The sequence below is a fragment of the Anomaloglossus baeobatrachus genome, chromosome 6 (assembly GCF_048569485.1).
Source record: "Anomaloglossus baeobatrachus isolate aAnoBae1 chromosome 6, aAnoBae1.hap1, whole genome shotgun sequence".
NCBI lineage: Eukaryota > Metazoa > Chordata > Amphibia > Anura > Aromobatidae > Anomaloglossus > Anomaloglossus baeobatrachus.
In genome coordinates this window covers 95,685,967-95,830,145 of record NC_134358.1, presented here as the reverse complement: position 1 = coordinate 95,830,145, position 144,179 = coordinate 95,685,967, and the positions used below count along the sequence as shown (strand labels likewise).

General features: G+C 46.7%; 1 protein-coding gene across 1 annotated transcript; it reads left to right on the top strand.

Annotated features, from left to right (window-relative positions):
- Positions 1-42,267: 42,267 nt before the first annotated feature.
- On the top strand, positions 42,268-116,876 carry LOC142317114 (carbonic anhydrase 2-like). Its single transcript, XM_075353122.1, has 8 exons — positions 42,268-42,365; positions 49,072-49,264; positions 50,291-50,488; positions 82,980-83,098; positions 84,592-84,684; positions 88,979-89,041; positions 91,819-91,974; positions 116,188-116,876. Exons 2-8 carry the CDS (start codon positions 49,231-49,233, stop codon positions 116,305-116,307), a joined length of 783 nt encoding a protein of 260 aa, XP_075209237.1. The 5' UTR covers positions 42,268-42,365; positions 49,072-49,230; the 3' UTR covers positions 116,308-116,876.
- The last annotated feature ends 27,303 nt before the right edge of the window (positions 116,877-144,179 follow it).

The following is a 144,179-nucleotide window of genomic DNA, read 5'->3' as shown; positions in this document are numbered from 1 at the left end:
ACTGATTTGTCAAAAATCACAGCTGCCACTAAGCCTTGGATTAGTAAAGGGTAGGGGGTCTATGAGACACCCCCCCATTACTAATCCTGTAAGTAAAACACAAAAATCCTTTATTTAAAAATCAACAAAAAATCCTCTCTCCAGTTTATTAACTTCCAAAACACCAAGGTCCAATGTAGTCCACACCACAATGTCCCTCAATGATCCTGGCTCTGCTACATACTGAAGTCGCAGCGTGCGGGCATATTAGAGAACATGACTGCCTGCTGCGGCTTCATGCAGACACTAAGCCTGACTAAGCCGAACCTATGAGCGGTGATGTCACTCAATTTATCTGCAGTCACAGCTGGAGTTTCCCACAGGCCTGTAGCCATATGCATTATCTGCACTGGGCATCCAAATATAGGGGACCCTACATTGTTTTTTATTTATTTATTTTTACAACACTATAGGGACGCAGACAGCGTGTGTGATTGCAACCAATTACAGACTCTGTCACAGAGGGTGGGGGCAAGGTCTGACTGCAACCAGATTTTTCTGTATGTCTTGCTGATTCGGCAAACTTGAATCTACACGGGTTCGGTCATCACTAGTAGAAATTAACCTCTCCTTCTCCTCACCTGTGATCCAATTCTTTTTGCATGCGAGAGTATTGGATCACAGTGAATGGCACTCGGCTCACACTCGCAGCAGATGACACTGGACTCACGCTCACAGCAGATGACACTGGGCTCACGCTCACAGTAGATGACACTGGGCTCACGCTTGCAGCAGATGACACTGGGCTCACGCTTGCAGCAGATGACACTCGGCTCACACTCGCAGCAGATGACACTCGGCTCACGCTCGCAGCAGATGACACTCAGTTCACACTCCCAGCAGATGACAATGGGCTCACGCTCACAGCAGATGACACTCGGCTCACGCTTGCAGCAGATGAAAATGGGCTCACGCTTGCAGCAGATGACACTGGGATTACGCTCTCAACAGATGACACTCGGCTCATGCTCGCAGCAGATGACACTCGGCTCACACTCGCAGCAGATGACACTCGGCTCACGCTCGCAGCAGATGACACTCAGCTCACACTCCCAGCAGATGACAATGGGCTCACGCTCGCAGCAGATGACACTCGGCTCACGCTCATGTGGCGCCCCAGGACCTGGTCGCCACAACAGCATTGCCCTCCCAAAGGGTTAATGCTGAGCCTGGAGGTAATTGGGAGGTCCATTGGCCAGCAAGTTTAACATCCAACGCAGTTCTCCCTCCGGCCAGCAGGGGGAGCGCTGAACCTGGAATTCCAGGGAGCATTCCTTAAGTCTGACCTGAGGGAGGAAGTAGTGTTCAGTCTGTAGGGAGAAGTGAAAGGAAGCAGACGCAGAGTGTGCTGTCCTGTGGATCTGGGGCCTGGAGCTGGAACAGCTTGGCCCAGGGAAGCAGGAGTAGCAGAGAGGCAGAGAAGAGACTCGGACATCGGAGTCTGTGGCCACCAGGGCTTAAAATACTCCCTGGTAGCCGAATCCGAAGGGCAGGAGAGCTGCAAGCACCTGGCCCATAAACAGCCCAAAGGTACAGCTGCAGCATCAGGGCCCGGTGTGGACTCCAGCAGAGAAGCACCAGAGAGGGCCTGTGCAGCCTACCAAAGAGGGCCATTGCTGGATCCAGAGAAGCAGGGTCCTATCGTAGTAAAAAAAGGAACAGGAGTAGGCCTCATACTCAGCTGGCCAGAAAGAACACCCCAAGTACTTCCAGGCCGACCGGATCCCCTTCACCACCTGTGACGGTCTCCCAGGATTGGACTGTTCCTAAAGTAAAAGAGGAGAAGGTAAAGAGACTGTTGTTTGTGCCTGGTTCTTTCATTGCCTGTCGGCCCTGCACCGTGTTAGCCACACAACACCATAGACTTTCACGAGCACTAACAGTGTCCCCGGGGCTCCGCTCCACCTGTGGGGAGCAGTACCACCATTGCTGCCGTATCATCACCCCGGAGGCCTCACACAGCAGCGGCAGCTTAATAGCCGCAGACCACAGGTGGCGTCACGAAACAAATACTTTAATTGCTCCCAAGTCACCAGCCATATTAAACTGACACCCACCAGGGCCACAGAGTCGGGCCCCGCCACCACTGACGTCCCCCGGAATAGTCCGGCCCGGCACCGGGTGTCCCATAGCCCTGGGGTGGGCGAGTCAACTTTTGGCGTCACGAACAGGATTTCGTGCCCGGTCCCACCGGGTACTGTGCGCCTGCAGAAACTGTGCTTAAAAGACTGTGTTACTGTTTGCAAACTGCCGCCGCTATTAGCCTCGCCGAGCGCAGGAAGAAGGGGGGCGTGCCTGACAAAGAGCGCGAAGGGAGCGCGCCATCAGAGCAGAGCGCCGTTAACCCCGCGCGACCCAGAAGGGAATTTGAAAAGTGAACAGAGCCTGGTAAGGTTCACTAAGGGGGAGGAACATGTCCGACTCGGAGGGAGGGCAGGTGGCTGCCATAGCCCGAGACGCCGCAGCACCAGCCGAAGCAATCCCAGTCGCCGTCGCCCCAGCCCCCGCTGTAGCGCCGGTAATGCCGATCACAATGCCGTACATCCCGGGAGCAGAATGGCTGCCGCAGTACTCCGGGGAGTCCCATACCTTGAGCGACTTCAGAGAAAGGCTGCACAGCTTGTTCCGGGTGTATCCGCTGACTGAGAGCCAGAAGGTGGGCATATTAATGGGGCAGCTAGCCGGCGCGGCCCAGCGTGAAGTGAAGTCCTGGCCTGATACAGATAAAGGGACAGCAACCCAGATACTGGCCAAGCTAAACAGTACTTTTGACACCCGCACCGCAGCAGAAATAAAGATGAGATTCTTTGGCTGCAAACAACGGGCCACAGACAGCATAAGGGACTATGCCTTAAACTTGCAGGAGGCCCTGAAAGCAGTTAAACAGGTGGACCCAGAGAGTGTACGTGAAGAAGACAAACTCCTAACTGAGCAGTTCATAGAGGGGCTCCTGTCAGATGCCCACAGGACCCAGCTGCGTATCATGGTCCTGCAGAACCCTGCTCTGGACTTTGCAAAGTTTAAGGACCAGGCCATCCGGGTACTGAGAGAATCTACACCGAATGACCCAGTACCCCTCCGGCCTCTTGCTATCACGTACCCCGGGGTGGTGCCTGCAACACGAGCCGCTGCAGGGGCTGAGGCGCAGTCCCTGGATAAGGATCCCACTGCAGAGCTCAGACAGCAGGTCCAGGAGCTGACCAAGACTGTAGCTACCCTTGCCAAGACCGTGCAGTCTCTACAAGTGACCCCATCGCCTGCAAGAATCGAGTTGGCCTCCAGCCCAGATGACGTCCCATGGATGCGACGGAGGAGGATTCCGCCGACCCGAGGAAAAGATACAGACTGGTATGATTCAACGGGAGAACCGATCTGCCGCCGCTGCAGTCAGGCGGGCCATATTGCAAGACACTGTCCTTTAAATGGGCCGAGCCTGGGGCCAGGAGCCAACCCCCAGGTGTAAGGAAGCCCGGCTCAACCCCCAGTCGCAGCAAGTATGTGGGAGGACGCCCGGTCCTTCCTATTATGCTGGATGGGATCCCTTTGAATGCCCTCCTGGATACGGGGTCCCAGGTAACAACCATCCCTTATAAACTGTAGAAAAGATATTGGGCTGATTCAGACATTGACCATGGCCCAGATGATGATTTAACAATTGTGGCCAGTAATGGTCAGCCCTTACCTCAAATTGGGTATAAAGATGTAACCATTAAAGTGGGGCGGGTAGAATTGCCATGTCAGGGGATGATAATTGTAGATATTGATCGCAAAGAGTCTAACCCACTGCTAACCATTGGCACAAATGTGATAGAAAATTGTATTGCCGAAGTGATAATTTTGTTGCAACAGGCGTCTGAAACTGCCAGCTCCGGGCAGCAGCGTGCCCTACAGAGGGAGATCAGAGCCCTGATGAGGAGGCAGCAGGTAGAGCTGGCCGGAGTAGAAATTGGCAGTGTGAGGGTAAGTGACCCCCTCCCCATTGCAATACCCCCAAGAAGTGAAATGTTGATATGGTGTCGGGCAGCAATAGGCCTCAAGGGTCAGGATTACCATGCCTTGGTAGAACCGGTGTATTCAGACAGTAGGCCTGGAGTCCTGATAGCCAGAGGGGTAGCAGACGTCCGCAACGGGAGAGTGCCCGTCCGTGTCCTGAATTGTGGGGAGGAGGAAGCCAAATTGCCCCGGTACGCCACTGTAGCAAAACTGTACACTGTCAGTAACAATACCATCAAGGCAGTGGAACCCTTGATCCCGTCCGACCAGGCGGAAGACAATGGCTCCAAGGGGCAGCTGGAAGACTGGTGCCAAAAATTACATGTGGGCACCGACTCCACCCCCTCACACCAAAAGCATGGGGTTTACCGGGTGGTACTGGAGTACGAGCGGGTCTTCAGCAAACACCCCCTAGATTTTGGGCAGGTAAAAGGGGTTAAACATCAAATCCCCACGGGTGATCATCATCCCATTAAAGAGAGATACCGCCCTGTACCCCCAGCACAGTATCAGCGTGCCAAAGAAATGTTACGGGAAATGAAGGAGGCTGGGGTTATCAGAGATAGCTGTAGCCCTTGGGCAGCTCCACTAGTGCTCGTAAAGAAAAAAGATGGTACAATGAGAATGTGCGTAGATTACAGACAAATTAACCGCATTACACATAAAGATGCTTATCCACTACCCAGAATAGAGGAGTCACTAACAGCCTTAAAGTCAGCTAACTATTTCTCCACCTTGGATCTCACCAGTGGGTATTGGCAGGTTCCCGTGGCAGAGGCGGACAAGGAGAAGACTGCATTCACGACGCCAATGGGCCTCTGCGAGTTCAACTGTATGCCATTCGGGCTCTGCAACGCCCCAAGGACATTCCAAAGGTTGATGGAGTGCTGCTTGGGCCACCACAACTTTGAAACCGTGCTGTTGTACCTGGATGACGTCATAGTCTACTCCAAGACTTATGAAGACCACCTGAGGCACTTAGCAGAAGTGTTTGAGTCCTTGTCGGAATATGGCCTGAAGATAAAGCCGTCCAAATGTCACCTCTTGAAGCCAAAGGTACAGTACCTGGGTCATGTGGTCAGCGCAGAAGGTGTGGCACCTGATCCGGAGAAAGTCACCGTAATCAAGGACTGGCCAAGACCCACCCCGGGTATGGAGGTGCGGCAGTTCCTTGGGCTGGTGGGCTACTACCGAAGGTTCATTGATGGTTTCACCAAGATAGCAGCGCCCCTTCAAGATCTCCTGGTGGGCCAGCCAAAGCAGGCTAAGAAGCAGAGCCCTCCATTTGAATGGAGCAGCCAAATAGAAACATCCTTTGTCCGGCTGAAAGGGGCTCTCACGGGAGAAGAAATTCTGGCCTACCCTGACTACAGCCAGCCGTTTGTACTGTACACAGACGCCAGCAACGTGGGCCTGGGAGCAGTTCTGTCCCAGGTGCAGGGAGGCAGAGAGAAGGTGATAGCTTACGCCAGTAGGAAGCTTCGGCCCACAGAAAGGAACCCAGAAAACTACAGTTCCTTCAAGCTAGAGTTCCTCGCTATTGTTTGGGCAGTGACTGAACGCTTCAAGCACTATCTGGCATCGGCCAAGTTCACCATCTTCACGGACAACAATCCGTTGACACATCTGGCAACAGCCAAGTTAGGTGCGTTGGAACAGCGATGGATGGCCCGGCTGTCTAACTTTGACTTTACCATCAAGTACCAAGCTGGCAAGAAGAATAACAATGCTGATGCGCTGTCCAGAATGCCTCACTTACCCGAGTCTGGAGAAGACCTGGATGAACTCGAAGAGATAGAGTTACCGGCTTTCCATCACCAAGGTGTTTCCCAGTGTGAGCATGCTGTAGGAGTGAAGCGCTCGAGCCAGCACGAGGTCTCGGTCAACCCATTACTCCACCATAATTGGGAAGAGACACAGAACGGTGACCCGGCCGTGCGATTGGTCAAAGAAAAGCTAGCACAAGCTGAGACCCATCTTGGCCCAGATGCTCCAGAAGAAGCCCAGCAGCTGTGGAAGGAGAGGGGACGACTGTTCACATACCAAGGCAAGCTCTGCAAGAGATATGTCAACTGGCGAACGAGTGAACTCGTCTGGCAGATAGTGGTCCCACAGAGGGATGCTCCAATGGTCCTAGCAGCTTATCATGATAACGCAGGACACTTCGGGTGGAAGAAGTTGGAGACCCTACTCCGTGATCGGTTCTACTGGGTGCACATGAGAAAGACAGTCGAGAAGTGGTGCCGAGACTGTGGTCCGTGTAACCTGAGGCGGAAAGATGATGCCAGCCAGAGGTCTCCCCTACAGCCAATTGTCACGAAGCAGCCCCTGGAGTTGGTGGCCCTGGACCACGTGAAGTTAACACCAAGCCGGTCAGGCTATGTGTACGCCCTCACCATTGTGGACTATTACTCTCGTTTCCTGGTAGTAGTGCCCGTGAAGGACCAGACAGCCAGAACAACAGCTAGAGCATTTCAGGCATACTTTTGTCGACCTCACGGTTACCCTGAAAGGGTACTGACTGATCAAGGTCCTGCATTCGAGGCAGAAGTGTTCCAAGAGTTCTGTAACATGTACGGTTGTAAGAAAATCAGAACCACACCGTACCACCCCCAAACCAATGGATTGTGCGAGAAGATGAACCATGTGGTTATTGATATGCTCAAGACTCTACCTCTGGAAGAAAGAAACCAATGGCCAGAGAAGTTACCAGATCTGGTAGACCTGTACAACCATATCCCAGTAAATTTGACCAACTGCAGCCCTGCTTACCTGATGCGAGCAAGACCTGGCAAGTTACCTGTAGACTTTGAGATGGGGACTGTGTCACCTGAAGCGGTTCAGGAGATAGAAGATTGGGATACAGAGCGACAACAGCAGTACCGCAAGGTCCAGGAATGCGTAGAAAGGAGCCTGTCCCAAGCAAGAACGAGACAAGAGCAGCATTACAATCAAACAGCTCCAGCAACTCCCTTAGCACCTGGAGAACAGGTCCTCAAGAAAAAGTGGAGGGCGCATAAATTAGATGATCAGTGGGAGAATGAACCCTACACCATTATCCCCTCCAACTTTGACAATAGTAAGGTATGCCTCATAAGCAAAGATGAAGGCAAGACCTATCAAGCAGTTTCTCGAGACCGCCTGAAAGCGTGCCCCGAACGGTGCAGAACCCAAAAAGAAGTAGAAGAAGTACAAGAAAGTCCCCAAAGTCCAGAAAAAGAGGAAGAGATGATCCAAACAATTCTTGGAAAATTCCCCAAAACTTGGACCCGAATAAACAATGCCATAGTGGTACCAGTGTTGACGTTCCCGCAGTTGGTCGAGCCAGAAACAGAAGAGGTTCCAGATCCACCTAAAGAACCGTCCGCTCCAACACGAGATGACACGCCAGCAGTGGAACAGGAGAATCAACCCCCTGTCAGTGGTGAACCTGTCATACCCTTGGCGACTCTCAGACCACGTAGGCAATCATCACGCATACCTATCAGGGTTAGGCCTACCTGTATTGCTGAGGTAGAAGACACACCAAGTAGTCAGGGGAAGACACCAGAGCTACGCAGGTCCCAACGCAGCACTCGGGGACAGCCCCCTCCAAGGTATAGAGAGTAAAAAGAAAGAGTACTTATTAGAATGTAAATAGTTATGTGAAATGTCTGTAATGTTGTGTATAAAATGGTTTTTTTTTTGGTTGAGAAAATGGACAATTGGGCCACTGGACTATGGGTGGCCAACACCTAGCTGTACATAGTTAGCACCAGTGTGCTCAGCAACCCCTGAAGAAAAACCCGTCCGGCGTGCATAGAGTGGGGTCATCAATGCTCTGACGCACGCCCAGAGCCTACGTTGGGGGTTTTATCGCGGCGGGTCCCCCATGGAGCAGTGTAATGGACACCCGGCAGGGAGCCACACTGGACTCTTATAGTTGTTTAAGGTTGTAACATGTATGTCTTGTTTTGTTTTGTACAGTCCGGGAGTACTGAATTTAACTAAGGGGGAGTGTGGCACCCCAGGACCTGGTCGCCACAACAGCATTGCCCTCCCAAAGAGTTAATGCTGAGCCTGGAGGTAATTGGGAGGTCCATTGGCCAGCAAGTTTAACATCCAACGCAGTTCTCCCTCCGGCCAGCAGGGGGAGCTCTGAACCTGGAATTCCAGGGAGCATTCCTTAAGTCTGACCTGAGGGAGGAAGTAGTGTTCAGTCTGTAGAGAGAAGTGAAAGGAAGCAGACGCAGAGTGTGCTGTCCTGTGGATCTGGGGCCTGGAGCTGGAACAGCTTGGCCCAGGGAAGCAGGAGTAGCAGAGAGGCAGAGAAGAGACTCGGACATCGGAGTCTGTGGCCACCAGGGCTTAAAATACTCCCTGGTAGCCGAATCCGAAGGGCAGGAGAGCTGCAAGCACCTGGCCCATAAACAGCCCGAAGGTACAGCTGCAGCATCAGGGCCCGGTGTGGACTCCAGCAGAGAAGCACCAGAGAGGGCCTGTGCAGCCTACCACAGAGGGAAAGGGACGTACCACCGGTCCCAGCAGCAAAGAGGGCCATTGCTGGATCCAGAGAAGCAGGGTCCTATCGTAGTAAAGAAAGGAACAGGAGTAGGCCTCATACTCAGCTGGCCAGAAAGATCACCCCAAGTACTATCAGGCCGACTGGATCCCCTTCACCACCTGTGACGGTCTCCCAGGATTGGACTGTTCCTAAAGTAAAAGAGGAGAAGGTAAAGAGACTGTTGTTTGTGCCTGGTTCTTTCATTGCCTGTCGCCCCTGCACCGTGTTAGCCACACAACACCATAGACTTTCACGAGCACTAACAGTGTCCCCGGGGCTCCGCTCCACCTGTGGGGAGCAGTACCACCATTGCTGCCGTATCATTACCCCGGAGGCCTCACACAGCAACGGCGGCTTAATAGCCGCAGACCACAGGTGGCGTCACGAAACAAATACTCTGCTGTCCAAAATCCCGAAATGTCTATCTGCTATATCCTCCTTCTTCTCCTCTCGCTTCCTAAAGCTCAATGTGGCCAAAACTGAACTAATCATCTTTCCTCCGTCTCACCTACACTCTCCACCTAATCTATCTATTACAATAAATAACACCACGCTCTCGCCAGTACCCAAAGTTCGCTGCCTCGGAGTGACCTTTGACTCTGCCTTATCCTTCATACCACACATCCAATCCCTCACCACCTCCTGCCGTCTTCAACTCAAAAATATTTCCAGAATCCGCCCTTTCCTCAATTTGCAATCAACTAAAATGCTAGTGCATGCCCTCATAATCTCCCGCCTCGACTACTGTAACATCCTCCTCTGTGGCCTCCCTGCCAACACGCTTGCCCCTCTCCAGTCCATCCTTAACTCTGCTGCCCGACTTATCCACCTCTCTCCTCAATACCACCCCGCTTCTCCTCTCTGCATGTCCCTCCACTGGCTTCCAATCTTCCACCGTATCCAATTCAAACTTCTAACACTGACCTACAAAGCTGTGCATAATCTTTCCCCTCCGTACATCTCCGAACTACTCTCCCACTACACTCCAACACGTCACCTCCGGTCCTCCCAAGATCTCCTCCTCTCCTCCTCTCTCATTCGCTCCTCACACAACCGACTCCAAGACTTCTCCCGAGCATCCCCAGTCTCCTGGAACTCGCTGCCTCAACACGTCAGACTATCCCCTACCCTTGCAAACTTCAAACGGAACCTGAAAACGCACCTGTTCCGAAATGCCTACAATCTACAATGAACTCGCTGCCGCCCGACCACCGTGCGGAGCTGCCGCCCGACCACCGTGCGGAGCTGCCGCCCGACCACCGTGCGGAGCTGCCGCCCGACCACCGTGCGGAGCTGCCGCCCGACCACCGTGCGGAGCTGCCGCCCGACCACCGTGCGGAGCTGCCGCCCGACCACCGTGCGGAGCTGTCGCCCGACCACCGTGCGGAGCTGCCGCCCGACCACCGTGCGGAGCTGCCGCCTGACCTACACCCCACCTATTGTCTCCTCCCCATAATCCTATAGAATGTAAGCCCGCAAGGGTAGGGCCCTCTTCCCTCTGTACTAGTCTGTCTACTGTAACTTGTATACGTATTTTGTATGTAACCCCCTTCTCATGTACAGCACCATGGAATTAATGGTGCTCTATAAATAAATAATAATAATAATAATAATAATAAATACTTTAATTGCTCCCAAGTCACCAGCCATATTAAACTGACACCCACCAGGGCCACGGAGTCGGGCCCCGCCACCACTGACGTCCCCCGGACTAGTCCGGCCCGGCACCGGGTGTCCCATAGCCCTGGGGTGGGCGAGTCACTCACAGCAGATGACACTCGGCTCACGCTCGCAGCAGATGACACTTGGCTAACGCTCGCAGCAGATGACACTCGGCTCACGCTCGCAGCAGATGACACTCTGCTCATGTGTGCTGCATATGACGCTCGGCTCAGGCTCACAGCAGATGACACTTGGCTCATGCTCACAGCAGATGAGACTCGGCTCACGCTCACAGCAGATGACATTTGGCTCATGCTCACAGCAGATGACACTCGGCTCACGCTTGCAGCAGATGACACTCGGCTCACGGTGGCAGCAGATGACACTCAGCTGACGCTCCCAGCAGATGACACTCTACTCACACTCGCATCAGAGTTTGAGCCAAGTGTCATTAGCAGATCGCACCTGATTCTCTCGCATTGGATGCTATACACCAGTGTGAACCTGGCTTTAAGCTGCTTTTTCACAGCTGCTCACAAGTTCAGGAGGTTTGGGGTAGAAGAAGAAATTTCTGGTGAGTGGGGAAGGAAGAAGATTTTTCTGATAAGATAAATTGCATAAATCAATACTAAATGCAATTACACAAAACTTTACATAGATTTTTGAAAGAACAGTTCCATTTTAAACAATATCTTGCAATGAGAGGTTCTGTTAGTTCCACAATATGAAGAATGATAACTAGAGCTGGTCTATAGATGAACCAGTGGAATGGATTTACTTCCCCACTGTGTCTGGCGGAAGATTATGTGAACTGTCTGATAAATATAGACTCTAACATTCACTTAATCCGAACATTAAGACCCTCAGCTTTCCATGAGAAATGTTTAAATGATGTAACCTCTAAAACAATCTGCAATGACACTGGATGAGCCAACGAGATAACGCAGTCTCCGGGTCTCGATATTTGTACACAAAACGTAAAGAACAATATAAATATAAATCCGACCCAAATCAGTAATTGGCAAATAATATGATAAATGCAGCTGTTAAATATCTTATTAGCGAAGACATATGTAGATGTCCCGGCTCAATTGTAAAGTGCTACGAATTATGTTGGCAGTATATAAATAAAAATATTATTATTAGCACTAGAAGGTGGCCCGATTCTAACGCATCGGGTATTCTAGAATTTATTGTGTAGTTAATGTATGATTTTTGTTATATATATATATATATATATATATATATAGATGTTGTGTGTAGTTGCCAGTGTTTGTGTAGGGCACTGTAAATGTTCTGGGTGTTGTCTGGGTGGGGGGTGTGTGAGAGCGGTGTTGTATGTGTGTTGCGTTATGTGTGTTGCGTTGTTTGTGGAGCGCTGTGTGTCTTCAGCCTTCTGTGTGTGTGGTGCTGTGTGTGTTGCGCGGTTTGTGTGGCTGGGGGGTGCGTGTGTGTGTTTTGGGGGGAGGTATGTTTTGTGCAGTGTGTGTGTTGCGCGGTATGTGCGTATATTTATGTATGCCGCGGTGTTTGTGTGTTGGGTGTTGTGTGTGTGCGGCGTTGTCTGTGTCTGTGTAGGGCGGTGTTTGTGGTTCCCAGTGTGTGTGGTGTGTTGTGCGGTGCGCGTGTTGCGGTGTGTGTGTGTTTTGGGGTGAGGTGTGCACCCCCCATCGTGTTCCATCCCCCATGCTGCACCCCCCATCGTGCTCCTTCCCCCATGCTGCGCATCCCCCATCGTGCTCCATCCCCTATGCTGCGCACCTCCCATCGTGTTCCATCCCCCATGCTGCGCACCCCCCATCGTGCTCCATCCCCCATGCTGCGCACCCCCCATCGTGCTCCATCCCCCATGCTGCGCACCCCCTATCATGCTCCATCCCCCATTGTGTTTCATCCCCCATGCTGCGCACCTCCCATCGTGTTCCATCCCCCATGCTGCGCACCTCCCATTGTGTTCCATCCCCCATGCTGCGCACACCTCATCGTGCTCCATCCCCCATGCTGCGCACCTCCCATCGTGCTACATCCCCCATGCTGCGCACCTCCCATCGTGTTCCATCCCCCATGCTGTGCACCCCCCATCGTACTTCATCCCCCATGCTGCGCACCCCCATCATGCTCCATCCCCCATGCTGCGCACCCCCTATTATACTCCAACCCCCATGCTGCGCACCCCCTATCGTGCTCCATCCCCCATGCTGCGCACCCCCATCGTGTTCCATCTGACATGCTGCGCACCCCCCATCATGCTCCATCCGACATGCTGTGCACCCCCCATCATGCTCTATCCCCCATGCTGCGTACCCCCCATCGTGCTCCATCCCCCATACTGCACACCCCCCATCGTGCTCCATCCTCCATGCTGCACACCCCCCATTGTGCTCCATCCTCCATGCTGCGCACCCCCCATCGTGCTCCATCCCCCATGCTGCGCACCCCCCATCGTGCTTCATCCCCCATGCTGCGCACCCCCATCATGCTCCATCCCCCATGCTGCGCACCCCCTATTATACTCCAACCCCCATGCTGCGCACCCCCTATCGTGCTCCATCCCCCATGCTGTGCACCCCCATCGTGTTCCATCTGACATGCTGCGCACCCCCATCGTGCTCCATCCGACATGCTGCGCACCCCCCATCATGCTCTATCCCCCATGCTGCGCACCCCCCATCGTGCACCATCCCCCATGCTGCACACCCCCCATCGTGCTCCATCCTCCATGCTGCACACCCCCCATTGTGCTCCATCCTCCATGCTGCGCACCCCCCATCGTGCTCCATCCCCCATGCTGCGCACCCCCCATCGTGCTCCATCTCCCATGCTGCACACCCCCCATCGTGCTCCATCCCCCATGCTGCGCACCCCCCATTGTGCTACATCTCCCATGCTGCGCACCCCCCATTGTGCTCCATCCTCCATGCTGCACACCCCCCATCGTGCTCTGTCCTCCATGCTGCACACTCCCCATCGTGCTCCATCCTCCATGCTGGGGCCGCCGGGGGCGGGTCCGAGCGTGGCAACGTGTGCCAGGGGCGGGGCTGAGCGGGTGAGGCGTCAGCGTATGCCGGCTCCCTGCACATGCGTACCAGGAGCCGGTGTACGCTGGTAACCATAATACACATCGGGTAACTAAGGGAAGCGCTTCCTATAGTTACGCGATGTGTATCATGGTTACCAGCGTACACTGGCTCCGTCACGATCCCAGCATCACAAGGTTATGTCCACCGGGGGCGGGGCCCAGTGTGGCGGGAGCGAGCGGGTGAGGCGTCAGCGTATGCCGGCTCCCTGCACATGTGTACCGGGAGCCGGTGTACGCTGGAGCGGGCGATGCGTGCGGAGGGCCGGGGCAAGTGGCTAATCCATGCGGGGGGCGGGGCTAGGCCGAGGCGAGTGGCCAATCCATGGGGGGGCGGGGCCAGGCCGAGCCCAGCGGCCAATCCGACAGTTGTCACTCTAACGACACTGTCACGGTGACAATGTCACGGTGACACAATTTTGGAGCAAGACAGACAGACAGACAGAATAAGGCAATTATATATATAGATTATTATTAAGACCGCAGAATAACACAATTTTGCCACAATAAATCAGCAAATCAGTGTCTGCACACGGTCCATGGCAAAACACGCACGTGAGCGCAGACCCATTGATTTTAATGGGTCTATGTGTGCCTGTGTCTCCGGCACATGAGGAAAAAGACCAAACACGTACCAGAGACACGGACGTGTGAAGGAGGCCTAAAACACAGTGTCTCCTGATCATGGACACTTACCCTAATAGTCCAATGGCAACGTTTTAGTTCAACTGAACCTTTTTGAAACAAGGAAATGTCTTACAAGGAAGCATACTGTTGAAACCAGACGTTTACATACACTATCAAAAATGACACATCTGCAGGTTTTTCTCACTATCTGACATGAAATAAAAATAAGCCTTTCCCGTTTTTGGTCAATTAGGAACCAAAATTATTTATATTTGCCAAATGCCAGAATAATGAGAGAGATAATGTTTCAAGGCATTTTTATTACTTTCTGCAAAGTCTAAAGTTAATATACCCTGAGTACTATACCTTTAAACAATATGGGACAGCCCATATGATGATGTCATGTCTTTGGAAGCTTCTGATAGGTTTATTGGCAACATGTGAGTTAATTAGAGACATACCTGTGGATGTATTTTAATGCTCACCTGAAACACACGGCTTCTTTGTGTGGCTTCATGGGAAAGTCAAAAGAAGTCAGCCAAGATCACAGGAAGAGAATTGTGGCCTTACACACATCTGGTTCATCCTTGGGAGCAATTTCCAGATACAAGATGCCACGTTCATCTGTACAAACAATTATACGCAAGTAAAAACAAGATTATCTGTGATTAAGTGTGTCTGCGTACACCAAAAACACATCAGAATCTTTTCAGCAGCTATGGCATTTTTAATGTGTTGAATAAATAATATTTTATCATATTTTCCCGATCAGATGGCCAATTCAATCCTTCTCGTACCTATAAAACATTTTGATTGCCTCTTATTGTATTTTTATCGCAATGTTGCGGCGGCCAAACATACATAATTCTGGCGTTTTTATTATAGCTACTGTACACTGTTTACCGATTGTAATAATTTTCTCTATATTTTGATAGATCAGACATTTCTGAACACAGCGGTACCAAATATGTGTATTTTTCATTTATTTTTAATCGTTTTATTTTCATTGGGGCAAAAAGGGGGTGATCTGAACTTATGGTTTTTTTTCATATTTTTTAAAACTTTTGTAAAACTTTTTATTGTATTTACAAATCCCCTTAGGAGACTTGAAGCTGTCTAATCGCTTGTGCTGTACAGATAAGGGCATCGTCACATCGTCAGTACAACAGAATTCACAATCTCCTCTGAATGGTGGCTCACAGCTGGTGTTCACAGGAAGAGCATCATGACAGACACAAACGTCATTAGCTGTCCCCTGGCTATCACAACAACCCACTGGCGCCCCACAATGAAGTCATGGGGCGTTGATGGGAGCGAGGAATGACCAGATTGACAGCAGGATTTAACTGTTTAACAACCGCGGGCGGATCTTCGATAAACCCACGGTTGTTAGAGGCACATGTTGGCTGATCTGATCAGCTGACATGTGCAGGGAAAGCAAGGGACAAAAGGAATGACGTACCAGTACGTCATAGGTTGTGAAGGGGTTAAAGGGTTATTCCCATCACCAGGATCCTATCCCACTATGTACCAAGTGTAATAATAATAATAATAATAATAATAATAATAATAATAATTAATAATATTAGCAAATACGTCCAATTAGAAATGTAGTACACTGTAGTTCTGATATTTCCATGTCTCTTACCTAATGTGCAGGGCATTAAAAATAGGTATCCTTGGTTACATCCACTTGTATAGCGACAGTTAGTTAGTTGCTTGTGGTCATAACCATGGATACCTAAGCTGTAATGCCCTGCACATGAGGTAAGGTGCATCCCTAAATCAGGAGAACTATACAATATATCTAACTAGCTGTAGTACCCGGGCGTTGCCCGGGATAGTAACTGTCTCTGTGTCTCTCTCCCAGTAGCTGTCTGTCTGTCTCTTTCCTGGTTTGTCTGTTTATATCTCTCTGTCTGTATTTGTATCAGTCTGTCTCCATCTCTGTGTCTGTCTGTCTCTATCTCTGTGTCTGTCTGTATGTGTGTGTCTGTCTGTCTCCCTCTTTCCCCATCTGTCTCTTTCCCCGTATGTCTTTGTCTGTCTCTTTCCAGGTCTGGCTCTTTCCAGGTTTGTCTCTTTCCCCATCTGTCTCTTTGTCCATCTGTCTCTTTGTCCATCTGTCTCTTTGTCCATCTGTCTCTTTGTTCGTCTGTCTCTTTGTCCGTCTGTCTCTTTCCAGGGCTGTCTCATTGCCCGTCTATAACAAGTGAATATCAGCTCACCAAAACAGGGGAAATTCTTAGAGGAGAGTCTGGACGGTGCTCACTGGATAGGGAAGGCTGGAGACAATTAGTAGAAGGCGCATCTCGGCACAAAGACGTCCAAAAATTCCAGAAGTGTGTATAAAACTTCACATTTATTCAAAAAATAAACACAGCATAAAATAACTCCTCCGATCAACGCGTTTCAGATGTGATTGTCCTTAGTCATGATCATGACTAAGGACGATCGCATCTGAAACGCGTTGATCGGAGGAGTTATTTTTATGCTGTTTTTATTTTTTTGAATAAATGTGAAGTTTTATACACACTTCTGGAATTTTTGGACGTCTTTGTGCCGGGATCCGCCTTCTACTCTTTCCCGGGCTGTCTCTTTTCAGGGCTGTCTCTTTCCAGGTCTGTCTCCTTGTCCGTCTGTCTCTTTCCAGGGCTGTCTTTTTCCAGGACTGTCTCTTTCCCCGTCTGTCTCTTTCCAGGTCTGTCTCTTTCCAGGTCTGTCTCTTTCCAGGTCTGTCTCTTTCCAGGTCTCTCTCTTTCTAGGTCTGTCTCTTTCTAGGTCTGTCTTTTTGCCCATCTTTTTCTTTGCCCATCTGTCTCTTTGCCCGTCTGCCTCTTTGCCCGTCTGCCTCTTTGCCCGTCTGCCTCTTTGCCCGTCTGCCTCTTTGCCCGTCTGCCTCTTTGCCCGTCTGTCTCTTTGCCCGTCTGTCTCTTTGCCCGTCTGTCTCTGTCTGTCTCTCTCCACGTCTGTCTTTGTCTCTGTCTCCTTCTGTCTCTTTTTATCCGTCTCACCACCGACATCTTATTACCTCACACATAAGCTTCTTATACTAACAGTTTATTTTGTTCCTATAGCAATCTGTTATGATTCGGAACCATGGAAGACCACCATAAATCATTGGTAAAAGGTGACAAGAGCATTGGCAACTAATCGAGCCGAGGGGTGAACTAACATCCTGTGCACCGCGAACCCAGCCGGAGAACTAGCTATCCTAAAGGAAGGAAAGATGAATAACTCTGCCTCAGAAAATAGATAAAGAATAGCAAGCCCCCACATTCAAAGACTGCGGTGATATAGGAAAACACAATACACAGATAGATGATAGGATTAGCAAAAGGTGAGGCCCTACTGACTAAATAGGACAGGATAGGAAAGGGACTGATGGTGGCCAGAGAAAAACCCTGCAAAAATCCAAAACCCTGATAGTACAAAAATCCCTCAGATCGCTAGATCTGAACTCCGTACTATACCAGGCGCTCTTGTCATACCAATGAACAGAAAGCAGGAACCATTACAAATTCAAGAAGCAACAAACACATGGACTTATAGGAGCAATACTCCAAACATAGCTGCAGGGAGCTTCCCAGCTAAGCAACTGAGAGGGAAGATCCCTCCATGCAAATAAACTGAAAACAACCACAGTAAATGACAAACTCAGATAAGAGTAAAAATAACCAAACAACAAATAAAGAGCCAAGCACTTATCTGTGGTAGATGTGGTCTGGAGCAGGATGAAGCAGGCTTGTGTACAAAGAACAACTGACATCCGGCATAGCCTGCTAGCAGACCAGGGTTTAAATAGGCAGAGAGTTAGCAATGGAATTGCCCATTGCTCAACACACCTGGTCTCTGTCCAAACCATTCCTGGCCACAAGAGGGAGCCTCACAGCAGCAAAAGCATAACTGACATTCACAACAGCAATCACTGCCAGTTGCTATTAATAGCCAGTAGCTCCCACCTCCATTCAGTATAATGGAGGCCGGATTTTGGAGACTAACTGTAAAGCGCGGGGTTAAATTTTCCCGTCAAAACATAGTCTATGACGTTCCCTGGGTCACATGGAGTGTCTGTGCAAAATTTCGTGATTGTAAATGCGACAGTGCAAATTCCTTTAGCGGACATACACACATACACACATACACTCAGCTTTATATATTAGATTGGAGGTATTTGCTAATATTATTATTACTATTAATATTATTATTATGCCTACTAGGATCTTGGAGATGGGAATACTCCTTTAAGACTATGTTCCCACAATCAGTAATTGGTGAGTTTTGATACTACGTGTATTCAGGTCATCAAAAATACAGCATCTTTCAGTGGTTGGAATTCATAGAAACCTCCTGCCCCTTGCGCTTCTTTTTTATGCTGTGTAACCTGACCTGAGGAGCGTTTTTCAAATCCGCAGCATGTCAATATCTTTTGCAAGTACACGGTTTTCTGTGCAGATTTTCCCATAGGCTTGCATTAGATGCAGAAAATCTGTAGGTAAAAAATGCACGTGTTTTTAGCATGTTTGCGTGGCAAAAATTACTAAAAAAACGCATTTAACCTGCACCTAAGAATGTGAATAAAGTTTTGTGAAAGCCAAATACCAAGAAGTTTTAAAAACATGGGGATGCAACGGCACAAGAAAGAATAACAATGTCTTCGCAAAGTTCTTGAAGAACCTTCTATAGTACCCAGACAGGCCCAGGAATGCTCTTAGCTCCCTTAAAGTCGTAGGCCTTTTTAAATGGCAGTCACCCCTTTACTGTAGACTATGTATTCGGTATTCAAGATCCTTTTGGAGCATTCTAACATTCTGTATATAAGAGCCCAGGCCACTGTGAGAACATAAAAAACACTTTATAATACTTACCTAACGGTCGCTCGGTGGGCCAGATGAGCGTCTCCGTTCTCTGATGCCGGCGCCGCCTCTTTCGGCCATCTTCGTCCTCCTTTTGACTCCTATGTACATGATGCGTCCTATGTCATACACACTCGCCGGTCTCGCGCAGGCGCACTACAATACTTTGATCTGCCCTGCTCAGGACCTGAATTGACTATGGCTAGACTAGCTCTCTTTTTGACTGACCTCAGGATAATTGCTTTGACTACAGTTTGTCTTGTGATTCTGCCTCTGGTTTGGTACCGCAAGTTACTGACCTGGCTAATTGACAATTCTTGCTTGAGTCTTGGAGGTTTATATAATTTTATACATGTTGTATTCACATGTGAATATTTGTATATTTGGTATGTTTTGGTGCAATTGAAAAACACAAACCGTGCTGCAAACCATGCTTCATTGCAACACATCTGCAGCTGAAGCTGTCCTCTGGTAGTGCTGTCCGCTCAGCTGTACTGCCCCCTCCATCACTGACTGCCATAAAAGAGCTGAAGAAGTGTAAGACTATGTGCGCACTTTGCGTTGATTTTCTTGCAGTTCTAAACGCATCCTCTGGCAGAAATTGTCTTTGGCAAATTTGGTTTTGACCAGAAAAACGCTAAAAATACGCTTGCGTTTTTACCGCGTTTTACATGCTTTTTCATTGCTTAAAGTCAGATGCGTTTTGAATACAAATACACTACTAAATAAAGTTTAAACATTCAAACACTATGAAAAAAAACAGAAAAAAATGATAAATATCATGAGTAAGATCATACACAAAATAGCTAATTTTATTAAAATTATAACTGTGTTCTAATATTTATGCATAAAATAACGTTAAATTATGGATTTTCATTCATTTAATTGTCGGACTATGTGTGTGTGTAAAGGGACATATTATGCCCTTATTATAAAGTCCAAAACGCATGCGTTTATTTTGTCAAAAAAGCATGCATTCTGCATCAAAAAAGCATGTAAAACGTGGCTACGTCTGGCATTAAAACGCTGCAGTTCAAAACGCTGCGGAAACGCATGAAAAAAAGCAAAGTGCGCACACAGCCTTAGTTGTAATCCGGAACCTTTCTGCTTTGACATCAGAAGAGAAGACTGTCAGTCATTACAGGTTTCACACTAGTAATACTCCCTTTCATTTAAATGAAGCACTAGCAGCAGATTCTCAGGGAGCTCTATGTCCCACCCATAGATCTTAAAATATATAAAAAAGTAGATTTCTCAGGAATAAGGCATTGGATCACAGATATCAATGTCTCATTTTATTCACCTACCTATGACATGCATGCACAAATAATAATAGTTTAGGGGTTAATCTCGCTGACAGATTCCTTAAAAAATAAAAAAAAAATCTTATGGATATGTAAAAGACATGTTTTTGCAGAGTTTTTTTGAGCAGAAACAGAGCAAAAACTCCAAGGTTTTTTTTTTGAGTTTCAGTTTCTGCTCCAAAAACACAATAAACACTACAGGCAAAGTCTTATTAAGGTGGATTCAGCGCTACAAAAAAATGTACATAAAGCACAGCAATGTTCAAAGGACATTATATTGTAACTTCTGACTGTACAGAAGACAGAAGTTATGTCACAAGCACCCAATTCAAGTCTATGTGAGCCACAACGAGGCTCTCATAAGCTTGTATTAAAAAGTGACCTCTGGCAAGGTCTATAAAACAGTGGAGCTGCCGGCGGGTCACAAATCACTGCAGACTGACCGGAGTGGGGGTGATAACAGAAGACGGCGAAAGTTGAGTATAACACTGAGGCAGGGGACTCAAATTTAAGGCACCACTTTAGCAGTTGAAATAAAGAAAAACAACTGGAGTGGTGCATAAAAAAATGCTGGTGTGCCGCCAACATGGAAGCAGCCGAGCTGCTCGGATCCGGGTTCGCTGTGGCTCGAGGGTCTCCGGACCCGGGGGTCGTGCGGCCACTTGAATGAAAGGGGGGTATTTACAGGGGAGTTGATGTATAGTTCGTGACACCACCCGTGGCGTACAGTAAATTGGGGAGTACTGCCGCTGCTGCTGGGAGTACCCGGGGTGATGGAGTAGGGCAGCAAGGTATCGTAACCCTCCACGGGTAGGGGGATGCCCCGGGACTCGGTGAGGGGTGCCGTGGGGTGCAGGGGTCACTCTTATACTCACTCAGTTCAGTTCACTCAGTTGCAGACACTGACAACCGGGTAAACCAAGTCTCTGGGTGCCGCTGCCGCTGAGGGGAGTTCGTCCGGGTCCCGTCCCCAATGGTTGCTGCCTGGTGATCTGCCTGCCTGCCTACTGGCACTTAGTTTGACTTCAACTTGATGGCCCGGTAGCTTGGAACTAGCCGTGCCCTGCTCCCTACTATGGCTAAGTATGGGAGCTTGCTCTCAGGGCTCACACTTGGGATTTTCTGGACCATTTTGGATTGGAAAGTCCTATTCCCCTCGTTGCGCTAATGCCCTGATTCTGGAGCGGGTGGGAACAGATCATACAGGCTCGGTTCTCCTCAGGTGAATTGTCGGGTTGCCTGAAGCTACTACCCGACCTAGGGTCTGTGTACCCCGTCGTGCCTTTGGTCCCGGACCGGTGATAGTGCTAGGCTACCGGCTGTCCTCCTCGACAGGTCCCAGCACCTCGCCCCAATTCCCTGCGACCGGGGGTCCGACTCCTCTAGGCCCAGACCACCGTCTGCAACATAGAGTGTTCCTTCATGAGTCACCACTCCCGACTTCCTCTGAGCTCCTCACAGCTCGAGGGCTACTTCCCAACCTCTCTCCTCTACACACACTGATTGACTCTCTACACTCCTCACCTCCCCTTGCTGACTCCCCCAGGTGGGCGACTCTATTCCACTCAAGCCGTTCACTGGTGTGTCTGGTGGGTGTGGTGCAGAGTGTATCTAGGATTTGATTTGCTGTTGGAGGCAACACCATATACTTAGGGACCCAGAAAAAAGAGGGGGACGGAATACTGCCCAGAAGGGCAGCTTGTGCAGTACCCTGTGACGACCTAATAGTCCAGTTGCATCACACTAGCAGTGATTTCATTATTCAAAATAGTGAAATGGGGGAAAACAAACACTGGAAACAACAGTATAAAATACTTCACAAAAACCATGAGAAAACTCTCCAAAAATCTGCCCATGGCTAAAACCAGCAGAAAAATAATCAGGAAATGACTAGAAAAATAATAAAAGAGCGAGACACTTAAGAAAAAAAAAATACAGCTTCAACTTGCTTTCCTTAACCAAGAATCAGCAAAAACACTAGTGCATGCCCTCATCATCTCCCGCCTTGACTACTGCAACCTTCTGCTCTCTTGCTTCCCTTCCAACACTCTTGCACCCCTCCAATCTATCCTAAACTCTGCGGCCCGTTTAATCCACCTCTCCCCTCGCTACTTCCCAGCCTCGCCACTCTGCCAATCCCTTCACTGGCTTCCCATCACCCAACGACTACAGTTCAAAACATTAACCATGACATACAAAGCCATGCACAACCTGTCTCCTCCCTACATCTGTGACCTAGTCTCCCGGTACCTACCTGCACACAACCTCAGATCCTCACAAGATCTCCTTCTCTACTCCTCTCGTATCTCCTCTTCCCACAATCGCGTACAAGATTTCCCCCGTGCCTCTCCCATACTCTGGAACGCTCTACCTCAGCACATCAGACTCTCCCCTACCGTGGAAAGCTTCAAGAGGAACCTCAAGACCCACCTCTTCCAACAAGCCTACAACCTACAATAGCCCTCAGTCCAGAAGACCACTGTGCAAACAGCTCTGTCCTCCCCTATTGTACCACCACCCATTCCCTGTAAACTGTGAGCCCTCGCGGGCAGGGTCCTCTCTCCTCCTAAAGCAGTCTGTTTTGTACTGTTGATGATTGTTGTACGTATACCCTCTTTCACTTGTAAAGCGCCATGGAATAAATGGCGCTATAATAATAAATAATAATAATAACGTATTTTAAATTCATGTGGACTCAACAAGTTATGTGTACATAGCCACTGAGCAGAAACTCTCCAAATCCCGACATTCCTAAAAATTTTGAGTGGGTATGTAGACCCGACGTCTTTTTCAGGCGGCTTCCATCACAAAATCTGACTAAAAGCCCAGCAAAAACTGTTCCAAAGAATGAGCAATATGCATGTCTATGGAAAAAACAACTTGCAGTGCATACATAAGGTTAAAAAGTAAAAGTATAGTTAACTGTGTTAATTTCTGCCGCTGTAAAGAGGTCTCCTGACGCGTTTCGCTATGTCTTTGTGGCGCCCTGGACAAGCCAGGACGTCACAGGTACTGCAACAACACACCACACACCCCGGTTAGGCACATCAGTCACACATACAAATCCTTGTTGCCTCCCTCCAGGGGCTGATGTCCACACCAGGTGGGGTGGAGCCAGGCAGTTGACCCCACCCACTGAGGAGTTCACAGTCCTGGAGGCGGGAAAGGAAGTGAGATCTGTGAGGGAGATTGAAAGTGAAGGAGCAAGAAGTAGTAGTGGAGGAGCAAGAGCAGACTGACCGTGTCCGGGTACGTGGCCCAGGCACCTGAGAGCAAGGTTGGCAGATGGTGGTGACCGTCTGCAGGAGAGGCCGATTGACGCACAACCGTGAGGACCGGGGTCAGGCGGTGGCCCGCCGGTACCGAACCGGGGAGCGAAGAGAAGCCAGCACCATTCGGCAGGGCCTACGGACCCCGACCAGGCTAGGAGTCACCGTTAAACTGGTCAAATCCGTCAGCGACGGGAACCTCCGGGGTTTCCCAGTAGCAAAGACCCGACTGAAGGCAACCGCTCAACTGTGAAGGGAAATATAGCTACCGCCACAGCTAGAGTTCCCAGGGCCAGAGCCTGCGGGCAAAAGGGGCTCTTCTGGCAAATACACCACTGGGGAGCGGGTTACCGGTGGGAAGCCATCGGGGCCGAAAATACAACACAGGTGCAGGGAGAGACAGTCACCGCCAACCTACCGGGAGTGACCACCGCAGCCACCTGTGGGACCCATCCATCCAGCCGTTTGTTTTACCAGAGACTCCGTCTACATTACTGGCTGAGTGAGTACCACAGTGCCGTCTGGCACTGCGCTGCCCCCGCGACCCTGCACTTCACCAAGCCCCGCAATCAACCTCCCAGTCGTCATCACCGGGCCCCGGGACAACCAACCCCTACCCACGGAGGGGGAAAACAACATCCAAGCTGCTCCCCGCCATCGCTCCCGGGATCCCCGTCACTAGCAGCGGTGGTGTCCAACCTCACCACAAACCGTGGGTGGCGTCACGGACCACATCCCCAACTCAAACCACCCCTTTCACTCACGGGCGAGGAGCGCCGCTTGAGTCCCCGGATCCGGCCCACCGCTCGAGCCACCTAGCAGCGGCGAGCAAGCAGCAGCCCAGAGCCGGACCCGAGCGTGGTGAGCACAGCGCCCTCCCCGCCCGCGACATCTTCATCATGAGGGCTATACCCTCATACTTTTACTTTTTTCATACTATACTTTTACCTATTATGCCATACTTTGATTTGCTTACACACTTTGCTTGTTCAGCTACACTATGAGGAAGTGTGTGGGAGAAGTCTTTTTTTGGGATATTTCTCTGATATACTTTAACTTTGGATGCTATTGATTGATTTGATAGATATGGATTGTTAGGATGGAGGTCAGTCATATATCGAGCATATTTATTTATATATTGTTACCATCTCATTTTTTTGCACTTGGCACTTTATAAAGCAGCTGCTCATTAATTAAATTTGCTAATTTAGTGCTACTTTTTGAATTTGACACATTTTTTACAATATATTTATTGGATGATGTTTCCTGTATGTTTTGGTTAAAATAAATTAAACTCACTTGACATTTTGATACCAAGCTTAAAACCTTTTTTTTTGTATACATACTGGTATAGATAAATTTGTGCACTTGACACTTTATTTTTATTTTTAAACCAGTTTATTCTTTTTGACCTCTGAATCCAGATATGATTTTATATCTTTATTAAGCATTTGAGTGTATTTTTTCAAAGACTTCCCTATATATTCCTTTCCCTGCTGAATTATTGCATTTACTGATTGGTGTGTTAATATAAAGCCCTGTATCCACTGTATTTATTCTGACCTGCCTTACTTTATGGTTTTGTAACTTAATATTTTCGATCAATAAAACATTATTTTTGAAAAATATCTCTAAAAATTGTTTTGGTGTTTGTTTGGAGATTATACTCTGTTTTTTGGTAAATGTTTGGATAATTTTAATTTAGTGTAGTTTTAATAAAATCATTGCTTTATCAACAGGAGATTATCAATTGAGGTTTAGTGTACTAGTTTATGTGTACATTCTATATGGCCAGAAAGCTGTCAATCAGTGATGTAGACGGGGTTCTACAGAGTTCAGCAGTCAGAGAACTAGCAGATGCAACAGAGAATACAGTGATTTTAGCAAAATGAGAAGCAGCCCAGTAAATGATACATCGCTGTAATAAGGCTCTCTGCCCCTACATCATACTTCTGTCATGACATAGCAAAGAGACACCCGGTGTGCTTTAAAAAAGTAGGGAAGAGATCAGGGAAAATATAAAAAGTGTACCTGACAATAGGGCGATCGGCTTGGAGTGCCCCCTAAACACTCTACTGAGACTGAACCTTTCACTCCCTGTCATCTCTTGATTGTTCCTTTCACTGTGTGGGATCGTGTGCCTAAGCCCTGGCTAACGCAGGACTACCCCTGGCTAGTGAGCTGGGCTGCAAGATGCTAGTCTTACTACTACAATAAGACAACATTGGGAAAGAAACAAACAAATGAAAATGAAACATCAAAGGGAATTCCACAGCTTCCACGATGACAACTTCCTCTGGGAGGTCAGAATAGAAAACTATGACTGGCACATGGGAGAGTAAAGAGTGAGTTTAAATAATGAAACTGAATAGCAGAAATGTGCAGCAGCTGAGATTAGAGCTATATGGCATCTCAGCAGGATCAAAAAGGAATTCTTAACCCCTTCAACAGCAAATGAAAACAAATCCGCTCTCCTCATGTTAAAGAGAATCTACAATATGTTAATTGCCGTGACCTTCTAATCCCAGAGACCGCAAAGGTCTCAGCTGGATGTGACATACTTACATATGACAGCTGCTATCAGCAGGGGTAGTAAAAACTTTGTGACAGATGCCTCTTAATTACATTGGCAATATATTGATACTTTGAATATGTGGATACCCCTTTATTTAAAACATATGCATGGGTTTCTTTGGATTCAGATATACTATATATATATATATATATATATATATATATATATATATATATATATATATATATATATATATATATATATATATATACATATATATATAATTTAATGCATATTGTTTTACACACACAATGCACAAAACTGCATTTATGCATGGGTTTATTTGCTCTTAATTGAAAATCTATTACTTTGTTTGACTTGAGATAACTGTGAATTTAGGAAATTTGCTACACCATTGTGGTGTCTGGATTGAATTTATCTCGACTGCAACTATATAGCAGTATTTTTTTGGGCTGGAGTCACCTGTCGGTTGCAAGTACAATTTTTGTGAGAGAGAGAGAGAGAGGAGAATGTGAGAGAGAGAGAGAGAGAGAGACTGTTTTTTTTTGGAGGCCCATAATGATATAGTGTTCTAAGCAAAGCAATAGCTGTTAAAATACCTGTCCCTTTTCAGCAAAATATTACATCAATTTGTACTCCCATTCCTGCATTGCTTAACTCACATGGTAACATTTTTGCAGATATAATTGCCCAAAATAGTGGACAAACCATTGCTTATATAAAGGCCATCTCACTCTGCGGTGGAATATGTTCTGAATGTTTGTTTAGTCATTTTTTAATGTAAACAATAAATATATGTTGTCTTTCCCGACAGGGAGAGTATTGCAACCGTTGGAAGTAATCCTTCAGTTGAAGTGGAGAGGGCAACTGATGAAAATCAGGAGGGATCTGATAGCCGGGGCAGCACCAACAGAAAGATTACTTGCAGTTGCCAGATTCCCACAAAACACACCTTCACAAGGAAGAACTGCTGGCCCATTGTCCACCTCTACATGCCATCCTTACCCCCAGCTTGGCCAAATTCCACTCGATGAGATTAATCCCCGTCCTTCATTTGGATTGACAACAGAGACACACCGCCACCTGGGAAGGTGCAGCGATTGTAATTTTTTATTAATAATTATTGATCATGGAATTGATTATTTTTAATACAAAATGAAATTATTTAGTTTTTATTTAATTCTATTTTTATTCAAACACTGGTGGCTGCCATCTTGTATTTGCAGAGTGTAACAACAGTTACACACCGCAAATACGGCAGCCCCTTTGCATAGTGTACCGCCCCGCGGGCTCGGCCGGCTGCCGAGCCGCTCGGATCCGTGCTCGTACGGTGGGTGGCTCGAGCTCCTCACGGACACGGGGGTCACGTCACTCCTTAAAGGGGTTGGCGCTACACGTAGGGACTTCGGTGGGGAGTTCCACAGCCGGAGCCGTGGTGGTTTGCAGGGGATTTAAGTTCATGACGCCACCCACGGGTTGTGGTGAATGGATGGACACCACCACTGCCGTTGACTAGGCCTCCCGGGGACGGTGTTGCGCAGCTTGGTGTTGACCCCTCCGTGGGTAGGGGAGTGATGGTCCCGGGGGCCCGAGGGAGGTGCTGAGGCGAGGGGATGGGTGCATGCTGGGTGCTGATGCGGTGCGGCACGGTGCGCGGCCCGAAGGCACCGGTGTACTCACTATGACACAACACACTGGAGTCTCTGGTAAACCAAACGGGGTGATGAACAGGGCCCGCAGCTGACTGCAGCTTCTCCCTTAACAGGTTGGTGGTTTCCGCCTTTCTCCTGCACCTCCTTAATGTGAATGTTATGACTCCTATGCCTGAGCAACGGTAGTCCGCTCCCCGGCTTGCTGGATGTCGGGAGAGCCCTGTTTGCCCGCAGACGCTGGCCCTTTGGGTCATTATGCTTTGGCGGTGGCTTTACCCTAATGGTTGGGCTGTTGTCTTCAGTCGGGTCTTGTGTGGGAAAGGTCCTAAAGTCCAGTCCTCAATCAGTTGATTTGACTCAGCCCTGTTGGTTCTGGGCTTCGTACTGGGTCTGAGTACCCCTCCTGGTGCTCCGGTTTCCAATCAGTTCCCCGGTTCGGTACCGGCAGGCCACCGCTCGACCTCGGTCCCTACGGTTCCACCGGCTGTAATCCCAGCTCCTGCAGGCGGCCACCACCGTCTGCCTCCTTGCCAGAATTGACTGGGCTCCAACCCAGACACCTGAGTAGACTATGGCAGGCCTGGTCACAGGTCTGCCCTTGAGCTCGACTTCTCTCCTCCACTGTCAAAGCTAATCTACTTTTTGCACTAGAACTTGTGTTTTTCCCATGTCCAGGCCTGTGGACTCCTCGGTGGGCGGAGCCAACTACCTGACTCCACCCCCCTGCTGTTTACATCAAACATGGAGGGAGGTGACAAGGTTTTGTAGTTTGGCTGCTGTTGTGACGCCCTGGACAAGCCAGGGGTCACAGGAATGACATCACCACACCCTACACCCCGGTTAGGCACATAAAAGCTAGACCAGAAATCCTTGTTGCCCTCCGCAGGGGCTGATGTCCACACCAGGGGGTGGAGCCAGGCGGTTGGTCTCCACCCACCAAGGAGTTCACAGTCCTGGAGGAGGGAGAACACAGGCAGTTAGAGTTTGGAGGAGGAAGTGAGAGGAGTTGAGTGGTAGAGGAGCAAGTGTGAGGAGAAAAGTGACAGCTTAAGAGCCTGAAGTTAGTCCGGGTGTGTGCCCCGGACGGAGACAGCAAGGTTAGCAGACGGCGGTGACCGTCTGCAGGAGTGGCCTATCGGAGGTGCCGTGAGGACCGTGGACGGGTGGTGACCCGGCGGTACCGGACCGGTACACAAGGAAAAGCCATCACCATTGGCAGGGGCCTTTCGGATCCTGGCAAGGCTAGGAGTCGCCGTAAATTTGCCAAATCCGTCAGTGAAGGGGACCTCCGGGTTTCCAAACAACTAAGTCCCGATTGAAGGCAACAGTCCAACCGTATGAGAGAGACACCGCCACCGCCAAGGCACCAGTTTCTCAGGGCCAGCACCTGCGGGCAAAAAGGGGCTCCTCCGGCCCATATCCAAGTCGGGGAGCGGGTTATCGGTGGGAACCCATCGCTACCAACATTACACAAGGTGCAGGGAAAGAGACAGTCACCGTTAACTACCGGGGAAAAGCAACAGCAGCCGTCCGTGGGAACCGTTTTTCCAGCCGTGTGTTTTACCGAGAACTGTGTCACCATCTCAGGCTGAGTGAGTACCACCGTGCCGTGAGGCACAGCGCTGCCCCCCGTGACCCTGCACCTCACCAGGCCCCGCACCTGGCCTGCCATCCCTCATCCTCCACCCCATCACTGGGCCCCGGGACAACCAACCCCTACCCACGGTGGGGAGAACTAACAACTCTGCTGCTCCCTGTCACCACTCCCGGGATCCCCATACAGAGCAGTGGTGGTGTTACCAAAAATCACCACAACCGTGGGTGGCGTCACGGACAATAAATCCCCAAAACCAAACCCCTTTTCACTCACGGGCGAGGAGCGCCGCTCGAGTCCCCGGGATCCGGCCCATCGCTCGAGCCACCGAGCAGCAGCGACCGCAGCAGCAGCGGCAGCCGGATCCGAGCAGTGGGAGAGTGCAGCGTTCCCTCCTCCGCCCACGACAACTTGGCGTCACGAACAGGATCTTACCGCTCTGCCGTTGGGTAGAGGTGCGCCTTGTTACCGCCGGAGGTGTCCGGCCAGAAAATTTCAGAAGCCGCCATCTTTGGCGCGAAAAGTTCCCGCTCGAGCGTCTCCTCGAGTAGTGGAGGCGCGAGGGCCAAAACCCCGCCCAGATAGAGGAGGAGCCGAAAAGAGGCTAAGGGGGACGAAATGGCGACTGGCCGCATGTAGCCGCGGCTATAGAAGCAGGGACGCCAGGAACCTGCGGCCATTTACTGGTTCCTGGAATAGGCCGCTGCTAAAGATGCTGAGTCCGACCAGCAACACCGTGGTCCCCGCGCCTGGCACTGCAGCGCGGGTGGAAGTCCGGACCGTCCAGCTAAGCAGCCATCTGCAGGTCCGCATGCAGCTCCTCCTGGAGGAGTGGGAGGCCGACATGGCGGAAGTGGTGGCGGCCATACGGAGACGCCAGGTGGAGGGAGTCTTGGAAGGGAGGGTAAGTGACCCACGCCCCTGTACCCCTAGTGGGTCGGTCATCGCGGCTGAGGGACCCGGTCCATACCCGCTCGCCCTGCTACCTCCCCCGTTACCCGTGTTGGCTGCTGCTGCCCCACAACTAGGCCCTCTACCACCACCACCGGTAGCGGTACCCTGCCAATCCACCCAGGCGGACCGACCTGCAGCAGAAGCTCGTGACCACCTTGATCCGCTTCAATGGAAGAAGCCGAAGGCTGAGGCCGTCAGCAAAGATGCACCGGAGGCATGGCGGGGATGCAGCTGCCAGGAGGCAGAGCAGGCCATGTCACAGCGGGGTCCCTCATTACTGAAGGTGCCGGTCGTAGCAAACACGGAGGGACTCTGGCTGGGTCCGTCCCCCGCACACGCTGAACCGGAGCAAGCAGAAAGTGCTCCAGACTGGGAGCGGCGGCAACGGCAGCTGCGCAGAGAGATCGATGCCCGAGAGGGGTGTAGAGCGGATGTGCATGCCCGCATGTATAGGGAGGAAGATCGCCTGCAGCGAGCTACCATCGGGGTCCAGAGCGGTGCACCATGTGAAGGTGGCACTAGAGCCCCACGAGTGAGAATGGACTGTTGAGCCACAAAAGGCAGCGGTCCACCGCTGCAAGTTGTCCCCGTTGGGACCACCTGTGTGTGTTTAAAGGTTCTGCAAGTTTGAAAATGAAAATGATTAACCGAAGTTCACCTGATTGTCTGCTACTGTGATTTGAAACCGGTCGTTGCCGGCACCGTTGTCCCCGTGGGGACCGTCTGAAGTTGCGTAAGGGACTCCTTACGGACAAGCCCGTGAACTTGCAGGGCAACCACAAACTAGTGGGATGTAAATAATGTTGTTGTTGCAGCTTCCACCGTTACCGCCTCCGGAGAGGCAGATTGGAGGGAGGGCCCGCAGTGGAGCAGGCTGGGGCCCAGCCACCACCGGAACCGGTGGCTACCCTCTGGGGATTCCAGGGGCTCCCCATGGACGTGGGTCCCCTGGAAAGGACAGATCCCGCTCGGGTAACTTGGTGCAGGACTGGGGTCAAGGGGTGCTGCCTGTTTTCTGAGGGGCAGCATCGGGGTCAGGTTACTTGGGTGGGTGAGAGCGGAAGCCGTAACCGTTAACCGTTTGAAACCGTTTGCAACGTTTAAGAAAAGTGCCTCCCGTTGTGGGATGATGTTACTATACCTGTATGTGTTTTTATCTTTTTACAGTTTAAAAGAAAAATAAAACCGGTGTTGGACGAGCAGCCCGCGGACAGTCTGCATTTTGCTAAGGGGGAATGTGACGCCCTGGACAAGCCAGGGGTCACAGGTAATGACATCACCACACCCTACACCCCGGTTAGGCACATAAAAGCTAGACCAGAAATCCTTGTTGCCCTCCCCAGGGGCTGATGTCCACACCAGGGGGTGGAGCCAGGCAGTTGGTCTCCACCCACCAAGGAGTTCACAGTCCTGGAGGAGGGAGAACACAGGGAGTTAGAGTTTGGAGGAGGAAGTGAGAGGAGTTGAGTGGTAGAGGAGCAAGTGTGAGGAGAAAAGTGACAGCTTAAGAGCCTGAAGTTAGTCCGGGTGTATGCCCCGGACGGAGACAGCAAGGTTAGCAGAAGGCGGTGACCATCTGCAGGAGTGGCCTATCGGAGGTGCCATGAGGACCGTGGACGGGTGGTGACCCGGCGGTACCGGACCGGTACACAAGGAGAAGCCAGCACCATTGGCAGGGGCCTTTCGGATCCCGGCAAGGCTAGGAGTCGCCGTAAATTTGCCAAATCCGTCAGTGAAGGGGACCTCCGGATTTCCAAACAACTAAGTCCCGATTGAAGGCAACAGTCCAACCGTCTGAGAGCGACACCGCCACCGCCAAGGCACCAGTTTCTTAGGGCCAGCGCCTGCGGGCAAAGAGGGGCTCCTCCAGCCCATATCCAAGTCGGGGAGCGGGTTACCGGTGGGAACCCATCGCTACCAACATTACACAAGGTGCAGGGAAACATTACACAACGCGTTTCGGAGACTCATCTGCCTCCTTCCTCAGGGAAAAGAATCCCTGCTGTCCACTGGATACACTCCCTGGGCTGCCCTATCAAAGCAGAGGGAGGAGATCAGCGCCATCTCTGTGTATCCCACAGCATATTCTTTGTGCTCCACTTTCCCGCTGAGCAGTGATCTGCAGCCCGAGCCTGGTATTGTACTATAGATATCAGGCTGCGATCACTGCTCCTCGCTGCATGTACTCTCATCAGAGTTCCACTCACTGTAGCTACTCCTGTCACCACTCTGTGTTCTGTGTATGAAGAGCTGCTGGGAGCGGAAGTGACATAGTATTATGTGGCACAGTAATATGGTGGCACAGTATTATGGTGCACAGTAATATAAGGGCACAATAATATGGTGGCACAGTATTATGGTGCACAGTAATATGGGGGATCAGTAATATGGTGGCAAAGTAATATGGTGGCACAGTAATATGGTGGCACATCAATATGGTGGCACAGTAATATGGTTGTAAAGTCATTTGGAGGCACAGTTATATGGAGCACAGTAATATGGTGGCACAGTAATATGAGGCACAGTAATATGGTGGCACAGTAATATGTGTCACACGGGAATATGAGGCACAGTAGTATGGGGCACATTAATATAGTGGCACAGTAATATGGTGGCACAGTATTATGGGGCACAGTATTATGGAGCACAGTAGTATGATGGCAGAGTATATGGGGCACAGTAATAAGGTGGCACAGTAATATGATGGCACAGTAATATGGGGCACAGTATATGGGGGCACAGTATTCTAGAGCACAGTATTATGGGGCACACGAATATGGTGGCATATTAATATGGTGGCACATTAATATGGGACACAGTAATATGTTGGCACAGTAACATGGGGCACAGTAACATGGAGCGCAGTAATATGGGGCACAGTATATGGGGCACAGTATATGGGGCTCAGCATTAGGGGTCACAGTAAGATAGTGGGGCACAGTAATATGGTGGCACAGTAATATGGGGAACAGTATGTGGAGAACAGTAATATGGGGCACATTATACAATGGAGCACTATGCCAGCGGTGCTCAGTGACACTTTCCACATATTAGTATCACTTTGCAGTCATCAACAAAATGGCTCCGCACTAAGATCCTAAACTTCATCCTCCCTTATCCTTTTGCAAATGCCCGGAAGGGGAGGGGAGGCATGACATCAGACAAATGAGAGCAGATTCTGCCCACTTTTACTACAGTTGTAAAGCAGGCTAGGTGTACACTAGGGTTTCATGTCAAATTTCAGCAGCTGCTCCCCTTAGGGTTTAAAAGTGGAAAATATCAAAGTTTTTAAATTATTTTTCATATTTTGCGCAATTTAAAACAAATAATCATATATGTAAACAAGGCATTGAAACATTAATACTTTACATTTTGTCAGTTATTGAAAACATTTTATTTTTATGGCACCTTCCCTATTTGTTGTCTCTGTGGTCGCAGACTTTGAGAGTCTCCCTATCTAATGAAGCTGGCCTTGTCAGCCTCGGGTGGCTCTTGGTGTGTCACCAGGTCCTTCTCCTTTTTTCACAAACATGCAACGAACCTGAACTTACCAGAAAGAGAACTCATCTTGTTGAGCCATTCTTCCCCCCTCGCTGCGCCTCAAGTTTAAAAGTTCTTTTACCCATAAGAAACATTTCCTTACCCAAACACCAGTAGTCCTTTGCCTCCACCCCATCCACACTCATCCTCGTCCTCTCCATCGCCATCAGCATACACCCATTTATAATTTTTTAGCCTCTGTCTGGGTATTTAAAGTTTTTTTTGGAATATAGGTCAAACAGTTGGGGAATGCACAAGCCGAACATAGATGTCGCGGGCGGAGGAGGGGACGCCGCGCTCTCCCACTGCTCGGGTCCGGCTGCCGCTGCTGCTGCGGCCTCTGTTGCTCAGTGGCTCGAGCGATGGGCCGGATCCCGGGGACTCGAGCGGCGCTCCTCGCCCGTGAGTGAAAAGGGGATTGGTTTTGGGGATTTATTGTCCGTGACGCCACCCACGGTTGTGGTGATTGTGTGGACACCACCACTGCTCTGTATAGGGATCCCGGGAGCGGTGACAGGGAGCAGCTTTGTTGTTATTCCTCCCCTCCGTGGGTAGGGGGTTGGTTGTCCCGGGGCCCGGTGATGGGGTAGGGATGGATGGCAGGCCAGGTGTGGGGCCTGGTGAGGTGCAGGGTCGCGGGGGCAGCGCTGTGCCGCACGGCACGGTGGTACTCACTCAGCCTGAGACGTTGACACAGTTCTCGGTAAAACACACGGCTGGAAAGACGGTTCCCACGGACGGCTGCTGTTGCTTTTCCCCGGTAGTTGGCGGTGATGGTCTCTGTCCCTGCACCTAGTGTAATGTTGGTAGCGATGGGTTCCCACCGGTAACCAGCTCCCCGACTTGGATATGGGCCGGAGGAGCCCCTCTGTGCCCGCAGGCGCTGGCCTCGAGAAACTGGTGCCTTGGCGGTGGCGGTGTCTCTCTCCTACGGTTGGACTGTTGCCTTCAATCGGGACTTAGTTGTTGGGAGACCCGGAGGTCCCCTTCACTGACGGATTTGGCAAATTCCTAGCCTTGCCGGGATCCGAAAGGCCCCTGCCAATGGTGTTGGCTTCTCCTTGTATACCGGTCCGGTACCGCCGGGCCACCACCCGTCCACGGTCCTTTCGGCAACCTCCGATCAGCCTCTCCTGCAGACGGTCACCACCGTCTGCTAACCTTGCTGTTTCAGTCCGGGGCACACACCCGGACCAACTTCAGGCTTTCCAAACTGTCACTTTCTCCTTCACTTCAACTCCTCTTACTTGGTCCTCTACCACTTCCCTCTCACTTCAAACTCTATCTCTCCTCAACTCCTGGTTTTCCCGCCTCCAGGACTGTGAACTCCTCGGTGGGCGGGACCAACTGCCTGGACCAACCGCCTGGACCAACCCCCTGGTGTGAACATCAGCCCCTGGAGGAAGGCAACAAGGGTTTGTGTCTGACTTCGGTGTGCCTGACCGGGAGTGTGGGGTGTGTGGGTGTTGTTCTCTGTGGCCCCTGGCTTGTCCAGGGCACCACATTTGCACACCCTTTGGAATATATAATTGCAATCAATCGCTTCCTATAACAATCACCAAGCTTCTTACACCTCTCTACTGGAATTTTGGACTTTTCTTTTGCAAACTGCTTCAGGTCTCTCATATTTTAAGGTGCCTTCTCCCAAAAGCAATTTTAAGATCTCTCCACAGGTGTTCAATGGGATTTAGATCCGGACTCATTGCTGTCACTTCAGAACTCTTCATCCATCTCTGGGGGCTTCTTGAAGTATGTTTGGGGTCATTGTCCTGCTGGGAGACCCATGATCCAGGTTGTAAACAATGTTGAACTCCAGTGCCTATGGCCCACAAGAGGAATTGATTCCACAGGTCCCCACCCTACTGCTATTCTACCTAGACATTGTACTTGTTTTACTCCAGTCTCAAGCACATGTACGTGAGGCCTAATTCACACCAGTATCTTTGATCAGTATTTCATCAGTATTTTTATGCCAAGACCAGGAGTGTCTCCAAAATACAGAATAGGTGTCAATCCTTCAATTATACTTTTCCTCTGCGAGTTCCACTCCTGGGTTTGGTATACACACACAGATAAAAAAATTACTGATGTATGAATGTGGCCTAAAAAAGCATGTGCCTCATACTGAGATGGGCTATTATTTCAGCCTACATGCATTACCATAACAAATTTACTACAATCAGGGACTGGTTTACAATTCTGTTGTATTTACACCACTTTTATTATAATAATTTCCTTGGCCGTTCTCGCCTGCGCACCCTTTCCATGAAGCTTTGCTTTCTTTTAAAAAAGTCCCCCTCCCCCACATATAGACTATATAGGTTAGTCCCTCCTCCTGCATATATAGCCGATATAGGCTAGTATCCCCTCCTCCACATATAGCCCATATAGCCTAGATCCTCCTCCCCCAGATATAGCATTCACTTACATAGCCTGGTTAACCCTCCCCCACATATAGCATATATAGCCTAGTTCTCCTGCTCTAAAGATAGCCTATATAGAGTAGTAAACCTCTCCCACATAAGGCATAAGTAACCTATCCCCCCTCCCCCACATATAGCATATATAGCCTAGTCTCCGGTGACCTACATATAGCTTTGACCAAGGTCTGAAATCTTGGTCAAAGTTATCAAAGCAAACAAATCTCCACAGGTGCCCATAGTTTTGCATCGACCCATGTTCCTTTTTGCCATTTTTAAAATGTAAAATATGAAAATATTTTGAGGGGGCTAAAATACAAATGAAATGTGTCCTCTTGAACTTTATGCCTTTTAGAGATTATTTAATCTTCATCTTGCTTAACTGTTCACAATAACAGTAATATTGATCAGTACCTCCCGGCACCTACCTGCACGCAACCTCAGATCCTCACAAGATCTCCTTCTCTGCTCCTCTCTTATCTCCTCTTCCCACAATCGCGTACAAGATTTCTCCCGTGCCTCCCCCATACTCTGGAACGCTCTACCTCAGCATATCAGACTCTCCCCTACCGTGGAAAGCTTCAAGAGGAACCTCAAGACCCACCTCTTCCAACAAGCCTACAACCTACAATAGCCCTCAGTCCAGTACACCACTGCACAACTGGCTCTGTCCTCACCTATTGTACCATCACCCATTCCCTGTAGACTGTGAGCCATCGCGGGCAGGGTCCTCTCTCCTCCTATACCAGTCTGTTTTGTACTGTTAATGATTGTTGTACGTACACCCTCTTTCACTTGTAAAGTGCCATGGAATAAATGGCGCTATAATAATAAATAATAATAATCAGTTTTTGCATGTCACTGTATATAGCTTGGTCCCCCTCTTACACATATAGCATACATAGGCAAGTCCCTACTCTCCCAAAATTGCTGCATATATAGCCACTGTTCTATTACACATAGCAGTTTCACATAAAATTGTATTTAAAAATGAAAATTGCTTCTCCTTCCAGTCTCCTGAGCTCCAAAAAGGAATCTTGTCAATGATAACATTTGCAGAAGAGGGAGGAGAGGAGGACCGGGCAGCGGCTGCAATCCCCCAGCACCAATCACATCACAGCCTCATCAAGCCCCTACTCTGAGGCACCAGAGAGGAGTGAGAGTGTGCAGACTGCTCAGCATGTGGCAGCTATGGTAACCTCACTGACCCCCCTAGCCGTAGTCTCATCACACTCAGGAGGTGAGGGCGGGAGACAATGAAGATGGTTAGATTGGCTCCTCTGCAGGAGTTTTTCCACTGCTCTGCTAATCTGTATCCATAGCAGCACACTCCCTCCTTCTCCTGCTATGCTGGTGCTAGGTGTTAGTGATAGGCAGTCCGGCTCTTTTTGGTGGTCCGGTTCCCATGGCTCCGCTCACCAGAAAGAGCCGTATCTTTCAGATCGTTCTCGGCTCCTTATTAAATATGTGTTCACCCCAGGTGAACACATATTTAAGATTATAGTAACGCTGCCAAAACCCCGCCCATCCGTGGCTAAACCCCACCCACTTACAAGTGACCAATTAGATTGTTAAGTAGGCGGAGTTTAGCCATGGGTGGGCGGAGTTTCAGCTGCAACAAAAGACGTTTAGAGATTTTCGTTTGCTCTCATTGGTGATCCGGCTCCTGTCAGTCACAGCAGGGTGCCGGATCTTTGTGTCGGATCGTTCACGACTGACACATCACTACTAGGTGTTAGTCAGACTGATACCTGTGCAGGAGAGGTGTTACTGTCAGTGGTATTTCTACTGCTTATGTGTCAGTTTTACTCCAACACCTAGTGTCAGCACAGTATGTGAAGGAGAGTGTGCACTGCTATGGATGCCGATTAGCAGAACAGTGACTAGCTGTGCTAGGGTGGGAGGGGGAGGAGCCTTCCATCTCTTGTCAGTGTCGGCCCTGCAGTGGGGTTCACAGGAGGATTCCCTGATTTCCCAGTGAGCCAGTCTGAGCTTGGATCTAAAAACCCAGCTTTCCGACACTGGTCACTACCTTACAACACAAAATCCTTTGGTAATCTTCAGATTTCATGATAACTTTCACACAGTCAAGGAATCCCAGTGTCAAAGGCAGCAAAAGAACCCCAAAACAGCTTTGAAACTCCACCATATATGACTGTAGGTACTGTGTTCTTTTTTTTGTAGGCCTCATCCCGTTTTCGGTAAACAGTAGAATGATGTGTTTTACCCACATGATGCTTTCCCAGAAAGATTTTGGCTTACGTACATATCTGCAAACTACAGTCTAGCTTTTTTATGTCTCTGTGTCAGCAGTGGGGTCCTCCTGGGTCTTCCTCCATAGCATTACATTTCATTCAAATGTCTACAGATGGTTTACACTGACACTGAGGCATCCTGAGCCTGCATGACAGCTTGAATTTCTTTGGAAATTAATTGTGGCTGCTTACCCACCATTCAGGCTATCCTGTGTTGCAACTTTTCATTATTTTTTCTCTGCCGTCAACGTCCAGGGAGATTAGCTACTGTGCTATGGGTGTAAACTTCTTGTTTATGTTGCACACTGTGGACAAAGGAACATCAAGATCTCTGGAGATAACAAAAAAAGACAGTCTCTGTAATACTAAAGTAAGCAAACCATGAATGTAAGAATATAGACATATATACTGCTAAAGGACATCTAAGAATTGTTTTAGATATTTAGCATACATAAATGGCCATTTCTATATCTGCACAGTAGCCACGATAAGGAAATCTCATATTACTAGGTACCTATTCTGAACTGAAGCCTCTCTCTGGGTAAGTATGAAACTGCTACTAGAGAATAAAATCACCTGTTGCTATTTTGGGAGGGGTGCACAGTCAGAGGGCATGACTCCATAATCTAAACAAAAAGACTTGTTTAGTTTTGGACCTGTACACACTGCATGTTAAGGAGTGCCATCAGTTTTTTTGTTTAGATTATGCAGTCATGCTATCTGACTGTGCACCCCTGCCCCATTAGCCATAGATGTTCCTACTTGCCCATACACATGGAGATTTTTCAACCAAGAGGCTTCAAATAAGAGTAGGTACCCACTAATATTAGACTGCCTTGATGTGGCTACTGGGCAGATATAGAAATGGCCATTTTTGTTTGTGAAATATCAATTTGTTTTTTCAGATTTCCTTAAGCACTCATGCATCTCTATATCCTTACATTAATGGTCTGCACGCTTTAGCATTTCAGAGTGCAGCTGTCTTTTTTGTCATTGTATGTCATGTTCAGTTATGCACCCGTTCACACTGTTAAGAAGTTTAGTCAGTCTTTTTGTTTAGATCTCTGGAGACAGTCCTCAGACAGTTCTATTCTCTTCTTTCTTTTCTCCATGCTTAGTGCTCCACACACAGACACACAATGCAGAGATTGAGTCAACTTCTCCCCTTTTTATCTGGTTTCAAGTGTGATTTTCATATTGCCCACACCTGTTACTTGAATGAGCATCACTTGCTTGAATCAAAGCTGTTTACCCACAATTTTGTAAAAGTGCCAAGAATTTTGTCTGGCCCATTTTTGGGGTTTTGTGTTAAATTTGTCCAATTTGCATTTTTTCAGGTGTTGTTCCAACACTCATAAACGTGTATAACAAAACATGTGCAATTCCAATAATTTTTCTTGGAGAAAATCTTCATTTTCTGGAACACTTTCCAGGGTGCCAACACTTTCGGGCAAAAGTAAACCAGAAAAATACAAATCAAACAATTAGCTCAGAGTAATAAGCAGATTATGATCTATGTCTTGGGCACATACTGCCTTATGGTATGTGCACAAGACATCTCTTAAATGCTGCTGTATTTGTAATGTTATTGAAGCAGAAGGCGCTTCAGGAGCACGTATTTCCTGAAGCGAATTCTTTGGCATCTTTCTGGTTGTTTTTTTTTTTTCTAGTCGTGTTTTTTGTTGTATATATAAACTTCCAAACAGAAGCTGAATGATGATGGTCACTTTTTGTAGCTGCTTCAGACCTGAAGCAGTTAAAAGAAGCTCAAAAAGGAAGTGTAGAGTTGAAACCAGAAGTTTATATCCACTCTCTATAAAGACATATCTGCAGGTTTTTCTCACTATCTGACATGAAATCAGAATAAACCTTTCCCGTATTAGGCCAATTAGGAACCAAAATTATTTATATTTGCCAAATGCCAGAATACTTAGAGAGAATGTTTTAAGGCATTTTTATTACTTTCTGCAAAGTCAAAATTACATACACTAAGAGTATGATGCCTTTAAACAACATGGGGCAGCCCATATGATGATGTTATGTCTTTGGAAGCTTCTGATAGGTTTATTGGCAACATCTGAGTTAATTAGAGACACACCTGTGGATGTATTTTAATGTACCCCTGACACACACAGCTTCTTTGTGTAACATCATGGGAAAGTCAACAGAAAGCAGCCAAGATCTCAGGAAGGGAATTGTGGAATTGCACAAGTCTGGTTCATCCTTGGGTGCAGTTTCCAGAAACCTGAAGGTGCCATCTGTACAAACAATTATACACAAGTACGAACAAGATGGGAATATCCAGCCATTATACCGCTCAGGAAGGAGATGGGTTCTGTGTACCAGAAATGAACATGCTTAAGTCAGACATGTGCATATCAACCCGAGAACAAAATCAAAAGACATTGTGAAGATGCTGGCGGAAGCTGGTAAGATTGTGTCATTATCCACAGTGAAACGAGTACTGCATCAACATGGGCTGAAAGGCCACTCTACCAGGAAGAAGCTATTACTCCTAAAAAATACAGATTAATGTTTGCAAATGCACACCAGAACAAAGACGTTACTTTTTGGAGACATGTCCTGTGGTCTGATGAAACTAAAATGGAACTGTTTGGCCATAATGACCATGGTTAGGTTTGGAGTAGAAGGGATAAGTTTTGAAGCCTAACAACACCATCCCAACTGTGAAAAAACACAGCGGTAGGAGCATCATGTTGTGGGGTTGTTTTTCTGCAGGAGTGCACGTCATAAAATAGACAGCATCATGAGGAAAGAAGATTATGTTTATTAAGCTTGGGCGTAAATGGGTCCTCCAAATGGATAATGACCCGAAGCATACTGCCAAACTGGTTACAAAGTGCCTTAAGGTAAACAAAGTCAATGTCAATGAGTGGCCATCGCAAGGCCCTAATCTCAATGCTATTGAAAATGGATGGGCAAAGCTGAAAAGGCCGGTGTGAGCAAAGCAACCTACAGACATGGCTCAGTTACACCAGTTCTGTCAGGAGGAATGGGCCCAAATTCCTACCAACTATTGTGAGAAGCTTGTGGAAGGATATCCAAAACATTTGACTCAAGTCTTGCAGTTTAAGGGCAATGGTACCAAATACTAATGACATGTATGTAAACTTTTGACTTTGCAGAAAGTAATAAAAATGCCTTAAAACATTCTCTCTCTCATTATTTTGGCATTTGGCAAATATAAATAATTTTGGTTTCTAATTGACCTAAAACAGAAAAGGTTTCTACTGATTTCATGTCAGATAGTGAGAAAAACCTGCAGATGTGTCTTTTTAGATAGTGCATGTAAACCTCTGATTTCAACTGTATATTCACAGCAAATGATTTTGACAAATACTCATGTTTAAAAGAAGCAGCATGTGAATTCTTCAGGTGACTTCTTGTAGGAAGACTCTAGTGATAGTTTAAGTAAAAGAAAAAAAATGCCGGTGGCAAAACCGCCCACGAATGATGTCAAAGTGGCTGGCAAAGCTGATTAAGGAGCAAGATCGATGGCTTTTTCCAAAGTGACTTTTTCTACAATCTCAGCAGGTGTGCCTGCTTGTTAACATGTGCACATACTCTTATACTATGTGTACACAGAGTTTTTGGAGCAGACACTGGCTGTGGCTATGCGCACAGACACCTTGAAATTGGAGCTGCTGAAGTTTTCTTTCATATAAAGATATTTTTTTGTTATTTTTTATAATGCTGTGAATGAGAAGCAAATGAATGCAATATCAAGCAACAGAGCAGAAATGAACTGAAAGTGTAATAATAAATATTCACCAGCAGATGGCGACATAGAGCCAACACAACCAGTGATGAAAAGCAGCCACAGCCAATGAAGTGAATGTCAGTTCTACGAATCCACCAGCAGATGGCAGCAGAATACCAGATAAGTACTGTAATCTCATCCTAATTAAAAAAACAGATCAGAGAAGCGCAGCTCCACGTCTGAGAGCGGCAAGGTCAATGTCTGATTTATTGCAATGCATGGGATTAGGTGTTATTTTTGGATTCCGGCGCAGAGGGAGGCAAGGTAGGTGCATGATCATTGCCGGGTCGTTTCGGGGCAAGGGGTCCCGTCTTTTGGTTTCAATGCCCTTCATAGCAAGTGCTTGGAAGATTTGAGATTCCTGGTATGATCCGATGGTGCTCGGTCGCCTGGCATGTGAAGGATGCTGAGAGGATGGGCACAGGTTGCACAGATCAAGAAAGAAGCGACTGATCTATGAGATGCCATTGCTGGGCAGATTGTGGCCGCTCAGTGCTGTGCAGGGTACGGTGCCCAGCTGGCACACTGCGGGCTGCGCATCTCTGGATTCCTACAAGTGATGTCCTACAACAGGGACCGAGCTGTATGGAAACCCTGCAAGGACATCTGTCCTCCTGCTTCTTCCTACCTACTTTTTATATGGGCAAAACCCTGTAATTGGAGGGTGACATTGAGAACTCGGACATGGGTCATAGCATGGCATCACATCGGCCCCAGGAAAGCACGACCACCGATTTACCAAGAGAACATCCTTGTGTAGGACAATCTGCTGGTGTCTGTGTGATGGGAGACAGAAAAATGGAGCAGGAGGGGACCACTCAAAAGTAATCAACTGGTGGAGTATACACCTGACTGCTGGGAACTGTGGTGTGTGTGTGTGTGTGCTGTGTGCTGTGTACTGTAGTGAGTGTGCTGTGTACTCATGAATGATATATAGTGTGTGCATGCTGCTGGGAACTGGGAACTACTGTAATGTACTGTGTGCTGTATACTGATGATGTGTAGTGTGCACGCTGCTGTGTACTGTAGTATAGTGTGTGCACGCTGCTGTGTACTGTAGTATAGTGTGTGTACGCTGCTGTGTACTGTAGTATAGTGTGTGCTGCTGTGTACTGTTGTATTGTATTGTATGCTGCTGAGTACTGATGATATATATTGTGTGCATGCTGCTGTATACTGTAGCATAATGTGTGCTGTTGGGTACTGTAGTATAATGTGTGCTGCTGTGTACTGTAGTATAGTGTGTGCATGCTGCTGTGTACTGTAGTATAATGTGTGAACGCTGCTGTGTATTGTAGTATAGTGTCTACTGCTGTGTACTGATGATATATATTGTGTGCATGCTGCTGTATACTGTAGTATAGTGTGTGCTGCTGTGTACTGTTGTATAGTATGGCATACTTCTGTGTACTGATGATGTATAATGTGCACATGCTGCTGTGACCTGTAGTGTGTGTGCTGCTGTGTATTGTAGCGTAGTGTGTGCTGCTGTGTACTGTAGTATAGTGTATAATGCTGTGTACTGTAGTATAATGTGTGCATGCTGCTGTGTACTGTAGTATAGTGTGTGCATGCTGCTGTGTACTGTAGTATAGTGTGTGCATGCTGCTGTGTACTGTAGCATAGTGTGTGCATGCTGCTGTGTACTGTAGTATAGTGTGTGCATGCTGCTGTGTACTGTAGCATAGTGTGTGCATGCTGCTGTGTACTGTAGTATAGTGTGTGCATGCTGTTGTGTACTATAGTATAGTTTGTGCATGCTGCTGTGTACTGTAGTATAATGTATGCATGCTGGTGTGTACTGTAGTATAGTGTGTGCTGCTGTGTACTGTAGTATAGTGTGTGCATGCTTCTGTGTACTGTAGTATAGTGTGTGCTGCTGTGTACTATAGTATAGTGTGTGCTGCTGTGTACTGTAGTATAGTGTGTGCTGCTGTGTACTGTAGTATAGTGTGCGTACTGCTGTTCCATATTATAGTGTGTGCTGCTCTGTACTATAGTGTAGTGTATGCATGCTGCTGTGTACTGTAGTATAGTGTATGCTGCTGTGTACTGTAGTATAATGTGTGCATGCTGCTGTGTACTGTAGCATAGTGTGTGCATGCTGCTGTGTACTGTAGCATAGTGTGTACATGCTGCTGTGTACTGTAGTATAGTGTGTGCATACTGCTGTGTACTGTAGTATAATGTGTGCATGCTGCTGTGTACTGTAGTATAGTGTGCGTGCTCTGTTGTGTACTGTACTACTGTGTGTGTACTGTAGTATAGTGTGTGCATGCTGCTGTGTACTATAGTGTATTGTGTGCATGCTGCTGTGTACTGTAGTATAGTGTTTGCTGCTGTGTACTGTAATATAGTGTGTGTGCTCTGTTGTGTACTGTAGTATAGTGTGTGTGCTCTGTTGTGTACTGTACTATTGTGTGTGTACGCTGCTGTGTACTGTAGTATAATGTGTGCATGCTGCTGTGTACTGTAGTATATTGTGTGTGTGCTGCTGTGTACTGTAGTATAGTTTATGTGCTGCTGTGTACTGTAGTATAATGTGTGCATGCTGCTGTGTACTGTAGTATATTGTGTGCATGCTGCTGTGTACTGTAGTATAGTGTGTGCTGCTGTGTACTGTAGTATAGTTTATGCACGCTGCTGTGTACTGTAGTAAATTGTGTGCATGCTGCTGTGTACTGTAGTATAGTATGAGCATGCTGCTGTGTACTGTAGTATAGTGTGTGCTGCTGTGTACTGTAGTATAGTTTGGGCATGCTGCTGTGTACTGTAGTATAATGTGTGCACGGTGCTGTGTACTGTAGTATATTGTGTGCATGCTGCTGTGTACTGTAGTATAGTGTGTGGGCTGCTGTGTACTGTAGTATAGTGTGTGCATGCTGCTGTGTACTGTAGTATATTGTGTGCATGCTGCTGTGTACTGTAGTATAGTGTGTGCTGCTGTGTACTGTAGTATAGTTTGTGCACGCTGCTGTGTACTGTAGTATATTGTGTGCATGCTGCTGTGTACTGTAGTATAGTATGTGCATGCTGCTGTGTACTGTAGTATAGTGTGTGCTGCTGTGTACTGTAGTATAGTTTGGGCATGCTGCTGTGTACTGTAGTATAATGTGTGCACGGTGCTGTGTACTGTAGTATATTGTGTGCATGCTGCTGTGTACTGTAGTATAGTGTGTGCTGCTGTGTACTGTAGTATAGTGTCTGCACGCTGCTGTGTACTGTAGTATAATGTGTGCTGCTGTGTACTGTAGTATATTGTGTGCATGCTGCTGTGTACTGTAGTATATTGTGTGCATGCTGCTGTGTACTGTAGTATAGTGTGTGCTGCTGTGTACTGTAGTATAGTGTGTGCATGCTGCTGTGTACTGTAGTATAGTGTATGTGCTGCTGTGTACTGTAGTATATTGTATGCATGCTGCTGTGTACTGTAGTATATTGTGTGCATGCTGCTGTGTACTGTAGTATATTGTGTGTGTGCTGCTGTGTACTGTAGTATAGTGTATGTGCTGCTGTGTACTGTAGTATATTGTATGCATGCTGCTGTGTACTGTAGTATATTGTGTGCATGCTGCTGTGTACTGTAGTGTATTGTGTGCATGCTGCTGTGTACTGTAGTATAGTGTATGTGCTGCTGTGTACTGTAGTATATTGTATGCATGCTGCTGTGTACTGTAGTATAATGTGTGCACGCTGCTGTGTACTGTAGTATAATGTGTGCACGCTGCTGTGTACTGTAGTATATTGTGTGCATGCTGCTGTGTACTGTAGTATAGTGTGTGCTGCTGCTGTGTACTGTAGTGTATTGTGTGCATGCTGCTGTGTACTGTAGTATAATGTGTGCACGCTGCTGTGTACTGTAGTATAATGTGTGCACGCTGCTGTGTACTGTAGTATATTGTGTGCATGCTGCTGTGTACTGTAGTATAGTGTGTGCTGCTGCTGTGTACTGTAGTGTATTGTGTGCATGCTGCTGTGTACTGTAGTATAGTGTATGTGCTGCTGTGTACTGTAGTATATTGTATGCATGCTGCTGTGTACTGTAGTATAATGTGTGCACGCTGCTGTGTACTGTAGTATATTGTGTGCATGCTGCTGTGTACTGTAGTAAAGTGTGTGCTGCTGTGTACTGTAGTATAGTGAATGTGCTGCTGTGTACTCTAGTATATTGTATGCACGCTGCTGTGTACTGTAGTATATTGTGTGCATGCTGCTGTGTACTGTAGTATATTGTGTGCATGCTGCTGTGTACTGTAGTATAGTGTGTGGGATGCTGTGTATTGTAGTATATTGTGTGCATGCTGCTGTGTACTGTAGTGTAGTGTGTGCTGCTGTGTACTGTAGTGTAGTGTGTGCTGCTGTGTACTGTAGTATAGTGTGTGCATGCTGCTGTGTACTGTAGTATATTGTGTGCATGCTGCTGTGTACTGTAGTATAGTGTGTGCTGCTGTGTACTGTAGTATAGTGTGTGCATACTGCTGTGTACTGCAGTATAGTGTGTGCATTCTGCTGTGTACTGTAGTATAGTTTGTGCATGCTACTGTGTACTGTAGTATATTGTGTGCATGCTGCTGTGTACTGTAGTATAGTGTGTGCATGCTGCTGTGTACTGTAGTATAATGTGTGCATGCTGCTGTGTACTGTAGTATAGTGTGTGCTGCTGTGTACTGTAGTATAGTGTGTGCATGCTGCTGTGTACTGTAGTATAATGTGTGCATGCTGCTGTGTACTGTAGTATAATGTGTGTGCCGCTGTGTACTGTAGTATATTGTATGCATGCTGCTGTGTACTGTAGTATAGTGTGTGTACGCTGCTGTGTACTGTAGTATAGTGTGTGCTGCTGTGTACTGTAGTATAGTGTGTGCACGCTGCTGTGTACTGTAGTATAGTGTGTGTGCTGCTGTGTACTGTAGTATAGTGTGTGCTGCTGTGTACTGTAGTATAGTGTGTGTGCTGCTGTGTACTGTAGTATAGTGTGTGCTGCTGTGTACTGTAGTATAGTGTGTGCATGCTGCTATGTACTGTAGTATAGTGTATGTGCTGCTGTGTACTGTAGTATATTGTATGCATGCTGCTGTGTACTGTAGTATAGTGTGTGCACGCTGCTGTGTACTGTAGTATAGTGTGTGCTGCTGTGTACTGTAGTATAGTGTGTGTGCTGCTGTGTACTGTAGTATAGTGTGTGCTGCTGTGTACTGTAGTATAGTGTGTGCTGCTGTGTATTGTAGTATAATGTGTGCTGCTGTGTACTGTAGTATAGTGTGTGCTGCTGTGTACGGTAGTATAGTGTATACATTCTGCTGTGTACTGTAGTATAGTGTGTGCTGCTGTGTACTGTAGTATAGTGTGTGCTGCTGTGTACTGTAGTATAGTGTGTGCTGCTGTGTACTGTAGTATAGTGTGTGCTGCTGTGTACTGTAGTATAGTGTGTGCTGCTGTGTACTGTAGTATAGTGTATGCTGCTGTGTACTGTAGTATAGTGTGTGCTGCTGTGTACTGTAGTATAATGTGTGCTGCTGTGTACTGTAGTATAGTGTATGCTGCTGTGTACTGTAGTATAGTGTGTGCTGCTGTGTACTGTAGTATAGTGTGTGCTGCTGTGTACTGTAGTATAGTGTGTGCTGCTGTGTACTGTAGTATAGTGTGTGCTGCTGTGTACTGTAGTATAGTGTGTGCTGCTGTGTACTGTAGTATAGTGTGTGCTGCTGTGTACTGTGGTATAATGTATACATTCTGCTGTGTACTGTAGTATAGTGTGTGCTGCTGTGTACTGTAGTATAGTGTGTGCTGCTGTGTACTGTAGTATAGTGTGTGCTGCTGTGTACTGTAGTATAGTGTGTGCTGCTGTGTACTGTGGTATAATGTATACATTCTGCTGTGTACTGTAGTATAGTGTGTGCTGCTGTGTACTGTAGTATAGTGTGTGCTGCTGTGTACTGTAGTATAGTGTGTGCTGCTGTGTACTGTAGTATAGTGTGTGCTGCTGTGTACTGTAGTATAGTGTGTGCTGCTGTGTACTGTAGTATAGTGTGTGCTGCTGTGTACTGTAGTATAGTGTGTGCTGCTGTGTACTGTAGTATAGTGTGTGCTGCTGTGTACTGTAGTATAGTGTGTGCTGCTGTGTACTGTGGTATAATGTATACATTCTGCTGTGTACTGTAGTATAGTGTGTGCTGCTGTGTACTGTAGTATAGTGTATGCTGCTGTGTACTGTAGTATAGTGTGTGCTGCTGTGTACTGTAGTATAGTGTGTGCTGCTGTGTACTGTAGTATAGTGTATGCTGCTGTGTACTGTAGTATAGTGTGTGCTGCTGTGTACTGTAGTATAGTGTGTGCTGCTGTGTACTGTAGTATAGTGTGTGCTGCTGTGTACTGTAGTATAGTGTATGCTGCTGTGTACTGTAGTATAGTGTGTGCTGCTGTGTACTGTAGTATAGTGTGTGCTGCTGTGTACTGTAGTATAGTGTGTGCTGCTGTGTACTGTGGTATAATGTATACATTCTGCTGTGTACTGTAGTATAGTGTGTGCTGCTGTGTACTGTAGTATAGTGTGTGCTGCTGTGTACTGTAGTATAGTGTATACATTCTGCTGTATTGTTGTAGAACAGTGGACTCTGTGTCCTCTGGTTTCTGTCACATCACACCTTTGCCCGGTCCCTATGGCTGTGTGTACTGTGCCCCGCACAGAGCGCGGTGGCTTCCTTCAGTGTATACTGTGTTCTTGGAGATGCCGTGTAGTTTCGGATGTCTTAGTACGAGCTGTAGTCCACCAGTTAGTTCTGGAGGTGACTTGTTACAGGTGTTATGGGACTGCAGAGCTGTGGGTGTATTTATTATGTGTATCATCTGTATACAGAAGAACTTGGAGATCACGAATGGGAGGAGTACGGAGGATAGTTACTGGAGTAAAAGTCATCAGGCTGGTACTTTAAAAAGGACGGGTTAATTTTTACTCTCCGCCCCAAAACAGGCTGATCTCTGAGAGCCAACCCCACCTGCTAAGGTCTGAGTGAGATGGAGGTGGTGGGACCCTATAAAGCCCCAGAAGAACAAGCCTGGTGGCTGACACTCACTCACTGGCAACCAGCAAGAGGACCTGTCCAGCAGGAGGAGCTGAGATCACAAGATAATGGCACATGCATGGGGATATGGTCCTGACAACGGTGAGTGATGGGGACAAGTGTCCTTCTTCTTGACACTTATGTTATGAGAACAGGTTGAGGAACGCCAACTAATAACATATTTCTGAAGCCATGAACTAAGTCTTCCCCATGTGCAATGTTTGGGGGCGAGAGGTGGTTGACCGATTTTCTTGGGATAACCTGGAGGACAACTTCTATTTTTGAATTGTCCATCTTCTATATCTAGTCGGTATCGTTTTTCATGGCCGTTCTCTCGCCATAAATAGAGTGTCTCGTCTTATTCATCGCAGTAGATTGCCTTTTCATTATCATGGAGAGTTTCCCTCCAGGCTGCAGCAGTTGGGAAAACACATTCAACTAATTGTATTTGGAAGTGTTTCAATGTACGATGTACTAATCATCATCCATCCGACTGTATGGATTCACCTAACGCTCAACAGTAGACTGGAGGCAGCAGATCCCCGCACATCCCTCGCATATCACTGTGTCATGGGTTCATTTAAGGTAATTTACCATCACAAACCAGTATACGTTTCCTAGTGGTTTAGGAATCTTATCTTGAGTCATCTCAGAGTCTGCTAAGATTTTCCAGCTCTACGTCTTTATTCTAGCATGACCTTGAAATGACAAGACTGCTAGAATTAAGATAATCTGCAATATTTTTAGCGTTTCCTCAAAAAGCCTCTTCATTCTGACCTATTCCGGGTTAATTATTGGTGTGCCGTGCCGACTTCCCCGTGTAGGGTTTCCTGTGCGGAGTCACAACGTGGAAATGGAAAATCTGCTGAATGGGTTAATGTCATGTAAAGGATTCTTCTGCAAATTCAATATTAACTTTTTACAAGCTACTGATTAAACTTTGAAAGATTTTGCAACATTGTAACATTTTCTGTGAATTTTGACCTTGAAACACCTTGTCAGTAGATGATTATGTCCGGCTCTCTCCGCGTGTCCCCTCCGGATGGAGCCGTCACTCCAGTCACCGTATGTGACAATGGATCTGATTGTACACTTACACTATTGGCTTTTTTTTTCTTTTTCTTCTAGGACCCAACACCTGGCACCACTCCTTTCCTATTGCACTGGATGATCATCAGTCGCCTATTGATATCAAAACAAGTGAAGCCAAATACGACCCAGCACTTAAACCATTGAGTATTAGCTATGACCCATCTACTGCAAAAGCCATCCTAAATAATGGCCATTCCTTCAATGTGGAGTTCGAAGATTCAGAGGATAAATCAGGTCAGTTTGTCTTTTTTTCCCGGATACGGACATATCTCTGTCATTTATGATAATGTAGCTGGGATTCTCAGCTCGGCGAAAAATACCACATCGTAAGGAATCGTGTTCTCAAATGAGTTCATATGGGGACATTCATATCATAGAGGATAATATAATCCAGCTCTTTAGTTCACCTATTCTTTCATTCATTCATTCATCTATTCATTTATTCATCCACCCATTCATCCATTCATTCAATCATTCATTCATTCCTTTACCCATTCATTCATTCATTCATTCCTTTACCCATTCATTAATTTGTCCAATCAGTCATTCGTCCAATCCGTCTTTCATCCACCCCATTCATCCATTCATTTATTCATTCATTCATTTATTCATTCATTCATCCACCTATTCATTCATTCATTTTTTCATACACCTATTCATTCATTCATTCACTCATTCATTCATTCATTTATTCATCCACTCATTCATTCCTTCATTCATCCATCCATTCACCCACCCTTCCATCCATTCATCCATCCACACATTCACTCATTTATTCATTCATTCATTCATTCATTTATTCATCCACCCATTCATCCATTCATTCAATCATTCATTCATTCCTTTACCCATTCATTCATTCATTCCTTTACCCATTCATTAATTTGTCCAATCAGTCATTCGTCCAATCAGTCTTTCATCCACCCCATTCATCCATTCATTCATTCATTTATTCATTCATTCATCCACCTATTCATTCATTCATTCATTTATTCATACACCTATTCATTCATTCACTCATTCATTCATTCATTTATTCATCCACTCATTCATTCCTTCATTCATCCATCCATCCACCCACCCTTCCATCCATCCATCCACACATTCACTCATTTATTCATTCATTCATTCATTCATTCATTCATCCACCTAGTCATTCATTCATTCTTACTAGTGATATTTCTCCACTTTTTTAATGCTTAAAAAGCCTTTGGCTTCATTCAGACATGTTTCTCTTGAACATGAAAAAATAGACAAGTTTTCATCAGTGTGTGGTCAGTGCATCCATTTTTCCCATTACTGATTTTCCCATATGTAAAAAAAAAATTGCAAAACCTTTTCCTATCTAATACAAGGGGTTGTCTACTCAGACAACCCCTTCTCAATTATTATAGTTTCCCTGTATGAAATATCAGCAGCCTGTTCTCCACTCCGGGGCTCGCATGCTGCTATGGTGCCGCCTAAGCGCTGCAGCCAATCAGAGGACTCTTCACTCATGCTTCCTTTAGATGTCATTGACATTGTCAGTTTTATCCAATAGGAGGTTAGAGTGAAGCAGCTGCTGATTGGCTGCAGTGCTTACATGACATAATGTCATGCAAGCCCAGGGAGACCTGGTGTCATGCGAGCCCTGGGAGACCTGGTGTCATGCGAGCCCTGGGAGACTTGGTGTCATGCGAGCCGTCGGATACCTGGTGTCATGCGAGCCTTGGGAGACCTGGTGTCATGCGAGACCTGGTGTCATGCGAGCCCTGGGAGACCTGGTGTCATGCGAGCCCTGGAAGACCTGGTGTCATGCGAGCCCTGGGAGATCTGGTGTCATGCGAGCCCTGGGAGACCTGGTGTTGTGTGAGCCCTGGGAGACCTGGTGTTGTGTGAGCCCTGGGAGACTTGGTGCCGACAAATATGAAATAGTATAGTGCCAGATGTGAGGACAGGTTAGTTTTATTTTATACGTGGCAATATTGCAATTGGTGAAGTGGTTTTCCGAGCAGTGGAGAATCCATTAAAAACAAACAGCATACTGATTGTGCACAGACATACATAGTCAGTGTGCTGTCTGTGGTTTTCACAGATGGACTTATTCCCCATAAATGATGACTTATTTAGTTCACTTTTATAGAGGGATTAATTACAAAGCACTTTACAGATGTGATCCTCACTGTCCCCATTGGGGCTCACAGTCTACATTCTCTATCAGAATGTCTTTGGGGTGGAGGGAACCAGCAAACCCACTCAAATACAAGAACATACAAACTCATTGCAGATGTTGTTCTTGGTGGGATTTAAACCCAGGACCCCAGCGCTGCACAGTACCAGTAATAACCACTGAGTCACCGTACAGTGCTAACCACTGAGCCACTGTGCAGTCCAATATGCTATGTGCTCTAGCTGTGAAAAAAAATGGATATAAAACAAAAGATAGTATGAGCGAGTCCTGACAGAGGTTTTCCCAATGTTCTAAATAATAGCATACGGCCAACGCTTGGTTGGTCATTGTATGATGCGGGACCACCGCAGATCCTCAGAGTGAAGGGGCCGCAGTGCTCGCTCATGTTCTCCAGAGAATTGCACCCCGACCCTCTTCTCTCACTCCCCATTCTCATATCGCCACTGTGAAGCGTAAAAGGACTTCTGTACCTTCATTATCATGTTTGGAAGGCTTGACCTCACCATATCCTATAAATATGCCATAACATCACATGATGGGAATACGCCTTTAATACTTTTATCCTAAGAGATTGATTATTCCACATATAACATTACCATTGCATAGATCTTCCATTAAAGCCCCTTTACCTGGATACGTGCAGGAGTCTTTTCAGTACCCCCCTAGGACGCGGACATACTGCACGCATTGTGCTCAGTGGTGAAAGGCAACCTAATCTCCTTGCTGGGAAGTCTTGTAGCGACCATGTACCTGCAGTGGTTACAGGTGCACAACTCAAGGTTACTGCCGGCTTATCTGCAATAGATATGTTGTGTACACAAGGCTTAGAAATGTTCAGCCGCTACTGTAATACTCGCTGCAAATAACACTTCTCGATACAAGGCAGCGGGACATTTATATCATGTGTCAGTGCTCACTGCAGAAGCCAGACAGGATCCATAGATGATCATTATTAGCGGTAAATGTGGGATGTGCCGTATAATAACTGCCCTCGTCTCTTCAGCCAGTACCAACCCTATACATAATCCCTGCAGCGCTGATGGTGTTTCTGTTTTCTACACCCTATATACCACTATACTATAGATGTGTAGCTACTTAGTATATTTTATATTGTTTGCATTTTTGTTTTTGTGCTCATATTTCGCTTGTACATCTAAAATATTTGACTTCCAGACATAGCAGAGCCTAGTTTATCAAATAGTGGAGAATTATGTTTCTCTGTGCAGAAAACGGAAAAGGAAACTGTTAAATGACAAATTCACATATCTATCAATCAATCTATGTATCTGAAAATTGTGACATGCATTTGTATTCATCTCCCACGAGTCAATAATTTGTAGGGCCATCTTTCTCTCCAATTACCTTTTGGCGTATGTCTCTACCAGCTTTGCACTATTAAAGGCTAAAATGTTTGCCCATTCTTTTTTGGGCAAACATTTTAGCCTTTGGATTGGATACTCCCTGTGTCCTCTACATAGCATGTGGAAGAAGGTGCTCTGGTCAGATGAGACCAAAGTAGAACTTTTTGGGGTAAATGCAAAACACTATATTTGCTTGGAAAACTAACACTGCACATCACCCTGAAAACACCATCCCCACCATAAAACATGGTGGAGGAAGCATCATGCTGTGGGGAGACTTTTCTTCAGCAGAAGCAGGGAAACTGGTCAGAGTTGATGGGAAGATGGATGGATCGAAATACAGGAGGATCCTAGAGGAAAACTTGTTAGAAGTGGCAAAAGACTTTAGATTGGGGCGTAGGTTCACCTTTCAGCAGGATAACAACCCTAAACATCCTGCCAGAGCTACAATGGATGGTTTATATGAAAGCATATTCATGTGTGTGAATGGCCCAGTCACAGTCCAGACCTAAATCCCATTGAGAATCTTTTTTCTTTATTTCTGCAGGTCAACGCGTTTCAAAGACATATCCGTCTTCTTCATCAGGACAAAAGAACAGTATAGCAACGTCCACAGAACAGGAGTAATATATACACTCCTAAGATGTGTCACGTTTACAAATGTGAGTTAGGAATCTGTGAGTCAGTCATTTGTAAACGTGGCATATCTTAGGAGTGTATATATTACTCCTGTTGTGTGGACGTTGCTATACTGTTCTTTTGTCCTGATGAAGAAGACGGATATGTCTTTGAAACGCGTTGACCTGCAGAAATAAAGAAAAAGGATTTCATCACATACTCCTCCTGGATTCATGTAGTGTCTAGCGCAGCATTAAACCCGGATTTCTTTTATCCATATTGTTTTATCTCTCGCTTCGGGGTTGCTGCTGACCACTTTTTGATATATGTGCACCAAGGAGTTGTGCCTGACACAACTTCAAGAGGTGAGTGTGCCTTTGGCACCATATTTGCGAAATCTTATACCTGGTAAGACCCTATGTGTGCTTTCTCTTCCACAGACAAATAATAGGGTACAGAGAAGAATGGGCAAAAATGTCAGCCTCTCAATGTGCAAATCTGGTAGAGACATCCCCCTAAAGAGTTGCAGCAGTATTTGCAGCAAAAGGTGGTCCTACAAAGTATTAACTTGGATGCTGAAGACAAACGCACTTTACAATTTTCAGATTTATATTTTTAAAATATTTAGAAAACCCCTTGTCATTTCATTTATACTTCACAAACACTTGCTACTTTGTGTTGGTATATCACAGAAAATCCCAATAAAATACATTTAAGTTTAAGGGTGTGACATGAAAAAATGTGGAAAAGTTCACGGGGCGTGAATATTTTTTCAAGGCACGGTATCTAATTATCGCCAGCTCTCTCACTATACATTCCTTCCATATCGCAGGTCGCTCCCTGCCCGGATATGATGTATTGTCGGATTTATTGACAGACTGCACTAAGTGAAGGAACAGTATTACAATGTAGTTTATAAGATCGTTATCTTTCACCTTGAGAGTCACGTTTCAAGGAGATCATCTACTTTATATTAGGAGATATTTACATTTTCCGCACCTGTGCAGTGTCCACCGTTCTCCCTGGCTCGCCGGCGCAGAGTCGGAGGTAATATAGGGTCAGGTAATAGAATGTGATGGCGGCTGAATGTACGGTGGATGCCGCGTTCACGCTCACAGCGTGCAGAGTCCCCAGACAGATATAAGGAGCGTGTTGGTGGCAATAAATTAAGCAGTTAATTATCGCACTCATGTAATATCCCGCGTCTGCAGGTGTTTATACACACGGACCTGGTGCCGTATTATGGCTGCGGCTGTGTAGGGACAGCTGGGAACTTTCCTCTATGTGCATTGCAGCACTGCGGTGCCGGCTCGTTAGTCGGAGGTGCTGTTCGGATCTTTGTGCTGCATGGTCACAATCCCAAAATGTATGAGCAGCACGGCCCCCGAGCCTGCAGAACCGTGCGAGTCACCAAAATAATTTAACGGATACATCCACAATTCGATGTAAGTAGCCGTCCTCCTGAAATGTATTCATTATGTGACCTAGTTTCTCATTTAGACTCTGGTAGTGGTTTATAAAGAGAGAGCGGCGCACACCGGGATCTAGACGCTGAGCATAGACCATTCCTGCGTCACGTATTTATGGTACAGTGCAGGAAGGGGTTAACTAACGTATGAAAAGTTCTGCTACTTTCTAGAATAGCTTTACATATCATTTTCTCACAATTTCCAGATTTCTGCCTGATTTTAGTAAATGGAGACATTATTGTTCCAATCCAGAGGATGCAAAAAGTTCCTAAAAATGTAACAGATTTCTTTCTATAGTGTTTCGAGATTTAACCCCTTCCAGATGCAGCCAATTTCCCTTTTTGCGTTTTTTCCCTCTTCTTCCATGAGACGTAACTTTTTTTTTTACTTCTCTGTCCTCATAGATGTATCAGGGCTCGTTTTTTGTGGGATGATTTGTGCCGTTCATTTTACCTCATAGTGTACTGGAAAATGACACAAAAAATTCCAAGTGCGGTGAAACTGGGAAAAGAAATGCAATTCAGACTTGTTTTTTGGAAATTATTTCTACGGCGTGCATTGTCGTAAAAATGACCTGACAATATGATTCTGTTCAGTTAAAGGGGTGGTTCACTACTCTGCAATAGTGGACACATCACTTTTAAAGTGATAGAGGAAACTTCTTCTAAATACCTTGATCAGCCAATTCTGCCTGTGAGCGGCGCTGTTGCAGTCCGCTCATCCTCGTTACATAATCCCCGGGCTCTGTCACCTCTGAGATCCGGTGATGTCAACTTCCAGTTGACCCAACATCACTGAGGCCGGCCCCAGTCTTCCTGAGTGACTGGGCTGTCAATCTCCCTGCTGTCTCCTTCACTATAGAGCACCGCAAGCAGAAGCGATGCTGGGCTGTGACACTGGGCTGTGACGAGCGGTGAAAAGCCACCAAAGCCCGTCACTCAGGAAGACTGGGGCCGCCTCAGTGATGTCAGGTCAACTGGAAGTTGACCTGACATCACCGCATATCAGAGGTTATGAAGCCCGGGAGGGAAGGGGGGGGTCACTTTATGGAGATTAATGGACCGCAGTAGCGCCGCTCACAGGCAGAATTGGCTGAACAAGATATTTAGAAAAAGCCTTCCCTATCAGTTTTGCAGAGATGTGGCCACTATTGTAGAGTAGTGAACCACCTCTTTATTAAGATGATACCTAGCTTGTCCAGATATTTTTTTTTTCATTATTTTAAGGAGGAAAAAAATTCCCTGAACTCTGACAAAAACATTTTTTTAATTGTGTCGCCATTTTCTGAGAAACGTAACGTTTTCACTTTTTGGTTAATGGAGCTGTGTGATGGCTTATTTTTTGTGGGGCAAGACATCATTTTTATTTATATCATTTTGGAGTAAAAAAGACATTTTGATCACTTGTTACAGCAATATTTGTGGTATTGAGGTCATAAAAAAACATATTTTTTTTTTTTTAATTTTTAATTTTCTTTCTGTATATGAATCGGGTTAATTTTTTTTATAAAACAGTTTTAATAGATTGGGCTTTTCTGAACCGGCGATACCATATATTGTATGTGTAATTTTTTTTTCATTATTAATTTTATTTTTAGCCTCTATGGGTCTCAGATGTGTGTACCATAGAGGCAGTTTCCATACAGCTCGTTCAGTCCAGATTACAAGCATTGTGCGAATTTTGAAGAAGATCTAATGACCGAAACGTTATTATTTCACACATTTTTCTTGCCAAATAAATTTACAAATTTTTGGTGCCAACTTTGTGTGCCGGATTAATTTTCTTATTATATCGGGTTGGACCCTATCCGAGCACCGAAAAATTTTCATTTCCAGGAGTGCTGTACTTTTATATTTTTGATTATGTCCCTTTAAGCACCAGTTGTCTAAGTTTTCAAGACAATGACATGACTGGGTCTATAAATGGCTCATGTACTCGGAGATTTCCAGCATTTTTGATGTATAGACATGAACAGGTCATTCCAATGCCCATAAACGTCTGTTAGGAAAGATACTAATCACCATCCATCAGTGTTAGCGGGATGTCTGTACTAGATGTACCGTATAAATGCACATACCCTTGGGTAAATATCTGTAGAGTTATTAGATTTTTTTATGACTTCATTTCATCACTAAATGAATGTAGATGTATTGCAGTATTGAGCCAACATATCAAACAAGACAACTAACCTGAAGCCCTTAGTTCCCAGTGAGGAGGCCATATCTAAACCCACAGCATGGCGGTGGAGACACAGGTGGTAGCTCCATGTTGGATGGTCTCATCACCCTACAGTGAGTATCTTATGCCATGGGGCCTTCACACTCACCTCATTTACTTATGTTTCTGTTAGGCTGCTTTCACACATCCGGTTTTTGCTGAGCGGCACAATACGGCGCTTTGCAGAAAAACCGCAACCGTTTTTTTTTGCCGCCGGTTGCGATTTTTCTGCATAGACTTGCATTAGCGCCGTATTGTGCCGCATTGCCTTGCTGTTGCGTCCGGTTTTTGCCGGATGTGGCATATTTTGTCCATGCGGCGGCCGGATGGAACGTTGCCTGGCACGTTTTTTTGTGCGGCGAAAAAAAAGCATCGTGCCGGATCCGGCACGATGCGGCGCGATTTACAATGCAGGCCTATGGACGCTGGATGTGGCGTCCTGCGGCAAAAACCGCATCCGGCAACCGGATGCGGTTCTTTGCACTGCGCATGCTCAGTGTCAAGCCGCATCCATCAAAAAACGGACGGGCCGCATGGAAAAACTTATGCAACGGATCCGTTTTTTTCGCCGCATCCGTTGCATAGGTTTTTGAGGCAGATTGAGCCGCACTGCAAAAACCGGATGTGTGAAAGCAGCCTAAAGGGGGCTTTTCACGCTATGACATTGCTAATGCGAAGTCGTTGGGGTCACGGAATTGGTGACGCACATCCGGCCGCATTAGCGATACCGTTGCGTGTGACACCTATGAGCGATTTTGCATCGTGGCAAACGTGCAAAATCGCTCATCGGTGACATGGGGGTCCATTCTCAAATATCGTTACTGCAGCAGTAATGAAGTTGTTCCTCGTTCCTGCGGCAGCACACATCGCTCCGTGTGACACCGCAGGAACGAGGAACCTCACCTTACCTGCCTCCCGGCCACAATGCGGAAGGAAGGAGGTGGGCGGGATGTTACATCCCGCTCATCTCCGCCCCCCCGCTTCTATTGGGCGGCGGTTCAGTGACGCAGCTGTGACGTTGCTGTGACGCTGAACAAACCGCCCCCTTAGAAAGGAGGCGGTTCGCCCGTCACAGCGACGTCGCCGGGCAGGTAAGTACGTGTGACGGGTCTGGGCGATGTTGTGCAGCACGGGCAGCGATTTGCCCGTGTTGCACAACAGATGGGGGCGGGTACCCATGCTAGCGATATCGGTACCGATATCGCAGCGTGTAAAGCCCGCTTAAGACACGGCACGTCTCAACGTTGAAATTACAATAAGTAAAAGTGTGATAATAGAAATCACAGGCTGAATAAACGTGTTACTGATATAAAAACCATGTCAAAGTGGAAGCATCATCTTCTCGATTTATGGTATGTTATCAATCAGGTTATTAATGGTTATCTGAGGAATGTTCTGCTGCGCTGGGCATGTAAATCGACCTGCTTTTACAATTGCCAATCAATGACGTCCCAAATGTGGTCGATGGGAGACAAGTCCAGAGAAGCTGGAGGTCATGGTAGCACGTGTAGACCACAGCTGCTCACAGTAGCACAAACAACATACCGCCTAGAGTTGTACTGAAAAATAGCTCTTGGGAAACTTTCACATTCCCTTGTGATGGTCTTTTCATGGTGTTACCTGTTTTTTCTCCAGCCTAATCTTTGGCTATCATTGCATTGCAGACAAAATTGGGATTTATTGCAGAAGAGGACGGACATCCATTCCAGCCTTTGAGAGACTGGTGGTGTGAGCTCATTGGAACAACTGTTGCTTAAAGGGAATCTGTCACCAATTTTTTAACCCCTTATTTGAGAGCAGTATAATGTAATTTTGTTAAAATCACTGATTAATCAGCAGTAGATTAACATTACAGGACTACTTGGTGTGCTACCAGGTATACAGCATATTCATGAGCTCTCTATATCTGCTAGATCTTTAGCAGCGAAAACATTGATTTTATTAAAATGACAGCAAACATCTCAGTAAGTGACACATCACTGGAATCAGGGTCTCTGTCTCTACATTATGCTGCTCTGAGATGGAGGAGCAAAAACCTGTTGATAGATTCCCTTTAACTTCTGGTTTGTAGCTTAATGTCATGCAAACTCCTTTTGACGGCTTGAACGGACCCCTCCAGACTTCCTTCCACATACAGTCACAGCTCGGCGTTACATTGATTTAGTCGTGAAATCAGTGGTATGGCCATTTCTCCAGTGTCCCAGTAGCTATTAGGCCACATGTTGCTCATGCTACTGTGAGTAGCATGTATAGACTATCTGTGCTACCTAGCGTCTCCACACTTGTCTCCTATTGAGTATATGTAGAATGCCATTTGCCACCAATTGCAAAAAAGCTGCCAGCAGCGGATCTTGATAATTTGCCCAAGTGCATTCAGTGTGACAGAACATTCCCAGACAACCATTAATAATCCCATTGATAGCAGTCAAGCCTGTACATACAGGGATTTCTGTGCATGGCACACATACTTGATACTGAATACATTGAGATGTTTTGAAAATCGTGTTCCTATTTTTTACTCTTTTCCATATCATTAATATTTCTATCCATCCTGTGATTTCCACAACTTAACAACTTCCCCTGGTTGGTGTTGCAGCTTCATTACTGAGGAGTTTACTCCATCCCACATAAGCCTTATGTAAAAAATGGCAGCGTGCCACGAAGAAAGACTGGAAGACTTATTGTATGTAAAGGGATCAATAGCTGTCACCATTATTGCGTTATCTGTTTTTATCATTATTGGACTTCGTTATATATTGCGGTAATTTATGAGCAGCATTATCTTGTATTTCTCTCAATCGGTTATGTTTATTATGTGCCTGCGTGTCATAGCTTGGACCATCCCACCATTTAATGGCTCCATAGGGACATCTCTGGTTACAAAATGATTTTAGGGTAGTGACCCATGGCATTATATAAATAACCCTGCGACGCGTAGCCCTCCATTGTAGTAGTTTGTGAAAGTATTACCGACTACAAGGGCGTCCAGTGTCCCGTCCTGCTCCGCTCCTTCTACATTTGCCTATGACTTTGCCTGCCCGGTTACAAAGCTTTCTTTGTCTGTGTTTATTTAATTGTCCGCTGTGCCACTTTATGAGCAGCAAATTGCTAACGAGCTGTCAGGATGAGATTCATCAAACACGCTCAAAATCCCAAAAATAATTCGCTGTGATAAAATAAATACCGAACCTGTGAACCTGCTCATATCTTGCGGCTTCTGACATGTTCTGTACTTTAATTTCTAACATTCTGCCCCCCTTTAATTGAATGGGTCTGTTCACTATTCTGTTTGCATGGATTTGCCATTATTCCTGTTTAGTCAACGATTAAATGACATCATATACATTTAGTGGCGGAGACATGGCAGCGGATAACGCTGCATTATCATTTCTGAGGTTCTGATTTCAATTAGTCTTCTGCTTTTCCCTTATCCCTGACTTTAATCAGTTAATTGAAATGCTTCATGCTTAAAAGGGTAACCATCGGTTTAATTTTTCTTTTAGAAATCAATGGTACATAAGAAAAAAAAGCGGCTTTGTAATATATCCTATCAGACAAATTTGCTTCTTTCTTTGCCAGAAATGATCAGTCGTTATCAAAATTCTCAATGGTGCTGATGAGATTGTATGATGATGGGAGGAGCTAGAGGCAGAGGGAGGAGCTGGAGGGAGAGGGAAAAGCTGGAGGCAGAGGGAGGAGCTAGAGGTAAAGGGAGGAGCTAGAGGCAGAGGGAGGAGCTAGAGGCAGAGGTAGGAGCTAGAGCAGAGGAAGAGATAGAGGTAGAGGGAGGAGCTAGAGGCAGACGGAGGAGGTAGAGACAGAGGAAGGAGCTAGAGGCAGAAAGAGGAGCTAGAGGTAGAGGGAGGAGCTAGAGGCAGAGGGAGGAGCTAGAGGCAGAGAAGGAGCTAGAGGCAGAGGCAGAATCTAGAGGCAGAGAGAGGAGCTAGAGGCATAGAGAGTTGCTAGAGGCAGAGAAGGAGCCAGAGGCAGAGGGAGAATCTAGAGGCAGAGAGAGGAGCTAGAGGTAGAGGGAGGAGCTAGAGGCAGAGAGAGGAGCTAGAGGCAGAGAGAGGAGCTAGAGGCAGAGAGAGGAGCTAGAGGCAGAGCGAGGAGCTAGAGGCAGAGGGAGACGCTAAAGGCAGAGGAAGGAGCTAGAGGCAGAGGGAGGAGCTAGAGGCAGAGGGAAAAGCTAGAGGCAGAGGGAGGAGCTCGAGGCAGAGGCAGAAGCTAGAGGCAGAGAGATGAGCTAGCACTAGAGTGAAAAGCTAGAGGCAGAGGCAGGAGCTAGAGGCAGAGAAGGAGCTAGAGGTAGAGGGAGGAGCTAGAGGCAGAGAGAGGAGCTAGAGGCAGAGAAGGAGCTAGAGGCAGAGAAGGAGCTAGAGGCAGAGGGAGAAGCTAAAGGCAGAGGAAGGAGCTAGAGGCAGAGAGAGGAGCTAGAGGCAGAGGGAAAAGCTAGAGGCAGAGAGAGGAGCTAGAGGCAGAGAGAGGATCTAGAGGCAGAGAGAGGATCTAGAGACAGAGGAAGGAGCTAGAGGCAGACGGAAGCGCTTTAGGCAGAGGGAGAAGCTAGAGGTGAAGGGAGGAGCTAGAGGCAGAGAAGGAGCTAGAGGCAGAGGGAGAAGCTAAAGGCAGAGGAAGGTGCCAGAGGCAGAGGCAGGAGCTAGAGGCAGAGGCAGGAGCTAGAGACAGAGAAAGGAGCTAGAGGCAGAGAGAGGAGCTAGAGGCAGAGGGAGAAGCTAAAGGCAGAGGAAAGAGCTAGAGGCAGAGAGAGGAACTAGAGACAGACGATGGCGCTATAGGCAGAGGGAGGAGCTAGAGGTGGAGGGAGGAGCTAGAGGCAGAGAGGGGAGCTATAGGCAGAGGGAGGAGCTAGAGGCAGAGCTCTGATCCCTTCTTTGGTTTACATAGAATCTCATCAGCACCAACTGCTATCTCCTATCTCAGCAATGGGAAAGTCTTCACTGAAGGCCCCCTTTACACGTCAGTGCAAAAAATGAATGTTTTGCACTGTCCGTTGTGGAGTTCCATGGGCCATCCATGTGTCAGTGTGTGTCATTAGTGTGCTGTCCGTGTACTAGCCTTGTGACATCCTCCGGATAGCACACAAACAACATGTACTTGTGTATTTACCTGTCTCTGGTGCTGCTGTCACACTTACGTCTGGGTACACAATCAGTGCAGTGAATATTCATGAGGCATAATGAGCAGGACCCGGAAGCAACAGCAGTGCCGGAGACACTCAAGTATAAAAATCCATTTAATTTGAATGAGGTGTCCTTATCAGTGTGCAGTCCGCGTGACATCAGTGCTGCCGGCCAAAAACGGACATATCGCCGTGTGGAGCACAAAGACACATATGTGCTCCACACAGACAAACTGTCTATGTCAAAAGACAGATGTATGAACAAACCCATTGAATTTAATGGGTCTATGTGTGTCCTTGTCTCCGGTACGTGTGGAAATGGACATCAGAGAATCATTCAGAAACTGCAACGGTCTCTCCCTGGGGTGCCTGCAGACATCAAGCCTGTGTGTTGTGGTCTGTGTTTCACGGATGACACATCCGAGCTCCTCGAATACCCGAGCACCCTGATTCTCGATTGAGTAACAAGCAGTGCCGAGCACACTCGCTCATTACTAGTGGCCACAAACATAAGAATTTTTTTTTTCTACTACAAAGGTGATCCCATCCCCACCTTCTATCTAACTCTGTTGATTAATAAATACATAGATATATAGCTTAAAGAGAGATTTTAATGAAGTACATTTTTAGGCCCCCTTCACACGCACGTGTCTCCGGTACGTGTTAGGTCCATTCCTGCACGTACCGGAGACACAGGCACACGTAGACCCATTAAAATCAATGGGTCTGCGCACACGTGCGTGTTTTGACATGGAACGTGTGTATGTGTGGAGCATATGCGTGTCCATATGCTCCACATGTAGACATATCCACGTTTTCTTCGGCATCACGGGTGTCACACGGCCCGCATACGGACCACACGGATGTAGTGTGGATGTGGTCCCGTGTGACACGCGCCGGAGAAAACTCACGTGTCAGAGAAAAAAATAACAAATCTTTACTCACCTTTTCCAGCCCTCCTGTCTCTGCCGCTGCTGTCACTTGCTGCCGAGCGCCGCTCATTATGCTCATTTAATATTCACTTCACTGCGGTCGGCAGCAGCACCAGCGGGGAGTCGGCAGGATCGGAGACCGAAGATCAGCACCACGGACAGCGACGCCAGGGACAGAAGTTAAAGGTTTTCGTTCTCCGTGTGTTATCATGGATAACACATGGAGAACACACGTAGTGTCATTAACACTACTCACAGAGGGGAAAACGCACCTTTGACACATCCGTGAAACACGTGCGTGATTTTCACGGACGTGTGAAGGGGGCCTTAGGCTGTATTAGTCTTAAAAACTAAGTATAAATATGGCACTTTTTTCTCCTACTGTTCATGGAAAAAAAAGTTCATGCGTCAGTGAGGTTTTTTTTATCATCCAAAGGAGATTGATGTAATTATTAGGGATGAATGAATACCTCAAATATTCGGCTTCGCGAGTATTCAACGAATAACTCGCCGCTATACGAATATTTGATGCCCAATGTAAGTCTATGGGAAGCCCGAATAGTTCCGAATAGTTGTTATTCGGGTTTCCCATAGTCTTACATTGCGCATCGAATATTTGTGAATGGTCGAATAGCGGCGACCTATTCGGCAAATATTCGCGAAGCTGAATATTTGAGGTATTCGATCATCCCTAGTAATTATCATTATTTTTCAGTTCAAAGTTAATGCTGCTGATGTGTTTATACCCCTGCACTATTAGAGCTATTTGCAAAACTTATAACCTTTATGATTCACCTCTTCTTTTTTTTTTCATTGTCGCCATAGAGAATTTTGGTCACATGTGATTTTTTTTTTTTGGAGAAGTTTTCCCCTCCCCCACCCCAAAAAAATATCAGACTAAAAATTCTGAGCGGTGCCGAGATGGGAAAATACATCTTGGATGAAAAATTACCTTGGTCAACAGACGATATTGTCTTGAATCGGTTGTCAAGGCAACAAGTCATTAGATAAAACTTCTGCAAGAACAAGTAACTTGCATCAATTTGATCTTGATATCAAGGATTTCATAATAACGCTCTTAAGTCGTTCATCACATTCAATCAGATATAGTATATTGAGCCTGGTCTATTATAGAGTAGAGGATATTGGACACAAGGGGATAATTCACAGATAAACTTCCATATTTTCTCTTTCAGATAGTTGCCCTGAAGTCTGGTGTGATTAATTGATGATCATTACAATATGAAGGAAGTATTTCCTATTTCCTGGTGATAATCAGATTTTTAACATCTTTTACCAAAACTTAAAGGAAAAGAAATGTAAATATAAAATATAGCTTTTATTGTATCAAATTTAAGAACATATATATATATATATATATATATATATTTATTTATTTATCTTTAATAGTCTCAATCGTAGATGCCAATATGCACCTTATATTGACACTAATAATGCAGCTCGGAGAGAAACTGCCGCGACAACATAAACTCTTGGAGCACTTTTCATCAGACTACTGACTTCTTGAAGGGGAAAATATACAGTGTGTCCAACCATATCCTGTCCACCGCCATTAACTTGAGAACGGCGGCAGCTATAGGCATAGAAGTGGTGTCTAGGTATAGGAAAGTAGCCATGTGCTACTCAATGAAACCATCTATAGCGCCACCTGGTGCAAAACAACGGAGTTAGCATTTTTATCTTGAAATCGGAATGAGAAAGAGAAAAAGTGACATACAAAGTTGTAGGGCATCATCAATTTGTAACGGGGTGCCAGGGGCGCCTCTGGGCTTGTAGTCGTGGCCCCTTCTGTCAGGCTTACCCCTGGCTCCGCCGTCACTATCGGGACGGGAGATGTCTTGGTGGGGCAGAGTGTGGTGGTGCAGATGTCGTCCGGCGCACAAATACTCTTCAGGCATGGTTCAATGCAAATAACAAACATGTTTTATTCTTCGCAATTCTCCACACTTGGCAGTAACAAAAGACATGCTGTGGCGCTTCCTTTAGCTGAGGGAAAGCATGCCCTAGCGTCCCCTCAAGTGGGTGACTTGCCTGACTACTCCTCTTCGCCCGGCTCCCACTTCTGGCTACCCACAGCCCGGACCCACACCGGGACTGCTTCGCACTATGAGGTTCCACCCGCTCCTTTTCTTTCCGGCTTCCCTGTTCTTCCAGCTCCCTTCTTTCTTTCTTTCTTTCTTTCTGCCCACTCAGCTCCACACTCTGCCCCTGGCTGTTTCTTCTCTCCCGTCCCGGACACAACTGCCTTCAGCACACACTTCCTTTCCCCCTAAGCTGCCGGCTCCTCCTCCCTCCTCTACAGTTTCTATGGGGACAGCATTAACCACTTCAGAGAAAACCTGTGCTTCCTTGTAAGGGGTCTGCCCACCCCTTACAAATTCAATACGAATCGACACCTTGCTTACAGAAATGCTATGATTAGAACCTGTAAAACTCACAAGACTGCGGACGGGAAGCGATACCTCATGGAGACCTTCCTACAAGTCATTGGGTATGGTGGCTGCGTGGAGTGGCCTCCACGCTCACCTGACCTGACCCCATTGGACTTCTTTCTGTGAGGTCACATCAAACAGCAGGTGTATGCGACCCCTCCACCAACATTGCAGGACCTACGACGACGTATCACAGATGCTTGTGCAAACATGTCACCTACTAAATTGCACAACGTGCAGCAAGATACAGTATGCTGTCCAGAGTCCAGTGTGCATTGCAGCTGACAGTGGCCACTTTGAGCATTAACGTTAAATGAGCGCCATATGCGTGACCAGCATTCAATGTTTTGGGGGGGAGTCATGGGTTTCATATCATAGCATTTCTGTATGCAAGGTGTCGATTCATATTGAATTAATGATGCCCTACAATTTTTTAATTTACTTTTTTTCTCTATCTCGTTCCGTTTTCAAGGTAAAAATGCTAACTTCATTGTTTTCCACCAGGTGGCGCTATAGGTGGTTTCATTGCATAGCGCATGGCTACTTTACTATACCTGGACACCACTTCTATGCCTATAGCTGCTGCCATTCTCAAGTTAATGGCGGTGGACAGGATATGGGTGGACACACTGTATACACTTGCCCCATGGTCACAATAGAGTCTGCCCCCAACCTCCTTTAGAATAAAATTAAATTTGATATATTCAAGGGCACTTGCTATTTAAACTTTATTAAAGAGAATCTATTAGGTGATTTTCTAATACCATACTGTTATCTTTAAATATGGCTTAAGAAATCCTTTCAGAATCAGTAGCTTTTATAGCTCTCCCTCTTCCTGTTATCTTGTTGTAAGCGCAGTAGAATTCAGTGTGACCTAGTAACTAGTCAAGCATATGTAAATACAAACTGCATATTCACTGCTCCCTCCTTCCATCTCTCAGTGCTGCCATTAGTGTTTCTAAATCTGAATTAATTTGCACTGCTGCCTCCACCCATACTACTTTCCACCTCTCTGTGCTGCCATCAGTGAAAGCAAATCTGAACTAAATTTGCCCTACTGCTCCCACCTCTACTCCCTCCCACCTCTCAGCAGTGATAGTGAATGCACTGGGAGGTATGTGGGGGTCACAGTGAATGTTTAAATTGTATTTACATACACTTGACTAGTATGCAGGAGACACTAAATTCTATGGAGCTTACAGCAAGATAACAGGATAAGGTAGAGCAATAAAACTTACTGATCCTAATAGGTCTCCTTAAACCCTATGTAAAGATAACATTAGTATTGTACTGCAAAATCACCTGACAGATTCCTTTTAGGCCGAGGCTACATGGAGATAACTGCGTGTCATCGCATGACACTCGGCTCACGCTGACAGCACAGTGGGAGCCGAGTGTCATGCAAGGGTCATAGTGACTGTGGTCCAATCGTGCAATCAGACCACAGCTGCGGGGGATGGACCGGCGCTGAGAAGAGAGAGGCATTTATCTCCCTATCTCCTCCGTTGTCGGCTATTGCGATTCTCTCTCTGTACTCGCGTTACACTGGTGTAATGCGAGTGCAGTGCGATGTTTCTCTCACCCCATAGACTTGTATAGGTGCGAGTGAAACAGGATCGCATTACACCCGCAGTATGCTGTGACTGTTTTCTCAGTCCGATTAGGGCTGAAAAAATAAATGCTCATGGGAGCGGGCCCAGAGGGTAATATTGGTTCGATAGGAATGCGATTTTTTTTATCGCATTACACTCACTCCGTTTTCTTGCCGTGTGTCCTAGGCCTTAATCTGATCAGATTCATAATGATTTATTCAAACAGATACACGAATTGAAAAATATGCAGGTCCGTCATCTTTTCTCCACCAGTTATACATTCTCTATCGCTAGACTTCTTATAACCTACAAAGCCATTTGTTGTGAACAATGCATCTGGCCCTTTTATAAATGCTTATGTAGTATCTGCCATTACTACCTCTTGTGGTTGACATTCCCCAATCATACTTCACTAACTGTAAAGAACCCTTTCCTATTTAGCTGCCGGAATTGCCTTTCTTCCACCTGTAATGAATGTTCCCTGGTCCTTGGCAGGAATAAGTCATGTTCCAGTCCTTTGTACTGACCACTTCAGTATTTCTGCATATAAATGAGATCTCCTCTGAGGCGTCTTTTTTCTAAGCTAAAGAAGCCCAACTTTTCTAACTTCTCATTATAAGAGAGGCCTCCCATGTTGTTTAATAATCTAGTTGCTGGCTTTTAACACTGCCTAGGTTTCCAACATCCTTTCAGAATGTGGAACCCAAACTTGGATCCCATAGTAAAGATGTAAGATTTTATTTTAAAGGGGTTCTTTGTTTTTAAAGCATATTAGTAACCAAAACACACATCTAAAATGCTAAAGCATGCAAACCATGAATGTAAGACTATAGACATGCATTACTGCTTAAGAAAATCTAGGAAAATTGAGATATTTAGCATACAAAAATGGCCATTTCTATATCTGCCCAGTAGCCGCGTCAAGGCATATCTCGTATATTGGGTACCTACCCTAATGCCTCTCTCTGGGTTAAAAACTTCCATGTGTATGGGCAAGTAGGAACCTGTTACTAGAGAATAAAATCATCTATGGCCAATGGGGGAATGGTACAAAGTCAGAGGGCATCTAGACAAAAAAAATTGATGGCTCTCCCAATATGCAGTCTGAACGAGTGCAAAACTGAACATGACATATAATAACAAAAAAAGAAGAAAAAAATATATGTTCATCTTCAGTTTTGCACCTGTTCAGACTGCATCTTGGGAGTGCCATACGTTTTTTGTCCAAAACACACGTCTGTGCTGGAAAATATGTTGCCATTTTTGCAACCAATAGATATGATCATAGCCCACTATTTTAGCTGATCTATATTACACGTATACACCTGTCCTGCCAAAACAAACCCTCTTATCCCCAATACGTTAGGTGAGTCCTCTTTTTACCCCCCACCCCCTGACATGCTGAAAGGAGTGGCTCCCAGTTTGAGGGACTCAGTGCAACCATGTATTTTAATGTCACTCATTTATTTGAAAGGGAGATTGTAGGTGCTTGACCCCTGACAAAGCTGACTGCTGGTGAATCCTTCTTCAGGGTGGAGGATGGCCAACCCCTTTAATAATAGAATAGTAATAGAACCCTTTTATAACCTACTAGCTGTAGTACCCGGGCGTTGCCCAGGATAGTAACTGTCTCTCAGTCTCTTTTCCCGTGTCTGTCTGTGTTTATCTCTTTCCTCGTGTCTGCCTCTTTCCTCGTGTCTGTCTCTTTCCCTGTGTTGGTCTCTTTCCCCATGTCGGTCTCTTTCCCAGTGTCGGTCTCTGTCTCGTTCCTTGTCTGTCTCTTTCCTTGTCTGTCTCTTTCCCTGTCTGCCTCTGTCTGTCTCTTTGATTGTCTCTCTCTGCCTCTTTCTGTCTCTCTCTGTCTCCCCACCGACATCATTTTACCTCGCATATAAGCTTCTTATACTAACAATGTCCTTTGTTGCCTATAGCAACCAATCACAGCTCCTATTAATAACCTAATAGCTTGCAGCTCCATTGACTTTAAAGTAAGCAGGTTTTTTGGAGAGTAACTGTAAAGCGCAGGGTTAAATTTTCTCGTCAAAACATAGTCTATGACGTTCCCTGAGTCACATGGGGTGTCTGTGCAAGATTTTGTGATTGTAAATGCGACGGTGCGGATTCCTTTAGCGGACACACACACACACATACACACACACACACACACACACACACATACATACACACATACACTCAGCTTTATATATTAGATTTAGTTCCCTATTGAAAGTGTACAGTAAAATGGGGCTTTTATTTGTTGCTGTTTACATCTCGGCATGCAAAGTATTTGCTAGTTTGTGCCAGTTATTAATACGCCATGGTGCATTGCAGTATACATCACTGCAGACTTTTCAAAGCTTGTCCAAAATAATTCGTCTAATCAAAGAGCTGTAAACTGCAGTTTTGGTTGTCAATGTCACTCGTAGGACGAACCAAGCGAGCAACCCTCTGTTCTGTCTGTCGGAGACGTCTGTCGTAGAGCTCCTTGGCATTGGACAAAGTACCGCTGCATACTTAAAGTATATTACCGCTGAAAAAAACAAAAACAATATATCATACGTCCACTAAAGTAGGAGAAGAAGACATATTGTCCCAGACAATTCCATTTCATGGTTCTTCTCTAATGAAATTTGAAGTGATCTTAACTTAAGATGCATAACAATAACAACATTGCTTTACTACAATCTAATTACGTCTTCACTTGGCGGCATTATTGAACAACCTAATGGCAATTCTAGAGTCAGATTTCTTGACGCCTAAAATGGAAAAGAATGGGCAAGACGTTGCAATGGGGTGATTAGCGGGTCTGCTCCATCAGGACAGCTAACTCAAAGATTTTGTAGTATGTATTGTGCGCTCAGGTTCACACAGTCTTCTACATTTTTTGCTGTCAATAAATATAGATGGCAATCACTTTGAAATCCAGAATCTATAATTACTTGTTAACGCTTTGTGATCAATGGTCTTATCATATAACACAGGACATAACATCAATAAGGTCTTATAGATTTTTCAGTGAATCATGCTGTAGGAAATAGACCCTGGGGACAATTAATTAATTGGCTTCAAGGTCAAGTCCAAATGGGGTTTTCTACTCTTCTGATCTTCTGAACCCTCAGGGACCCCTGACTATGTCAGATCCATACATAATGCTTATGGTCCACATGGGTTCAGATATGTAGTTGAATTTCCACCATGATTTTCCAGATGGAAAATCCGCTGTGTATTACAGCAGCAGTAATGTGAATGAGGTTTGCAAAATGTCCTTATTCATTGTATAAATGGATAAGGACACGTAGATCCGAAACACGTTTGTGTGTAAACTTGGATATTCCTTGTTATGCGGGTTCTTCTGTTTTTCTGAGATGAAAATTTTTTAAGAGAATTTGAAATAAATTTTGGATTTTATGGAATTTGGTGCCGGAATTTCCTCTCCTTCTATATTACTGCCCAGCTGACACGGCTGCATTCCGCTGCATGGTTCCATGAATGGATGGGTGAGCTGACAAAAAAATCCCTTTTTTGCCTTAATTTTATTCATTTTATTCTTGGTACAGTAAATCCACAGCATTTCTTCAGTGGAAGACCCAACAGAATTCACATGAATTGTTGCGGAATTGCAGATTTTTTTGTAGTCGAAGATCTGTAGAGGGAACGTCCCACGTTTATGTAGCCTCAGAACTCGCTATATATTAGATGACATTTTATCGGATAGTACTCAGACTGATGTTATTCAATGGGGCAGTGCTGACGCCAGATTATTTTCACTGACCAAATCTGTCACTGAAAATAATCACAACATTCTACAATTAGCAGTGCAAATCGGATGGTACGCACCCATTCAAGTCTATGGCTGCGTGAAACAATTGGACTGCTCTCAGAGGACATCTGAATGCAGTCCGATTTCTGTGGTCTCATAGAACGGAGACAATGGAGAAATTGTGTTCTCCATCTTCCCCTCACAGTGTCCTCCAATTATCTCATCCGAGAGACCCGGATCACAATAACCTGACACTGATCAAACTAGGATCTTAGTTTGATCCAAGTGACACTAAAAAGGTTTTCAGGTACTAATGTGACCTCCTTTCATTTGTCCTAACCATTCCTAACTAACTCCTCTAACATAATAGATCTGATATTCTCACATGTGAGAATTTACGCTTGTGTGACTCCGACCTTATAGTGATACATTTTACAGAATACTATAGGTGATCTCCGCAGCTCAGCTTGCATTTTATGGAAAGGACGGTGAGTTTTTCCTCCTTGCACTTTCTGGTCAACAATCTGAGCTGTATCATGGTCATGCCCTGCAGATCACGTATACAATAGACAATGCAGTAGTGATTCCACAATAGACCATTGTGACTTTCTCAGTCTGTGGCTGAAACAGAGGAGAGAATTGTCATTGTAGCTGCGATTGACCAGTGACAAAGTCCAGTAGCAGATTTGTATTTAGCACTACTTTAATATAATTTCTGTTATTATTAGTAGAGATCTACAAGATCAGCTTCGAGGAAGGTATATACACCTCTATCATCTTCCTGGCCTTATAAACTGTATAAACTTTACTGTAATGCATAGTTTTACAAATACTTTACCTTGTGTAGGGGCCAGAAAGATTAATTACTTTTGCTCCTTCTGAATGGGTGCAATTGGTCTACTTGTAGTCTGGGCTATGAAAGTTTTGGAAGAGTCTCACTGTAATCTAGAGGAAAACTGTACGATGAAGCATGCCACAGTCATTTATTCTAGTGGATTCATATGGAAATAATCTTTTTGCATCTGTGTAAAAAAAGGAAAATATTGTCACGATGACTATGAGATAGTGGGGAACTGGGGCTTCTAAGCTAACCATGAAGCTAGGGGGCCTTATGCTATCCCTAACCTCACAGACACTCCTAATAGTGGAGATGTCTGAGTCTCCTTTCTGGCCCTGCTCCTGACCAGTCCTGATCTTTTTCCCTCTTCCAATCTCCCCAAGGAAGGACGGTACAGGAGTGTGATGAAAAGAAATAGACAGACAGGGGAAACCAAAATTATGTTACTTAGCACGCACACGTAGAGATATAAGACAATAAGAGATTAGGAGGAAAACAAGAGCAGGAAGGAAGTAACAAGACAACAGGGGTAAACTTCACAACTGCTCCAAGCAAAAGCATTCACCAAAAAGTATAGAAGATTAATGCCTGCTTTACACCCTACAATTAAGCATACGATATTGTATGCGATGTGACACACCCCCATCGTATGTGCGACACGTTCAATTTTTTGAGCGTGTCACACAAACGATTAATTGCCATCACACGTACTTACCCTTCCATACCACCTCGATGTGGGCGGCGAACATCCACTTCCTGGAGTGGGAGGGATGTTCAGCGTCACAGCGACGTCACAATGTGTCACAATGCGGCCGGCCAATTGAAGTGGAGGGGCGCATAGCCGGCGGGAGCCGCGGGACGCAGGTAAGATCTGTTCATTGTTCCCGGGGTGTCACACACTGCGATGTGTGCTGCCACGGGAACATTGAACAACCCGACGTGCAATTTTTAGCAAATGTACGACGTGTATGCGATGAACGGTTTTACGTTCAATCGCAAGTGCACGTAGCTGTCACACGCTAGAGCACCACTAACGATACCGGATGTGCATCACTTACGACGTGACCCCGCCGACACATCGTTAGATATGTTGTAGCGTGTAAAGCAGGCTTAAAGCTCACAGACCAACACAGGAAGCCTATAGCTGGCATGCATGTGATCACAGGAGCATAACAAGCAGGCTAGCCTGCCTATAAATCAGCACACAGCAGGTCGACGCCTGTGTCTGCTTGTGTTGTTCCCACAAACCAGAGAAACTATTGGGTGGAGTGTCAGAATCTGCAATGTGAACAGAGCCCGATGACGCCATGACAGTTGATAAAGTTTGTACAAAACTCTATGTGACACATTTGCAGCTACAGTGGAACTTCAATCACCATATCTGAGGTTGTACAAACATGTTAGATGGTTGTCTGCTTTATATCAAAAAACATAACCCCAAAAAGTGCTGAAATTATCTTTTATTAATAACTTACAACTAGAGATGGGCGAATAATAATTATTCGTGTTCGGATTATGTTTACCAAATACTGAGTACTTTTCCAGTATTCGTCACAATAAGAAAAATGCTCCATTTTCACATTGACTTTTATTAAGTTCATTGTTCGTGATGAATGCTGGAATAGTATTTTGCAATTTGTTACTGCCCTGCAACCCAGTTTCAGAAGAGAGGGGATCATGCTCTGCTTCAGTATGTTGGAATTCATGGTTCCCTTAATGAACTGTAGCCCCCCACAGCCGGAAGCACTCATGCAGCCCCAAACCACCCACTCCCACCACCATGCTTGACGGTAGGCAGGACACACTTGTCTTTGTACTTCTCATCTGGTTGCCGCCACAAATGCTTTACACCATCTGAACCAAATAAGTTTATCTTGGTCTCATCAGACCACAGGACAAGGTTCCAGTAATCCATGTCCTTAGTCTGCTAGTCTTCAGAAAACTGTTTTTGGGCTTTCTTGTGCATCATCTTTAAAAGTGGCTTCCTTCTGGAATGACAGCCATGCAAACCAATTTGATGTAGTGTGCGGTGTAAGGTCTGAGTACTGACAGGCTGACCCCCCCACCCCTGTAACGTTTGCCAAAATTCTGATAGTAGACATACATCTTTTTTGAAAGACAATCTATGGATATGATGCTGAGCACATGCAATCAACTTCTTTTGTCGACCATGGTGAAGTTTGTTCTGAGTGGAACCTGCCTTGTTAAACTGCTGTGTTGGTCACGTGCTGCAGCTCAGTTTCAGGATGCTGACAATCTTCTTAAAACCTAGGCCATCTTTATGTAAAGCAACAATTCTTTTTTTTCACATCCTCAGAGAATTCTTTGCCATGAGGAGCCATGTTGAACTTCCAGTGATCAGTTAGGGGTGTACTCACTTTTGGTGCATTCATGCTTGTGTTTTGAGTTATTTAGAGGATACCAGCTTTACACTGTCATACAAGATGCACACTGACTACTGTACATTGTATCACAGTATCACATTTTCAGTGTTTTCCCATGTAAAGATATAATAAAATATTTACAAAAATGTGAGGGGTGTACTAATTTTTGTGATATACTGTACATGTAAGGTCATTCCTTTCAGTGGGCAGTATATGCAGTGTCATATATTATTTATTATGCATTGTTTATATAGCGCCATTAATTCCACAGTACTTTACAGACATCATCGTCGCTGTCCCCATTGGGAATTTAGATTGTGAACCCTATCAGTATGTCTTTGGAGTGTGGAAGGAAATCGGCGCACCCAAATAAAACCCACAAACACAGGGAGAACATAAAAAGACCTTTCTGATGTTGTTCTTGATGGGTTTTGCACTCAGGACCGCTGCACTGCAAGTCTACAGTGCAAACCACTAAGCCACTGTGCTGCCCTATATACAACAATTACTATATTCCTGCACTGGCTGGTGCTGAGGACTTGTATGTCTTGGTGGGACTTCAAGCTCTGGGTGTGTGGCACCCTGGACTAGCCAGGTCGTCACAGGTACTACAACATGCACCCCCACCCCGAGATAGGCACATCAGCCAGACACAAAATCCTTGTTGCCTCCCTCCAGGGGCTGATGTCCACACCAGGTGGGGTGGAGCCAGGCGGTTAGCCCCACCCACTGAGGAGTTCACAGTCCTGGAGGCGGGAAAAGGAAAGCAGATCAGTTAGGGAAGTGGAAGAGTGAGGCGTAAAAGTGGTAGTAGAGGAGCAAACTGACTGTGTCCGGGTACATGGCCCGGGCACCGAGAGCAAGGTTGGCAGACGGTGGTGGCCGTCTGCAGGAGAGGCAGATCAACGCGGAACCGTAGGACCGGGGACGGGCGGTGGCCCGCCGGTACCGAACCGGGGAGCGAAGTGAAGCCAGCACAAACCGGCAGGGCCTGCGGACCCCGACCAGGCTTGGAGTTGCTGTTAAATAGGACAAAGCAGTCAGTGACCGGAACCCCAGGGGTTTCCTAACAGCCAAGACCCAATTGAAGGCAACCGTCCAACCAGCAAAAGGAAATACAGCTACCGCCACAGCTAGAGTTCCAAGGGCCAGAGCCTGCGGGCACCAGGGCTCCTCCGGCACATATACACACTGGGGAGCGGGTTACCGGTGGGAAGTCATCGGGGCCGAACATACACAAGGGTGCAGGGAAAGGCAGCCACCACCAACCGTCCGGGAGAAACCACAGCAGCCGGCTGCGGGACCCGTCCATCCAGCCGTTTGGTTTACCAGAGACTTTGCATCCATTTGTGGCTGAGTGAGTACTACCGTGCCATCCGGCACCACGCTGCGCAGTCCAAGCGACCCTGCATCTTGCCGACCCTGCCTCCCCGACACCTCACCGGGCCCCGGGACCACCAACCCCCTACCCACGGAGGGGAGAGAAACATCCCAGCTGCTCCCTACCATCGCTCCCGAGATCCCCGTCAATAGCAGCGGTGGTGCCCAACCTCACCACAACCCGTGAGTGGCGTCACGGACCAAATCCCCAAATCGAACTACCCCCCTTTCACTCACGGGCGAGGAGCGCCGCTCGAATCCCCGGATCCGGCCCACTGCTCGAGCCACCGAGCAGCAGCAGCGCCGGACCCGAGCGTGGTGAGCGCAGCGCCCCGCCGCCCGCGACAGGTGCCGTGGGCCTTGGCATTTTCCTGGGTTTATTGAGTGCCCTTGCCGGTTGGTCTGAAGATTAGCTTGTCTACCATGTTGGACTCTTTCTGGAGGACATCCCATCTATACATTACCTGAACAACCTACAGATTTCAATACTCAACTTCTAATTTTCAGTTCCGGAACAGTCACATGATCCCATGTTACATACTGACATCAGACCACAAAAAGTTAGAATGTCTGGTCAGAATGGGACAGAGATTATTCAAGAGGAAATATGTTTCCGCTGTGCATTTCCAATGCTGTTCATTATCTGTTACGTCCTGCACTTGAACAATAGGTACCAGCTCCTTATGTGACAGCTGATACCGCAGCGCCTTATACAAACAGTAAGGTGTTATCTACTGGGACGCCCAGTGCAGTGACACAAAGGATTAGTTAATTTCTGTATCGCCAGTCACTAGTTACACACACATTTCTGCCAAACTGTCTCAGAACATTCAGTCTTTGTGGAGAACCATGAAATACTACAGATATGATTAGGTCACACACTACTGAAGGGGTAATTCATATTTTGTAGAGTAGATAATGTTGGCCTTCTGACTGACTTGAGAGATATTGTATAGTAATTGAAGCTGTCACTTGTGTGGCTGCCTGGACATAAAGTTATTAAAGTTGTCAAATCCCCTTTAACTAGCTCAACAAGAGAAAACAAAGCCACGTCACAATCCATCCAATATTTCAAAGTGCTTTATTTACTTCATTTAGTGCAGGTAAAAATAGCGGGGAAAGAGCCGGATGCGGGCCCCCAATGGACGATGGCCGTTTCGCACCTCCTTGTGCTTCAACGGGTCCCCTTTAACTAGATATTTTTCCATAATGTGGGGGTATTTGATATTTGGCCGAAACACTTGGACCTCCTGCAGTTGGACTTAACTTTGATCACAATAGAACCCCATGGTTCAGAAATTCCAGTAAAGGTCCAGATGTTGACATTTCATTCAGCCACCTTGAAAAGTGTTGTCACCCCCGACATTACTGGAATACTAAAGTAGGGGAATACATTACGGCATAGTAAGTGTCACCAACTTTCTGGAAGAACAGGAATCATTAAGAAACATCTTCATTAATGACTTTTCTTTGGAAGAACCCTCTAATATCCTGATGGAGCAGATCCCACTATGTGCCTCCAGGACTCCAGTTATTGAACTATCTATGGCCTCACCTTAACATCTAAGTGATTATGGAGGTTTATTAGATTTCTGAATGTTCTCTTTAAACTTTACCCTATTCCTTGAGAAAGCCTCCCTCATTATAAGGTAATAGATGTTTTCCGTAGATCTTGAAATACCCCTTTAATATTAATTCATCCCTGATTGTATTTTATCGTTAATTGCCGTGTAGAAGCCTGTAAATCAGGTAATGTATTCTGGGCACTCTGAACCTTTCAGCTCCGGTACACGGAGAGGCATTAATTGGTTTTATCCCAATCATTCCATGAATTGAGTAGGCTTGAATATTAAAATGGTGTCAGCCTGGGTCCTGCTGAGCACTGATATGCCTTGTGCAGCAGGGTAGGGCACTATGCATTACAAAGATAATCTGCTAAATATTCGCAAATCATGCTGTGGGCTTCATCATCCTCCGACCGAAGTAAACATATTTACTGTCCCAGAGCTCCAAGTTTTCTGCATATTCCAAACAGCATTATATGTGAATAGACTGGTTCTTCCCATTGTGGTCCTGGTGCCGACCCTCTTCTATGGTATATAATATGGTGATTGGGATGCCTAGCCTTTTGATTACTCACCTTTCTAACCCTATTATTATTTTTTTTTATTATATATTATTATAATAATATATATTGTTATATAACTTTTACATAGAATGCTGTAGACCTTATGTGCTAATAAAGGCAAATCAGGGGTCTACAGACTCCCCACTGCCCGCTTTCCCTCTGTATCCATGTAAATATAAAGATAAGTAGCTTTGTAAATAAATTACACTACTTATTTTATCCTAAAATAAAGTTGCATCCTGTTTTTTATTTAATTTAGACACGAGACAGTCTTCTTCATTCCGGGTTGATTAGCTTCATTATTCCGGCAGATTCGACTCGGTATGAAAAAAATCAGTCTTCATCAAACCTGCTCCGATTGCTACGAAAAGACATTGTGGTCTGAGATCTCTCCAGATCGCAATGCATAAAAAATGAAGACAAGAGGTTAAAATGTCATAGCACGTGTCCTAGCCCCTCAACTATCCATAGGCCATGTTCTCACGTTCAGTATTTGGTATTTTTCATCAGTATTTATAACCAAAAACCAGGAGTGGGTGAAAAATGCAGAAGTGGTGACGTGTTTTTATTAGGCCACTTTCACTCTGCGCTCCGATCTCCATTCAGTGGTCCCGTCGGAGCTTTTGTCTGAACCCCCTGCAAAACGAGTTTCGGACGTATGCGCTGACGGGGCCAATGACTATAATGGTGCAGACGCAGTTACCGAGTGCTCTGTTGTGCACCATTTTCAGGAGTATAGACTTACTGGAGGCAGACACCCAGAAGCAGTCTACTACATCTGGGTGTCTGCTTACAATAGGCGTATACTCCCTAAAATGGAGCATGACAGAGCACACGGTGACTCCATCTGCACCATTATAGTCAATAGCCCCATTGGCACATATGTCTGAAACCCGTTTTGCAGGAGATTCGGATGGAAGCCTCGAAGGTACCACTGAAAGGCAAGAGGAACCCAGTGTGAAAGCGGCCTTATATTTTTCCTTTGATTGTTCCACTTTTGATTATCGCTTACAAATACTGACCAAATACTGAACGTGTGAACGTGGCTTTATTCTGGCCCCTCAAGGAAATCTTTGGATATCAATGTTAACATCTGACCCTCTGCCTCCTGATGAGCCTGTTACCTCCGGACCCTGGAAGGACTAATGAGGGCGTGAAACATGTTGAGGCATTCTGTTGACAGCTGGCACTTTATATTAATGCATAGCCAGCAGACTATTGTTTATCTGTATTGTATCTTTTGCTTCTGTAGCTCTGGATCCGTCTTTATGTGAGGATCCTTATCCAGTTATCCAGTTTCCTAGTAACAGGGATAGATAGGGCTAGCCGTCATAGAATGGGGCACCACCGGTTGCTACTTAGCGTGCTTAACCTCCATCCTCAGGTAGGGCTGAGTCTCCTAGGGTACAGCCTTAGCACCTTTGGGATCTTGGAGTCACGTACTTGTCTTCATGCCATATTATTAGTTTTGAGACTTATATTATTGTATTCTGTGTGTCCAAGAATATGTTCCGCACTTCCCTTAGATATGTATATATCGTATATCAGGGTTTTTTTTTTCGACATTTCATATTTTATCACCTGTTTTCATCACGTTAAGGTGTTTTGATCGAAGAGTCCACAACAATTTTCCAATAATTTTGTCTAAACCGCTATAGAACCGCCACGTTAGAGCTCTCAATCTCTTCTTTTCTTGTTTTATTGCCATGTAAAGAAATGAGTTATGACTTTCTTCTCACCTGACATATAATCAGGTACACGCAAAGTTCAAAGGCCGCGTTCCTCCCCCCACACACATCACTTGTCAGAGAGGTAATGAGGGTATTGATCTAACCATAAATATGGCCTGTTCATTCTAGTAGTGTTTATGGGACCAGTATTCTGGTGCGGAGACGTTGAAGAGAATGATGTTCGGGCTGCATGATATATACTCTAAGCCCTATAAACCCCACTGATTTTATAGTTGCAGACGGAAAAGTGGTTGTGAGTTGTGGCAGGGAACTGGGAAACGTGCTGGAACCAGCACAATGCTGTGTCCTCCATAATACTGGTGCCTTGTTAATCACTACAGTACGTGCCACAGAGTAGATGGATACCGGAGCAACAAACACTTGGCGGTTCTCTAGTATTAATAAAAATATATATAATAACGGATGTATAGTGTAAATGACGCAGTACTATTTATGCATTTATGATGCTGTGGGGGATACAGTTTTTTTAATTACAGCTCTACATTTGACATTAACCCTAGAACGCATCCCTGGGGCCGCACAGGCCTGCTATGTTACTTGTTTTCTATGGTAGATTTCTATGGTTGCCCCTTCTAGGGTTAAATACTCGTTGCAAGTAACGCCACTGTTAAGGGAAAGTGGTTCATATTAATGTAAGACCAGCATTTTAATCTATTATTCCTACATATGCTCATTCGTTTGACTAGTTGTAGTGGCGTGTACTTCTGCTGAGTAGTCCTGACCCGCCAGCCAATATCACGCCCTTGGAGGCCCGGTTATGGTCCCCGCTGTGCCCCTCTGTTTCCTTCCAACATCCTGCGTTACACAAATCCCTGGTGGCCCCTGTGACCTCGGGTGTGCACAGTGACCTACCTGTGTGCCATTACCCAGAGTCTGACTGTCAAAGTGCTTCCCTCTGGAATCTGACGCCGCATCATTTAGTGAACTTCTGCCTATGTGCCGCTACGTGCCGGCTCAGCGCAATACACAGAAGCGCAGCACGTCTGTGAGAAGAGCTGGGTTTTGGTCTGCCTTGTGATCTCCCTGTGTGCCACTGACATAGAGTATAGTACCGAGCTGACATGTATTGGCACACAGGGAGAACATAACAGCACAGACCGAAAAGGTCTTCTCACAGCAGATGTGCTGCGCTGCTGTGTATCATGCTGACCTAACAAGTAGTGGCCACTCAGACTTCAGGTATGCAGTGTGACCCTAGGGTAATGGCACACAGGCAGATAACTGTGCCTCCATCCCTCTCCTCTTCAGCTGTAATCCGATCACAAGATCGGATCACAGTATGACACTCGGCTCATGCTCGCAGTAGAGCAGGAGCCGAGGGCCATTAGCATATCGCATCTGATGCCATACGCTCTGTGGCCGCAGCCTTAATGATAACTGCAGCGTTATAATTAGTTAATTGGGGTAAATTCTGCTGTCAAGTTATCTCTAAAGTTGACATTAGATTCCTATTAAAGGGAATATGTCACCAGGTTTTTGCTCCCTCATCTGAGAGCAGCATAATGTAGAGGCAGAGATCCTGATTCCAGTGATGTGTCACTTACTGAGCTGTTTGCTGTAATTTTGATGAAATCAATGTTTTCCCTGCTGCAGATCTAGCAGTTATACAGAGCTGATGAATATGCTGGACTACCTGATGCACAACAAGTAGTCCTCTAATGCAGAGGTTCCCAACTCCAGTCCTCAAGGCACACCAACAGTGCAGGTATTCAGGATTGCCTTAGTATTGCACAGGGGTTGGAATCATCACCAGTGCAGGTGATTAAATTACCACCTGTGCAAAACTAAGGAGATCCTGAGAACCTGCACTGTTGGTGTGCCTTGAGGACTGGAGTTGGGAACCTCTGCTCTAATGATAATCTCCTGCTGATTAATCTTTGAGTTTATCAAAACTACACTAAGCAGCCCAGTAAGTGACACATCGCTGGAATCAGGATCTATGTCTCTACGTTATGCTGCTCTCAGATTAGGTGGCAAAAACCTGGCGGCAGATTCCCCTTATGGCACCCAAAATTACCATGTGCCATTTATAATAATTGTACACTATTAGATGACAGATGGTCCCTTCATACACCAGGGCCAGGATGCAAATATTACCCATGTACATCCGATAACTATTACATTATATACAGTATATATAATATACATTATATACAATGATAATATGCATTATATATGTTCCCTATTTTGAAATTTGCATTCTGATTGTACATGTAATATGGATGATGGATTAGTTTACTCCTTCCATATTCCTCAGTCTGTACATTCAGGACTCAGGTGGGAAGTGTAAACATCCACAACCATCACCAGGAAAAACCTATAATGATGTATTTAAGCAGATTGGCAAGAGATACATGTCACAACTCATTTGGTTAATTAATACTGATTCTTAAGCCCTCGGCTATCTTTGAAGGCAGAGTATTAGTGGGTCAATGGTCTCTTAAGCATGTATTATAAGAACATGAGGATGCACATTTCCTCTGGTACAAATAATTAGACACTGAGCTCTTGTTTATTCTGGAATTTCAGTACTTAAAGGTGGAGTTCTAGAAGGAGCCTACAGACTCAAGCAATTCCACTTTCACTGGGGGTCTTGTGATGGACATGGTTCCGAGCACACCATTAATGGACACAAATATGAGGCAGAGGTAAGTGTGGACAGAGGGAGATGCAAGAAATGAAAAGCATAGAGGTCATTATTGAGTAGTGTGTGCCCTCTTCTGCTCTACAAGGAGCACGTGTTAGTGTTTCTCTCGGGGCTTCCAAACTCTCGGCAGGATGATTGACACTAAATTATAGTCTTGTTATTATGCAGTTAGAAAGATTGGACTTCAAAAGTGCCAAAAACACATTGCTTCTGTAAAAATATTACAACTATTAAGGACACTTCATAAGTAACTCTGAGCGAGTGTCGAAATACTCGAATTCGCGATACTCGTAGCGAGTACTGTCTAATACTCACGTATGCATTCCGAATAGTGTTTGCAATACAAGTCAATGGGGAATACTCGCAATGTAACGAGTAACCCGAATGCCGCACCATTCGCTACTTGCACGACTAGTACGGCATTCGGGTTACTCTTTACATTGCGAGTATTCCCCATTGACTTGCATTGCACACACTGTTCGGAATGCATACGCGAGTATTAGATAGTACTCGTTATGAGTATCGGGAATCCAAGTATTTCGTAACTCACTCATCATTACTCATAATGCCAAGTGCTCCTTATAATCATCCAGGCAACAGATGGGTTTCTATTAGTTTTCTTATCAAGTTAGATATCATTCATGTGTTATAGAACATCATATCATTATTCCTATGTCCTCTCTCTGTTTCTCCATGTGTCAAAGAGTGATCTGTTTGTATTCAACCTAAAAAGATGTCCTCAAATAATAAAAAAAACTCCTCTAAATTAATATAAAATCATAACCATAAAGAAAGTACCACCAAAAATGGAAGAAAATGTAGACAAAAATGTGAGAGTCCATTACATCGAAGCAACTCTACCCAACAGTATCAATTTATCAAGCTGACATAATATACCCAGAATTGGCTCTAGACTCAGTGTCGTCCAATAGCTTCTTAGGTATCCATAAAGATTAACAGATGTCCTATTAATCTGGACTACCGACTCCCTAGAATCCCAGATATCCCTGATGACATTGGACAAGAGCCAATGATATGGGTTATACAACTTCACGAGAAAGCCACCGGGCATGAATCTTAGTATACATTCCCTTAAACAAGACAGCATCGCTATAGCAGTGGGAGACCGGACACCGTGGCCCATTTCACAGTCCTCTGGTTTTATCATCAGGTGTGGTCAATAAAGATATAAAAAAGCACTAAATAGTTACCATTCATCTGCTTGTATCATGCACATTTATCACATGTGTACAGATATATCACCCATGATCCTCAAAATTGTAACCATACTATAAACCATAAAATGTTTTGCATCACGTTACTGTAAATGTATCCTCTCACTTTGTTAATGGTCCCAGTGCAGTTCTGTAAGATGTTTTTATATGAGATGAATAGTCAGGCTTCTAAGGATCAGACATCTTCGGATTTTGCTTGGTCTTTATCTCTAATTCTCGGTATTATATTAACTTTTTGTCGTTGGTGTCTCATTGGCAGCTTCACTTGGTGCACTGGAACACAAAGTACAGCAGTTTTGGTGAAGCTGTGAAACATTGCGATGGACTTGCGGTACTTGGTGTATTCTTACAGGTAAGGAAATGTGAATTATCTTATTCCGAATATTAATACTAAAGACTAGGGTTGTTTCATCATACTGTGGTTCTTAACTTGTAGCCGTGCCACACTACACCATTAACATAGTGCCCCTATCTACATAAGTGGCTGCTAATTTACTGACTATCATGAGCATTTGCGCTATGAAAAAAGTGTAGGTGTCATGGCACAAAACATTAACAGAGTTGCACAATCTGTAGAGTCCCTAGTGGCTTTTCCCCCCAGCTAGACTAATTTATTGAAAAGATGAGATGAAGACAAGTAGTTTCCAGACATTTTATCTCTTGCAAAACAAATGTTCTGGTGTGGAGACTTAATAGCGGTCTACAAATATCTGAAAGGTAGTCACAGTGCAGAGGGAACTACCCTATTCTCATTAGCACAATGAAGTGCAAGAAGCAATGGGATGAAACTTAAAAGAATGAGATTCAGATTAGACATTAGGAAAAACTTTCTGACAGTGAGGGCAGTCAGGGAGTGAAACAGGCGACCCCGGGAGGTGGTGAGCTCTCCATCAATGAAAATCTTCAAGTGGAAGCTGGATAAACATATAGCTGGGAGGATTTAGGAAAACCTGCACTTGCAGGGGGTTGGACCCGATGGCCCTTGAGGTCTCTTCCAACTCTACCATTCTATGATTCTATGAACATGGCAAATGCTCCCAACATATTATCCAAAGTCAGAGGAATCCGCCAAGATTTATGGATGTGAGCTGAAGCATGATATACAATAAGGCTGTGTAGTTCTTCTACATATAAAATGTTGTTATCTGTTCTAAATGGCAACTTTTATCATCCGGCACACCACTACAGTTGATAAATAATTATCATTCGTCAGCAATTATATAGATGCCCTGTTACCACGTCTCCAAAGGTTTCAGAAGGTGTGCTCTTGGATGGGACTGTGCTTACCCCCTGGCAAACTATATCCTTTCCCCATTACCACCTATTTTTGTTTTTATACATTTGTTGTTTGCTCCCCGTTTACTTTTTTTTCTGACATAGACGTTCGAGGCTTTGTTCATATCTGTAGGTAGAGTTGTGGTTTTGAATTTCCCCGTTCACTTTACCATACAGTATAATGTACAGTACTTAACATGAGAACAATAAATCCTGATAAGGTGAAATGGTGAATAAACTACAATTCCTCCATTCACTATTGGGTTTCATTTTTACAGTGTCCATTGTGTGGTAAAAATGACCAGGCAACATGATACTCATTTGTAAAAAATTTTTTATTAAGTCCCATAGCGTTTTTATTTTTTATTAGACATATTGAGGGCTTGTACTTTTTAGCCCAAATTGTAGTTTTTAATGATACCATATTGGGCGCATACCACTTGTAATTTTCTTTTTATTGCATTTTATGGTAGAGGTGTTTTGACCAAAAAACAGCAATTTTGGCATTTTTTTTTCTCTTTATGAAAGTTAGGTTATTTATTAGCTTTATATTTTGAAAGATTGGCTATTTGACTAGTTCTGATAACTATGGTTAGATGCAGGTGCTGGCTGTGTAACACAGCTTGCTTTACACACCCTCAACCACGTCATCAGGCAAGAATGGGTTACCGAGCCTCCCAAACTGCCACCATTACTTTATGTCGTCCTATCCTAGTACTATGTTGTTAATTTGTCAGTCAAGTATTAATAAGTGAGTAAATAAATGTTTTCCAGCCACTTGCCATATTCTACTGACTTACCTCAGGTTCACGAGGTGCTGGTTCATGCTGGAATAGTTTAGGGACCCTGTAACCATAGAATAGGGAAATATATGACGTTATGGTGGTAGTTTGGGCGGCTCGGTAACCAGACAGGTTCCCTTTAATAAATAAAGGTCAAATCTTGTCTGTATTGATGGTAATAAAGGAGGGGATAGTTATAACAAGTGTGGGTGTATTGTGATTCCCTACACGCAGAGTAAATGTCACTGTTTGGGGTATTTCTTGTAGACTAAACATTACCAGTTTGACCAGTCACCCGTTCCGCCTTCTTATCATATCCAGTTCCTACAAATGCTGTTGTTATAGTCTTTATAATTGTGGTTGTGATTTAGCTTTGGGTATAACTGATGGACCTGAACATATTTATTATGTGCATATGTGTACATTCTGTCATCACACAACAAAAAAAGAGAAATATCACATTTTTGAAATATTTCACATCAGAAATGTAAATAACCATTTGCGTATTCTTGAGCAAATACTTTGCTTTACTGTCCTTGAAAGAAAGCGATTTGTTTGAAGTTGTGCTTTCAAAGTCCTTGCAGGTATATTTTGCTCCATTGGCTATGAGACATTTTTTTATGGTAGCTATTTAGGAGGTCACTGCTCCCTAGCTTCTTGTTTCCCAGGGCGGTGTGTTACTGAATGATTGCTACTTTAGTTCTGCGGCTCGCTTGCTCCATGGTCTCCTACTGTGTGGTCTCCAATGCTGTAGTTGTAGGCAGAGGCATCTCTGAAACGGGACGAATTGGGAGCTAAAGGTGCGCTTTAGCGATATGGTCAGCTTCAGAGCAGTGCTTCCAAGCTCTTTAGCAAAGATCTTGCAAATGCTGCACCCCTTGCCTACGAGATAACCTGCCACTGCAGATCAGCTAGGTAACTAAAACTAAATAATAAAATAACCCCCCACAAAACTTTTCAGGAGGAGGGTTGCATTGACCCCTAGTCCCTAAAATCCCCTATGATACCACTATTCCTGTCTACTGACTAATGTGTGACGACCAATTATTTCGGACACGTTACAGGACAGTCACCTGCATCTATCTGCTATCAGCAAATTTTTCCTAAGCTGAAGCTCAATTTAGCCCCTTGTTGATTCAGCTATAGTCTTCTTCACAGCTGAAGTCTCTCGCAATCCTTCTTGGCTCTCAGCAGAGCAGGCCTTACTCTAGACTATTGATTTCCTTAGTCTACACCACACCTATGACTCAGTATTGGCACTCTCTGCCCATGTCACCCAGTGTCACATGTCTTCCCTGTCAGCTTGGGGACTATTCTCCAACCTCCACACAGATACTTTGATCATCAGGATCCTATCAAATCTCAAGGAACACTCTCCATAACGTTCCCCCTGCTCCAGCCTCCATCATAACAACACTGGAACAATTGACAACCCTGGTCCGAAGAGTTACATAGGTCACAAAAGACCACATATGGTCCTTCAACTTTGTCCTCTGGTGACAACCACTATTTTATATACAGATTGTTGTTCTCCTATAAGCATTTTGGTTCAGCGCTTCCACAAGGCTCACATTCACACCAGTGTCTGACTCTTCGGCTCGTACTGACTATGTCACTTCCACATGTTAGCTGATGTCTTGGACATGAACATTATTGGTGTCCGGCATCATAGCATTACTGCCTGCTACTCAATACAATTTTGGACTTCAATGTGCACGGATACATCACTATGACAGCTTTAATATACAGGGCAATGCCAAACAACAGTTTCCTAAAATGCTGGACATAGTCATCGACTCAATGGGTGGGGGCATAATATTTTCCCCCCAACCTCAGAAATCCCAGTAAATGAGTCGTAATGCTTAGATAGCGCTGAAGAGCTTTCATTCTAAGGATCAGTAAGAGTCCGAGATGTCAGATCCATGCTAATATAAAAGTGTTGACCAATATTACAGAGAATAAAGTGGTTATTTCTGCGCTGCTGATAAGGATGAAATTATGCAATATTGTAGAAATTTGTGGTTTATCTGATCAACGCGTTTCGAGGTATTGATATAATTTTTATCTATCCCGGATAAGACCCATTGCGCTGTTTCTTTTCAGCTAATGGAGAACTGTTGGCATATCCTAACCTTATGCCATTACTTTATGAGATACAATCCAGGGGCAGATATGTCATTGGTGCCACCTGAGCAGCCAAGCTGGGGCCTAAAGGGTAATGGTCCCCATCTCCACGCCCAAAGCTATAAACACCTTCTGTTAGACATAGGGGTCTTCTTCAGTCTGATAAAATCACACATGTATACAATATAAAGGAATTATCTATTACTTTCTAATGTTCAGAAGCTTTCAACTTTACTTGCCCCGGTTGGGTTTAGTTTGCTTAGTACACAATAAAATGAGCAAAACAAAATTCTAATTGCTCTGCTGACCTGTAATGACTATAATTACCGCTTTGTTTGAGAGACTAAAACAAAAATTAGTAGCCTTAAGTGAAAGTCAATTGCTAGTTGTGTGTCATTATACGGTTTTATGTTGTATTATGTTATATTACGAGCCGTGTTTTCAAGTCATGTTTGTGCATTACAGGTCGGCAATTCCAAGCCTGAGCTTCAGCAAGTGATTGATGCCCTAACATTAATTCCAACAAAGGTAATGAACAGCGGTTTTATGTTCTGCGTCACAGACTAAGAGATTTACATGATGTGTATGCGAGGGATTCAGTAAATGTGGAATATTTCAAATAGGATGGAAATAAAACCTATATGGTCTTTAAACTCGTACACTCTGAGGACACAGTATATGGTGGTGGCCAATTATATATGTTACCGGCAATGTGTAAAAACAGGCATTCTATAGAATACCTAGGCAATGTATACAATGCCGAAAATGGGTTGTCAAAGTGTGAAATACATCAGATGTTCATACATTTCCTAGTCATTCTATAGAATACCTAAATGATAAACAGGCGGAGTGTAGAATACTACAGGGGTGGTCCGTCCAAAAGTAGGTGGACAGAGCAGGCAGCAGCAGATCTGTGAAACTGGCTCAGTTGCCCTTAGCATTAAAATGCCATTCTAGCCTCCCGTGCTGCAACAAATAGTCAGGAATGACACTTTTGATTCAAAGATATCCTGTTGTTCATTTTGCATTTCTTCTTTCATGTTTTTGACTGTTTATTACTAAAGACTAATAGTCAGGAATGACACTTCTGTTTCTTTGTGGTTTTTCCCAGTAAAGATATCCTGTTGTTCATTTAGGATTTCTTCTTTCATTAGTTTTTTGACTGTTTGTTACTTCTTTCATTAGTTTTTTGACTGTTTGTTACTAAAGACTTTTCCAATCTGGGCATTATATCAGAGTTTGCCCTGAGCAGTTCTTGTCATTCTTTATAATACCTAGACATTTTATGCAATGGCTAACTTTTCCAATCTGGGCACCTAGACATTTTATGTAATGGCTAACTTTTCCAATCTGGGCATTATATCAGACTTTGCCTGAGCAGTTCTTGTCATTCTTTATAATACCTAGACATTTTATGCAATGCCTAGGAAAAGAATAGAACAACGCAGATATTTCATACCTTGCCTGAAAACGACAGGGATTGTATACATTGCCTAGCTATTCTATAGAATGTCGGGTTTTCATACATTGCCTGTAACATATATAATATAATATTACAGGATTAGTTTATATAGTCAAAAACAGCACATTAAGGTTGATAGAGGTCTTTAAAGGGAACCTGTCAGGTCCAATATGCACCCAGAAACAAGAGCAGTTCTGGGTCCATATTGCTAATCCCTGCCTAACTGTCCCTGTATACACTAGCATAGATAAATAGATCTTTAGAAAAAGTATTTCTAAAGATCTTTTATCATATGTTAATGAGCGCAGTGACTAGTCGTAAGGGCGTTACTTCCCTTAGCTAGTCGGCCCCCTTAGCATTTAAGCACGCCCCTGTGACCATGGTAGCATGCTAATGAATGCGCAGCATCAGAGGCATGGTCGCTCACCTCTCTGCTGTCACCACGGCCGACACTGGTTTTTGTATCAGTGCGCATGATCAGAAGTCCTGGAATTTCTGGTCATGCGTACTGTGAAGCTGGGTGTATGTAACGGCTTCAAACTAGTGCAGTGTGCATGACCAAAAGTTTGGGGACTTCTGATCAATGTGCACTGCCAATAAGCCCGACGTTCTGAGGCAGTGCAATGGACACAGGTACGCACGTTACTGCCAATGATGAGGCTGGGCAATAGGCATTGAATAGCATGTTAACATGCCCCTGTGGTGTGCTAACATGCTAAGAGGGTGGAATACGTGCAGGAACTAACTAGTCCCTGGCCTCATTAGCATATCATAAAGGATCTCTATAACTACTTTTTCTAAAGATCTCTTTATCTATGCTAGTGTATACAGGGACGGGTAGGCAGGGATTAGCAATATGTACCCAGAACTGCTCGTGGTTCTGGGTGCATACTGCACCTGACAGGTTCCTTTTAAGGGGAAAAATTTGTTGTCCGATCCACAATCAGTAACCCCCCCAAAATCTGATTTGTACAGTATAGGGCCAGTCTGGCAATGTAAATGACGTTATCATGTTGATAATAGCAAGTAGCTAGAGTGTTCTTTTCTGATAGGTCAGATTCCTTTGCATATACTATTTTATCATGTTCATGTTTTGAATGAGAACACACAAAAATGGTCAGTTTGAGGCCCCCATCACACGTCAGTGAAAAACACAGACATTCTTCAATGACGTGTAAAGCACGCACATGTCCCTCCGTGTTCCGTGATTCACGGAACACGTGGGTTGTCCATGTGCAATCCGTGATCCGTGATTGCAAATGGACATTACTCACCTGCCTTCGCTCCTGCTGTCCATGGTGCTGAACTACTCGGCTCTGCAGCATCCGCCCAACGCTCTCTGCAGCTACTTCCGGGTCAGCTGTTCCTGCTTTCATGAATATTCATGAGCCGGGCAGGAGCTGCAGAGAGCGGAGGCTGCACAGCGAATCGCTGGAAAGGTTAGTTGAAAATGTTTATTATTTAATATGTCAGTGTTTTTCTGGTACGTGTTTCATGGATCACACACGGATCACACCATAGTGTGGTCCGTGGGTCATCAGTGATGCCAGAAAAAACACAGACTTGTCTCCGTGCAGAATCACGGACACGCGTGTACGCTGCACGGAGACACGTTCAGTGAAAAATCACTGATGTGTGAGCAGACCCATTGATTATAATGTGTCTGCGTATGTCAGTGATTTTGGTACGTACAAAAAAAAGCACAAACGTACCAGAATCACTGACGTGTGAAGGGGGCCTGAGGCAAATGTGAGAAATCAATGCTTTGGTTGGGGTAATATGGATTTACTTATATGCATTATGATTTATATTAGTCTAATGCTAAACATTCAAATCCTTTTAGGGAAAAGAGGCACCTTTCCAGAATTTTGATCCTTCAGGATTACTTCCAAAATCCTTGGATTTTTGGACCTATAAGGGATCCCTGACTACCCCACCTCTCCTGCAATGTGTCATCTGGAATGTCCTTAAAGAGCCAATTAGTGTGAGCAATGAACAGGTAAGAAGATGAAGCTGGTAGTGGCTGATATTTTTACGTTCATTGAAAAAAATTGATGATCATAATTCATTTCTTCATTCCTTTCATTCATTCATTCATTCATTCATTCATTCATTTATTCTGTCATATTGTTTTCAATCCTGCATTCTCAACTGAATTTTAAATCAATCTTTGTAGCTCAAACTTTCTAGTTCTGAACTCCAATTCTCCCACATACCTACAGAGGTAAATGAAAAATGAGCTGAATTTGAGGGATCCAGTATGTCCCACTGAGAGCATGAGTGCATGATTTCCGAGAGATCTGTGCAATTCCTTACTAGTCCTTGTGTGATACTGATGGGGAATCGAACAATTGTAGGTAGCGCATACCCCATCAAATAACAGCTGGGGTATCAACAGTGGAACTACACAAGTCATGTCATTTCCTAATACCCAGGACTGTATAGTGTTTAGGGAGCATCACAAACATTTAAAGGGAAGCTGTCACGTGTAAAAAGGATATTAACCTGCAGATATGGGGTTAATCTGCAGGTTAATAGCATTCTGAACCTACCCGGCGCCTGCACATTGAACTCGCTGCCGAGAGGAAATGAGCTCTAAACATCCCAGCAGCTTTCCAGTTTCAGTCATAGAGGGATCAGTCACTGCTGTGTGTAAGGAGAGCGGCAGCTGTAACCGTGCCCCCTCACTGACTAATGGCTGCTCAGCATTAGAGCCAGCTGTCAGTTCGGGGGGGCATGGTTACGGCTGCAGCTCTCCATACACAGAGCGGTGACTGAACCCGCACCAGCGGTTCCATCATAACTGAATATAGAACACTGCTGGGAGGATTACAGTTTATTTCCTCCCAGCAGTGGGGTTCAATGTGCAGGTGCCAAGCAGGTTCAGAAAACTATTGACCTACAGATTAACTCCTTATCTAAAGGTTAGCCTTGGAACCCATACCTGGGGCCTCACAGGCCTGCTAGGTTACTTGTTTTCTATGGTAGATTTCTATGGTTACGCATTCTAGGGTTAATAGTGTTTTCCATTTGAAAGGTTCCTTTTGGAGGGAACCTGTCCCTCGTTTCATGTTGTCTGAACCACGGGCAGCATGAATCAGAGGCTGCACTATTACTGACAGGCATATTTAACTCTGAAATGCTCCGGCATTTCAGAGAAAACATATTTTGACATGCCAACCGGGGAGTATAGGGAAAAATGTGACTAGTCTGCCATGGCCCTCAGCCGGCATCTCATCACATTGATTGACGGGGCTCTCACATGTGTCTTTCATTCACCTGGACCAAAGCCGGGATAAGCCATCCGGGGCTGTGCTGCGCTAGTCATGTGTTCCTATGGACCCCGGCCGGTTTTTCAAACTATGTTTTATCTGAAAGTTTCAGAGAGAAACCTTACCTGTCTGCAATCGTGCCACGTGGCTGTGATTCATGCTGCCCGTGGTTTCAGTGGTATGACTCTCATGACATGTTCCCTTTACAGTACATTATCCAGAGAGAAAGGTGCTTTGTTGTGGTTTTTGTGGATTCTGCAAACTAAATATAAGGTAAATACAGTAGTTGCAAAAACATATTAAAGCCACAGAGTTTACAAGCAGAAAACTGTCAGATTATTGCATGCGGCCAACATTGCGTGTGTATTAATTCATCTCGTGTCATTATACAGATGCACGCTGACATGTAACCAGTGTATCAGAAAAAATATATATTTTAGGCAGTGATAAGCGCCAAGCAGCAGCTAACTAACGTATGCGACTTAAGATTTTGACTTGTTTCGTGACTTTCATTTTCCATCACAGTGGAAACTCCCTTATCTCACCCCAACAGCGACATGCAACCACCAGAGGCTCTGATAACCTCCGTGCTCCTTTAATGTTCACCCAGGATGTCCTATATTCTTAAGATGCACCAGAGTGTAATATTTTACATAGCACTAAATGTATTTGCAGTATTCAGGTCACCGCTAGTGTTCCTGCCGCCCATACAACCATTGATCTCGTGCTCCGGCTCTGATTAAACACTTCAAAATGTGTCTTTATATTCATGCTAAGGTCACAAAATATGCACAATTTGTTATTTTTGTATTTTTAAAGTACAGCTTGGTAGTTTACTAAAAGTAATATAGCAAGGCTGCGTTCACACAGACTGATTTATGCTGTGGCAAATTTACCAACTTTTATCAAAGGGTATCTGTTAAAAATGTTTGCATGTAGCACTCGCCTTTTACCAGGTCACACCTCCTCGAGCCCTCCACGCCATGTTCCTATCCTATGAACCTACGATTTGTCACTGGGACTCTGATGACTAAGAATCCCATCATCACGCCCAAGCAACCCTCTAGAAGCGCTGGTTTCTGGGAGGCTTTACCAATGCCCAGCAAATTTGCAAACTCTTCCAGGAGTTCAGGGGGTCTCTTCTGTATCCAGGAGCCTTCCAGATAGTTTAGGAAAATGGGCAAGCAAGCCTCAGGAGAACACAGACACATAATATGACTCTGTAATAAGCAGTTATGGAAGTAGTGGAGTTAGCTAGCTCTGATACCAGCAGTTTAACCTCTCAGGCAGGGATGAGCAAACCCAAACTGTAAAGTTCAGGGTTCGTACAGAACACGGACTTTACAAAACCTCAGTGTCTGAGTTCGGAGTTCGGGTACTCTTTGTATGTCAACCACCCCAGGGGCGGACACTGACAGCTTGGGGCCCCTGTGCACGAAATTGTGCCTAGGCCCCCCTTCTTCTATCGCAACACAGCTGCAGATATATTATATATATATATATATATATATATATTTGTAACATACAGTAATTATAACACAACAATAATGTATGTATTGATACCCCCTTCTGACATATTTCTTGTAAACTTTCTTATTTGTGTATAATTCCTCACCTATTTTAAATTGCAATATTTGTTTAACATTATAACAATAACAAAATATAAATGTTAATATTATTGCTACACCCCCATATACTACACCTGTAATATACTACATCACTATACTCCCCATATACTACACCTGTAGTATACTACATCACTACGCCCCCCTTAAACTACACATGTAATATACTACATCACTACACCCCCATATACTACTACATCACTACACCCCCCATATACTACACGTGTAATTATACTACATCACAGCACCCCCCTATACTACACATGTAACATACTACATCACTACACCCCCCATATACTACACATGTAATATACTACATGCCCATATACTACACCTGTAATATTCTACATCACTGCACACCCCATGTACTACCCTGTAATATACTACAGCACTATACCCCAATATACTACGCCTATAATATTCTACATCACTACAACCCCATATACTACACCTGTAACATACTACATCACTAAACCCCCAATATTAGTCACCGCTCACCTCTCCCTCCTCATTATCCCCTCCTTAGGCTATTAGTAACCTCTCACCTCTTCGTAAGGGACTCCGCTGCGCTGCTTTTTCTCTTGTACGGGCCCCCGCCGCTTCTTCTCTCTGCACAGGCCCCCGCAGCACTGTTTCTTCTCTCTACCCAAGTCGATGTAGCACCGCTTCTTCTCTCTGCACGGGCCATGCAGCACCACTTCTTCTCTCCGCAGAGGTCCCCGTAGCACGGCTTGTAGGTGAGCAGAGACCCAAACTGCCCAATCATTGCCTTTCAATGAGGTTCGAGCTCCAGGATCAAATTCAGGTCAAGCCCGGGTCAAGCTCGGGTCACAAACTGAACTTTATCTAAAGTCCGGCTGAACTTGGCGAACCAGAACTTCCACGGGTCCGCTCATCTCTACTCTCAGGTGCTGGGGTGAACAAAGACCATAGCATCTGAGCTAAGTGGTTAGATTGGCGAAAGGGACTTTTGTCCCATCTGATGGGCCCCTGCAATATAATCTGGGGAACCCACTAAGTTTTTTATTGGTAGCCCTCTGTCCATTATTGGCTCAATTTTGCACCTTCACTTTGAGTCCCAATATTTCACCCCTGTTGAGAGTAAACAGCAAAAACCAATGATAGGATGTTGTAGGGTCAGATGGATAATCTTTCTAATGCCCTGAAGAAAACATTATGCACTGTATTTTTTGGACTATAAGATGCACAGGACCATAAGTTGCACCTAGGTTTTAGACGTGTAAAATAGGAAAAAAAATGTGAATCAAAACATGTGATCATAATGCACTGTTATGGGGGATATCTGTTGCTTACACTGTTATGGAGGTAATGTCCTCCAATTCTGTACTAATGTCCCCCATCCTGGGCTCCTTTCAGCTATATATGTCCCACTTCCTGGTATACATGATCCCCATTTTGGGCTCATCCTGGTATATACAGTATGTCCCTAAACCTGGTATATATGTCCCGTATTATGGGCCCATCCTGGTATATATGTTCCCGATCCTGTTATATATGTCTTCCATCATGGGCCCATCCTGGTATATATGCCTCTCGTTAAGCTGCACACATAAAACAAATAAACAAATCTGCTCACTTACTTTCCACTCCTCTTGTGCCCGTGTCCTCTTCTGATGTTGGCAATTGACTTTGGCTTGTAATCAATGGTCAGCCCATGACATCACTGCTAGAGATGAGCGAACCGGTCCCGGTTCGGCTCGAGGCGGTTCGCCGAACGGGGGGTCTGGCTCGAGTTCGGCTCGTCGAACGTTCGACGAACCGAACTCGAGCCCATAGGAAACAATGGCAGGCAATCACAAACACAGTAAAACACCTAGAAAACACCCTGAAAGGTGTCCAAAAGGTGACAAACAACTCACAACATAACACAAACACATGGGAAAGTGACAAGGACATATACTCATGTGAAAACAAAACAGCTGGACAAGGAAAAAGAGGGAGACACACAGATATATGAGTATATGCAAAGAAACATCGATTCCATTATTGTGCAACTTGAGCCCTGCTCATTTTAGGCTTCCAATCTGGATAAATTGCCTGAGCTCGCCACGTACGCCTTGAGGATCTTGTCGTGTCCTGCAGCCAGCGTTCTCTCGGAACCTGTCTTCAGTGCTGCTGGGGGTCTGCTGGCAGATAAGCACACGTGTCTGTCCACTGACAATGTGGACCTGGCTCTCAGAGGACTTTTCTTCCCCTGGGTCAGCCAGGGGAGGCGAAAGGCACGCGTATTTTTGAGAGTGCTTCATGCAAAGCATCTTTTTCTTTGTCAAAAGGGGGGCTCAACCGATGCCAGTCAAGTGGGGTGTGTGTGGCCCAGTTAGTGGCAACGAGGGAGACTGTGGTTGGAGTCCCCTCGCTGTGTCTCTAAAAGAACCAAGATGAACAAGTCATGGCTCTCAGAGGACTTTTCTTCCCCTGGGTCAGCCAGGGGACGGGAAAGGCACGCGTATTTTTGAGAGTGCTTCATGCAAAGCATCTTTTTCTTTTTCAAAAGGGGGCTCAACCGATGCCAGTCAAGTGGGGTGTGTGTGGCCCAGTTAGTGGCAACGAGGGAGACTGTGGTTGGAGTCCCCTCGCTGTGTCTCTAAAAGAACCAAGATGAACAAGTCATGGCTCTCAGAGGACTTTTCTTCCCCTGGGTCAGCCAGGGGACGGGAAAGGCACGCGTATTTTTGAGAGTGCTTCATGCAAAGCATCTTTTTCTTTGTCAAAAGGGGGGGTCAACCGATGCCAGTCAAGTGGGGTGTGTGTGGCCCAGTTAGTGGCAACGAGGGAGACTGTGGTTGGAGTCCCCTCGCTGTGTCTCTAAAAGAACCAAGATGAACAAGTCATGGCTCTCAGAGGACTTTTCTTCCCCTGGGTCAGCCAGGGGACGGGAAAGGCACGCGTATTTTTGAGAGTGCTTCATGCAAAGCATCTTTTTCTTTGTCAAAAGGGGGGGTCAACCGATGCCAGTCAAGTGGGGTGTGTGTGGCCCAGTTAGTGGCAACGAGGGAGACTGTGGTTGGAGTCCCCTCGCTGTGTCTCTAAAAGAACCAAGATGAACAAGTCATGGCTCTCAGAGGACTTTTCTTCCCCTGGGTCAGCCAGGGGACAGGAAAGGCACGCGTATTTTTGAGAGTGCTTCATGCAAAGCATCTTTTTCTTTTTCAAAAGGGGGCTCAACCGATGCCAGTCAAGTGGGGTGTGTGTGGCCCAGTTAGTGGCAACGAGGGAGACTGTGGTTGGAGTCCCCTCGCTGTGTCTCTAAAAGAACCAAGATGAACAAGTCATGGCTCTCAGAGGACTTTTCTTCCCCTGGGTCAGCCAGGGGACGGGAAAGGCACGCGTATTTTTGAGAGTGCTTCATGCAAAGCATCTTTTTCTTTGTCAAAAGGGGGGGTCAACCGATGCCAGTCAAGTGGGGTGTGTGTGGCCCAGTTAGTGGCAACGAGGGAGACTGTGGTTGGAGTCCCCTCGCTGTGTCTCTAAAAGAACCAAGATGAACAAGTCATGGCTCTCAGAGGACTTTTCTTCCCCTGGGTCAGCCAGGGGAGGCGAAAGGCACGCGTATTTTTGAGAGTGCTTCATGCAAAGCATCTTTTTCTTTGTCAAAAGGGGGGCTCAACCGATGCCAGTCAAGTGGGGTGTGTGTGGCCCAGTTAGTGGCAACGAGGGAGACTGTGGTTGGAGTCCCCTCGCTGTGTCTCTAAAAGAACCAAGATGAACAAGTCATGGCTCTCAGAGGACTTTTCTTCCCCTGGGTCAGCCAGGGGACGGGAAAGGCACGCGTATTTTTGAGAGTGCTTCATGCAAAGCATCTTTTTCTTTTTCAAAAGGGGGCTCAACCGATGCCAGTCAAGTGGGGTGTGTGTGGCCCAGTTAGTGGCAACGAGGGAGACTGTGGTTGGAGTCCCCTCGCTGTGTCTCTAAAAGAACCAAGATGAACAAGTCATGGCTCTCAGAGGACTTTTCTTCCCCTGGGTCAGCCAGGGGACGGGAAAGGCACGCGTATTTTTGAGAGTGCTTCATGCAAAGCATCTTTTTCTTTGTCAAAAGGGGGGGTCAACCGATGCCAGTCAAGTGGGGTGTGTGTGGCCCAGTTAGTGGCAACGAGGGAGACTGTGGTTGGAGTCCCCTCGCTGTGTCTCTAAAAGAACCAAGATGAACAAGTCATGGCTCTCAGAGGACTTTTCTTCCCCTGGGTCAGCCAGGGGACGGGAAAGGCACGCGTATTTTTGAGAGTGCTTCATGCAAAGCATCTTTTTCTTTGTCAAAAGGGGGGGTCAACCGATGCCAGTCAAGTGGGGTGTGTGTGGCCCAGTTAGTGGCAACGAGGGAGACTGTGGTTGGAGTCCCCTCGCTGTGTCTCTAAAAGAACCAAGATGAACAAGTCATGGCTCTCAGAGGACTTTTCTTCCCCTGGGTCAGCCAGGGGACGGGAAAGGCACGCGTATTTTTGAGAGTGCTTCATGCAAAGCATCTTTTTCTTTTTCAAAAGGGGGCTCAACCGATGCCAGTCAAGTGGGGTGTGTGTGGCCCAGTTAGTGGCAACGAGGGAGACTGTGGTTGGAGTCCCCTCGCTGTGTCTCTAAAAGAACCAAGATGAACAAGTCATGGCTCTCAGAGGACTTTTCTTCCCCTGGGTCAGCCAGGGGACGGGAAAGGCACGCGTATTTTTGAGAGTGCTTCATGCAAAGCATCTTTTTCTTTGTCAAAAGGGGGGGTCAACCGATGCCAGTCAAGTGGGGTGTGTGTGGCCCAGTTAGTGGCAACGAGGGAGACTGTGGTTGGAGTCCCCTCGCTGTGTCTCTAAAAGAACCAAGATGAACAAGTCATGGCTCTCAGAGGACTTTTCTTCCCCTGGGTCAGCCAGGGGACGGGAAAGGCACGCGTATTTTTGAGAGTGCTTCATGCAAAGCATCTTTTTCTTTGTCAAAAGGGGGGGTCAACCGATGCCAGTCAAGTGGGGTGTGTGTGGCCCAGTTAGTGGCAACGAGGGAGACTGTGGTTGGAGTCCCCTCGCTGTGTCTCTAAAAGAACCAAGATGAACAAGTCATGGCTCTCAGAGGACTTTTCTTCCCCTGGGTCAGCCAGGGGACGGGAAAGGCACGCGTATTTTTGAGAGTGCTTCATGCAAAGCATCTTTTTCTTTTTCAAAAGGGGGCTCAACCGATGCCAGTCAAGTGGGGTGTGTGTGGCCCAGTTAGTGGCAACGAGGGAGACTGTGGTTGGAGTCCCCTCGCTGTGTCTCTAAAAGAACCAAGATGAACAAGTCATGGCTCTCAGAGGACTTTTCTTCCCCTGGGTCAGCCAGGGGACGGGAAAGGCACGCGTATTTTTGAGAGTGCTTCATGCAAAGCATCTTTTTCTTTTTCAAAAGGGGGCTCAACCGATGCCAGTCAAGTGGGGTGTGTGTGGCCCAGTTAGTGGCAACGAGGGAGACTGTGGTTGGAGTCCCCTCGCTGTGTCTCTAAAAGAACCAAGATGAACAAGTCATGGCTCTCAGAGGACTTTTCTTCCCCTGGGTCAGCCAGGGGACGGGAAAGGCACGCGTATTTTTGAGAGTGCTTCATGCAAAGCATCTTTTTCTTTGTCAAAAGGGGGGGTCAACCGATGCCAGTCAAGTGGGGTGTGTGTGGCCCAGTTAGTGGCAACGAGGGAGACTGTGGTTGGAGTCCCCTCGCTGTGTCTCTAAAAGAACCAAGATGAACAAGTCATGGCTCTCAGAGGACTTTTCTTCCCCTGGGTCAGCCAGGGGACGGGAAAGGCACGCGTATTTTTGAGAGTGCTTCATGCAAAGCATCTTTTTCTTTTTCAAAAGGGGGCTCAACCGATGCCAGTCAAGTGGGGTGTGTGTGGCCCAGTTAGTGGCAACGAGGGAGACTGTGGTTGGAGTCCCCTCGCTGTGTCTCTAAAAGAACCAAGATGAACAAGTCATGGCTCTCAGAGGACTTTTCTTCCCCTGGGTCAGCCAGGGGACGGGAAAGGCACGCGTATTTTTGAGAGTGCTTCATGCAAAGCATCTTTTTCTTTTTCAAAAGGGGGCTCAACCGATGCCAGTCAAGTGGGGTGTGTGTGGCCCAGTTAGTGGCAACGAGGGAGACTGTGGTTGGAGTCCCCTCGCTGTGTCTCTAAAAGAACCAAGATGAACAAGTCATGGCTCTCAGAGGACTTTTCTTCCCCTGGGTCAGCCAGGGGACGGGAAAGGCACGCGTATTTTTGAGAGTGCTTCATGCAAAGCATCTTTTTCTTTGTCAAAAGGGGGGGTCAACCGATGCCAGTCAAGTGGGGTGTGTGTGGCCCAGTTAGTGGCAACGAGGGAGACTGTGGTTGGAGTCCCCTCGCTGTGTCTCTAAAAGAACCAAGATGAACAAGTCATGGCTCTCAGAGGACTTTTCTTCCCCTGGGTCAGCCAGGGGACGGGAAAGGCACGCGTATTTTTGAGAGTGCTTCATGCAAAGCATCTTTTTCTTTTTCAAAAGGGGGCTCAACCGATGCCAGTCAAGTGGGGTGTGTGTGGCCCAGTTAGTGGCAACGAGGGAGACTGTGGTTGGAGTCCCCTCGCTGTGTCTCTAAAAGAACCAAGATGAACAAGTCATGGCTCTCAGAGGACTTTTCTTCCCCTGGGTCAGCCAGGGGACGGGAAAGGCACGCGTATTTTTGAGAGTGCTTCATGCAAAGCATCTTTTTCTTTTTCAAAAGGGGGCTCAACCGATGCCAGTCAAGTGGGGTGTGTGTGGCCCAGTTAGTGGCAACGAGGGAGACTGTGGTTGGAGTCCCCTCGCTGTGTTTTACATGCTTTTAGAAGGGCATGAAATGGCTTGGAGGTTGACTTTCATCATATGCAAACTGTTGGCTACCAAAATGCTGCCTTTCCAACAACTGTGGTTATAGGCAATGAGGAACATACTGATGAAGATGAGACGCAGATACCCGATTGGGATGACAACTTAAATATTCGGTCAGGGCAAGAAGAAACTCGGTCTGAGGGGTAGGGGAGTGCAAACACAACAATTGATGATTAAGTTCTAGATCACACCTACTGTCAACCCACAGTCAGACACTCGAGGAGGTCAACAGAGGCGGTGGAGGAGGATGCAACCGACGTCGAAGTAACCTGGCGCCTTCCTGGACACAGTCGGAGCACTGGTAGCACGTCTACAACTGCATCCTCAGCCACCACTCTGCCTCTGAGCATTATTCGGGGTGGATCAACAGGTCGCATGGCCTCTAAGCCTTGCCTAGCCAGGTCCTTTTTTGACATAGAAAAAGATCGCCCAAATTATGTGATCTGTAAAATTTGTCATGGTTCTCTTAGTAGAGGTCAAAACCTCAGCAGTTTGACAACTTCTTCCATGAATCGTCACATGAATAAATATCATATGGCCCGATGGGAAGCTCACCGTGCTGCAATGCGGCCTAGCGGAGCGAACCATCCACCGCCTGCCCCTTCCAGTGCATCCGCGCGCTCGTCATCTTCTAGGACTGTGGGGACAGCTGTCACACCTGTTTTTCCACCCACAACTTCCACCACTGTAACCGCAACAGGCAGTTTGCTTGGTAGGTCGTCAGTTGGTTTGGAAGGGGAAACAAGTGAGTGTGTACAGCTCTCTCAGACATCGATAGCACCAACTTTGGATGAAGGCAACATCATGTCTCCGCCTGCACTTTCCTCACAAAGCTGCATTTTTCCAGGGACACCCGACTCAACACCGTCTACACACAGCAGCCAGATCTCTGTCCCTCAGATGTGGTCAAATAAAAGGCCACTTCCTGCGACCCATGACAAAGCGAAGAGGTTGACTCTATCCCTCTGTAAGCTGTTGACTACAGAAATGCTGCCTTTCCGCCTAGTGGACACACAGGATTTTAGAGACCTTATGTCTGTCGCTGTGCCCCAGTACCAGATGCCTAGTCGCCACTACTTCTCTAAGAAAGGTGTGCCCGCGCTACACCAGCATGTCGCACACAACATCACCGCTTCCTTGAGAAACTCTGTGTGTGAACGGGTGCATTTCACCACCGATACTTGGACCAGTAAGCATGGACAGGGACGTTACATGTCGCTGACTGGCCACTGGGTAACTATGGTGATAGATGGTGAAGGGTCTGCTGCACAAGTCTTGCCGTCCCCACGACTTGTGTGTCAATCCTCTGTCTGTCCAAGTTCCGCCACTGCTTCTGCATCCTCCACCTCATCTGGGTCCTCCACCTCCGCCCCAAGCCTGCCTGGTCAGGCCACCAGCGTTCTCACTGCGCAGAAGGAATCACGCACCCCTCATTACTATGCTGGTAGCAGAGCGCAACGGCATCAGGCGGTCTTTAGCTTGACATGTCTTTGAAATAGGAGTCACACAGCGACTGAGTTGTGGGCAGCTCTGGAGACTGATTTTGATAAATGGTTGTCTCCACTCAACCTGCAGCCTGGTAAGGCCGTGTGCGACAATGCTGCAAACCTGGGTGCGGCCCTTCGCCTGGGCAAGGTGACACACGTGCCTTGTATGGCTCACGTGTTTAACCTTGTTGTCCAGCAATTTTTAACACACTATCCCGGCCTAGATGGCCTTCTGACCAGGGCACGGAAACTGTCTGCAGTGCTCACTTCCGCCGTTCAACCGCCGCACCTGAGCGACTTGCATCGCTCCAGAAGTCTTTCGGCCTGCCGGTTCATCGCCTGAAATGCGATGTGGCGACACGCTGGAATTCAACTCTCCACATGTTACAGCGACTGTGGCAGCACCGGCGAGCCCTGGTGCAATACGTCATGATGTATAGCCTGGGCCAACGAGATGCAGAAGTGGGGCAGATCACCCTGATGGAGTGATCTCAGATCAAGGACCTATGCACCCTTCTGCACAGTTTCGACATGGCGACGAATATGTTTAGCGCTGACAATGCCATTATCAGCATGACGATTACAGTCATTTACATGCTGGAGCACACGCTAAACACTATTCGTAGTCAGGGGGTGGGACAACAGGAAGGGGAGGAACTACAGGAGGATTCATATGCGCAAGACACAACAACATCACCAAGGTCCAGACGTTCATCATCACCAACGCGGCAGGCATGGGACCATGGGGGACAGGGATCAACAAGGGCGCATGGTAGCAGGTGAGATGTTGAGGAAGGTGCAGGAGGACATGAAGATATGGAGGACGAACTGTCCATGGACATGGAAGACTCAGCAGATGAGGGGGACCTTGGTCAAATTTCAGTTGAAAGAGGTTGGGGGGAGATGACAGAGGAAGAAAGAACGGTTAGCACCTCTATGCCACAAACACAGCGTGGACTTGGTGCGCATGGCTGCGCAAGACACATGAGTGCCTTCTTGTTGCACTACCTCCAACATGACCCTCGTATTGTCAAAATTAGAAGTGATGATGACTACTGGCTTGCCACACTATTAGATCCCCGGGACAAGTCCAAATTTTGTGACATAATTCCACCCATAGAAAGGGACGCACGTATGCAGGAGTATCAGCAGAAGCTGTTACTCGATCTTAGCTCGGCTTTTCCACCAAACAACCGTGCAGGTGAAGGGAGTGATTCTCCCAGTTGTAACTTGACAAACATGGGACGGCCTCGTCATCTTCAACAGTCTACCCGTACCAGTAGGACCGTATCTGGTGCTGGTAACAGCAATTTTATGGAATCTTTTCATAATTTTTTTAGACCCTCCTTTGCAAGGCCACCAGAGACAACAAGTCTGACACATAGTCAACGGATGGAGAGGATGATACAGGAGTATCTCCAAATGAACATCGATGCAATGACTTTGCAAATGGAGCCTTGCTCCTTTTGGGCTTCAAATCTAGAAAAATGTCAAGAGCTCTCCAGTTACGCCTCGAAGATTTTGTCGTGTCCAGCTGCCAGCGTTGTCTCTGAACGTGTCTTCAGTGCTGCTGGGTGTGTGCTGACAGATAAGCGCACGCGTCTGTCCAGTGACAATGTGGACAGACTGACGTTCATCAAAATGAACAAGTCATGGATCCAGAAGGAATTTACTACCCCTGTGTCATCCTGGGGAGAGTAAATGCTTGTGGATTTGGAATGTGCTTGATGCAAATCAAAACATCCTGTTTGCAACTAGGGCACAAGTGCTGCCACTGATAAGGTGTCTGTGTGGGGCCCAATTTTTGGAAAAAAAGGGAGACTCCGCTTGGAGTAACCCTTGCTTGCTGTGTTTTTTAAAAATGATACAAGATGAACAGATCTGAAGGCAAGATGAAGCCAACATCATGTCTCCGCCTGCACTTTTCTCACAAACCTGCATTTTTCCAGGGACACCCTACTCAACACCGTCTACAGACAGCAGCCAGATCTCTGTCCCTCAGATGTGGTCAAATAAAAGGCCACTTACTGCGACCCATGACAAAGCTAAGTGGTTGACTCTATCCCTCTGTAAGCTGTTGGCTACCGAAATGCTGCCTTTACGCGTAGTGGACACACAGGATTTTACAGACCTTATGTCTGTCGCTGTGCCCCAGTACCAGATGCCCAATCACCACTGCTTCTCCAAGAAAAGCATGCCCGCGCTACACCGGCATGTCGCACACAACATCACCACTTCCTTGAGAAAATCTGTGTGCGACAGGGTGCATTTCAACACAGATACTTGGACCAGTAAGCATAGACAGGGTCATTACATGTCACTGACTGGGCACTGGCAAACTATGGTGAGAGATGGAGAAGGGTCTGCTGTACAAGTCTTGCCGTCCCCACGAGTTGTTTCAATCCTTGTTCTGTATGTAGAAGTTAATACACTGCTTCTGCCTCTTCAACCTCGTGTGGGTCCTCTACCTTTGCGCAAACCCTGTGTGGTCAGGCCACCCTTCCTTGCAACTGCGCACAAGGACTACCACACACCTCCTTACTATGCTGGCAGCAGAGCTCAATGCCATCAGGCGGTCAAAGTTTTACTTTGAAATGTATGGGAAATGTGAGTCACACCGCTATTACAGAGAATAGTAGTCAGGCAGGGTCAAAACATTAATTGAGGAACAGGAACAGAATGGGACGGCCAGGACTTAATCAGAAAACAAGCAGAGGTGAAATGCGTATCGGCCAACAAGGTACATAAACAGCAAGCAGGAAAAGTAGTCAGGTAACAAGCACACAAAATCATAAAACTGAACTGGGGGTAAAATTAACCAGAGGTTCATAGCTATGTCTGGCAGTGGTCTGCAGACAGGATGGGCATAAAAAAGGGTGTGGTGTCTTCCCATTGGTTGTAGCTGAATGATGGTATTTCATCTGTGAGATACCCACCAGCTACATTCAGCCAGAGATTCTGCATCTGTCAAGGTAATGCAGCCCAGTGGGTGAGCATAACCTGCGTCCACCTGCGCCGCTGGCATCGACTACTCTCCCATCATCAGCACTATTCATGAAAGGAACACGTTGTCACCTGGCGACCGGAGTACAAATTGACGGAGCGGACTCCGTTGGTGACTTAACAGCCGTGTGCGGCAATGATGCAAACCTGGCTGCGGGCCATCCTCAGGGCAATGTGACACACGTGCCTTTTATGGCTCACGTGTTGATCCGAATTCTCCAGCAATTTTTAAAACACCATCACGGCCTACATGGCCTTGTGCAGCGGGCACGCTCGCTATGTGCTCACTTCCATCGTGCGCACACAGCAGCTCAACAACTTTCATCACTCCGGAAGTCTTAGGGTCTGGCAGTTAAACGCCGGAAATGCGATGTTCCGACACGCAGGAATTGGAATCTGCACATGTTGCAGCGTGTGTGGCAGCACCGCAGAGCCCTGCTGAAATACGGTAAGACATATAGCCTGGGATAAGTTGATCCAGAGGTGGTGCAGATCACGCTGCTGGAGTGGTGTCAGATCAAGGACCTATGCACCCTGCTACACAGTTTTGAAATGTCGACGAAGATGTTTAGCACTGGCAATGTCATTCTCAGCGTGACAATTCTGGTCATCTACATGATGGAGCACACTGTAATTATTATTCGGAGTCAGGTGTTGGGACAAGAGGAAGGGGAGGAAGTACAGGAGGAGTCATATGCGGAAGGGATAACAAGATCTACGAGGTCCAGATGGTCAGCGGCACCTATGCGGCAGTCATGGTGAGGGAGAGGGATTAACAAGGGCGCATAGTATCAGCAAAAAGTGTTGATGAAAGTGCAGGAGCCCATGAAGAAATGGAGGACGAACTGGCGATGGGCATGGAAGACTCAGCAGATGAGTGAGAGCTTGCTCACATTTCGGTTGTGCGAGGTTGTGGGTAGAGGGCAGAGGAAGGATGCACGATTCTCACCTCTCTGCCACCAACACACCAAGGACTTGGTCCTCCTGGATGCACAAGACACATGAGCGCCTTCTTGCTGCACTACCTACATGACCCTCGGATTGTATGAATTTGAAGTAATCCTGAATACTGGGTTGCCACACTGTTAGATCCCCGGTACAAGACAAAATTTGGCGAACTAATTCCTGCCATAGAAATAGACGCACGTATACAGGAGTATCTGCAGAATGTGGTACGCAATCTTAGATCTACTTTTCCACTAAACACCAGTGCTGCACAGAGTGAATCTCAACACTTTGTCATGGATAGGAGGAAATGGTCTTTTACTTGTCCACATCGGAGGGACCGAGGGATGGCTGCTGTGCTGAGATGGCGTTGAGTACGGTGTCCCTGCACAGTTGCACTTTTGGTCATATCCCAAAATGAGTTGAAAAAGGACAGATGCTGTTGGAAAGGGGAACAGGTGTGTTGGAAAGGGGAAAAAAATTTTGGTCCGTGGATTTGGTGGTTAAACAACTGTAACATTTGCTGAAGAAACAACATCTGTTACAGTGGGACTGGCAGATTTGGATAAAGTGGTATATAATCTGTGACCGCTATATAACAAAAATTAATAAGAAAAGAAAGAGAAAGGTATATATCACCTTCAGCAGTCAGTGTCCACCGTGCTCCCAGTTGGAAAAGGAGAGGTTGGCAACTTGAAGGTTTGGTGGAGGATACAGAGCTGTGTGGCTATGAAACTAATAGTAGCCTGAACCGAGTTAGACGCCATTCGGATCTGGAGACTGTGAGCCCTGTTAGCGTCACAGGGTCCACATGCCCACCCAGCCCAGGAACTCCCTGTTAACAACACAGGGGCCATTGAGTACGCTGACCGTGTGCGTAGGGGCCACACCTGTGGACAGCAGGCGCATCAGCAGCAGCAGGCCTGTTAATGCCACTGGGCTGCACAAGCAGGACTGTTAGGACAGGAGCTGGTCTTAACCGTTCTGCGTTACCAACTGTGGTGGTGGCCTGCATCCACCACCCTATCCCTGCCTACCTCTGGCCTAAAGCCGCAATGGGTTCAACACATGGAGGTGTGCTCTTTCGGAGCATAATAGAAGACTGCGCACCTCCTTGTTGGCTCCAGCCCCTTTTATAACCTGGGTCCGCCCCAAACCAGGGTGAACCACAATGCACCTCCTGGAGACAAAAGCAGAGTGACACGTCATGAGTGGCATAACTAGCGTCCTATTTGGAAACGCAACTTCAATGATGACCTCATGGCTGCCATGACCCAAACACCTCACCAGTCATCGTCTGACCATCAATAATGCGGTGACAAGTCATAGGTGTGGGCCTCTGCAAGCCATTTGGGAGGACACCTGATGCCCTGTGGTCTATATGGGACCCCCACATCAGGGCCAGGGCCAAAGAGTTCATTACCGGACCTAGTCTCTGATGCAGGAAGTGCCTGAGCATGCTCAGTAGCATGAAATACAGTCTCTGAAAAAAGACTATCAGCTTTAGCATGGTGTCTAGGCACAAAACAGGACTTAGACCCGGCACAGAATGCAAGCACCTGTGCAAAGAGGCTTTTCACACTTAGTGTGGGAGCATGCGCTGTATCCCGAAATGAAGACTTAGCGTCAGGAATGGCACAGTCAGGCTGAGCATACTCACTAGGCGAAACACTGTAATTATGCTGCAGCTGGGGTACATCGGCACACGCATGCGCACTAGCTGCCTCTCCACACTTAGACGTGGAGGGGAAATTTGTCTTGGAGATGCTGTCTATGAACAGAAGGAAAAGCTAAAGGAAGCCTGACTTTCTATCCCTCCGAATTATGAAATGCAGCAATGAATTCCATGAGTTTGCTATAACATTAGCGTAGCTAAATGTGCATGAGGGTGTGATGTAGAGGTGCTAGAAATAGCTTGTCACCAGTGGGGCACTAATGGAATACAACAGCCAGTTCTATGATGCCACAAAATGGCAGTATTTTGTGCTATCATTATAGCTTATTAAAAACAGAGCACGAGGTTGTCATGCAGAGGTGCTGCACATAGATTTGCAGTAGTGTGAATAGACAAAAGTACAATAGCCACGTTTAGGATACAACTAGGTACACTGAGTGTTTGCTAGTATAATGGCTGAGTTTAAAAAAGTTTGAGTGTGCAATGCAGGCAGATGTCCTGCAAATATCGTTCCAATACTGTGAATTGACAAAAGTACAATAGCCACGTTTAGGATACAACTAGGTACAGTGAGTGTTTGCTAGTATAATGGCTGAGTTTAAAAAAGTTTGAGTGTGCAATGCAGGCAGACGTGCTGCAAATAACGTTCCAATACTGTGAATAGACAAAAGTACAATAGCCACGTTTAGGATACAACTAGGTACACTGAGTGTTTGCTACTATAAATGGCTGAGTTTAAAAAAGTTTGAGTGTGCAATGCAGGCAGACGTGCTGCAAATAACGTTCCAATACTGTGAATTGACAAAAGTACAATAGCCACGTTTAGGATACAACTAGGTACACTGAGTGTTTGCTACTATAAATGGCTGAGTTTAAAAAAGTTTGAGTGTGCAATGCAGGCAGACGTGCTGCAAATAACGTTCCAATACTGTGAATTGACAAAAGTACAATAGCCACGTTTAGGATACAACTAGGTACAGTGAGTGTTTGCTAGTATAATGGCTGAGTTTAAAAAAGTTTGAGTGTGCAATGCAGGCAGACGTGCTGCAAATAACGTTCCAATACTGTGAATTGACAAAAGTACAATAGCCACGTTTAGGATACAACTAGGTACAGTGAGTGTTTGCTAGTATAATGGCTGAGTTTAAAAAAGTTTGAGTGTGCAATGCAGGCAGACGTGCTGCAAATAACGTTCCAATACTGTGAATTGACAAAAGTACAATAGCCACGTTTAGGATACAACTAGGTACAGTGAGTGTTTGCTAGTATAATGGCTGAGTTTAAAAAAGTTAGAGTGTGCAATGCAGGCAGACGTGCTGCAAATAACGTTCCAATACTGTGAATAGACAAAAGTACAATAGCCACGTTTAGGATACAACTAGGTACACTGAGTGTTTGCTACTATAAATGGCTGAGTTTAAAAAAGTTTGAGTGTGCAATGCAGGCAGACGTGCTGCAAATAACGTTCCAATACTGTGAATTGACAAAAGTACAATAGCCACGTTTAGGATACAACTAGGTACACTGAGTGTTTGCTACTATAAATGGCTGAGTTTAAAAAAGTTTGAGTGTGCAATGCAGGCAGACGTGCTGCAAATAACGTTCCAATACTGTGAATTGACAAAAGTACAATAGCCACGTTTAGGATACAACTAGGTACAGTGAGTGTTTGCTAGTATAATGGCTGAGTTTAAAAAAGTTAGAGTGTGCAATGCAGGCAGACGTGCTGCAAATATCGTTCCAATACTGTGAATAGACAAAAGTAAAATAGCCACGTTTAGGATACAACTAGGTACACTGAGTGTTTGCTAGTATAATGGCTGAGTTTAAAAAAGTTAGAGTGTGCAATGCAGGCAGACGTGCTGCAAATAACGTTCCAATACTGTGAATAGACAAAAGTACAATAGCCACGTTTAGGATACAACTAGGTACACTGAGTGTTTGCTACTATAAATGGCTGAGTTTAAAAAAGTTTGAGTGTGCAATGCAGGCAGACGTGCTGCAAATAACGTTCCAATACTGTGAATTGACAAAAGTACAATAGCCACGTTTAGGATACAACTAGGTACACTGAGTGTTTGCTACTATAAATGGCTGAGTTTAAAAAAGTTTGAGTGTGCAATGCAGGCAGACGTGCTGCAAATAACGTTCCAATACTGTGAATTGACAAAAGTACAATAGCCACGTTTAGGATACAACTAGGTACACTGAGTGTTTGCTAGTATAATGGCTGAGTTTAAAAAAGTTAGAGTGTGCAATGCAGGCAGACGTGCTGCAAATATCGTTCCAATACTGTGAATAGACAAAAGTACAATAGCCACGTTTAGGATACAACTAGGTACACTGAGTGTTTGCTACTATAAATGGCTGAGTTTAAAAAAGTTAGAGTGTGCAATGCAGGCAGACGTGCTGCAAATATCGTTCCAATACTGTGAATAGACAAAAGTACAATAGCCACGTTTAGGATACAACTAGGTACACTGAGTGTTTGCTAGTATAATGGCTTAGTAACAATGAGTTGTAGTGTGCAATGCAGGCAGACGTGCTCTGCAAATGTCTTTGCACTAGTGGGACTATAGCAAAGTCCAATAGCCACGTTTAGGATGCCACTAGGTACACTGAGTGTTTGCTAGTAAAATTGCTTAGTTTAAAAAAGTTGGAGTGTGCAATGCAGGCAGATGTGCTCTGCTAATATCTTTGCACTAGTGGGACTATAGCAAAGTCCAATAGCCACGTATAGGATGCCACTAGGTACACTGAGTGTTTGCTAGTATAATGGCTTAGTTAAAATGAGTTTGAGTGTGCAATGCAGGCAGACGCGCTATGCAAATGTCTTTGCACTAGTGGGACTATAGCAAAGTCCAATAGCCACGTATAGGATGCCACTAGGTACACTGAGTGTTTGCTAGTATAATGGCTTGGTTTTAATGAGTTGGAGTGTGCAATGCAGGCAGACGCGCTCTGCAAATGTCTTTGCACTAGTGGGACTATAGCAAAGTCCAATAGCCACGTATAGGATGCCACTAGGTACACTGAGTGTTTGCTAGTATAATGGCTTGGTTAGAATGAGTTGTAGTGTGCAATGCAGGCAGATGTGCTCTGCTAATGTCTTTGCACTAGTGGGACTATAGCAAAGTCCAATAGCCACGTATAGGATGCCACTAGGTACACTGAGTGTTTGCTAGTATAATGGCTGAGTTTAAAAAAGTTAGAGTGTGCAATGCAGGCAGACGTGCTGCAAATATCGTTCCAATACTGTGAATAGACAAAAGTACAATAGCCACGTTTAGGATACAACTAGGTACACTGAGTGTTTGCTACTATAAATGGCTGAGTTTAAAAAAGTTTGAGTGTGCAATGCAGGCAGACGTGCTGCAAATAACGTTCCAATACTGTGAATTGACAAAAGTACAATAGCCACGTTTAGGATACAACTAGGTACACTGAGTGTTTGCTACTATAAATGGCTGAGTTTAAAAAAGTTAGAGTGTGCAATGCAGGCAGACGTGCTGCAAATATCGTTCCAATACTGTGAATAGACAAAAGTACAATAGCCACGTTTAGGATACAACTAGGTACACTGAGTGTTTGCTAGTATAATGGCTTAGTAACAATGAGTTGTAGTGTGCAATGCAGGCAGACGTGCTCTGCAAATGTCTTTGCACTAGTGGGACTATAGCAAAGTCCAATAGCCACGTTTAGGATGCCACTAGGTACACTGAGTGTTTGCTAGTAAAATTGCTTAGTTTAAAAAAGTTGGAGTGTGCAATGCAGGCAGATGTGCTCTGCTAATATCTTTGCACTAGTGGGACTATAGCAAAGTCCAATAGCCACGTATAGGATGCCACTAGGTACACTGAGTGTTTGCTAGTATAATGGCTTAGTTAAAATGAGTTTGAGTGTGCAATGCAGGCAGACGCGCTATGCAAATGTCTTTGCACTAGTGGGACTATAGCAAAGTCCAATAGCCACGTATAGGATGCCACTAGGTACACTGAGTGTTTGCTAGTATAATGGCTTGGTTTTAATGAGTTGGAGTGTGCAATGCAGGCAGACGCGCTCTGCAAATGTCTTTGCACTAGTGGGACTATAGCAAAGTCCAATAGCCACGTATAGGATGCCACTAGGTACACTGAGTGTTTGCTAGTATAATGGCTTGGTTAGAATGAGTTGTAGTGTGCAATGCAGGCAGATGTGCTCTGCTAATGTCTTTGCACTAGTGGGACTATAGCAAAGTCCAATAGCCACGTATAGGATGCCACTAGGTACACTGAGTGTTTGCTAGTATAATGGCTTAGTTAAAATGAGTTTGAGTGTGCAATGCAGGCAGACGCGCTATGCAAATGTCTTTGCACTAGTGGGACTATAGCAAAGTCCAATAGCCACGTATAGGATGCCACTAGGTACACTGAGTGTTTGCTAGTATAATGGCTTGGTTAGAATGAGTTGTAGTGTGCAATGCAGGCAGATGTGCTCTGCTAATGTCTTTGCACTAGTGGGACTATAGCAAAGTCCAATAGCCACGTATAGGATGCCACTAGGTACACTGAGTGTTTGCTAGTATAATGGCTTAGTTAAAATGAGTTTGAGTGTGCAATGCCGGCAGACGCGCTATGCAAATGTCTTTGCACTAGTGGGACTATAGCAAAGTCCAATAGCCACGTATAGGATGCCACTAGGTACACTGAGTGTTTGCTAGTATAATGGCTTGGTTTTAATGAGTTGGAGTGTGCAATGCAGGCAGACGCGCTCTGCAAATGTCTTTGCACTAGTGGGACTATAGCAAAGTCCAATAGCCACGTATAGGATGCCACTAGGTACACTGAGTGTTTGCTAGTATAATGGCTTGGTTAGAATGAGTTGTAGTGTGCAATGCAGGCAGACGCGCTCTGCAAATGTCTTTGCACTAGTGGGACTATAGCAAAGTCCAATAGCCACGTATAGGATGCCACTAGGTACACTGAGTGTTTGCTAGTATAATGGCTTAGTTATCAGTTGGAGTGTGCAGAGGACAAGAGGGTACAGTGGCAGGATTGTGGTGCTCTGGGTAGAGGAATGGAAGCCTGCCTTTCTATTCCCTCCTAATGGTGAAATGCAGGTAGGAAATCCCTGACCTGGGCTACACAGACGCTGTTGCTGTTTGCAGGACCTGTCACCTATGGCTCTCTGACCCTGCCGGTTGGAGCCCTTAAAAGGACTGCTATAAAGTGCTCTCCCTAAGCTGTCTAACGCTGTGTATGCAGCGCATACAGCTGTATCGGCTATAGGACTCAGGAAGACGGAGCTGCGACAGTGATGTCTGACACCAAAGACGCAGAAGGCAGATAATGGCGTCCGTGAAGAAAATGTCCGGTTTTATAATGCAGGGACATGTGACATGCAGATCCTATCACACATGCCGTTGCTTCTCTGGCTCAAAGTCCACTTAGCTGTGTGTGTGTCTGGGATTGGCTGACATGCTGGCCCGCCCCACAAGACGCGCGCGCTTAGGGAAGGAAGACAAGAAAAAAAAAAAAAAAAAATGGCGATCGCCATTATAGAAACAGCAGTGATCTGAAGGCGCTGTTCACGCACACTATACACTGAAATGTGATAATAGTTTGATTCACAGAGTGACTTACACTATTACAGCAGAAACCAAGCTATGATTTAGCTGTTTTTTGGCTGCTAGAACCGTTCTCGAACGTTTCTAGAACTACCGAGCTTTTGCAAAAAGCTCGAGTTCTAGTTCGATCTAGAACATGCCCCAAAATCACTCGAGCCGCGAACTGGAGAACCACGAACCACGAACCGCGCTCAACTCTAATCACTGCCATGCACCCCCAGTTACAGGCCGATGTAAGCTGCTTGCTAATCCAAAATTAACATTTACTGCTCCCCACACTCGGGATTATGGGTGTGGGGAGCAGTGAATATTCATTCTCTTTAATAACAGACACATGTGATTGCCCCAATCGCTACAGTAAGCCGGTGACTGGGGAAAACAGGTGTTAGCAGCAGCTTCAGTGCCGAGAGTAGAGTGTGATTATGGGTGTGGGGAGCAGTGAATATTAATTTTCTTTAATAGTGGGCAAACCTGATTACCCCAGCCCACGGCTTCCTGCAGCGGGGAACCAGCTCCTGCCTCCTGTAACCTGCTCCACTGCTGCCACCGCTCCCCCCTTAAAGGGAGCCAGGCACTTCCAGACTATAACACGCACCCCCCCCCATTTTCCTCCAAAATTTTTTGAGAGAAAAGTGCGTGTTATAGTCTGAAACATTTGGTAATATGGTAAGTAAATTCCCACTCCTTATCTTGGTATCATTATAGTTTATTTAATTATATTATTATCAACTCATATAAGTAGCACAATATTGGCGGTATCCAAAAGTAGAAATAATAACAGCACAAATTGATTAAAAAATGTTACATTTATTCAATACAAAAAGGCATAAAAACAAGAAGGTAGATGGATAAAAAAATATAAACTGATACAAGACAGGAACAGGTAACACGTTTCTGGCCCAAAGTGGCCCTTAAGGCCGCTTTACACGCTGCGATATCGATACCGATATCTCTAGCGTGGGTACCTGCCCCCATCTGTTGTGCGACATGGACAAATCGCTGCCCGTGCCGCACAACATCGCCCAGACCTGTCACACATACTTACCTTCCCTGCGACGTCACTGTGACTGGCGAACCGCCTCCTTTCTAAGGGGGCGGTTCATTCAGCGTCACAGCGACGTCAGTGCTGCGTCACTGAACCACCGCCCAATAGAAGCGAAGGGGCGGAGATGAGCGGGATGTAACATCCCGCCCACCTCCTTCCTTTGCATAGCAGCCGGGAGGCAGGTAAGGAGATGTTCCTCGTTCCTGCGGTGTCACACGGAGCGATGTGTGCTGCCGCAGGAACGAGGAACAACTTCGTTACTGCTGCAGTAACGATATTTGAGAATGGACCCCCATGTCACCGATGAGTGATTTTGCACGTTTTTGCGATGATGCAAAATCGCTCATAGGTGTCACACGCAACGGCATCGCTAAAGCGACCGGATGTGTGTCACAAATTCCGTGACCCCAACGACTTCGCATTAGCGAAGTCTCCCCCTTAAGTCTAAACCTTAGCACAATGTTGGGGTAAACATTGTAAGAATGATAAAATATTAGTTTGCAATCTATAAATCTACAATCTTTTATACAAGCCTGTAATTCAAATACTATATTTTTATGCTTTAAAATACAAAAAAAAGCCTTTATTTTGAATTTAACATGGTTTGCAGGACGCTCAGTGATACCGCGGATGATGAATGTGCAGTTGTCTGACACTTTAGTTTATTTTTGCAAAGTGTTAACAAGCTTTTCTGTTTATTTTAGATGTCAAAACTGCGAGGCCTTTACTTCAATGATGAACACGACAGCCCCTGCCACATGGTGGACAACTATCGGCCACCGCAGCCACTGAAGGGCCGAGAAGTTAGAGCCTCCTTCCACTAAGATCAGGACCGTCCATCTGCACCGAGATCAAACCTGGAACGCGGCTGCAATGTTTCATTATCTCGGGCTGTGCACACTGGTAGCAGTTATTTCACTATGCGAAATCTCTAATCCCTTAGTGAGTATTAGGATCTGATTAATTAAATGTGAAAGTCGAGAGACATAGGCAAATCATTAATAATGTGAGATGTTGCTTTACAGCTTAACCAACAGTAGATGCTACTGATTCTCTTCCACAAATAATGTTGCACTAATATGGCGGCGGGGGGGGCGTGGGGGCGTGGGGGGGGGTTTGCTTTGCCCATAAGAATTAAGAATATGTCTTAAAAAAGAAAACTTGAAGTACACACACTGCTCTGTATGACTTAATGTGAACTCGTATGTTTTAAAATCTTATCTATTTGTTGCATTAAAAAATATAGATTTTAATAGGAGTGTATATATTTTGACTGTATATGACAGAATATAAATGAAAAGTCTTATTGGTGCTTACTTTGCACATAACATGAAGAAAAAGGAGACTATATATATGTATTTTTCGATACCTTATTAAAAATTGCTACCGCAAACCGCTGTGAGTGATGTTTCCATACATTTACATACAGTCGATCGCTTGACATCTGTACGAAATAAGGCTATGTGCACACGTTGCTTTTTTATGTGCTTTTTCTGCATATAAAAAGCATGTTTTGGAAGAAAAAAACGCATTCGATAAAAATGTGCATTTTTATGGCATTTGCACGATTTTTCATATATGTTTTTCCTGCTTTTTGTACGTTTTTTTTTAGTCATGACGATCGCGGAGATTTAGGCGCTGAACCTCTGCGATCACCACCGGGTCTCCGGCTGATGTTACAGCTGGGACCCGGCTGTCACTGCTCGGAGCGTTGCCCGCGCCGCTCCCGGAAATTTGACCCCCTAAATGCTGCGATCAGTGCGATCACAGCATTCAGGAGTCTGGGAGAGGGATTGCTTACCTGTTCCTGGCGATCAGGTCCCTGTAATGTGATCACAGGGACCTGATCACTGCCATGATAACCCTGGGTCATCACCATGACGAACCCAGGTTACTGAGCTACGGTGAAGCTCACACACCATGCTGTATCCATGGTGTGTGAGGCAAAGTGCTGCAATATAATCCCCTGTAGTGATAAAGCATTGCAGGGGATTATAGAAACTCAGAAAAATAATGCAGAAACAATTGACATGCTGCTTCTTTTTTCAGCGACAAAATCTGCAAGGAAAAAAGAAGCAACATGTGCACAGCAAGTCAGGATTGTCATAGACTTTGTTGGGATGCTTTTTCCTTACTTAAATTAATTAAAATAAGCAAGGAAAAATGCATGAAAAACTGCAAAAAAAATGCCAGGTGTCCACATGGCCTTAAAGTGTTTAAAGGGAATGCGTTAACAGGTTTTCCTATATAATCTGAGAGCAGCATAACAGGGCAAGTAAGCCTTATTCCAGTCATGTATCACTTATTGGGAAGCTTGGTGCAGTTTTGATAGAATCCCTCATTTGGTTAATGTGATGTAGCAGAGCGAAGACTCCTGGGCTGTGTATAACTCCATCCACACTGATGAGTCACAGCTTTTTGTGCATTGGCAGAAAGTTGCCAAGCAGTGGTGGGGGCAGTTACACAGACTGATGTGCATATGCAGGCAGTGATAATGTCCTACTGATAAAACACTGATTGTATTGAAACTACAAACAGCCTAATAAGTGACAGATCACTGTAATTGGTCTCTTTTCCCCTACATCATGATTCTCTGAGATTAAATATCAAAAACCTGCTGACTGATCATCTTTAAATGTGAAATTTCTGTGTGTCAATGGACTGGTGCCCCATTAGCATTATATTTAGTGACTACATTTACAGTTTAGCTCATTCATGATATAGAAAAGCCCGGACGCCTGCCCTGAAGGGGCTCAAGGGAGGGCAACATGACTGAGGAGGGATGCTAGGCCTGAGGGTTAGCAAGGGGTTAAGGTGTAGGGCATTTTGTACGGGAAAAGTGGGAGGTGGGGTTATAAGGGCTATGGGGCCATGTAATTGGTCAGGGGGTTGTCAGTAGTAGGGGAGTATATATAGGGCCGAATTATGAGGTGGGAGGCTCATTCAATACCTTGAAGACGTCCGGAATTGTCGTTGTACCCAGGACGGTCCGGAGAGGAAGTTCCTGTCCCAAAGGAGGTCGTCTATGGCGGAGCGGCGTGGGTAGCGCTGGCTCCAGTGGACACAGCGGCGGTGGACGGTGGATGATCAGGCGGCGGAGGTGGTCGAGCTCCCGGTGCCTCCGGGAGGGGGTCAAGGCCCTCGCAGGAGTTGGATCCAGATGGGCCCCGGGACCACCCTTCGGCGCTGGCAGCAGCATCGTAGGACGTCGGGGGAAGCGACGGAGATTTCGGCAGCAGCGGGGCGGTGAGTGACGTCACCGGCCTCCTTCGGTGGTGGTGAGGCGCGGGGTCGGCATAGTGATGTGGGCGGCGCGATCACGTGACCCGGGGCGCGGTCACGTGGTCCGGTGTCGCGGTCACATGGCCCCGGTGTCCTGACGTCATAGTCACATGGCCCTGCGGTGCGGTCATGTGACCGGGCGTTGAACCCGGAAGTGCGGCCTGTGCAGCCGTGCAGGGCCTGTATGGGATCCCGGGTCGCAGTGGCCAGTGGTGACGGGCGCATTGCGGCTGCGTGACCCGCCGCGCGCACCTGACCCGCCGCGCGCACCCAACCCGCCGCGCTCACCCGACCCGCCGGGGCTCACCCGATGCTTTGCGGTCACGTGAGGCCGGCGCGGTCACGTGGGGCCGGCGCGGTCACGTGGGGCCGGTGCGGTCACGTGGGGGCCGGTGCGGTCACGTGGGGCCGGCGCGGTCACGTGGGGCCGATGCGGTCGCGTGCCCTGCGATGTCACTTCCACATGGCTTGCTGGGTGGTCACGTGACCGGCATCATCCAGGAGGCGCGGCCTGCACGTCGGTGCGAGGCCCTCTGATGGCGCGATCACACGGTTACTGGACACGTCACCGAGCCATCAGCAGCAAGGAAGTGCGGCCGGCACATCCGTGCAGGGCCTGGCCATCAGGGAGTTCACGGCAGATGTCGTCCTGCAGAGTGGGTGAGTGATACCTCTGATTCCACCAGTGCGGCCTGCGCAGCCGCGTAGGGCCCGGCCAGCAGTCCGGCGGCGGCACGTGATGGGGCAACATCGTAGGAGGGCTACGGCGTGGGGGTTTGGTGTGACAACCTGGGTGGCGCGTCCGCGTGACCCGTGGCGCGGTCACGTGGTCCGGCGTTGCCGTCATGTGCCCTCGGCGTCTGGTGCAAGATTCAGGAGCTGTGCCCTGCGCAATTGCGCACGGTTATTGTAGCAGATCCAACTCTGGATACGGATTCACACAGGCGGCTGAGCGGCTGGAGCGCACCCCCTCCCAGTTGTGGCTCAGAGCCGGTGACCTTTTGCCAAGCGTCCCCGGATGGTTGATTAGTCCGGGCGCTTTCGGTGCGGCCCAGGAGGGCTGCATCCTGCGTCTACCTGTGGAGAAGATGGCAGTGCTCGACGCGGAGGACATGCGACGGCTGTTCCGTGGGAAGCCATGGAGTCAGCCTAGTAAGAATAAGGCTCACTTAAACCTTGTTTTAATGCTTGGATTATGGGGAGTGGCAAAGGGTTGATATATATATATATATATGGTTTCGGGTGCACTAGGGTGGCAGGGTGTTTGTCAGTGGGTTTCGGAATGGTGCCCTGTGGCCAGCGTTCATTTTGTGGGAGTAGTTGCTTTGTGGTACAGTAGGCCTTTTGTACGCTTCATGAGTGTTCGGGGGTGTTTTTCCTGATAATGTGTTTTCATGATAGTGTGTATGTTTGCAGGTGAAGACATATTTTCTTTTGGTTGGTGTAAAGGTGCTTGCATTATATGTGTGATTTTGTATGTGACTTCACGGAGGTTTGCGCGTAATTCAGGTGGTGATACGGATATTGGCAAAGCGGTGGTGAATGCCATATTCATGGCGGTTTCATGGCTTACTATAATAGTCATGGGGGTCTTTCGGCTAGAGGATTATCGGTGCGCCCCAGTGTTGTATAAGCATTTCAATGGTAGTTTGCTGACATGGCAAACCGTTTTGGGGGGGGGGCACACTTGGCGGATTAATCTTTCGCGTTTAATGGTGGGTGAGTGCTATTGTTGGTCAAAGGTGCTGGGACAGGTGGTTCCGTTTTTAATAGGGCGTGTTTTATATTTTATATGCCTCGGTACAGGGGTTGTGTGTGTACGATGGGTTATCATGTTCACTTGGGGGCGATATGTGTTGTTGCGGTCAGACGCTCAGGAGATGGTAAAGATGTTTGGGACGGCAGATCTTTCGGGAACCTATCCATTATGGTAGGGGTAGATGTTATCTCCCTGGGGGTCTTGGAGTTGACCACTTACTGGATTTGGTCTCCAGGTTAGCTGCTGATTAATGGAAAGTATTTGGCGGATTAAGGTATTAAAAAAAAAAAAAATAAAAAAAAATATAAAACTGATAATAATGGTGTGGCATTATCATGCTTGGTCGGAGAAGGTGTTCGTTGCATTTTACGGCACTTGGGTTTTCAGTGTGTGTCGGCGATTTCTTGGGGTACATATATATTGTGTGGGGCCGGGTTTTATAGTTGCTCAATGTTTGGTGGTTGCGGCCCGCGGTTGAGGTTCTGGCCGGTAGTTGGGGATGGGATGATTGAGTGCGTCTTTTTATTCCTGGTCCAACATAGAAATACCGAGGTGTTTTTCATGCCCAGGGTGTCCTCGCGGTTAGCATGTGTTTTGATAGGTCGACGTGTTTGATTTGTCTGGGTGGGGCCCTATGTCGGAAGTCAGGACACGGGTCATTATTATGTTCCCATGTATATCATGATGCTTCTGGGGTGTGTTCGGTTTATTGAATATGTGGGTCTATGTGCCGCTTGGGGTTTTTTGCATGACCCGCAGTTACATGGGGTGCGTTCGGGAGTCTGCGGGTCGTGGCTGCACAGGGGCAGTTGTAGGAAATTTTATACGCGCGGACTGGGGGTTCTTACTGTGTTTTTTAGGGTTGCCGGCTGCGTTCTGGGCAGACCTTATCGGGTCAAGTTCATTACAGCCGTGGATAGAAGCTTCATAGGGGTTAATTATATGATGAGAAGGAGTTCTTGCTTACGATGGGTTTTGGGGTTTGCTTCTGGGACAGCGGGCTTGCATTGCCTTGCGGGTACATGGCTTGCTTTGGAGTGGCTTCTTTTCTGGTGCCCCCGCACGGTGGGGCCTAGGGTAATGTGTCGGCACAAGGACTGTGTAGCATTTCAGTTGGGTGACCCCATGTGTGATTTACTGGTATCAGGAGTCTCCGGTTGGCGAATTGTTTGGTTATCTAGCTGGCCAGTGCTGATGGCGGGTGTGGTTCCATGTGTCGGGATTTCTGGATAGAGCATGAGGCGGGACATGTTGTTTCAATGACAAGCGACTGGTCTCCCGCGGTGGTGTAGCCTCTCTAGCACTACATGGATCGTTGCGTGGCGCAGCTGCGGGGAGGTGTATTTGAAGCAGTGTGCGTGCAGGTTGCAACTAGAACAATACCTTCCTTAATGTGGAGAGGGTGTCATGCCAGGGCAGGGTAAGCTGGTGCGGTGCATTCATTTTAATTTATATACCAGGAACTCGTCTGGGGCAGTGCCCCGTGCGGAGGTGTTTTGCGGTGCTTTAAGGCCTTGTGGCAGACAGGCGTGGGGCACCTGGTGGGTGCTATGTTTTGCCGGATGGCCCGGGTGTTAGGGTGTCTGGAGTTTTGGAATAATGTGGTGTGAGTGTCTGAGTTTTCCTGGATTTGGGAGTGTGGAGTGCTTTTCCCTCATGGTGTGAGTAGTGTCGAACCCGCAGTTCAGCGGGGATTGGGTGCGGAGTACATTCCACCTTGGTAAGAGGGTGGCAATGTTATGTCGTGCTTTGGGGTTCAAGTTCCAGGGCGATGCACCAATTAATTGGGGTCATGTGGCCTGGGGGGTGGCCCCCCCCCTCCCCTTTTTATGGGTCATGGAGCAGTATGTGGTGTTAGAAATGGTACTTTGACTTAGGTGTTGGGACCGCCTTGATGGCGGGGTTGTTATGGCACATGAGTGAACAGTTGGGGTCTTTTCTTTAGTCTGGTCTCAGCTTGACGGTCTTCGGTTCTGGGTCAAAGTGATTACGGGTTAGATTGTTTTGCTATTGAGCTGGGTGGACATTACAAGATCGGTGCTATCATGCTCGGCTGATGGGACCAACGGCGTTTGGGTACTGCACGTGGGGGGAGGAGACTGGGTCACTGGGGCGTCAAGGGGCTTGATCCGTGACATCGGGCCTGAATGCTTTGGTCCATTTCCCCCTACCTGGGTGCCATGGTCATGTTGTTGTTCATAGTGGCTCCCATTTGGGATGACTACATAGTGGGTTTTACCGGGCACGTTTTAGAAATTGGCTGGGGTTGGTGAACCAGTGTAGGTTCTTTGGTTTCCAGGACTTATGGTTGGCTTTGCTTAATTATTAGGTGCTGTGCAATTTTCATAGGCGCCTGCAATGTTGCGGTCTCAACGAGGCAGAGTGTACCCCCTATTCCATGGGGGTGGGGAGGCGGCTCAGGTGGCTCGTTGGGGACTGGTCGCGCAGGCGGTGCATAGGATTGGATGACGCGGTCGGCTAGTTGCAGGTCTTGGGTGCGGCCGACCTTGTTGTACTGGTGGCTTGATGCAGGTTTGGCATTGTGAGGTCTAATGGGGGTCAGTTTTGTTTGATTGGTATTGGTACTGAAGCATTGGTTACCTGAGCAGTGGAGTTGGCTCAGGTTGGGCTTTGGTGGTGGTACTCGCACGTACAAGGTGTCATACGTGCTCGCTGTGGCGGAAAGGAGGGGGGTATTTGAAGTCGGTGGATTGCACAAAGAGCACGAAGGAACGGGTTACCCCTCGTGGTGCAATGGTATGGTTGGTGGGTCCCTGCTGTGCTCGGTCACAGCGGGACATGTTAACGTGGGACCCTGCTGTGCTGGGTCACAGCAGGGCATGTTAATGTGCTGGGTGTCCTCGAGTCGGTGTGGTGCGGCTGAGGGCACATGGTGGAGCAACACTCGGCTGGGTGTCCTCGAGTCGGTGTGGTGCGGCTGAGGGCACATGTGGAGCTGGTGTTGCAATCATGTACAACGGGACTCTTCACTTACCCCCCCTCCTTTGCTGGTGGTTATGTTTTATGGAGTTATTACTATATATTTGTGAATAAAATGTTATTGATTATTTGGTGATAATAAACGAGGCTGCTGTGGCCTTTTACATCAAATGTCACGCAGTCTGTGTCTTATTTTGGGTTGAGAAGCGGAAAAGGTGGTTAAATGGTTTTGGTTGGTACGGCAAAATAGGGCCGACAGTCAGTCTTTCCTAAGTCATGTAACCCCAGATTACAGTGCTGTAAATACTCTAAATATTCCTCTGATCTTTATCACTGTTTATCTGTTGTAAAAGATTAGCTGGGTAGCACAGGCAAAATGGGAACAAATGCAGCCAGAGACAGACACAGAGAAGTTCAGTACAAAAAGGGATTCTTCAGTTCTTTATTGATGGTGTGAAAAATATATGTTAAGCCTTACATCCAGGCACAGAACAGAAAAGAACCCTTGCTTGGCTGAGAGCTAGCTAGTTATCCACTTCCCTGTCTATACAAGGCATATTACCAACTACTAGAAAATAAAAAAATTAATTTTTATTTCTATAGCGCCAACATATTCCGCAGCGCTTTACAATTCAGAGGGGACATGTACAGACAATATGAGACAATACAAAATAACAAAATTCAGATACCAGGAGGAGTGAGGGCCCTGCTCATAAGCTTACAGTCTATGAGGAAATAGGGGAGACACAAAAGGTAGATTGTGGTGGAAAAAAAAAAAAACATAAAAAGCTTGTCATATATGGTCCAGCCATCAAAATAATAAACCAGCTGCGTGGACCGGTCGCCAGCCAGAATTTATACAGGTACAGAGCGTAAAAAAGTACATGGAGAGTAATGGAATCAGAAGATACAGGGGACAAGAATTGGAAGTAAGGGGTGCTTCACACATAGCGAGATCGCTACTGAAATCGCTGCTACGTCACGGTTTGGTGACGCAACAGTGACCTCATTAGCGATCTCGCTGTGTGTGACACTGAGCAGTGATCTGGCCCCTGCTGTGAGATCGCTGCTCGTTACACACAGCCCTCGTTCGTTTTCTTCAAAGGCGCTCTCCCGCTGTGAAGCACACATCGCTGTGTGTGACAGCGAGAGAGCGACGAAATGAAGCGAGCAGGAGCCGGCATCTGGCAGCTGCGGTAAGCTTAACCAAGATAAACATCGGGTAACCAAGGGAAGTCCTTTCCCTGGTTACCCGATATTTACCTTTGTTACCAGCCTCCGCCGCTCTCGCTGCCAGTGCCGGCTCCTGCTCTGTGCACATGTAGCTGCAGTACACATCGGGTTAATTAACCCGATGTGTACTGTAGCTAGGAGAGCAGGGAGCCAGTGCTAAGCAGTGTGCGCGGCTCCCTGCTCTCTACACTTGTAACGACGTTATGATCGCTGCTGCGTCGCTGTGTTTGACAGCTAAGCAGCGATCATAACAGCGACTTACAAGGTCGCTGTTACGTCACAGAAAATTGTGACGTAACAGCGACGTCGTTGTCGCTGTCGCTATGTGTGAACCCAGCCTAAATGTTATGAAGGTCAGAAAGGGACTAGATTAGATCAGGGCTGTGAGGTGATAGGCTAGTCTAAAGAAATACGTTTTTAGGGCCCGCTTAAAGGTGTGGATGTTGGGAATTAATAAAATTCTTCTTGGTAGTGTGTGCCAGAGCATAGGCGCAGCTCGTGAGAAATCTTGAAGACGGGAGTGGGAGGTTCGAATTATTGAGGATGTCAGTCTTAAGTCATTAGCAGAATGGAAGGCACGGGTGGGGTGATAGACGGAGATGAGGGAGGAGATGTAGCGCGGTGCGGAACTGTGGGGCACTTTGTGTTTCAGAGTGATAAGTTTATATTGGACTCTGTAGCGAATAGGCAACCAGTGTAATGACTGGCACAGAGCAGAGACATCAGTGAAGTGGTTGCAGAGGAAAATGAACCTGGCTGCACCATTCAGAGTGGATTGGAGAGGGGAGAGTTTAGTGACAGAGAGACCAATTAGTAAAGAATTACAGTAGTCCAGGCGAGAATGAATAAGAGCGACAGTAAGAGTTTTTGCAGTGTCAACAGTAAGAAAAGGTCGAATTCTAGAGATGTTTTTGAGGTGGCAGTGACATGAACGAGTAGGTGAACGAATGTGGGAAGTAAAGGAAAGATGAGAGTCAAATATATCCCCGAGACAGTGGGCGTGCTGTCTTGGGGTTATACAAAACAAAAAGAATGCATCACCTTACAGTGTAAGGCTTACACCAATAACATCAACTGGAGCCTATCTGTCCACAGTAATAGAGACTCTTACCATTAACAAGGAGTCCAGAGAAAAATACTGAGCCTTGGGCTCTACTGGTGTAGACCTCCAGATGAACTACAATGCAGATTCAGCGGGATGTAGACAAAATGAGTTTTATTGTTAAACAATATAAAAAGTACAAACAGTCATGAGGTTGGAGGAATAAAGTCCATACAACGCGTTTCAATCCCTGACCTTCGTCTTTATTAGGCAGTATGTATTCAATCTGGACTTCTCCATCCAGTATCTCTCAATGATCAACCCCTGGACTGACTGAAGGATACAAAGAAAACCAAGCCAGGAAGGAAAAGACGGGACTACGAGCCAAACCTGCCTATCATTAAAAATTCAGACTTGAAAAAAGAAAGAGAAAAGGAGAGGAGGGCGCTCCTGTGTGTAAATGTTAATTTTATACATTAAGTAAATGAGTCAGTTGCACTCACCTATGAGTGTTGTACTGCAGGTACAACACTGTTGATTAGCACTGACAGAGGGATCTGGGATACCCCGTCGCTTGCCGTCACAGGTCCTTATGAAGATAATCCCGCAGCAGTCTTTGATCCCACCGCTGCTGATGCTTGTAGCTCGTGCAGCCCTCCTGTTGAGGTCGGCGTCTCACCGTACTCCTGGATTAAGTAGGAGGAACCCCGTTCCCACCGGTTTCGGTGTCAGACTAATCAGATGTTACACGTCAGTGTAATTGGATCTCCTCACGCTGGAGCTGCGGCACCCCATGGACTCCCGAAGGAGAGATAAAGTTTCAAGATTTAAAGAAAAAAACCACTGTACAGAGGATGCTGCTCACAAGGGAGATAGAAATGTAGGTTGTAATCTCAGGACATAATTTTAGGAAATATTAATATTTGGGAAATACTAATATTTAATTTTAATTTATTTTTCCATGTTATAATTGATCCATACAATTGTTTTAACTGAAGCAACTGAATTCCCGACCCTAGTAATGTATCCTACAATTACCCAGTCCCTACACCCCAGATTGGTTTATGGAAATCTGAGGGTTAATAATGTGTAGGACAATTAGTTCTCAATTTAGGATTAACACTGAGGGAGGGCCTGTTCATTATCTTATCCTTCATTGTGTATACAGTATATATATATATGTCTTCATGCTATACCTTTATTTTACACTACCTGAGGAAGGGGGAGATTTCTGTATCCCTGAAACGCGTTGTAGCTTAATAAATCCTTTCAGTTTATTTTCTATCTCCCGTGTGAGCAGCGCCCTCTGTACCATGGTTTTTTCTTTAAATCTTGAGACCTGAAAAAAGGATTTTCCAAAGCCCTTAGCAGACTGTACTTTCATTAGGATGAAACATGTACTATCTGGAGGCTCGTGTGCCTATGAAGAGGATTCCTGAGTAAATAAAGCATTCCCCAACCTTTTGTCCTATCTTTGTCTCAGTCTGGCCGGACAGAGTAACTAGTAAGGTTGAAAAAGGCAGAACTATACTATAGCTTAGCCTTATTATCCTTCAGTGTTTTTTTCCAGAGGAAGACAAGAAATGGTTATGAGGCAGATTTTCTTCATTTTGTGGGAAAAAAATCTTCCAAGGTCGAAATATGGAAATTTCTGAATCAACCAATGGTTTAATAACCTCAGCAATTTGCCCATATCTTGTGATACTATCTTTTTCATTAAGGGCATTTAAACCCCCACTTAGGCTATGTGCGCACGTTGCGTAATTGCATGCAATTACGCTGCGATCTGCACCGCAGCGTAACTGCATGCGTCCTGCGTCCCCAGCATAATCTATGAAGATTTTGCAGGAGACGTGGGCACGTGGCGTATTAGAGCGCAGCGCTTCGGCTGCTGCCTGAAGCGCGCATTCTAAGAAGTGACATGTCACTTCTTTCATGCGCTCTGCATGCATCCCCCGCTCTTTCTATGGCAGGGGCTGGGAGGGGTTACATGCAGAGCGCATGAAATTGGCTTTTGTTTCTGCAGCGATTTGAAGCGTACATGTGCCGTTCAAATCGCTGCAGAAATTTCTGCAGGGCCAGTACGCAACGTGCGCATGTGGCGCCCTGGACTAGCTAGGTCGTCACAGGTAACATACACACACCCCCACCTCCACTAGACAGTAACATTAGCCAAACATAAAACCCTTGTTGCCTCCCTCCAGGGTCTGAAGTCCACACCAGGTGGGGCGGAGCCAAGCGGTTGGCCCCACCCACCGAAAAGTTCACAGGCCTGGAGGCGGGAAAAGCAGACAGAGTTTGGAGGTGAAAATGAGAGGAGTCAAGTGAAGGGTGTCTGGGTTTGTGGCCCAGGCACTGACAACAAGGTTGGCAGACGGTGGTGGCCGTCTGCAGGAGTGGTGAATCGACACGGAACCGTAGGACCGGGGTACCGACCAGGGAGAAAAGTGAAGCCAGCACACACAGGCAGGGCCATCGGACCCCGATTGGGCTTGGAGTCGCCGTCAACAGTCAAATCCGAGTGTGACAGGAACCCCAGGGGTTTCCTAACAGCCAAAGACCCGATAGAAAGCAACCGCCCACACCGTGAGGGAAAACAGCTACCGCCTAAGGCTAGAGACCCAAGGGCCAGCGCCGGCAAACGGGCTCCTCCGGCATCCATACACCGGGAAGCGGACTACCGTTGGGGATCCACCGTAGTCAAACAATTACACAAAGGTGCAGGGAAAGACAGCCGCCATCACCTGTCCGGGGAGAGACACTGCAGCCGGCTGCGGGACCCGTCCATCCAGCCGTTTGGTTTACCGAGGACTTTGTGCATCTCTTATTGAGTGAGTACACCCGTGCCATCCGGCACTGCGCCGCGCTGTCCCTGCAACCCTGCACCTCACCTTCCCTGCCTACCCGTCACACCACCGGGCCCCGGGACCACCCACCGCTACCCACGGAGGGGGAAAACAACATCCCAGCTGTTCCCTACCATCGCTCCCAGGATCCCCGTCACCAGCAGCGGTGGTGCCTACCTTCACCACAACCCGTGGGTGGCGTCACGGACTAAATCCCCAAACCAACCACCCCTTTTACTCACGGGCGAGGAGCGCCACTCGAGTCCCCGGATCTGGCCCACCACTCAAGCCACCGAGCAGCAGCAGCCGCAGCAGCGCCGGACCCGAGCGTTAGCGAGCGCAGCAGCGGCGTCCTCCCCGTCCGCGACAACTTGGCGTCACGAACAGGATTGAACCCATCTACTTACCAGTAGAAGTGCGCCTTGTGATCTCCGCCGGCGGTGTCCGGCCGAAAATTTTGAAGCGCCGCTATCTTTGGCACGAAAATCTCCCGCTCGAGCGTCTTCTCCGAGCAGGGAAGGCGCAAAAGCGAAGCCCCGCCCACAACAAGCGGAAGTGCTGAAGAGAACAAATGGGGGGCGGGTGTGTGTCTGCCTAATGTAGCCTAGGCTATAAAAGCGGGGACGCCAGGACTCTGAAAACATTTGGTTCCTGGAACACTACTGCGCACGATGCCCCGTCCGTCCGGCACCTTTGGAACCCCAGAGCCCACGCCAGGAACAGTGGCATGGGTGGAAGCCTGGACTGCAGAAATGTGCTGCCACCTTCAAACCCAGGTCCGGTTCTTGATGGAGCGCTGGGTGGCCGAGATGGAGGAAGTGGCGGCGGCCGTGCGGAGACGTGAGGTGGAGGCAGTGTTGGAGGAGCGGGTAAGCGACCCACGCCCCTGTGTCCGAGAAGGACCGTCCGCTGCAGCTGAGGGGCCCGGCCTGCGCCCGCTCACCCTCCTGCCACCCCCACCATCCGTACCAGTTGCTGTTACCCCTCCGCCCGGTCCGCTACCCCCAACACCGGTAGCGGAATCCAACCTGTCCGCCCTAGAGGACCGGCCAGGGGGCATTGTTCGGGAACGGCCTATATCCCTCCCGCTGCCATGGAAGACCCCGCGGGGAGTAGCCGTCCACGACGAGAAGCCGTCGGCCCCGGAAGTGGCTGCACCCGAGACCGTCCCGGCTCCGGCAGTCCGCCCGGCCGTGGCAGAACCGGCCGCTGCCGGCCCGAAGGCCCAACCGGTGAGGTCAGCTGTCCCTGAATTCCCCGCCTCGGCTGAGGCTGCGCCGGGCCGCCACTGCAAAGCAGCAGTCCAGGCCACGTCACCGCAGGACCCCCACGAGAGAGTACCGGTAGTGGCCGGTGTGGGCGCGGTCCAGCGGGGCCCGACCGGGCGCAGGGGTCTGCCAACGCCCCTTATTGGGACAGGGAACCAAACCAGTTGAGCTGAGAGATTGCCGCCAGGGAGCAGCAGAGGGCCGAAGTAATGGCGCGAGTGATTAAAGAAAAGGATGCACTCCATCATGCCACCTTTCAGGTGCGGGGCCCGGTGTATGAAGGCCAAGTCCGACAGTTTGACACGCGGAGGGGGTTCGGTTTCATCTACGAGCCGGGCCTGGAGGCCGAAGTGTTTGTGGCCCGCCGCGATGTCAACTCACACCTTCCCACGGGCCACCCAGGTCGCGATCTATTGCCGGGCGACCTGGTAACTTACACCCGCCACTGCGGGGAGAGGGGCTGGTTCGCCCTGGATGTTAAGCAAAGGAAGAGCCGCGGTGAGCAGATGCGGCCCCAGCCCCCTCCTCCTCCACCAAGCCATCCGGATGTTGAGCTGGAAGAGGTCCTAGATGAGTACGACCTCAAGTATTGGCAGCGGTCCTCCGTTGCAAGCAAGTTGTCCCCCGTTGGGACCCTCAGCAGAATGAATGACAAAAATCAACTGAAAAGATCATCTGATTAGCTACAGTGATTATCCAGGCCGTTTCTGGCAAGTTGTCCCCGGAGGGACTCTGTGTGTTTTTACCACCCACATGAGGAACTACTCATGAACATGGCCGAGAACTGGCAGGCCACCCACAAACTGGTGGGCTTGTAAATAGTTTTGTGGGATGGAAACCGTTGCTGCCTCCGGAGAGGCAGAATGGAGGAAGGGCCCGCAGCAGAGCAGGCTGGGTCCCGGCTACCACCAGGACCGGTGGCCATCCTCCGGGGGGTCAGGGATCCCCCTGGACGTGGGGTCCCCTGAAGTGACAGCCGGGTGCGAGTAACCGTACCCGTTCCTGCTCGGGCAGCCTGAACCTGGACTGGGGTCAAGGGGTGCTGCCCACTTCTTAGGGGCAGCATCAGGGCTAAGTTGCTTGGGTGGGAGAGCGGAAGACATCCGTCCGTCCATTATTATTAATAGTGTTTTTATATGTGCAACGTTCAAGTGACCTAACAAAAAAAATGCTTATGTTTGAAATGTTTACATGTTATTTATGTTTTTACAGTTTTGAAAAAAAAAAAATAATACCGGTGATGGACGGGCAGCCCGCGGATGGTCTGCATTTCACCAAGGGGGAATGTGGCGCCCTGGACTAGCCAGGTCGTCACAGGTAACATACACACACCCCCACCCCCAGTAGACAGTAACATTAGCCAAACATAAAACCCTTGTTGCCTCCCTCCAGGGTCTGATGTCCACACCAGGTGGGGCGGAGCCAAGCGGTTGGCCCCACCCACCGAGGAGTTCACAGGCCTGGAGGCGGGAAAAGCAGACAGTTAGAGTTTGGAGGTGAAAGTGAGAGGAGTCAAGTGAAGGGTGTCTGGGTTTGTGGCCCAGGCACTGACAACAAGGTTGGCAGACGGTGGTGGCCGTCTGCAGGAGTGGGGAATCGACACGGAACCGTAGGACCGGGGTCGGGCGTTGGCCCGCCGGTACCGACCGGGAAGCAAAGTGAAGCTAGCACACACAGGCAGGGCCATTGGACCCCGACTAGGCTTGGAGTCGCCGTTAACAGTCAAATCCGAGTGTGACAGGAACCCCAGGGGTTTCCTAACAGCCAAAGACCCGATAGAAGGCAACCGCCCACACCGTGAGGGTATACAGCTACCGCCTAAGGCTAGAGACCCAAGGGCCAGCACCTGCGGGCAAACGGGCTCCTGCGGCATCCATACACCGGGGAGCGGACTACCGTTGGGGATCCACCGTAGTCAAATAATTACACAAAGGTGCAGGGAAAGACAGCCGCCATCAGCCGTCCGGAGAGAGACACTGCAGCCGGCTGCGGGACCCGTCCATCCAGCCGTTTGGTTTACCGAGGACTTTGTGCATCTCTTACTGAGTGAGTACACCCGTGCCATCCGGCACTGCGCCGCGCTGTCCTTGCAACCCTGCACCTCACCTACCCTGCCTACCCGTCACACCACCGGGCCCCGGGACCACCCACCGCTACCCACGGAGGGGGAAAACAACATCCCAGCTGCTCCCTACCATCGCTCCTGGGATCCCCGTCACCAGCAGCGGTGGTGCCTACCTTCACCACAACCCGTGGGTGGCGTCACGGACTAAATCCCCCAAACCAACCACCCCTTTCACTCACGGGCGAGGAGCACCGCTCGAGTCCCCGGATCCGGCCCACCGCTCGAGCCACCCAGCAGCAGCAGCCGCAGCAGCGCCGGACCCGAGCGTTAGCGTGTGCAGTGGTGGCGTCCTCCCCGTCCACGACACACACATAGCCTTACACTGTCTGACCCTTTTTCCCTAGTTGAGATGTATCCTAATTTATTAGTTTGTCCACAAATGTTTAGAGCTGAAATTGCCATATAGACTGTCACGATGACTTTGGGGATAGCAGGTAACAGGTGCTCCTAAACTGATGCTTAGACAAGGGGGCCCTATGCTATCCCTAGTCTCAGGGATACCCCTAAAGGTGGGGATGTATGAGTCTTCTTCCTGGCTCTGCTTATGAGCAGCACTGATCTTTTATCCCCTCCCCCACAGGACAGGAGTGAGATTAAACTGACAAAAAAAGACTGACAGGGAAACCCAAACTCTGTCACACAGCACACGCTCACAGAGATACAAGATAATAAAAGAAAAGGTGGAAAATAAGAAAAGGGAGGAAACATCAAGACAACATGTAAACTCCACAACCACTCTAGGCAAAAGGCAAGACTTTCCAGATAGTATGGGACATGAAAACACACAGACCAACACACTATAACCTATAACTGTTGTGGCGTCCCTGTGGTTAGGCGCTACAGGGGAATGCAGCACCTTAACATCAAGGTGCAGCGCTCTTTGGTCACAGGTGAAAGAGAGAAGAAATGCAGAGTCTTATATTAGATTGAGTAACATTGACTCAGCAGCCCCTACCTTCATATTCCTGGGACTTTTTATATAGTAGGTCCATAGGGGGTGGAGCCTGGCTGAGCGTGAGACGCAACGTGGTTGCCAGGACGACTGGGTGACAGTTGGTCAGTTAACAGTCAGTCAGTAAAGAGTGACAAGCAGAGACGAGAGTAAATTGATAACTGAAAGAAGGGCTAGAAATAACATAGGCCCGACATTCTGAGCAAGGGTATCCCGAAAGAAAAGAAAGACACAGGAAAAGGGGTAACCCAGACGGAAAGGGGACGCTTTAGGTCTGGCGAGAGCCGGCTGAAGAGTTCAGGTCGACACTGGTAAAACGGAACCGAGGAGGTTTGTCAGGTTTATCCCCAAACCATTGACCATTAACCTGGGATCTTAAATAAGAGGAGTCCGGGTACCCATCAAGAGTCTGACTACTAACCCCAAGCCAAGTTCACGACGCTGTTGCGGGATAGATAAAGAAACCATGCAGCATCAGACCCCTGGGAAAACCAGTGACGAGACTAACGAGTGGGTTAAAGAGGGAGTCACAGAGCCCTCAGAGCAGAGACCGAGAAAGTGACCGAGAAAGGTTACCTCAGAGAAAAAACTCTTTCATTAAATCTCCTCCGAAATTTGTGACCATTGGCCTTCTGGTAACCAAACTGTTTCTGTGTACTGTGCAAAACAAACCAGATGTTAGTAAAAAGGACTAGTTTAAGCTGATGTGGACTCGGTGTGTCATCTCTCCGCCATTCGACAGGACCCTGCGATGTCAGACAAGAAGGCAGCCATCACCGCTCGGTTGCTTCCCTCCTGGTCAGCGACCCGCCGCCCTGAGGTAAAATAGCTCCACCTGTGGGGAGCTGAGAGATCTTAAGCTGCTGTCACCATCGCCTAAGAGGCCGCGGGCAGCGCTGGTATATCCGCTTACCAGACACCACAGGTGGCGTCACGTATATCCCCAAAATCATCCCTGTACACCATTCCCCAGCCGCAGAGTGAGCGCCCAGGGCACGAAGCCGGGACCGACCACCTGTGATAACCCCATCGAGAGTAAAGTAGCCGTAGTCCCAGCGCCAGAGTACCCCTACCGAAAACCCTGATGTTCGACTCACTGGCATAGGTAGAAGATTTCATCCAGCTCCAATATGAGAGGAGCAGATGTGATTGGCTTCCTCACAACATATGATCAAAGAAGCCTAACAAGCAGATTAGCAGAGATTAACTCTTGCAAGCCTGATTATAACTGAGCACACAGGAGGTTGAAGCACAGGTCTACCTGTGTTAATGAGAGACACAAGAGAAACCAATCGGGCGGGGTGTCATAATCTGCAATGTGAACAGAGCTTGATGCCACCATGACAGTCGGTGAAGTATGTGCAAACCACCCTGTGACATAGACTTATGCGGGCTTTACACGGTACGATCTATCGTGAGATTGCACGAGTGATCGTACCCGCCCCCGTCGTTTGTGCTTTACAGGCAAATCGCTGCCCATGTCGCACAAAGTTGTTAAACCACCGTCACACGTACTTACCTGCTGAGCGACCTCGCTGTGGGCGGCGAACATCCTCTTCCTGAAGGGGGAGGGACGTTCGGTGTCACAGCGACGTCACATAGCCGCTGGCCAATAGAAGCGGAGGAGCGGAGATGAGCAGAACGTAAAGATCCCGCCCACCTCCATCCTTCCGCATAGCCGACGGGTGCCGCGGGACGCAGATAAGCTGTGTTCATCGTTCCCGGGGTGTCACACGGAGCGATGTGTGCTACCCCGGGTACGATGAACAAGCAGCGCCATGTTAAATAAACAACTTTTTAAAACTTAGCGACGAGTACACGATTCACAATTTGTGAGCGATTCTGCGTCGCTCGGAGGTGTCACACGAAACGACGTAGTGAACAATGCCGGATGTGCGTCACGAAAACCGTGACCCCCGACGATGCATCGCACGATAGCTCATCTCGTGTAAAGTCCGCATTAGACTAATATATTGTATATGGCCAGTTTTACATCTTCTTTTACAATATTAACCTTGATCAATCAGCTTTAGATCTAAAACAAGAAATAAAAGTAGTTCACAGATTATTTTAGGATTATTCACTATTCATGAAGCCTACCCCAACTAACATTTAATTTGCGATATCGATTTGAGTTATAAAGCGTAGTATGGGCCAGGAACTGATAATACCTAGAGATCATGAGGTTTGGAAAATTATCATGTGACGTCCTAAAATGAAAAGTGTAATCCCCCCATTACTCTCTATAACAGTAGTCACAATGATCAGGCCAGTCTTGGTCACCAGAGGTCCTATGATGGAATCATATCTGACATGACATTGGAGACCACAGTCACAGTGGAAGAAATAACCTTTTAGCCTTTATTGATATGTCCTGTGTGTAGAATCAGTGGCGTAACTAGTGTTCGATGGGCTCTTGTGCATAATTTGGACTTGGGCCCTCCTCCTTTTGTTGGTCAGATGTATGTATATGTATGTATACATTTACCATTCTAAATCCTAAAGACATGAGTTTCCCCCCTCCCAATATGTAGTAATGTCCCCCAGCCTGGGCTCCTTCCTTGTAAATACGTCCCCTATCCTAGTATGTCACCTATCCAAGCATATATGTCCCCCATTCTAGTATATATGTCCACCATTCTAGCACACATGCTGGTGTATATGTGACGCCCTGGCCTATCAGGTTGTCACAGGGTATTGTGCAATCTGCCCTTCTGTGCAATATCCACCTCCTCCTTGGTTACGGGTTCCCAACTAATGGTGTTGCCAACATCAGCCAATCAAAATCCTGGGAACACTCTGCACCACACCCACCAGAGACACCAGTGGACGACCTGAGTAGAATAGGGTCGCCCACTTGGGGGGTTGGTAAGGGGAGGTCAGGAGTAGGTCAGTAGGAGAGAGGAAGGGTAAGAGTGAAGGAGAGAGGAGGTCAGGAGCCGGGCTCCTTGGAAGACACTAGGTAGCAGACAGTGGTCTGGGCCTAGTAGAAGCTGGACCCCCGGTCGCAGGGGATCGTGACAACGTGGGGCATGGAACTGTCGAGGAGGACAGCCGGCGGCCTTGTACCATCACCGGGCTGGGACCAGGGCACGACGGGGTACGTGGACCCCAGGTCAGGGAGTAGCTTCAGGCAACCTGACAATTGACCCAACGAGAATGGAGCCTTCAAGGTCCACTCTCCACCCACTCCAAAATCGGGGTACTAGCGCAACGAGGGGATAGGACTTTCCACAAAAACGGTCCAAGAAATCCCAAGCGTGAACCCTGAGAGCAAGCTCCTTCAGTTAGCCACACTGGGGAGTGGGACCCGACTAGTTCAACACTACAGGGGCCAAATAGCAAGAGAACTTAGTGGCAAGAGGAAGGTCACAGATCATCAGGCAATACTAGTGTGAACGGGACCCAAACGTGCTTCCCTCAGCGGCAGCGGTGTCCAGAACTTTGGTTTACCAAGTTGTTGGTGTCAGTTTTATGGACTGAGTGAGTACGCATGTGACCCTTTCACTCCCAACGGCACTCCCCAACACCATCACCGAGTCCCGGGGCATTCCCCATACCCGTGGAGGGGTTAAACACTTCCCACTCCATCGCCCCCGGGTACTCCCAGCTGAAGCGGTGGTACTCCACCTTACCACTCACCACGGGTGGCGTCACAAACTTTAAATATACAATCCCCTGTATATACCCCCTTTGAGTGGCCACACGACCCCTGGGTCCGGACGCCCCTCGAGCCACCGCGGATCCGGATCCGAGCAGCCCGGCTGCTGACGCGGGGGCAGCACATATATATAACCCCATCCTTGTAAAAATGTCCCCATCCTGGTATATATGTCCATCCTGCTATATATGTTGCCATCCTGTGCCCCTCCTGATATATGCTGTCCCCCACTTGGTATCTACTGTCATTTTCCTGGGGCCATCTTGGTGTACACTGTTCACATGTTGGACATCTCCTGGTATATACTGTCCCCCTCCTGGTATACTAACTAAAGAATGTATGTCTGGAACACCAATGGTGTGAACAGGGTGCAAGACTCAAAAATATACAACTAAACAATATGATAAAGAGTTGCACACCAGTCACAATGTATAGGGGAATAATGAAAAGCATAACTGCTATAGGAATACTAGAATGAAAAATACAATGGACTATGTGAAATAAGTGAAAAATATGAAAATGGTATCTGCATAACTGCTATGAAAAATAGGAATGAGAGATATTTAGCCTTTGTATTGATCAATGCAAAGGAGCCCCAAAACCAAACGCCAAGGTAATCTCTATTTTTGGGGTCCCTAACCCATGTGTAACCTCAACTGCAGTTAAAAACTTGCTCTGTATGGGAAGCAAGGGACCAAGCTATATATGTGTGAAATAAGACACATGGCTATGGGTGGGGCAGGGTTCTCATACAAAAAGTGCATACTAACTAAAGAATGTTAACTGCAGGTGAGGTTACACATAGGTTAGGGACCCCAAAAATAGAGATTACCTTGGCGTTTGGTTTTGGGGCTCCTTTGCATTGATCAATACAATCGCTAAATATCTCTCATTCCTATTTTTCATAGCAGTTATGCAGATACCATTTTCATATTTTTCACTTATTTCACATAGTCCATTGTATTTTTCATTCTAGTATTCCTATAGCAGTTATGCTTTTCATTATTCCCCTATACATTGTGACTGGTGTGCAACTCTTTATCCTATTGTTTAGTTGTATATTTTTGAGTCTTGCACCCTGTTCACACCATTGGTGTTCCAGACATACATTCTTTAGTTAGTATGCACTTTTTGTCTGAGAACCCTGCCCCACCCATAGCCATGTGTCTTATTTCACACATATATAGCTTGGTCCCTTGCTTCCCATACAGAGCAAGTTTTTAACTGCAGGTGAGGTTACACATAGATTAGGGACCCCAAAAATAGAGATTACCTTGGCGTTTGGTTTTGGGGCTCCTTTGCATTGATCAATACAATGGCTAGATATCTCTCATTCCTATTTTTCATAGCAGTTATGCAGATACCATTTTCATATTTTTCACATATTTCACATAGTCCATTGTATTTTTCATTCTAGTATTCCTATAGCAGTTATGCTTTTCATTATTCCCTTATACATTGTGACTGGTGTGCAACTCTTTATCCTATTGTTTAGTCCCCTCCTGGTATAGACTTTTCCCCTCTTGGTATATACTGTCCCCTTCCTGGTATATATACTGTATGTCCCCATCCTGGCAAATATGTCTCTGTTCTGTCTCAGGCAAAAAACAACATTGTACTCACTGTCCCTGGCTCCCATGTCGCGCATCCTCTTGTGTAGCCAGCGCACAGTGGCTGGCAGTTTTCATCGGTGTCGGTGCTATTGCCACGCACTGCCCTTCCTCTGGGACACAGGTGACAGCTGCCAGATTCTTTTTGTCTGGCAGTGTGTATTGCAGTACAGGGACCTGATGGGTCTCTGCACCGCAATGCATTTCAGCTGGATGTGCAGCCTCGGACGCATATCCAGCTGAAGCAGAGACTGGGGCAGGCGGGCCCCCTGCACCCTCGGGTCCGGTCGGTTACTATCCCTGTGATCATGATCGTTCCACCCCTGTGTAGAATGTCTGGCACAAGGATTACTACACAGTTAAAAGAGGGCATTCACATGCTCTGTAGACATTGAGGGAGACCCTTTGGTGGAACCAAGGAATCCCAATAGGGTCAGTTAACGACAAACGAATAAGTCACTATATAATACATTGACAGCATTTTGGAGATTCAGTTATCTTTTAGCTGAAAGATTAATTTGTAACTACTGAGTTTCAATGAGTCATGATGCAGAATAACATGTCAGTTCTCACATTCTGTACAGGCGCTGACTAACTTCATCACAAGGGGATATGACAAAACAACTGTCAACATAGTTGAATTTATTTTGCCATAATCTTTCCACAGTGAGAAGCTTCCAAGCCTGCAGAGGTACATAAACCCATAAATATATTACAGCTACATAACGCTAATGTAACAGCTAGGCAGCCTCAGTGCTCCTGGCTTGGCCTCCTTACCCTCATGCTGTCTCCGTATTCTCTGTCCATCCGATGCCTTCTGCATGGCATTTTACCCTTTTAGCATCTGACTACAAATGAGTGAATTAGTTCTGAAATTCGTGGCTTCATGCCAGGTTCGAGGTTTGCAAAAAACAAAAAGCTACAATGTGTAGAAGGGATAGAGATACATGTGAGCAGCCACTAACATTGGTGGCTTATAAATGTAACTAATGCTTTATAAAGATAATTTGGCCACATACAATGCAGGTGATTTCTCAATGGAACTCAACATGCACTAACTATGTGATAGATAAATACAGTGCAGTTGAAAAAATGCACAATGTCCCTCCAGATCTACGGTGGGATGGGAGGGGATGTAGGTAATTGGGTGTATGTAAAGCTATAAGGTATGAACTAGTCTGTAGTGATGGGCAAATAGTAAAATATTCAGGTTCGGATTATTCGTGCCGAATAATTTCTACTATCCCTGTGTTCGTCACGAATATCGAACTTAATGGAAATCAGTGGGAAATTCAAATAATTTTCTGGAGGACAGCAGAAGTAGGTCTGGGACGGCTGTAAATATGCTACTGTGGCGCCCCTGCGGCTTCAGGTGCCACAGGGTCCTGCACCTTACCTGGGGGGCACCTGCAGGGGTAGTGAGGAGCCATCTAACACAGTATTCAGTTAGCTCCAGGTGCAGCTAGCGCCAGGTCAGACTCAGGAGAGACGTCGGAAGACGTTGCCCATGGTCAGGAGCTGGGGGCTCGACCCAAGTTCTTAGGAAGAAGGGGGATCCCAGGGCTAGAGGGATGTGCAGCAAGCACCCGTGACCACTTCCATGGCCCAGGAGCTGGGGTGGAGGGAAGACCACTGGAAAGGACACACAGATGGAAACACCGGCCTTGATCTCTGAATTATCCGGGATCTCCTGGAGCCCATGACAGTGGAACACAGCACTCCAAAGGCGATGTGACTTCAGTGAATAAAGAACTTTAATTGCACCCTCTGTGTCGTCCCATCATTGCCGGCGCGCCCATCCTCACGCCCCTGCGCCATAGGTGACTACTACTCCCAACATCCTCCCTGGGGCCTAGTTCTACCTGTGGAGAGCTGTAACCACCAGGCTGGGTCACCATCTGCCCCAGAAGAGAGAGACTATAACTGGCCGCATACCACAGGTGGCGTCACAAACTACAACCCCCATCCTCATCATTCCCCCCATTTATTGACACTGCCGGAGTCACAGAACCAGGCCAGGCCACTGTGACAACCCAAACCGACACCGGCCCAGTGACCAGTAACCCTTGGGACCCCATGTGCACATCACTACCATGGATGGAAAAGTGCTTACACTGGTTGGGAAATACATGACGAAAATGCCTGGCCGCATTTCTAATTCACAGTTGGTTTCTGGTAATAATGTTGTCAGGGTATTATGGGCATTAAAGCAAGAGAATTACACTGAGTTTCCATGTGGCTCTCACAATGCTTCCTGGCTTGATCATTAAAGTTCATGCATATGCACTGCTTCCTCTACCCACCCTCTGTAACAGTGTCTGTGATTGCAGTCACACTAGCTGTTTGGATCCCCAAAATGGAGTTTATAAATAAATAAATAATTGGAAACTACAGCATATAAAATATGCCAGATAAATCAGACAGCTGGAGGCTACAGCCCCCAGCTGTGTGCATAATCTTAGCTGTGTATCAAATACAAGGTACGCCATGCATTTTTTAAATTATTTAAATAATTTTAAAAAACGGCATGTGGTCCCCCTCAATTTTGATACTCAGCCAAGATAAAGCGGGCAGCTGGGGGCTGGTATGCTCTGGCTGTGGAGGCCCATGGTTATTGTGCCATCCACAGCCTAAAAATACCAGACTGTAGCCACCCCACAATTGGCACATCCATTAGACCCCCCAATCCTGGCGCTTTACACTGCTCATCCCAATTGCCGAGGTGTGGTGACAATCGGGGTAATATAAGGGTTAATAACAGCTGTGATTTATGAAAAGTCACAGCTGTCATCAAGCCCAAGATAAGTAATGGGGAGGGGTGTATGAAACCCCCCATTACTAACCTTGTAAGTAAAAAAAAAATACAAAACAGAGAAAAATCCTTCATTTAAACCTCCTAAAATCCCATCTTCTTTCTCCAATTTATTAACCGCCAAAACAACCCTGCAGGTCCGGCGTAAGTCACACCACAATGTCTCACAATGATCTTTCATTTACATCTGAGGTCACAGTGCGCAGTTACATTGGAAAACATGACCAAGCACTGTGATGTCAGAAGCACACTGATGGAGCTGCAGCTGTGAGCGGTGATGTCAGTGAGTTCACCTGATGCAACAGCTGAGGTTCTCACAGTACCCCAGCTGTGACCTCAGGAGAACTCATTGAACTCAGTGACCTCACCTCAGGTGAACTCATTGAAGTCCATGTTGGATTACCGGATTAGGCAATGTGCGCATATCGAGTATTTGGTTGTAGATATTTCCTAGCAGAAAAACGCACCAAAACCACATAAAAACTGCATGCAGTTTCGGTGCGGTTTTCTGCCAAGAGATGCATATTTGGTGCAGAAATGTCTGCAACCAATACTCAATGTGCGCACATCTCCTAATCCGGTAATCCAGCATTGAATTCAATGAGTTGAATCGCAGTTGTGAGTTCCCATGTTACCCCAGCTGTGACCTAAGGTGAATGGACCTCAGGTGAACTCAATAACCTCACCACAGGTGAACTCAATGAACTTAGCTGAGGTAAGTTCATTGAGTTCAGTGCATTTCCTATTAAAAGCATACTAAAAACGCAATTCAGTTCAGACTTATTTTGGTGCATTTTTCTGCCAAGAGATGCAGTGAACTCACCTCAGGTGAACCTATTGAACTCAGTGGCACATTACCTGATTAGGTTTTGTGCGCTCATTGAATATTTTGCTGCAGAAATATATGCACCAAATCTATATCTCCTGGCAAAAAATGCAGTTCCTCCTATTTTGATACATAGCCACGATAAGCGCATGGCTAGGGGCTGCAGCCTGTAGCCATATGCTTTATCTGTGCTGGTATCCTAATATGGGGTTACTTTATTAATTTTTACAGTACGATAGTGACCCGCAGACCATCTCTGTGATTGGAAGCTTCAGACGGTGTCACACAGACTGGGGCCGCATCTGACTGCAACCAATCACAGATGGTGGTTGGCGTGAAAGGCAGTGAATATGCAAAGAAGGTAATGCCTCAGAAAACATTTTTTTCCATTTTTAAGAGTGGGACCACCGGACTGGTAAAATCTATGCAGTAAGTGCAAGGGCTGAAAAACATTTACCCCTGGGGGGTATACATCTTTATATGTAATAGGATTGTAGAGGAATCATGCACATCCTGAAAAAAATATGAAGGAGGGCATCATACACACACTGGAAAAATTAAGAGCGAGGATTGCATTATGACCCTTTAACAATTATGAGTGAGGGCAAAGTGTTTACCATTTTAATATTTAGAGGAAGTCCTGCCTGATGATCTTCTAATAATCTTGAGTGAAGACCACCTGTATAGCTTTTAATATTTGCAGCTAGGGCCGCTTCATGACCCCCTAAAAATTTTAAGCGAAGCTGGCATGGTAACCCTGTTGATATGGTGGAAAAAGAGGAAGACAAGAAAAAGAAGAAACCAAGACCCGTATTCTCTTTATTGGGTGGGAAGGGGTGCATGATCATACACACACGAAAAAAGAACATTTGAATTGGCTTCAGGTTCTGCTGCTGTCATCCGGTGGGGTTGAGAAGTCTGGGCCAATCCAGGCATTGTTCATTTTGATAAGAGTCAGCCTGTCAGCAGTTTCAGTTGACAGGTGAATGCGCCTATCAATTATTATATCCCTGGCCACACTGAACCTGCTCTGACAAAACACTAGGCAGTGCAGACTAGCACCTCCAATGTACAATTAAAAACTCATCCTGCAAAAAACAAGCCCTCACATAACTCTGTCGGCAGAAAAATGTAAAAACTATAGCCTTCAAAATTTGGTGATGCAAAAAACTTTTATTTAGTAAAAAAGCATTTTTTTTAATGTGAGTAACTAAACCTTAAAAAAACCTACATAAATCTGGTATTGCTGTAATCGTACTGCCTGAGGAATAAAGCCGCCTTATCACTGATACCGCAAGTAAAAATAGTAATAAAGCCCATTCTTCAAATGCTGTTGGCTTGTCTATTTTGCCTTCCAAAGTTAGCAGTATGGCGTGGTTCACATTCATCCTGCTTTCAACGCTGAGCGCTTACACTGGGGATTATGTTTAAATCTCTGAAAAATGTAATTCAGACAAAACCAAAGGAAAATTCACTGTAATGAGGCAGAGGGAGTCACTTTCACCTCCCGTCTGGCCTGTGGTCCAGTGGTGTCCATTTTTTTTACTTGTCTTTTTAGGTGTGCACAAAAGTGCAGTCAACAACCGTTTTGTGCACCTTTGAAAAGACGAACACTGCTGAATGGACTCCAGAGTAACTCTGTTGCCTTATTAGTGAATGGAACCGTTGGGGTGCCACCTGAATCATATATTTTAGAGATGTAAGTGGAAATTCTGATGTAAGTCTTCAACATAGAACACAGGATAAATGTGAACTAATCCAAAATATTCTGTCCCCCAAATTGCCATTCAACTCATTCCTCAAAAACTCAAATCCCCACTCAGGTTCACTATCTGTTAACAGAAATATTGAGGGCTTCCAGGTTACTGGTAGCACAAAGACTCTGGAAAATGTTATGGCTCACTCCTCAAAAAAGAAAACCAGTAACATCTGCACTCAAAAAATCCAAATGCCCCATTGCCTTCTGAGCACAACAATGTGCCTAAACCACAGTTAATGTTCACATGGTTGGTATTTCTGTAGTGAGGAGAGTCCGCTTCATTTACAGGGTGCAGGTTTCCAGAAGCACGTGCTGGGCACAATCTATGGGCATCACAATGTACTGGGCAATGCAACAGCAGATTTGCAATTTTCAGTCAGCAACATCCATTGCTGCGTGTTTCTGGAAAACACCCATGGACTAGTGATGGGCGGGCTCGGACTGTAAAAGTCTAGATCCATGTGGGTTCAGTGAACGCTGGGTATCAATCTGGGTCTGGCCAATTGGGTAACTATAAAAGAAAAATGAAAATAAGAATAAAGCAAGCGCTTTATACTTACCGATCTCCGCATGGCTGTAAC

What these genes read in the sequence shown, in the direction of transcription:
- LOC142317114 (XM_075353122.1), top strand. Translation starts at nt 49,231, where the DNA reads ATGGCACATGCATGGGGATATGGTCCTGACAACG. An exon ending in GGGATATGGTCCTGACAACG is followed by an intron (nt 49,265 to 50,290) that starts GTGAGTGATGGG and finishes TTTTTCTTCTAG; the next exon opens with GACCCAACACCTGGCACCAC. An exon ending in GACACAAATATGAGGCAGAG is followed by an intron (nt 83,099 to 84,591) that starts GTAAGTGTGGAC and finishes TCTCATTGGCAG; the next exon opens with CTTCACTTGGTGCACTGGAA.